We start from the raw sequence: 144,179 nt of genomic DNA on the forward strand, positions 1-144,179 counted from the left end.
ATACTTGTTCAGTTACCTGCAAATGCCACTGTAGAAGAGATGTTAGAACGTATGACACGGGTACCTATGGGGCATCAGGCAATGTTGGTTGAGGCGGTAAAAGCAGTGGGAGAGGCAATTAAAAAAAAAAAAAAAGAGAAAAAAAGAAAAAGTCAGTCGCAAGTATTAGCAGCCTTGGCACCTTTGCAAGCCACCGGTATGGTCAAGGATCCTCGATGTTTTAGATGTGGTCAAAATGGGCACATGAGAAAAGATTGCCACCACTCGGTTTGGTGCCCTAATCGTCAAATGGATAACCATTGTGCTGCTACCTGTCGACGTAAACAGAACCGGTCGGGAAACAGGCAGCGGAGCGCCAAGACCCGTCGCGCGATGATCCCAAGCACGGGTCCTACAGCCCCCGCGCCTCAACGTGTGTACGCAGCAAGTCAAAATCCATTACCTTGCAACCAGCCACCGCCGTCAGCCTCGGAATGGACTTGGCAACCGCAGTAGATGCTACCTTATATGATAAGACCATGTCGTTGCTCTCTACCGGAATATATGGTCCCCTGACTTTAGACAATAAACCTATAGGAGCCTTGTTACTGGGGAGACCATCATCCGCGTCAAAAGGACAATTCATTGTTCCAGGTGTCATCGATGTTGACTATATGGGCGAAATTAAGATTATGGCAAAGACTGACTATCCTCCTCTGCATATACCAAAAGGCACAAGCATAGCACAACTTGTGCCCATTTCGCAGTTAATATCAGGAGCACATCAAACCGTTCGTGGCACCGGTGGTTTTGGATCTACCGGAGGACTTGCCCTATTTTCTCTATCGATGGCAACCCGCCCAGAGATTACAGCAATATTAACTTGGGGAAATCACTCGATAACTTTGACTGCATTGCTTGACTCTGGTGCCGATATTACCATAGTTTCTCTAAGTAAGTGGCCATCCACTTGGCCGTTAAAAGAAACATTCAGACATAATAGATGTTCAAGAGCGGATTTCCTTAACATTGTATACGTTAAATTATTTATGCATCTTTGGTGATGAACAAACTCCAGCAGTTGTTAAGCACTTTGTACAAACAGAAGCGCAAAAGATAAAGCCTTCTTTTAAGGCGTACTATCGAGATCCTAATACAGGTTTGTGGCAGGGACCGGCAGAAGTAATATATCTGGGCCGTGGTTACGCCTGTGTTTCTGCTCCCGCAGGACCCTTGTGGGTACCATCCAAGTGGCTAAGACCGGCTGCTGAAGAAGCTCCAGTGACGGCGTCTCCGAGCTAGTGTATGGACCCTGACTCGCAGGCCCGGGAGGAGCATCGCCTGCGCCGAGCGCTACAGCCACTAATAGAAGAACTTAACTCCTTAATCAACACAGAGCTTTCGTTGAACACGGTCGCCCTCCTAGATCCGGTCCATGGCCACAGACATATAGTGGTACAACCGAGATTGGAGATACAACAAGTGCTTCGACAACCCTGTAGTTTTTGTCATCAGTGTGACCCTACAGTAGAGTTCTATTGTAGTGGTTGTCAGTCTATAAGGTATCTTTGCCAGAGCTGGCTAAAACAAAAGGCCTTTTGTGTAGCTTGTCGGAACAAATTTTATCGCAAAAGTGACCCGCTTATAGCGCTTTGGAAATATTTAGCTGATTTTAGAAGTACAGATTTTGAATTACTCGAGTTATTTGAAAATCGAGGTTCGCTTCATAGAGCTGCATATACGTTTGCTTCACAAGCTGCTTCACCGTTATAGGACTCATAATTATAGGGGGCTTGTTGCTTTGTTGTGCTTTGCAATGTTGTTCTGCTTGTTTACAACGACTCCTGACTCAGTCCTTATTCCTTCATAAAGAAAAAGGGGGAATTGTGGAGACGTGGCTAACAGAGAAAGGTCACGTTCCCATCAACGAGATGAAATAGAACATTTGTTTAGAGAATGGTGCAGACTTACTAGCACCAGATAATGAGGAACTGAGGGACATCTGGAGGGAAGCGCCATGCTCTGGCCAATTACAGACAAGGACACTAACTAATAAACAAGATAAGCACATAAAAATAGAGGATATAAAAGTACACAGTTTAACCGCAAAAATAACGAGCTTACGCAATGCCTTACTTATGCCAGAACCAATCAAGCGCCTAGTATTTGCATATTCATGTATTACTGTTGCTATATTAACCAAAGGTAAAAGCCCAATAAACGAATCACACTTATGGATCACAATGGTCATGTCTTGATCCCTCCCTGCTGCGACAATAACTATTAGAGGGGCCCTGCCTCCAGCCAGGTGGAGGTAGGGGATAATCAGATTTACTGGACTGTGTGGGTCAAATGGCCTGGCACATCAGTCCCACAGAAGTATAAGGCTTTAGTAGATACCGGTGCACAGTGTACCCTGATGACGTCAAGCTGTCAAGGGGTGGAACCCATCTATATTTCTATATCAAATCCCCCTGCCATGGGCAGGGATACCTGACACTAAACCATGACAAACAAGGCTCAGTCCAAACTGGCCTTAAACACTTCCAGGGAAGTGCATTCACAAATTCCTTGGGCAACCCATTCCAGTGCCTCAACACCCTAACAGTAAAGAACTTCCTCCTTATATCCAATCTAAACTTCCCCTGTTTAAGTTTTAACCCATTACCCATTGTCCTATAACTACATGTTAAGTTTCTCATCAACCAACACCCCCAAGTCCTTCTCTGCAGGGCTGCCCTGAACCTCTTCTCTGCCCAACCTGTAGCTGTGCCTGGGATTGCTCCGACCCAGGTGTAGGACCTTGCACTTGTTACGGTTAAACTTCATAAGGTTGGCATCAGCCCACCTCACAAGCACGTCAAGGTCCCTCTGGATGGCATCCCTTCCCTCCAGCATATCAACCGAACCACACAGCTTGGTGTCATCGGCAAACTTGCTGAGGGCGCACTCAATCCCATTGTCCATGTCACCGACGAAGATGTTGAACAAGACCGGTCCCAACACCGATCCCTGAGGGACACCACTCGTTACTGGTCTCCAGCCGGACATTGAGCCATTGACCACAACACTTTGCGTGCAGCCATCCAGCCAGTTCTTTATCCACCGAGTGGTCCACCTATCAAATTGATATCTCTCCAATGTCACACAAGGATGTTGTGTGGAACAGTGTCTAACGCTTTGCACAAGTCCAGATAGATGACATCAATTGCTCTACCCCTGTCCATCAGTTCCATAGCCCCATCGCAGAAGGCCACCGAACTGGCCAGGCAGGATTTCCCCTTAGTGAAGCCATGCTGGCTGTCACCAAGCACCTTGTTGTTTTTCATGTGCCTTTGCAATGCCTTCCAGGAGAATCTGCTCTAGGATTTTGCCATGCACGGAGGTAAGACTGACTGGTCTGTAATTCCCCGGGTCTTCCATTTTCCCCTTCTTGAAAATGGGAGTTACGTTACCCTTTTTCCAGTCGTTGGGAACTTCACCTGACTGCCATGATTTTTCAAATGTGATGGAAAGTGGCTTAGCAACGTCATTAGCCAGCTCCTTCAGGACCTGCGGATGGATTTCATCAGGTCCCATGGACTTGTGCACGTTCAGGTTAACATGGTCTCGAACCAGATCCTCTCCTACAGTGGGCCCAAGGTCTTCATTCTCACAGTCCCTGCGTCTGCCTTCCAAGACTTGGGTGGTGTGGTCAGAGCCTTCACCAGTGAAGACCGAGGCCAAGAAGTCATTCAGAACCTCGCCTTCTCCAAACCCTGTGTAGCCAGTTCTCCCGAGAGCTTCCTCAGGGGGGCAACGTTGTCCCTAGTCTGTTTTTTATTTGCTACATACCTGTAGAATCCCTTCCTGTTATCCTTAATATCCCTGGCCATGTTTAATTCTAACTGGGCCTTAGCTTTCCCAACCTGGTCCCTAGCTTCCCAGACAACATCCCTGTATTCTTCCCAGGCCGCCTGTCCTTGCTTCCACATTTTATAAGCCTCTTTTCCGCCTCTAAGTTTCTTCAGCAGCTTCTTATCCATCCAAGGTCTCCTGGCCCTCCTGCTGCACTTCCTTCTAGTTGGGATGCAGCACTCCTGAGTTTGTAGCAGGTGATCCTTGAATATCAACCAAGAGTCTTGGGCCCCCCTGCCCTCCAGGGCTATATCCCATGGAACCTTACTAAGCAGGTTCCTTTAGAGGCCAAAGTCTGCTCTCTTGAAGTCCAGGGCAGTGAGCTTGCTGCATGCTCTTCTCACTGTCCTGAGGATCTTGAACTCGACCATCTCATGATTGCTAAAGCCAAGGCTGCCCTGGAGCTTGACAATTTTAGCAGCCCTTCCCTGTTGTTGAGCAAGAGGTCAAGCACGGCACCTCTCCTTGTCGCTTCCTCTATTACTTGCAGAAGGAAGTTGTCTTCCACACAATCGAGGAACCTCCTGGATTGCTTGTGCAGGGCGTACCATCCCTCCAACAGATATCGGGGTGGTTGAAGTCCCCCATGAGGACAAGGGCCTGTGAGCATGAGGCTGTTCCTATTTGCCTATAGAGCGCTTCATCCACAGAGTCCTCTTGGTCAGGCAGTCGGTGACAGATCCCCACAGTAATGTCTCCCATACCTGTTCTCCCTTTAACCCTGACCCACAAACTCTCTATTGACCGATCACCTGTCCCCAGACAGAGTTCCACACTCTCCAGCCCATCCCTAACATAAAGGGCAACTCCACCTCCCCACCTGCCAGGCCTGTCTTTTCTAAAGAGCCTGTAACCTTCCATTCCAACACTCCAGTCATAGGTGCCATCCCACCATGTTTCTGTGATGCCTATTATATCATAACCCCATAGATGTGCACACATCTCTAATTCCTCTTGTTTGTTCCCCATACTATGGGCGTTTGTATAGAGGCATCTGAGCCGAGCTCCAAATGAAGCCGGCTCATTGGCTGGAGCAGTTGGAATCTCTCTATTATAAGTGCTGGCACTTATTATCACTTATTATAAGTGCTGGCAACTGACAGGGAGTGCTGGGAAGCCCCCCTCCCCCAACACATCTACTGTAAAGCTTTCTCGACCAGCCTGGCAAGCCTCCTACCAAAGCCTCTCTTCCCCTTCGTTGTCAGACCAGCTCCACCAGCCTCCAGTAGACTTGGCCTCCCAAATCGAGTCCCATGTTCTAGATACCCAAACCCCTGACTATGGCACCACCCTTCTAACCGTTTATTAACCTGGCAAATCCACCTAGCCTTTTTAAGGTCCTCCCCTTTATCCTGGAGAATTGATGAAAAGACAATCTGAGCTCCAGAGACTCTAACCACCCCTCCCAGGGCTCTGTAGTCCTTCTTAATGTTCTCCGGGCTACTGCTGTCTGTATCACTAGCACTCACATGGATGACTAGAAGTGGGTAATAGTCCGTGGGACTTACTAGACCAGGCAGCCTCTCAGCAGCATCCCTGATCTGAGCCCCTGGTAGGCAACACACCTCCCTTGAGACTGGGTCAGGCCGACAGATGGGTGCCTCTGTGCCTTTCAAAGTAGAGTCCCTGTCCTGGGTTTACCAGGAGCCGTTTTGCTCCTTCTTAGTAACTGGTGCAAGCTCTGTGTTTTGACTTCCAGCCTGGGCAGAGAGCTGATAATACCGATTGTTTTTAATTGTTGCTAAGTAATGTTTATTCTGGCCAAGGACTCTGTGAGTCTCATGCTCTGCTGGGGACGAGGGAGGCCGGGAGGAAGCAGAGACAGGGCACCTGACCCAAACTAGCCAAAGAGGTATTCCATACCACAGCACGTCATGCCCGGAGGGGGAACTGGAAGTTACCCGGAAGGGGCAGGCTCTGGCTCTTCGGGGGGGTCGAACTCGTTCGGCGGTGGTATCGTATTCTCTTGTTATTTTCTCTTATCAATATTATCATTTGTGGTAGCAGTAGTGATTTGTGTTATACCTTAGTTACTGGGCTGTTCTTATCTCAACCCGTGGGAGTTACATTCTCCTGATTTTCCTCCCCATCCCTCCGGGAGTGGGGAGGGTCGGGGGGGGGTGAGTGGACGACCTGTGTGGATTGGTTTAAACCACGACAGTTCTTTTTGGCGCTCAACGTGGGGCACGAAGGGTTGAGATAACGACAGATCTGACCAGATTAATAGTCACTCGTCACAATGCTGATTTATTGGCTCTCAAAGCTGTTCCTCTGGGTCTCACAGGTTCAGAACTCTGTACATTACATACAGCTGGTATTTGCTGTGGTAATGTTTTTCAAGTGTGGGGCGTGGGCTAAGGTTTCTATCTCATTGTACTTTTTTATAATGACTTGCAATACAATAGAATCATTGATCATGAAACTGATCTGGCTTATGCTCCCAGTGTGGTCACCACCTTTATACTTTGGGAGGTATATAATACAGGTGCTTAGCAATTTCACATCTTTTTTCTCCTTCTCGGGTGGTCAACCTGCGAAGGAAACACTCTTTTACCCTCCTAGCCCCCCTCTCAGACCAGCTACAGCATCATTTGAGAGTTTTGAAGTTCTTGAATGGCCTTTTAATATTGTTGAGACCTGTTTCCTGATTGTGATGGGGATTTCCATGTTGGCCCGCATACGGAGTGTGTTTTGCCCACAACCAACTCGTCTGATTTCAAGAGTTAAGCAGAGTCAGGTTTGGGCCTTGTCTGGGGTTAAGAGACGATATAGGAGGACCAAGAGATTTTCCCCGGGGCTGGACAGCCATGAGTGGCAGGGTGTGTGGGATAGCATGGGCAAGTATCTAGGTCAGTGGGCTCCTCCAGTACTTTGGAATTTCACCACCGAACAAGTGCAAAATCCAAAAGAAATAGTAAAACACTTAAATGAGGTGTGTGGTCAGTCTGGCCATACCAGAGACGGACAAATCACGGCAACGTGCTGGGGCTTGGCCTATGCTTACAGGGCTTTGTTCAACACTATCCAGCACCTTCAAAAGGAAAAAAATGCCCCTGCATCTGAGGGCAAAGCAACAGTCAGTGCAGCTACTCCAGCTCCAAGTACAGCAGCTACACCACCCCCAGCGACGAGTACAGTCGCTACCCAAACTCTGGCTGCAATAGACAGCACGGCTACCCCAGCTCCAAGTACAGCGGCTACACCATCCTCAGCGACAAGTACAGTTGCTACCCAAACTTTGGCTGCAACAAACAGCACGGCTACCCCAGCTCCAAGCACAGCAGCTACACCACCCTCAGCGACAAGTACAGTAGCTACCCAAACTTTGGCTGCAACAGACAGCACGGCTACCCCAGCTCCAAGTACAGCAGCTACACCATCCTCAGCGACAAGTACAGTTGCTACCCAGACTTTGGCTGCAACAGACAGCACGGCTACCCCAGCTCCAAGTACAGCAGCTACACCATCCCCAGCGACAAGTACAGTTGCTACTCAAACCACAGTGAAAATCACTGCAGCTAAACCAGAGGATCAATTTGTACCAATATCAGTTGCCCCTGTACGCAAGAGAAAAAGCAAAAAGGAGGCAAGAAGGGTGAAGCAAGATGAAGAAACAATGTATTCACCACCCGGTCCAGAATCTGAGGAGGAGTCATCATCGCATGATGACGAAGAAGAAGAAGAGGTGTCTTCTCGACCTCGGACCTCAACTGAGCTACGGAATATGCGAAAAGATTTTACCCGTCAACCAGGGGAGCACATCATCACCTGGTTGCTCCGATGCTGGGACAATGGGGCCGATGGTCACGAACTAGAAGGTAGTGAAGCCAAGCAGCTGGGATCACTTGCTAGAGAAGGGGGAATTGACAAAGCAATTGCAAGAGAGAAAAAGTCCCTCAGTCTTTGGAGGCGGCTCTTGGCAGCTGTGAAAGAAAGGTTTCCATACAAGAATGATGTTATGAGTCGTTCGGCTAAGTGGACTACTTTAGACAAAGGCATCCAGTCTCTGAGGGAATCAGCCATCGTAGAGATGATCTATCACATCAAGCCAAATAATGGGGATGTACCCATAGACCCAGATGAAGTCGAATGTACACGACCCATGTGGCGAAAACTAACACGGAATGCACCGTCATCATATGGCCATTCATTGGCAACAGTAACCTGGAATGATATAGTACCACTGACAGTGGATGAAATGATTCATAAACTCCGAGAGTTCGAAGACAACCTCACCCCTTCCATCATCTCAGCTGTGGAAAAACTGTCCCAGGATCTCAAACAATTGAGGGACGATCTATCTGATTTATCCAGCTCCTCACGTGTACCAACACACGTCTCAGCTATTAACAAAAGGCGTCCTATTCTTCGAGAGAGAAGATACAGGAGGTATACACCACTGGCCACCCTATGGTTTTATCTGCGGGATCACGGAGAAGACATGACAAAGTGGGACGGAAAACCTACTTCAGTTTTGGAGGAACGAGTGGGCGAATTGAAGAGGGGAGCAAGGCCCAAGACTCATCATCCCATGAGAGCTGCGGCTTCAGTCTCTGGTGAGCAGGCCCCCAGATGGAGTGGAAGAGCTGACTTTACTCCAGCTCCTGTGATAGCGAAGAATAATCCCTTTCAATATGACTTAAGTGTTCAAAGTTGTGATGACTATTAGAGGGGCCCTGCCTCCAGCCAGGTGGAGGTAGGGGATAATCGGATTTACTGGACTGTGTGGGTCAAATGGCCTGGCACATCAGTCCCACAGAAGTATAAGGCTTTAGTAGATACCGGTGCACAGTGTACCCTGATGCCGTCAAGCTGTCAAGGGGAGGAACCCATCTATATTTCTGGAGTGACAGGAGGATCCCAAGAGTTGACTGTACTGGAGGCTGAAATTAGACTAACTGGGAGGAAATGGCAAAAGCACCCCATTGTGACTGGTCCAGAGGCTCCATGCATCCTGGGCATAGACTACCTCAGGAGAGGGTACTTCAAAGACCCCAAAGGGTACCGATGGGCTTTTGGTATTGCTGCTTTGGAGACTGAGGAAATTGAGCAGCTGTCCACCTTGCCTGGTCTCTCAGAGGACCCTTCTGTTGTGGGGTTGTTGAAAGTTGAAGAACAACAAGTGCCAATCGCGACCACAACAGTGCACCGTCGGCAATATCGCACCAACCGAGACTCCCTGATTCCTATCCATCAGCTGATTCGTAGACTGGAGAGTCAGGGAGTGATCAGCAGGACCCGCTCACCCTTTAATAGCCCCATATGGCCAGTGCGAAAGTCCAACGGAGAGTGGAGACTAACAGTAGACTATCGTGGCCTGAATGAAGTCACACCGCCATTGAGTGCTGCCGTACCGGACATGCTAGAACTTCAGTATGAATTAGAGTCAAAGGCAGCCAAGTGGTATGCCACGATTGATATTGCCAATGCATTTTTCTCAATTCCTTTGGCAGCAGAGTGCAGGCCACAGTTTGCTTTTACTTGGAGGGGAGTCCAGTTCACTTGGAATCGACTGCCCCAGGGGTGGAAACACAGCCCTACCATTTGCCATGGACTGATCCAGACTGCACTGGAACAGGGGCAAGCTCCAGAACACCTGCAATACATTGGTGACATTATCGTGTGGGGCGATACAGCGGAAGAAGTCTTTGAGAAAGGGAGGAAAATAATCCAAATCCTGCTGAAAGCCGGTTTTGCCATAAAACGGAATAAGGTCAAGGGACCTGCACAAGAGATTCAATTTTTAGGAATAAAGTGGCAAGACGGACGTCGCCAGATCCCCACAGATGTGATCAACAAGATAACAGCAATGTCTCCACCAACTAATAAGAAAGAAACACAAGCTTTCTTGGGTGCTGTGGGGTTCTGGAGAATGCACATCCCAAATTACAGTTCGATTGTAAGCCCTCTCTATCATGTGACCCGGAAGAAGAATGATTTTAAATGGGGTCCTGAGCAACAACAAGCCTTTGAACAAATTAAACGTGAGATAGTTCATGCAGTAGCCCTCGGACCAGTCCGGACTGGGCCAGATGTCAAAAATGTACTGTACACCGCAGCTGGGGAAAATGGTCCTACCTGGAGCCTTTGGCAGAAAGCCCCAGGGGAGACTCGAGGTCGACCCCTTGGTTTTTGGAGCCGGGGGTACAAAGGATCTGAGGGCAGCTATACCCCAACTGAGAAAGAGATACTGGCAGCCTATGAAGGGGTTCGAGCTGCTTCGGAAGTGATTGGCACTGAAGCACAGCTCCTCCTGGCACCCCGGTTGCCTGTACTGGGCTGGATGTTCAAAGGCAGGGTCTCCTCTACACACCACGCAACTGATGCTACATGGAGTAAATGGGCTGCACTAATTACACAGCGTGCTCGAATAGAAAATCCTAGTCGTCCAGGCATTCTAGAAGTCATCATGGACTGGCCAGAGGCAAAGATTTTGGAATGTCACCAGAGGAGGAGGTGATGCGTGCTGAAGAGGCTCCACCATATAACGAACTGTCAGAAAGTGAAAAACAGTATGCCTTGTTTACTGATGGGTCCTGCCGTATTGTGGGAAAGCATCGGAGATGGAAGGCAGCCGTATGGAGTCCTCGGCGACAAGTTGCAGAAGCTGCGGAGGGAGAGGGCGAATCAAGTCAGTTTGCCGAGGTGAAAGCCATCCAGTTGGCCCTGGACATTGCTGAACGAGAAAAGTGGCCAGTACTTTATCTCTACACTGACTCATGGATGGTGGCAAATGCGCTGTGGGGGTGGTTGCAGCAATGGAAGCGAAGCAACTGGCAACGCAGAGGTAAACCCATCTGGGCTGCTGCACTGTGGCAAGATATCGCTGCCCGGGTGCAGAACCTGGTGGTGAAGGTACGCCATGTAGATGCACATGTACCCAAGAGTCGGGCCACTGAGGAACACCAGAACAACCAACAAGTGGATAAAGCTGCTAAAATTGAAGTGGCTCAGATGGACTTAGACTGGCAACGTAAAGGTGAATTATTGTTGGCCCGGTGGGCCCATGACGCTTCAGGCCATCAGGGCAGAGATGCAACATACAGATGGGCCCGTGACCGAGGGGTGGACTTAACAATGGACACTATTGCCCAGGTTATTCATGACTGTGAAACATGTGCTGCAATTAAACAAGCCAAACGGTTAAAGCCTCTCTGGTATGGAGGACGATGGCTGAAGTACAAATATGGGGAGGCCTGGCAGATTGACTATATCACACTCCCACCAACCCGCCAAGGCAAGCGTCATGTCCTTACCATGGTGGAAGCAACCACCGGGTGGCTTGAAACATATGCTGTGCCCCACACCGCCGCCCGGAATACTATCCTGGGCCTTGAGAAACAGATTTTGTGGCGACATGGCACCCCAGAGAGAATTGAGTCAGACAACGGGACTCATTTCCGGAATAACCTTATAGACACTTGGGCCAAAGAGCATGGCATTGAGTGGGTATATCACATCCCTTACCATGCACCAGCCTCTGGGAAAATGGAACGGTACAATGGGCTGTTAAAAACCACACTGAGAGCAATGGGTGGGGGAACTTTCAAGCATTGGGATACACACTTACCAAAGGCCACCTGGTTGGTTAACACTAGAGGATCGGTCAATAGAGCTGGCCCAGCCCAGTCAGAACTTTTACATATTGTAGAGGGGGACAAAGTTCCTGTGGTGCATATGAAGAATTTGCTGGGGAAGACAGTCTGGGTTATTCCTGCTTCAGGTAAAGGCAAACCCACTCGTGGGATTGCTTTTGCTCAGGGACCCGGATATACTTGGTGGGTAATGCGGGAAAACGGGGAAGTCCGATGTATACCTCAAGGGGATTTGATTTTAGGGGAAAACAGCCAATGAACTTAATTGTGTGCTGTTGCCTGCTGTGTAATACTTTTAGAGACCATCAATTAGATGTTTTCAGGTTACCAGTGACTGGCCCTGACTTCCCTCCAACCGTCATCCCAACAAAGAATGAATTCTGATAGAACCAGACAAGTTCTGCAGTGAAGAATCATCACCAGCAGGCAACAATCCAACACTGCACACAGCTTTTCCTGACCTGAAAAGACTGTTACAAAGGATGGAACCTGACATCATGGACCGAATGGACTCAGCAGCTTTATAAGGACTGGTCTATGCACTAAGAGTGTACTGAGATAAGACTGATGGTATACTGAAAAATGTGGGATCTGAGCATGATGTGAATGGTATGGAATAAGGGGTGGATACTGTCCTGGGTTTACCAGGAGCCGTTTTGCTCCTTCTTAGTAACTGGTGCAAGCTCTGTGTTTTGACTTCCAGCCTGGGCAGAGAGCTGATAATACCGATTGTTTTTAATTGTTGCTAAGTAATGTTTATTCTGGCCAAGGACTCTGTGAGTCTCATGCTCTGCTGGGGACGAGGGAGGCCGGGAGGAAGCAGAGACAGGGCACCTGACCCAAACTAGCCAAAGAGGTATTCCATACCACAGCACGTCATGCCCGGAAGGGGAACTGGAAGTTACCCGGAAGGGGCAGGCTCTGGCTCTTCGGGGGGGTCGAACTCGTTCGGCGGTGGTATCGTATTCTCTTGTTATTTTCTCTTATCAATATTATCATTTGTGGTAGCAGTAGTGATTTGTGTTATACCTTAGTTACTGGGCTGTTCTTATCTCAACCCGTGGGAGTTACATTCTCCTGATTTTCCTCCCCATCCCTCCGGGAGTGGGGAGGGTCGGGGGGGGGTGAGTGGACGACCTGTGTGGATTGGTTTAAACCACGACAGTCCCCTACCACTATGACCCGCCGCTTTTTCCTGGCAACACCAGTGGTGAAGTTCTTTACCAGTGCATCAGCCGGCTGTTTCTGGTGCAAGTGCATTTCCTCATCAGCCTCCTGCAGGACAGCAAAGTGGTTCTGGGTGGGGACATCAGATTTAGGAGGAAGCCCCTTGCTTTCAGTTGTCCTCTTCCTCCTTTTTTTTTTTTTTTTTTTTTTTTGTTACTAGTTCCCAGCTTCCTGGGTTAACAGCCTCCTTTTTTCCTCCATGAGCTACGGTGGATGCTTGAGGCCCCTGCACAGTTTGGGCCTGGAGCAAGCAGTCCTGCTTCCTCTCAGCTTCCCTGACATCTTTTAGCCTATTGACAGGGTCCTGCAGCTCAGCCACCCGCTGCAGGAGGACTTCCACCAGGGAGCACCGAGTGCAGCCCTGCCCATTGTGCACCCTCGCCTCGAGACCAGTGCAGGCACTCTCTACACTCTGAAATGATGTCCATGTGCTTCCAGGATGCACGTCTTCAAGGGTAGTCTTTCCTGATTAGAGATTTGCTAGCCCTGTTTCTTAATCTGCCTGCACAAGGGCAAAGCCTCCTCTCCTGCTCTCGGTTCTGTTTGTCAGTGTTGTTCATCCTGACCTTGCAGGAGGCCCTTGTACCTGTCCAGGCTTTTCCATAGTAACACCAGTTTCAAATTTTTTAACTATATGGCTACGGAGCTTGAGTGACTCTAGTTGTACATACCTTGTTACTGATTGGTGTAAAATCCTCACATTTTGCTTTTTAAAATACAGATCTCATTTCCTTGTTTGGCAGCTGCTGTGCGGTTTATCAGTACACGGTGCCTTCAAGTTCCCGCTCCCACAGGGAGTATAACAGAGCCTGGCTGCAGGGCCTTCACACTGCTCCTCCCTCCATTCAGCTTCTCTCAGCATAATCCAAGGTTGCAGGGTTGCTTGGGGAACTATCACCAGGTAGATTCCATGCATGCCAAATGCATCCCACCCTGGGAGTAGCCGCTGCATTTTACTCTAAGATTTCCTTAGTGTTATAATATAACTTTGGGGGACTGGGGGAAGGTGGTCTCTAATTTCACCCATTTTCCTACACAGGGGTTGCTCACACTGTGAGGGAGGAGGAAGGATGAGCATTCTCACCATCAGCTAGGAAACTAATTCTGCTCATAGGTGCATGGGTTGAGTTACAGGCTATAAGTTATGAAACCTCATGACTTGAGTGGTGAATAAGTGAATTCACATGATCAACTAGTCTGGGCAAAGCAGACTGAGCCCTTGCTTGTCATGTTTATTTGTTATATTTCTTAATGAGCTCATAAAATAAAATTAAATTTACAGAGTATGTTGTCCTGTAAATTTGAGAGATTCAAATGGACCATGACAACCCATTCAATGGCTAGCTGAATTTATATTGTTGATGTATCAATATATTTGACACTGTGTACATGTGGTTTATGTACTTACATTCAAATATGTCAATCAATGAACTTGAAGCAGCTTATTTGCAGTCAACTAATAAAAACCATAACCTAAATGAACACAGTCCAGGAAATTCCCGCAGATCGTTGAAGATAACTTCTTGTTACAAGTGGTGGAGGAGCCAACGAGAATAGGTGTGTTGCTAGACTTTGTACTTACAAACTAGGAAGGACTGGTTGATGACATATAGGTTGGGGGCAACCTTGGCTGTAGTGATCATAAGATGGTGGAACTCAGGACCCTGTGTGGGGGAAGCAAAACAGTAAGCAGGACTAGAACCCTAAATTTCCAAAGAGCTAACTTCAGCCAGTCTTTACCACTAAGAATGGCCCCCAGGAGTCCCAGACCTTGGAGGTAAGAGAAGAAGGCCGGAGAAAGGAAGGCTTTCCCCTGGTCGTATAGGGTTGGTTTAAGGATACGTTAGACAGACTTAACACTCGTAAATCCATGGGCCCTGATGGGATACACCCATGGGTGCTGAGGGAGCTGGCAGATGTTATTGCTCTGGCACTCTCCATCATCTTTGAAAAATCATGGGGAACAGGAGAGGTGCCCGATCACCGGAGGATCCAGGGAACTATTGACAAGTTAGCCACACTTCCATCCCTGAAAAGGTGATGGAACAGGTCATTCTGGAGGTCTTCACCAAGCATATAGAAGAGGTCATCAGGAGGAGTCAGCATGGATTCACCAAAGGTAAAATCTTGCTTGACCAATCTAATAGCCTTTTATGATGACATGGCAGGATGGGTCAACGAGGGGAGAGCAGTGGATGTTATCTACCTTAACTTCAGCAAGACTTTTGACACTGTCTCCCATAACATTCTCGTAGGTAAACTTAGTAAATGTGGGTTAGATGAATGGACAGTGAGGTGGATTGAAAACTGGCTGAATGGCACACTTCGGAGGGTTGTGATCAGTGGAGTAGTATCCAGTCATTGGCCTGTAGTCAGTGGTGTTCCGCAGGGATCAATACTGGGTCCAGTCTTATTTAACTTGCTTATCAATGACCTGGATGAAGGGCTAGAGTGTACACTCAGCAAGTTGGCTGATGATACGAAGCTGGGGGGAGTGGCTGATACACCTGAAGGCTGTGCTACCATTCAGTGGGACCTTGATAGGCTGGAGAATTGGGTGGAGAGGAACCTCATGAGGTTCAAGAAGGGCAAGTGTAGGGTACTGCACCTGGGGAGGAAGAACCCCAAGTACCAGTACAGGTTGGGGGCTGACCTAGTAGACAGCAGTTCAGCTGAGAAGAACCTGGGAGTGTTGGTAGATAAGTTGACTATGAGCTGGCAGTGTGCCCTTTTGGCCAGGAGGGCCAAGAGTATCCTGGGGTGCATCAGGAGGAGTGTGGCCAGCAGGAGAGATTGCAGGAGCTGGGCCTGGTTTAGCCTAGAGAAGGGAGGGGATCTCATTAATGCATATAAATGTCTCAAAGGTGGGTGCCAGAAGGCTGGTGCCGTACTCTTTTTCAGTGGTGCCCAGCAACAGGATGAGGAGCAATGGCCATTAAATAAAACACAAGAAGTTTCACCTCGACATGAGGAAGAACTTTTTTATGTTGAGGGTGGCAGAGCACTTCAACAGGCTGCCCAGGGAGGTTGTGGAGTCCCCCTCTCTGGAGACATTCCAAAACCGCCTGGACATGTTCCTGTGTAACCTGGTCTAGGTGTCCCTGCCTTGGCAGAAGGATTGGATAATTGATCTCCAGAGTTCCCTTCCACCCCTAACTATTCTGTGATTCTGTGAAAACGACTTAAGTGTTTAAAGGATTTTAATTAAATGAAAAGCAAGCAAGCCTGAAGCATTTAGAAGAGCAAGCTGATTGTATTACTTCACTTAGTACCAAAGTGCTCCATAGTACATCCTACACAAGCAAGATGTAGTGTCCAGATTGCAAAGACCTACTCTACTCTGGTTACAATACAGAATCATAGAATAGTTAGGGTTGGAAAGGACCTTAAGATCATCTAGTTCCAACCCCCCTGCCATGGGCAGGGACACCTCACACTAAACCATCCCACCCAAGGCTTCGTCCAACCTGGCCTTGAACACTGCCAGGGATGGAGCATTCACAACCCCCCTGGGCAATCCATTCCAGTGCCTCACCACCCTAACAGGAAATAATGTCTTCCTTATATCCAATCTAAACTTGCCCTGTTTAAGTTTTAACCCATTACCCCTTGTCCTGTCACTACAGTCCCCCCATCCCCAGCATCCCTATAGCCCCCCTTCAGCCCCTGGAAGGCTGCTATGAGAATCTCCACGCAGCCTTCTCTTCTCCAGGCTGAACAGCCCCAACTTTCTCAGCCTATCTTCATATGGGAAATGCTCCAGTCCCCTGATCATCCTCGTGGCCCTCTTCTGGACTTGTTCCAACAGTTCCATGTCCTTTTTATGTTGAGGAAACCAGAACTGCACACAATACTGAGGTCTCACAAGAGCAGAGTAGAGGGGCAGGAAACAGAAAAAGTAACTGTTGGTTGAAAGTCCTGAAGCTATTCTAGTAAGATTACATGGCCTCTCAGGAATGTATTTTTTAGTACAGTATAGTGAAATAAATGGTGCTTGTGTTTTTAATTGAACCAAATAGAGCTTTTACTTATTACTGTACTTACCAAGGGCAGCTGCCAGCTTGAGCAGCTGGAAGACAAACATGAACTTCGGTATCCTTATCACCTTGATAAAACCCATGAAGCCTAAGTGCTTATGGAGATGTGGAGACTTGCATGAGTAATGATTTAGAGGACCTCCTGTCTACACACACATTGAGTAACATCCTGATATTTCTGCCAATTTTGAAACTAAGATGAGTTGTTTGGGTTTATTGGGGTTTTTTTTGTTTGTTTGTTTCTTTTATTTTTTAAGAAATATAAGTACTCAACATAGGAAGGAAAGCAGTACTACAAAATTTAGTTGTAAGAAAGTTTGCTTTTTTGTTGCTGGTTTTAAATCAAATCCCTCTTTTTCATTTTTTCTAATGGTCTCACTTACTGTTTGAGATTTTGAGCTAAGGAACCCTTTGCTTTCTATATTTGCAAGCCACAAAACCCCCTGAAGAAGTCAACATGAATGTAAATCTAAAAGTAACTTGCAAATACTGCAAATTAAATATGTCCTACATATAGGGCATTCCTGGACAATCATTTCAAGGTAAAAGGACTGGCAAATTACATTGCTTCTCACTGTGTACAGTACTTCATCAGAGAAACAAAATTCTATTTGGCATTTGTATTAAGTGCTGGGGGAAGAGAGAAATAATGAACAGTTGAAAACTATTGATGCCTGCAATAGTAGTACTGCAGTACTTATGCATCCAAATTAACCTGTATGCTGTAAACCCAGGGGAAGACTAAGTTCCCCAGTATGTTTAATAGAGGCAACTTATGACTAGCCATTTTGCTAAGGGGCAATGAGAAAAGGAAAAATGGGTAAGACTGTCAAGCACGACACTTTGAGAGTTTTATTATCATATTTTAAATATAAATTAAGATTTGACAAAAATGAAGCTACAAAATAAATACCTTGATTTTTACTTTTATGATTCAAATGAGAGTCTGGCAAAAAAAAAAAATAGTGTCACAAACCCCCCTGAAAAAACTGTACAATTCAAAATTGATTCCTTATATTCCATCACTTATGCACGTGTTAATAAATGTGCAGCATAATTGCATCTCTTTTCCTTAAAAAGTAGACTGATTATTGGAAAAATGCTTCATTTTAAGCCTGCCATTAATCAGATGAATAGTTGGGTGTCTTTTAGGAGGTTTCAGTGGTGTATATTGCTCATTTTATGCAAAACAAGAGGCAAATGCCTCTGAAAGAAGTGCATTTTACATATTAATACCTTATATAATCAGAATGTTTCATTAGGTGTCATTGCAGGATAACAAAAGCTACCAACATTTATTCTGTAAGCATTTAACATACATAAGAAATTATTTTATGCACACATAATGAAATGCCCTTTTTAAAAAACAAAAAAAAAAAAGAAAAATATCATGACATGTTGAAAGGACAGTCCTTGCACTGTTTCAATCTGACCACAAACTCAGTCATAACATTTGTTTCACTTATGTAAGATGCTAGTACTTACTCTACTCAAATTGTTTGTAAATACAAGTTGTAGTTCACCTCAGACTCAAGATTAGAAGCCATATTTTAAGATTAGGCTCTGAGTCAATAGTCAGATGTTTTGTTCCTCTCCCACTGACAGCAGCATGCTGTACCACAACTACCTCACAACAGAATGGGAATGGGGAGGGCCATTTGAAAGAAGACAGAACCAAAACTACCCAAATACAAATACAGTCAAGATAACACTTGTAACAACGTAACATTTCTCAGTAGCAGAGCACTTACCAGTATCACCCAAAAAACATTAGTTTCACTTCAGGTAAACCTGTGTCTACGTTTATCTGCCCCCAAGTAGCACAAAACATCTAAACTGAATTGACCTTAACTTATCCAAAGATCATTTTTGTTCAGATAAAATGAAAATTCTCCTCATATGAAAGCCTCTAGAACTAACGTGTGTAAACCAGAAGAGTACCCTACTGAGTCAGACAAAACACAAACTGAACATGAAATTTTCATCTTGCATTAAAAATTGAAATGCAACATCTAGATTTAAACAACTTTATTAACATAGTCAAGCAGTGATTAACATTCACGTCTATTATGGCACATCATACATATATAAATACAAAATTACTACAGTACAACACATATTCTCTGCATGATCCAAGATATTTGGTGGCCCCCAAACCCCTTTAAAATTCATCAGCTTATCAAAAATTAAAACCATAGTCTATTTCAAATCAAGTTCCGTTAGCAAATGGGCAGACTTCAAGAAATATCACTCAATTTAGTATAGTCTGAGAGGTCGCAGGAGGATATGTTTGAAGGAAGCAATCCAACTTTGTGGCAGATACAGAAACATCAGTTTTAAAGCTTTCAAGCAAAACTCATTCAACCCAAGTTGTCAGCAAAAAGATCAGACATCTTACGTTTTAAACTATTTTATATACTGCATCAATTAAAAATTTCAAAAGTGTTTAGCATTAGTCAGACATACATAGCTACATACCTCTTCCCATGAAAAAAAGATAGTATCACACTGGAGATTTCAGCAGCCAAATAAACCTGATTATATCCATCGTTTATCTAATCACTGTCCCCACAAAAGTCACCCAGGCCTTCTCAGTTTTGTTGCTCACCCAAAGTAAGGAATTGGATGCCTAAGGTGAAAATAGCACAATAGAACCAGCTTATAGAAAAGTGATACTATACCGTAAGTGCTGAATTCATTCAGATGTGGATTTGGCTTACTGAAAAAGTATACTGTTGTATTCATCTTTTATACAGCCATTTTAACTTCCCTCACATAAATACATTCAAGTAAGTATCCTTTTTATTTTAGCAGAATATACAGGGCAAAAAACAAGACTACTCACCTCAGAGTTTCCCATTTAAACTAATTATCCCAAACTGGCTTGCTCCAATCATTAAGTGCAAAGAGCAGTTAGCAGCAGCAGACAAAAAGAGGTTTCTACTGGGGAAAAATACTTAATAGACTGATATGAATGCAAGTCATTCATAATGCATAGGCAAGTGAAATACACAGCTACTGATCAAGCTTTATTTACTCAAGATGAGGTTACTGGAAATATGTAATATATCACAATTATGTATGCAAAATACATCAGTATCTATCTGAAATAACTGCAGGATGTTTTCAAATTTACAGTAATCATTTCACTGCAGAGTTTAACCTTTATCTAAGATAAAAAAGTACTCTGTGGACCATATATAGAAGTAGTTCTTCCCTGTGAGGGTGGTGAGACACTGGCACAGGTTGCCCAGAGAAGCTGTGGCTGCCCCATCCCTGGAAGTGTTCAAGGCCAGGTTGGATGGGGCTTGGAGCAACCTGGTCTAGTGGAAGGTGTCCCTGTCCATGGGAGGGGGTTGGAACTGGATAAGCTTAATGCCCCTTCCAACCCAAAACACTCTATGATTCTATGGCTTATGCATCAGTATTGAAGCAATTAGTGTTAAGTTGAAACTTCTTTCCTTGACAAAATCTGAAACAAAAGATTTCCAACAAAATGTTACATTTTAAGCATTTTTTTCAAGAAAAATTTCAGTTGTTTGAACATGGATGCATTCTCCTCAAAGGAAGAATGCGCCTTTATCTGTTAACACATTCAATATGAATAAAATAGGTGAAGCAAAAGTCATTATTGTCCAACAGTAGAAGGTTAATTTAGAGTAAGTTTAAGAAAGAGAAGCTGCTTAATATGATAAACATAAAGAGATATAATTAAGATACATTTTTATAAGCATGTGTTCTGAACAAGAAGGTTTCAAGAGTATTCACCTGAGATAAAGCTAGTATTTGAATATTTCTAAGTAGCAATGAGTTTCGCTTGAGGAAAGCCACCTGAAACATTAAAATATACATTTTACTAGTATACGATATATGCATTTTAAGCAATTAAGATTGATGCTAACATAAAAGTCCTAAAAAAACACCCAACCCCCCAAAGGAGTGTATCGATATTGTTAGTAACAAAATTTATGCTACTTCATAACTTCTAAAAATTACAATGACTATAACCCCATTCTTCCAAACTTGATCTTTTGAGTGCAAGCTTTAAGGAGCAATAAACTAAAGCATAAGTATTAGCTTATTACAATTTAAGTATATACATGTTCACCAGTTTAGAAAATAAGCTTTGGAAAATTACAAAACTGATTACTTCTGCTTGCACTGCCTAAAATAATGAACTATTCTAATATTTGCTTTTTTTCTAAATAAAAAACCTGTTTCCTGAATGTCTAATGAAAAAAAAAAAAAAAAAAAAGTATTGCATTTCTAATTTAACAGCAATTTAGAACTGCCAAAAAGATGCATTTTATAAGGATTTCAAATGCCCTTTCTGGTACCAACTTAGTTTGATCAGCAGCTTTTCTTCATTCTCTGAATCCTTCAGAAAGGGAAACTTAAAACAGGAAGAGGGCATATATAAAAACATTAAACAGTGACCTCCTGAGGTTCCTACAACAAAAATTTTTAAGTAGAAAACCCACACCATTACTTAGCAGCAGCTATTTCTGTAGTTTAGCAGATTACAAGCACTATACTGGGTGTGTAAGGAGCAAATGAAGCCGTGCTTTTAGCATGCCAAGAGGCAGAAATACTGAAATGTAACAAACTCACAGTTCTACTAGTATAAACATTCAGTCAACATTCAAGAACTGTCAAGACTACACCACAAGAACTAAAATACTTTTTATATGTCCCATGACACAATCATTGAATTATAGCTGTTAATGCTGATTTAGAACTTTTCTTACCTCAGATTAAACCCTAAAGGGCTTCTGAAAATGTCTGCACTATATTATGCATTAGGAATATGGTTTATTTGCTTTAAAATATACCATGAGAGAGCATACTGGCACAAAAGGCTATTTTGTCAGTACTGTTTATTTCTGCCTTAGCTACTTTCCTTGCTGTTATATCAGATCAGTTCACATCTGTACAAATACTTATGAAAATACTATGTAAAAAAAGTGCCACCCTAAGCTAATCTGAGGTGCAGTGGTTTTATTTGGTTAAAGGGGCTTTCTGAAATTTAAAGCTTAGTTAAACTCAGATTCCAGCTGTAATGCTACAGTATTATTTGATTTTCTATTCTACAAATGTTTTTTAATGTCATTTATCTGAATCTCTTCCTTAATGTTCAAACACACTCAAAATTAAAGCAAGTTTGCACCTAAAATAATATCCTACCTTGCTAAGCTTTAAAGTTTTTTTTCCTTCTTCTTCCAGAATTTGGTTTTCAAGTGTTTTTAGTGACTAAAACTATCACTAATTTACTTCAGCGTTATAAATTAAGAAGAGGTTTTGTATTTGCTACCAAAGCAATGTAATTTGAAAGCCAATTATCACATGCAAATTTGACCAAAATGAATAAATACCATGTACTAGCATTACTGAATGTACTTCATACGCTACATGTCTAAACTATTCTTCAGGCACAATCCATTTAAATTTGCAAAGCCCCCCCCCCCCAAAAAAAGGAGGGGGACACAATGCGACACATTTAAAGCACGTATGCTATCGTGCACAAAAAAAAAAGCCCCCAAACAGCATTTATAAGTTCACACGCGTACAGCTCAAGCTTCAGTGCAACAGCTAAATCATTTAACACTCAAAGAACAAAACCATGCAAAGAGTAGCAAGTTCTTCAAAAACCACCCCTCCCACCAGCAAACAAAACCCCAAAACCTCACAAACAAAGCACAAACCACCAAAAAACTCCCATCCAAACTGCTACCCAATATCCAATTTTGCAATGCAAAGGTGAGAAACTAAATCTATACAAAGGCTGCTATGGCTTACTTTTGTTTTGCAGGCTCATTATGCAGCACTTGAAAAAATGGAAAAGTGCAGCTTCACCTCTGACCAGCAGATTTAAAAATCTCTCCATTTTCCTTTATCATCATGGGATACTCTTTAGGCAATATAAATGAAAGACTTGCCACTTTCAGATGAACACAAGGTCAAAACGTACCAGTTAGGATTACACATTCACAGTACATAAGAAAATACACATGGAAAGAAAAGTAAAGAGTTAACAAGGGTTTATTCACAGGAATACATGTAAGTATAGAGGGAAAAATAACCAAACCCAAAACAACCGAAAAAAAACCAGAACATCAACAGAAAAGATAAACAAATGAAATGAAGAGGATCCAAACCAACTTTCACTCTGTAGCTTTAAACTTTTACCCTTGTGCATTTAGCTACATCACAAAGGGCTATCAACATGCGCTAATACGTTGTAGATACAGTACATTACATCCGTTAAACATCTCTAAGATCATGCTGTGAACAGAAAGCATAAAAGGTAATATGTTGAGTGGGAATACACACAAATATAGCAATCATGCCACTGACTTCTACAACTGTCTTTATGTGTCAACTAACATTTATGTAGCCTTTAATGGGTCTTACCATGTAACTTTTTTAGAGATTCTGCTAAGAATCACTAGCATATAAGCATGCAGAAAGCACATCACACTGACAGCACAGAGGCAAATATCTTGCACAGTTATATCAGTGTTCCACATTGTGCAGGTTACACACAATACAATATCAATCTTAATCTTAACAGATCCTAGAAAGGTGTTTCAAGGCCTAATTGTTAACTACAGTACTTTATACCTATATTCTTAATAAAAATAAGATCCACGGAATCTCAGAAAAGGAATTTTAAATGCAGGGCTATACTGAAGTGGTGAACTGCAACACAAGACTGGCACAACATAGGTAAATGTATACCAATTTCACCCTATGCGATGCAAGCATTCTACTTTACCACTAATTTAAATTACTATGAGTCAGGATGCATGTATGAACCCTAAACTGCATGTTAAGAAAAAATTCTTTACACTAGAAATTAAATTAATTAAGTACAATAAACAAATATCTGGTACTTGTTTGTTGTTTTTTTTTTAACGTAAAAATTAATATGTGAATCTTTCCTTTGAAGTGTCCCTCCCCTTGCCCCAAAAGTGAAAGGAGTAACTCATTTGGCAGCTTGCAGGTTGCTTAATTTTGTCCAAGTTAACTTTTATTAATCCCTGGCAGTGTTCAAGGCCAGGTTGGACAGGGCCTTGGGTGACATGGTCTAGTGGAAGGTGTCCTTGCCCACGGCAGGGGGGTTGGAACTAGATGATCTTAAGGTCCCTTCCAACCCTAACCATTCTATGACTCTATGATTATGAATTTACAACAGGGTTTCTAAGTTGCACACTGCAAACGTCTGCATTTTAACTGTACTAACTTAATTTGCTTACTTACTCGTAAACATGCAAATCACCTAGGAATCCCATCAAGCAAGATGAAATAATGTAGAAAACCCTTACTTAAAACAAACAAAGAAACAAAAACAACATAAAAGAAAAAAGAAAGCCTTTTACAGTTTGTGACCCCCATCCTTAGGTTTCTTTTATTGTGTGCAAAATAGTTTTCCTCTTTATGTATCCCTATGGTTCAATTATATGGTTCTTATTTTGGTACAATTCCCCACAATAGTCCAGAATGTGCTGTTTTGTTAATAATTTTTTTTTTCCTTCTTCCTCGCATCCAGTGCAGAGTTGTAATAGGAGACAGATTTCCACCCACAAAGGCTCCAGATGTTAAAACATTTCCCAACATCGACTTAATACAGTGACGGCAACACTTCCCTCCCACCCCACCCAGTAGGGTTGGGATTGTACTCTATTCCCTACTGGTTTACCCTTCCCCACAGTAAAGGGTAACATTTTCCCTGGGTGCAGAGACTCCCTCATAGTCTCCCAGACTGAAGGACCTATAAAAGAAAAGATAGAGGTATAATTAAATCTAACCATGAACCTTAACTGACAGATCAGTGCATAAACAAAGAGCTTATTTTGTCTTCTTTTAGGAAGTAGGTGAAAACTTTTAACTTAAAAATGAATCTATGACTAGATTTTACCTTTTAAGACTGTTTAAGAAAAGACCCCATTTATACCAGATAAATTATTATTCATGAAACAGCACTGTATACTTTAAGGCTACAGTGACAATTCCACTACGTGGGTAAGCTTGCATTTAAGATAAAAGCAGTCCTATATATTCTAACAAGCTTTTCCTGGTTTAGTACAAGATTATAAGGTAGTTATGACATTGAGAAAAAATATTAACATACCTTCTACTGACCAAACAATTTCGCTTTCAGGTGGATTAAACAAGATAGTCATAGTATCTCCTCAGTACAAACTGAGGATAAGCGACAGTTTTACCACTTCAGATTCCTCTTCATTAGGATGAAAAACACCACTTATTTCAGAATTAAAATTCCCTCATTTATCAGCACGTAAATGTTTGAAATTGGTTTAATTGTAATCCATTATTCAGATCAAAAATGCAATTCTCTTATGTCATTGACTGACAAAACTTTGGCTGACTCTTGCCCATTCAGCAATAAAGCAGAACTGCATGATTCACACTCACAATTTCAGTACAAAAATTCTAGAGGAAGTATCAAATTTATATAATGATTGAATGAATAAACTTAATTTGTCCTCTTTTTTGGGTAGTATAATAATCTCTTCACAGTATCACACTACTTTACCAGAGGGAACTTTGCTTTTATACAGTGTGCACAAATAGCACACAAAGCAAGGTGGTATAAGAATACAAGTATTCTAGAATGCACAATCACAATTCTTTGCTGAAGTTGAATCATTCTCCAGACAGAACTGTAACAATACTAAATTGGTGCATAAAGTGGAATGTGGCAATAATAAACACATCAGCCTCCCCAAAACATCAAGCTCTACAGTCAGTAGAGCTACAGATTAGCATAACATCCTTTATTCAGTGCAAAGATCATCTAGTATGTGGTTAGGAATGTATCTGACTCCTCATGGCTAGCGTCTTAAATTTGCTTTCCTATTCCAGGGAAATATTCCTGCTTAGACCACATCCGTCATCTACTAATTCATAAGACATAAGGGAGCCTGTGAGTTCAGTATGATAGCTTGAGGATTATAATCATAATTTTGCTCATTAACCGTAAACAAGCACTTTCTTACACCTACACTTCCAATCTTATCTTGCTATACTACTATGAATCTCTTCCCCCCCCCTTAGCAAGGCAGATTTGTGTGGTTACCTCTAATTATGGGACTGCAGCTACAGCACATAAGGTTAAACTCCATAGTAAGCTGCAAGGCGCTCTTTTAAGGGAAGAGGAAACTGGTCAGAGAAACGCCTCCAATTCTCATCTCCAACTTGGTTTTTAAATCCATGAAGAATCTACAAATGGGGGGAGGAGGGCAGAAGTCAAGATAACAATTAAATAGTAGAATCATGGTCATTATTTCAAGCAACATATGCAGTAACCCACAAACTGCTGGACTGTGCATCTGTCCATTTGAAGTCCCCAGCTTCATATTTTAAAAGTTACTAAGAAACAAATGAAGTCTAGTAATGTCTGTCTTAAAGGAAAAAAAACAAACCCCAAACATTTCAGTTAAGGGTGACATATAGAATATAGCTACACACTCAAAATAGTATAAAATATATAAATACATATTATATTATACATAAATGCATATTATATTATACATATATAAAAATATACATATGTGCATATGTATGCCACCACCAGTATTTGACAGACCGAATGTCTGTCAATTTCTAGCAAATACAAAAGCATGCTGTGAGAGCTGTGTTTTTTCCATGGAACCTGTAGACACCTATTAGTAAAAAGGAAACTATTAAAATCTTTTATGCTTCAAAAGAACAGTTATCTGTTCTTTTAAACACAGTAGTCAAAAGCCAGCATAAAAGGGGAAGAGAAGAAAGAAATGACTGAAAAAAATCTAAGGATCATAGAATCACAGAATGGTTAGGGGTGGAAAGGACCTTAAGATCATCTAGTTCCAACCCCCCTGCTATGAGCAGGGATGCCTCACACTAGACCAGGTTGCTCAAGGCCCTGTCCAACCCGGCCTTGAACACTGTCAGGGGTGGAGCATTCGCAACTTCTCTGGGCAACCTTTTCCAGTGCCTCACCACCCTCACAGTAAAGAACAACTTCCTTATATCTAACCTGAAGTTCCCCTGTTTAAGTTTAAAACCATTATCCCTTGTCCTATCACTATAGTCCCTGATGAAGAGTTCCTCTCTGGTATCCTTGGAGGCCCCCTTCAGATATATTCAGGTACAACAGAAGGACCACTTTTTAAAAATCATCTTCCAGTGCAGTTTTAGCAAGTGAGCTTCAGCTAGAGTCTTCAGATATTTTGCTTTCATAAAATGTGATGCAATTCATAGGATATGTATCAGTTGTCAACACTGGCAGCCCATCTACCAGTGCTCTTGGAAGGGGCATTTTCACTCTCAGCTCCAGTGTTGGAAAAACATGTAGCTTAACTAAAGTAATCATGTATTCAGCTAGCATATAAAGTCACCCTAATGAGGAAGTAATCCAAAAAATTTCCATGCCATCACTTGAAGAAAACTTTGTCTCCTTCCTTGCACGGCAAAAAGTACAGAAGAATACAGTTTAAAAAGAAAGGCTGTCTTTATGCCAAGTGACCAAGAAATACCGTGTTTAGTTTGAATGTATTAGATCCCACATGGATATCCTGGAAAGAATCTAAAAAAAGAGGAGCATGGATTATTAAAGCATGTACTGAATGCTGAAGGACCAGGAGAGAAACACAGAATCATAGAATTGCAGAATGGTTTGGGTTGGAAAGGACCTTAAGATCATCTAGTTCAAACCCCCCTGCCATGGGCAGGGACACCTCCCACTAGACCAGGTTGCTCAAGGCCCTGTCCAACCTGGCCTTGAACACTTCCAGGCATGGGGCAGCCACAGCTTCTCTGTGCAACCTGTGCCAGTGTCTCACCACCCTCACAGGGAAGAATTTCTTCCTTATATCCAACATAAATCTCCCGTTTCACTTTGAACCCATTGCCCCTTGTCTTATCACTGCAGTCCCTAATGAAGAGTCCCTCTCCGACACCCATGTAGGCCCACTACAGACATTGGAAGGCTGCTATGAGGTTACCACGCAGCCTTCTCTTCTCCAGGCTGCGCAGTCCCAATTTTTTCAGCCTGTCTTTGTATGGGAGGTGCTCCAGGCTCCTGATCATCCTTGTGGCCTCCTCTGGACTTGTTCCAACTGTTCTATGGGGTCTCACAAGAGCAGAGTAGAGGGGCGGGATCACCTCCTTTGACCTGCTGGTCATGCTTCTTTTGATGCAGCCCAGTATACGGTTGGTTTCTGGGCTGCGAGCGCACACTGAAGCCAGCTCACGTTCAGTTTCTCATCAACCACCACCCCCAAGTCCTTCTCCACCCAACCTGTAGCTGTGCCTGGGATTGCCTCGACCCAGGTGTAGGACCTTGCACCTCACATTGTTGAACTTTGAGGTTGGCATTGGCCCACCTTGTTTAGAGACAAGGATGTCATGCAGGACAGTGCCAAACTCTTTGCACGAGTCCAGGTAGACGTCAGTTGCTCTGCCCCTATCCATCCGTTCTGTAGCCCCATAGCAGAAGGTCACCAAATTGGTCAGGCATGATTTGCCCTTAGTGAAGACATGTTGGCTGCCACCAACCACCTCGTTGTTTTTCGTGTGCATGGTTTCCAGGAGAAACTGCTCTGTGATCCTGCCAGGCACAGAGGTGAGACTGACTGGTCTGTAGTTCCCCGGGTCTTCAACTTTCCCTTTTTAAAAATGGGGGATATATTTCCTTTTTCCCAGTCGCTGGGAACTTCCCCTCACTACCGTGATTTTTCAAATATGATGAACAGTAGCTTAGCAAATTTATCCTCCAGTTCCCTCAGGACCCACGGATGAATTACATCTGGTCCCATGGACTTGTGCGCATTCAGGTTCCTTGGATGATCTTGAACCTGATCCTCTCCTACAATGGGCTTAAGGCCTTCACTCTCCTAGTCCCTGCATATGTCTTTCATGACATGTAGTCATCATGAATTCACCAAGTGTGGAGGATTGGCTTGTCGAAAAAGGTCAAAAGGTCACGTTCCCATCAACGAGCTGAAACAAGACATCTGTGTAGAACATGGTGCAAACCTCTCACGCCAGATAATGAGGAAATGAAGGACACCGGCAAACAGCAACATACTATGACCAATCACAGCCAAGGCCACTAAGTGATAAGTGCATGAGAAGGAGGATGGTGGGGGGGTGCACGGTGTAGCTGCAAAAATGTAGAAGCTACAAACCAATGATCTTGTAACATGTAAAAGCTGTAAGCCAATGATCTCTCTGTAACCAAACTATAAACATGCAAGCAAGGTATATAAGTATCCATCTGCTTAGCAATAAACGAGACTAGTCGGTCATCATCTGATGAGCTCGTCTCCCGGCGATTCCCACAACCAAGGGTAAATCTTGCTTGACCAATCTAATAGCCTTTTATGATGACATGGCAGGATGGGTCAACGAGGGGAGAGCAGTGGATGTTATCTACCTTAACTTCAGCAAGACTTTTGACACTGTCTCCCATAACATTCTCGTAGGTAAACTTAGTAAATGTGGGTTAGATGAATGGACAGTGAGGTGGATTGAAAACTGGCTGAATGGCACACTTCGGAGGGTTGTGATCAGTGGAGTAGTATCCAGTCATTGGCCTGTAGTCAGTGGTGTTCCGCAGGGATCAATACTGGGTCCAGTCTTATTTAACTTGCTTATCAATGACCTGGATGAAGGGCTAGAGTGTACACTCAGCAAGTTGGCTGATGATACGAAGCTGGGGGGAGTGGCTGATACACCTGAAGGCTGTGCTACCATTCAGTGGGACCTTGATAGGCTGGAGAATTGGGTGGAGAGGAACCTCATGAGGTTCAAGAAGGGCAAGTGTAGGGTACTGCACCTGGGGAGGAAGAACCCCAAGTACCAGTACAGGTTGGGGGCTGACCTAGTAGACAGCAGTTCTGACCTTTTGTCCAGGAAGGCCAAGAGTATCCTGGGGTGCATTGGGAAGACTGTGGCCAGCAGGTCGAGGGAGGTGATCCTCCCCCCTCTACTTGACCCTGGTGAGGCCACATCTGGAGTACTGTGTCCAGCTCTGGGCTCCTCAGTACAAGAAAGACAAGGAGCTACTGGAGAGGGTCCAGCAGAGGGCCACAAGGATGATAAGGGGTCTGAAGCATCTCTCTTATGAGGAGAGACTGCAGGAACTGTGCCTGCTTAGTCTAGTGAAGAGCAGAGAGGGGATCTCATTAATGCATATAAATATCTCAGAGGTGGGTGCCAGGAGGATGGTGCCATACTCTTTTCAGTGGTGCCCAGTGACAGGACGAGGAGCAATGGCCATAAAGTAAAACACAAGAAGTTTCGCCTCAACATGACGAAGAACTTCTTTAGGTTGAGGGTGGCAGAGCACTGGAACAGGCTGCCTAGGGGGTTGTGGAGTCTCCTTCTATGAAGACATTCAAAACCCACCCACACATGTTCCTGTGTAACCTGGTCTAGGTGTCCCTTCCTTGGCAGGGGTGTTGGACTAGATGATCTCCAGAGGTCCCTTCCAACACTACTGATTCCATGATTCTTTGATGTACTGAAACTGCTTTGGATAATCACCACAGACCCTGGAATTTCTTTTAAGCTCCTATTTCCTGTTTCCTTCTGCTGATGCAGAGTATGAGAATACTCACAGCTATGCCTTTCCTGTTCCTGACGTTCCTTTGAAGCTTTGCAGATAACTAGTCCCCTAACTAGGATAGTGAGATTTTTGTGTTTTCTACTCAAGATGGGATCCAAATTTCTGTCTTCTTTCCTGATATGCACACTTAGCAATGAGGAGAAAGTGCTAATATTGACCCATGAGTCGTACTTAGAAATATGCTCCGTTTTAGCTTTAAGAGGGTGTCGTGGTTTAGGGTTAAAGGTTGGACCAGATGATTCTTGAGGTCCCTTCGAAACTGGTATTCTATGATTTATTAACTTTTGACAGGCAACCTTCCTAAACAGAGATTTCATTTTATGACATATGATGGGAGCCACACTACTGAACAGTAACAGCATTTGTTCATGAAACTGAAATAAATTTATTTTTTTCTGGTCTTTAACCTAAGACAGTAGTGCAAAACCAACATATTATTTTGAGTGTTTAGGGTGGGTTTTTTTTTTTTTTTTATTTTATGCAAGGGAAACAGTCTTTTTGCTTAAATTCTATTGAGTTTGTCTAGGGATGTCTTCTTTGCTATCACTGTACGTTAGTTTCTTGAAGACTTGCTTCTCCAAGAGGGATTATGAGGAGGGTTAAGCAATCCCCAAAAAATCTTATTTTCAGCTGAAGCAAGATAAACAGATCAGGATAGCATTGGAAGAAGTTGTGAATGCTCCATCCCTGGCAGTGTTCAAGGCCAGGTTGGACAGGGCCTTGGGCAACACGGTCTAGTGTGAGGCGCCCCTTCCCATGGCAGGGGGGTTAGAACTAGATGATCCTAAGGTCCTTTCCAACCCTAACTATTCTATGATTCTATGATTTGCAATTTTCTAGATGTCTTTCAAAAGAAAAAGGAGGCATAAACCCCCCCTGTTCTTCCAAATGCAGTCAAAACATAGCAGGCAGGACATTATGAAAAGATCTTTGAGGATGATTATCCTTTCAAATAAGATCTCAAGCAAGCTTTTCAACACTGTTGAAAACAATTTTGGAATAACCTGAAAGCACGTAAAAAAATATAGGTAAAAATTCAGATTTTTTATGAAGCTTTGTCTGAAAATTTATGACTTTGCAAGAAAGCCTTCATGACCACAAGTACAGTAAGTGCTAATAGTGGAAATAGAAAGCGACAAAGAAACAGGATCCAAAACAATTGTAGTTCAGATATACTGTCATATTAGAAACATTACCTTACAGAACATGTCTCGGAGATCATCTTTTGGGCTAATCCATGATGCAACAGCATCACAAAAAAAAATAAAGTCCTAAAAAGATTAAACAATCATATAGGTTAGAAAACTCAATTTATAGGTCTAAAAACATTGCTTGACGTTTTTTCTATGAACTATGCAGGGTATTTGATCCTAATTCACAACTGCTTTTGGTTTTATGCCTTTATTTTTCAATTAATTCAAACAATAATGGTAATTTATTGTATGCTTAAGTGTATGGAAATAGAAATAGCTGAGTGTAGGAATAGCTTTGTTTAATCAGTTTTTTGATTAAATAAAACCACAGTTCAGAAAAACCCCATATCGAACAAACACCTCTTCCCCTCCCACACCACACTTGTCTTAATTCTTTCGGTACACATACTGAGTTTGAGAATCATCTTAATAGCAATCGACAAGTGCAAGACCACACTTGCAACTCACTCTCATGTATTGCCAGTGTTGCATTTCTTTCTGCAGAGCCAGAAGTTGTTTCTGAGATACACATAGTGTTTATCATACAGGTTCAAAACTAAAGCCACCCCAAAATCCCTATGTTTATTTAATCTGTTGTCATGCATTGCCTCCTACTATACCATTAAAACATCAGTCTTAATGATTAAGTTGATAATGCACATGTTTTTGGATAGGAAGTGAAGAGGACGACTACCATAGGAGCTGGGATTATGATGACTGTCCTTAATTACTCTCTCCCTTTAAGCTGTGTGAAAGAACAAATGGACAGCAGAAGAGGGAAATGCTAAGTACAAAATAAGGGATAAGTGAAATAAACTGAAAAATCCAAAACATGATAGAGGATCAATTCTTGTGTTTCGGGAAGAAGGATTCCAGGCAGAGGAGAGGGAAATTCACCTTCATTTCCCTCTTAGAAAATATTACACTGGTATAGCGTTATCTTGGAGCTGCAGAGGCTCATACGCTGTTCCTGAGATGTACCATTTATTTTAAAGAGATGCGGCTTCCTTGCCGTATTGACTCTTTAGGCAATATATCCAAAGTTGAAACAAAATCTTCCCTACCTAAGTTTTAAGAATGAAGGGGTGGTTATTGCTTGTGTTCTGTTTCTTTTTTTTAAAAGCCTAGATTGCACCTGAAAAACAGGTTTTAGTATGTCAACTTTTGCCTTGTATTTTCATACCTATCCTCAACATAGAAAAGACTGACAGAAGTATCAAAATACAGTCAAAGTCCATTGTTTATATATTCTTTGTAAGTAAAAGACAAAAAATTAATTTAACAATACTGTCCTTTCCGTAAGTGATAATTACTGAAGCAGAAATCCTGAAGTATCATGACATGTATAATATAAAATATAAACACATCGGCATCCTTGACATCAAAAAAGCAGCTACAGCATGTACTACAAGGAAACAACATCAAGCTAAACTTTTTTGTACTCCATATACAGCTTTCACTAAATTTTACATGAAGAAAGAAAAAAGTTAAGATATATTTATTTATCTTACTTGGACTACTCCACTGGGGTTGACCGAGATCATGGTACATATCCCACGGAATGCTGAATCCTTTTCCTCATTGTCTCTTATGTTTCGTAGAGAAGTGCACCTAGTAAATTGGAGAGCAAAACTTAGCTAATTCTATTACTTTTTCATTCTGTCAAGTCAGAACTAGATGACAGCATTTGATGGAATAAGTCACACTGATAAGATTATCTGAAATATTATTTTGAACACTTAGAAAGATACTTGATGCACAGTCTTTACTAGTATATTCCCATTAGGTATCATCTCCAGATTCTTGCTTTCCTGTTGCACTATATACAGTTAGAAAGTGTGACCTGCATTCCATTAAACACAAAAGAAACATGTATATGAAATATTTATAGAAACTATCAATCATTATTAAAAGCAGAACGTATAATGCTATCACAGTGTGAATTATGTCAGATATCACTTACAGAACAGTTATTTAACTTTTACAGCAGCAAGCAAGCTACTTTATACATAGCAAGTCTAGAAACATATTCCTTACAGCAATTCAAGCCTCAGACCGAAGTAATACACAGTTTAAATTTTACAGTATTTGCATGCATTGTATTATCATTCTGGTGGATTTTAAAATGCTCTTTTGTAGTCAAGCTTTAACACACAAGCATGTGACAATCTTATCCCATGCATAAATTAGTTGTGAGCCACAACATAAAGAATATATGACATTGCTACTAAAACCTCACAAACCTGATAGGACAAGATTAGTCACATGGTTGGCAATGATTAAGGATTGAGACTTTGTAACCAACCAAAAATATATCTAAAAGTGAGACAGAAGAAAGAAAGTGAAGAAAAATGAATTAAAAAATAAAGATTTAATAATACACACCAGGGTCTTATAAACTGCTGTAGCATGGGGGCCACCTCTTGAGGACAAACGTAACCAAGACGACCAACTGTTATTGCTAAGGTAATGCAATCACGGTTATACACCACCAAACGCCAACCAAGACATGAGCAAATGAAGGGGGAGGAGAAAAAAATAAAGAAAAAACAACAAATAACTCAGAAACAGAAGCCAACAGAATCTGTGTATGATAGTAAACATAAGATTTCACCAGTGCTGTTTATTACCACCCCCTAAATTAGAGGCAGCAACGTATGTGGTATACTCTCCAGGGTAAAAGAGAAATTAAAGAAGAAAATGAGATAGATAACACCAAAATCCACAATTTAAAATCCAAAGGCTTTCTGATGTAAGCAGTCACTCTGCCATCTTCAGAATCATTTCTTACAGTAAATCTACCTACCATACACTTCAAAATTTTTAATAAAAAGTACTATTATGGATACGCTTGACAGAAAGGAATTAAGCATTTTCAGTTTTAGTATTAAGTAGTCCTAAGCATTTTACTTTTTCAGTACTTTGAAATCAAGATTTTAATAGGCTTACTATCTATCAGTAAAAATACATTTATACATACTTTTACATTGAATATATTGTGGTCTATCTAATAAACTATAAATAGATTAAACACTTCTCTAAGAGCACCAAATATTTGTTTTCTTCATAATCTTGTAGAGAATTTTAAGTGGTCACTAACTCACAGCAACCTACTGCAGAGAATTAGTTCTTTAATCCCAATATTTCTCCTGTTCAGAAAAAGCTTCCTCATGAAAGTTGTATAAGAATCTTACTTTTTATACAAAAGCATAAGGACACATGACAAACAAAACTGCTTCTTTGCATGATTAGGTAGTGTTGCCTTTTGTTCTAAGGGAGACTGAATAAAATATCATGCAAACGTGTTTTAATGGTGCTTGCTCAACTCATGAAAGATTAATCTTTAGAAAAAGGAGAAGGTAGGAATAATGTATCAGGATTACTTGAAGCAAAATACACGAATAACACTAAAATCCAGCAGATTTATATGAAGCAAAGAAAGGAAACCTGCGTTCAAGGGACATACTACGCAACACTAATTAACAGGCATTTGTGACCAGGTTCATGAAACATGCAATAAAGCAGGTGATGCTTTCTTCAATAAAAGTTTAGTGTAGGATATGCTAGCAGTTTGAAATGTACTCATTCCATGAAAGCTGTGGCTCACGGGTAATGTACTATTTTGCCCAGACATTATAAAATTTCAATATTCAGTGTCTTAAATTTTTGGCAGATCTAACTTATAAAACTGTATTTGAAGTGGCACTTTCAAATGAAAATACACTTTTAAGGTTTATCTGTAAGTTCTCACAGGTCTGTACAAGGAATAGTAATTTCTGACAAAGCTTAACTTTTTGTCATGTACTCATTATTTTCTATGCAACTACTTTTACTTAAGGTGGTCCTTGTATGTTTCCATAGAAGTGTTTTCATAGTTCATTACATAACAACCTAAAGTAGAAAACGGTAATACTCTTGCACATACCAATGGCATGTATGCAGCACAATATCCCACAACAAACTTATAATAAGTACACCACACTCAACATTTATCTGCAGTTAGGCATCCGCATTTAAAGTAACTATTAAGATGCTTAAAAAAAAAAAAAAAAAGTCAGTGTTTGGATGCTTAAAAAAATTCTCTAGCAGTGATGGAGGCAAACTTTTAAGTACTAGATACTTCTCAGTTATAGGTATTATACATCCATCAGTACAGATGATGGGGGTTGGGACAGGGAGAAAGAGAATTTCTATTGCTATACTATTCCACAGTGTAACAAGCAATTATTTGCTCCAAAATAATATTTTAAAAAAGCGGTACCTATAATACACGAAATAACTAGGCAATTTTTCCTTCAAGTTCACCTTCCATACTAAATGACGGGGTTGGTATGTAGAGAATACTGGAGGATAAATATGCATTGAAAAAATCTCTCTCCATTTTATCTCATACTTAGAGAAAAAAACAAAGTAACTAAAACTGAATTTACGCAATTTTCAATTATGTCAAGCATAATTACCAAACTATCATTTTTCTTACAAAATAGTTTTCAAACAGAAAAAAGTCAAAAGATTCTCAAATGGTAAAATAGCTAACCAGAAACCTGTTAAATTATTAATAAAGTTTTGATGAAGTAGGGAAGGTGCTCTTCATACCAGAACATGCCCTCTATAAACACAAAAGAAACAAGCCTCAGAAATTCTGATTCAATAAAACATTTGGGGGATGCTTCCAAATTGAGATTTTGGAAGGCAAAGCTGCTGGCCAGAACATAAAAATAAGCATGCCAGTTAGACTTTTCAGAATTTTTTTAAGTGACCAGATAGTAGAAGTTATACATAATTTCAGTTATGCTGTGGTTAAACTGCCATCACAGATCTAGATTTTTGTGCATATTACTACAAATTAATCTTTAAAAAGTGCATTTTTTTGTAAATTCATGATTTAAGTTCATTATTTGTTTTATATATGCCAATTACATTTGTTTCAAACACTTGACATATAAATGCAATACACGTGTGAGGACATGCATATATTAAAATCAGTGAAAAGCCACTAACTCTTTAAGCGTCACTGCATACATTTGTCATATACATAAATAAAATTGAAGAATATTTCAATAGATGATAAATATAAAATGTAATAAAGGTGAGAAAGCAATAACTTTAATAATCTAGATATATGATAGATGCATTGTTGCAAGACTGAGACTTGTAAGAGCTTCTGCAAAAGATTTAGTTTTGCTTATAAAAGCCAAATACATAGCAATAAAGTGAGTTCTATGCAGTTTTTAGAATCATAGAATCATAGAATAGTTAGGGTTGGAAAGGACCTCAAGATCATCTAGTTCCAACCCCCCTGCCATGGGCAGGGACACCCCACACTAAACCATTCCACCCAAGGCTTCATCCAACCTGGCCTTGAACACTGCCAGGGATGGAGCACTCACAACCTCCCTGAAATCATTATTAAAAAAACCAAACAGCCCTCTAATTCCCTTCACCATTAATGTTGCAGTTTTGGGGTACCTGTGTTCTCTAATAATGTCTTTGGTGTGTTGGGTCTGTTAATTATTTCTACAAGCTGGTGCAACACCATTGGAATATAAGGCTGCATCTCTATACCTGAAACAGCCAAAAAGAAACATTCAGAAGAAAATTGCCATTAATATACATGATCTATTTAGATCTGGTACATTGAATTTACTGTCAAGGACAAGAATATAAAATTTAATTTAAATTTAAATGTGTAAGTATCACTAAAAACTAAGAAAAAAACACAACCCAGACATACCATTCTAAATTTGCAAAGATTCAAAGAAAAAAAAAAAGTTAAAAAACTTACCCATCTGGATGGCGATTTCTCCAATTGCCCAGGTGGCATTGTTACATACAGAAATGAATTCCGGGTTTAGGTTGGTTCCCAAAATGGGCATGAAATCAGCTAGAAAGAACAACATTTTAAAATCTCATCACACAATACAACAATCTTGTCCCATTACTGTAAGATCATGGGGGAGGGGGGTGTGTGTTTAAAAAATCACGTAAGCATTCTTCTAAAGCATTACACCAGAATTAACAAGAGTTCTATTTCTGCTACATATCAGATTAACCTAAATTTTACAACCTAAGCAGATCAATGCAAATCTTTTCAAACTATGATTTAAAAATATTTCTAATAAGCTTTACGTAACACTAGAAGCCTTTTTTTCCTCCCCTTCCTGGGGGTGGGGGAAGAAAAAAAAAACCCCATATCTGGATAGCTATGTATTCAGCTGTGCTAAAAAAAAAAACCCAAACTAGCCAAAAAACCCCAAACACCCCCCACCAAACAACAAAACCAACAACCCCCCCCCACCAAACACAACACCCCACCCTCCACCCCCCCCAAAAAAAACCCAGTGGCAAACAACAATGAATCCTAGAAAGCAAATCACAGCTTTGAATAAATTTTAATAAAATACTAGTCACAAAGATAGATTATAGCATCTGCTAAATGAATTTTAAATTCTAAGCCTATCCAGGCATTCATTTGTGAAGTGTATCTCGAGAGTATCTGAGGGAAGAGACAGTGAATACTGAAGTGTATAACTGATGCTACTTCCCTACTGAAGTTAAAAAGAAAACAAGAAAAAACACCAAACCTAACCAGGTTTTCTAATTTCAATATACATAAATTATATGTAAAAAAGATTCTAGTAGAAGAAAAAACCCCAACTATTTAAAGCTGATGGGTTTTTTAAAAAAGAAAAAAGAAGTATTTATCAAAGAAAACAATTGTTCTAATTGAAGTCGAAGTACATGTTTTGCTGTATTCCAGTACAATAGAAAGCATGTTACATTATAAAAATCAAGCAGCAAAATGAACTTTTGCACTGTCTACAAAAAGAGCAATATGTCTTAAGCACACAGTTCAAAGGAGAAAAGACTACAGACACCAGGAAAATGAAAGCTTATAACACCATGAGAAGGCATGCCACAGAAAAGGGAACTTAACAATGGCTAAACCAGCCCCTTTAACAGTTTGTAAAATGTGTTAATTATTTAATACGTAAAAGAAACATACCAATGCAAGGCTTAACATGCTGAAAACACGCCTTTGTCAGATCACCTAACAATGCAAAAGAACTCTGCCGTACCTCAGGCATTTTATCCTAAAGAGAGGAAGAAAAAAACCTGACAATTCTAGAAGTGTTTCAAATTCCCTTAAGAAAGAAAATCCTTGGATTAAACAGGTTACTCATCTCACCTGCATGCATTGGTACATTAATGTCAGGATATTGCTGCAAGCCACTAGCTGTTCTATGTTGCCTCCAAGTCCTTCAGCTAAACCACTGAGTAAATCAAGGGCCACAATCATGAAATCTTTATCTGGTGCCTCATATTGGTCTGGCTGAGCGTTGTGCAACTGCAACAAATAAGTACACATTTTGAAAATGAGTATTTCTCAGGGGTATGCATAAAAATAAAAATAAACCAAACAAAAAATTAGTTTCAGAATTGCAGCTTCATTTAAATATTCAATGGCTAATACTACAAACTTTCCTGCAAACCCATAATTTACATAGCTAATACATTGGTTTGAGGAGTTATTTTGAAAACACTGGAATAGCAATAGAAAAATACCATGGCTTGTGCAAGAGTCTTCTGCACCAGATTTACACAACGCTGGTATACAGGTTCACAGTATGGAAGAAAGCCAGATTGCAAGGCAGTAGCAACTGACGACAGGCACTGGAATAAAATAAAGAAGAAAAAAAAAAAGAGCAAGAGACACACTAACCTCCCCTACCGCCCCAAAGTACCTTTTACTTGGGAGAGGTGAATTATACCCAAAAGTAAATAAAAACAACCTAGAAAGGCAATACCAATTAGCTGAGCCAAGGCAACTGTCAGCTAATTGTTACTCACTCCTACTTATGCCAGTCAAGAAAATTTCTTAGAAGCAACATCTTCTCAGAGGTGGCCAAGAAAGTTCATACCGTTACTATAAATCAGCTAGCACTTACACTAAATTTCAGGATCCTGACCATGTACAATCCCTGACTTTACCCAAGAGTTATGAAACTAATTTCTCTAGAAGTGTTTTCCTGCTTCACACTTGGAAAGTAAAGACAGTAGACTACATAGTTCATACCTTCAGACTGTTTGATAACAGTTTTAATGGAGGGATGAAGGGAGAACAAGGAGAGAGAGAAGAACCACAGGGGGATTGAAAATTATCTTTAAAATCATAGAATCCCAAAGAAAACACTCAAGAATGGCAAAAAAACCCCTCTAAATATTTCTGCTAAACCTGATGGCGTTTCTTCAGTCACAAGATTTTCTCACTACAGTCATAATATTTTCTCTGCAACGGGAGATACCTAACACTACCAGCTTTTATAGTCATACTTACTAGGAGGAGCATCTTTAGTAATAGGGGTAATTCATAAAAGAAGTTGATAAAGTATATTCAAATTTTAATATTTACCTCTAATAAAGGAAAGAGATCTTTATCTTCATCCTTCAATATGTTCCACTTCTGGATTAATGGAGGCATTAGCATCTGAATATATTCCTATTTAGGATGAAAATACATCAGCTACTGAAACACATCATTGCATACTAGTTAGAAAATTGATATATTAAGGATTGATATGTTCTACTTTTTAAGCAAAAGAAAATTGATATATTGTAATTTAGTCCTTGTTGCAATATGTTGAAGTACTAATTTATATAGAAGTATTAGATTTTACAATTTATGTCTTCAGATTTTTGCTGAGTCACATAAGTACCTTTCCAGAATGAATCTTTTCCTCCAGGTTTAGCTTCAGTCTAGCAACTTTTAATAGCTGCCTGGGTTGTTACAAATCTATAGGATTGCCTCAGGGCCTACAGAAAATGTTTTTGCCGGCAATGCAATCTGGCTGTTCATCTGCTATTTCTCAACCATCTCTCATTACCCTGATGCTACAACCCTATCCTCTCAAATTCCTGAAACCTCCTCAAGCAACTACCTATCCATGAAGAAAGTAATTTTCTGTCCCTCCAGAAGGGTGCACTAAACAATTCTGCATAAAGATGTTGCATCTTTCCTACCACTGCTGTCAGTCACAAGGACATTAAGCAAAGCATCCCTGTAGTACTGTTGCTCCCAGTAAGTATCCAAAGAGCCAACACATGCTGCCAGCTAATGCCATGTCTAAAGACACAAAATTCTAAGTGACTGAAGAAAGTCCCACCATCACCAGGAGCGCCCATTTAGCCTCCTCCTGGTGATATCAAATGTGAAGCTGGCCAGGGCCAGACAGACATTGAGAAAAATGTCACTTGATGGTGTGGAATCTTGGAAAGCAAGTAAAATTGCATGGCAACAACCCAAATTGTTTTATTTTAGTGTGTCTATGTCATGTGAAACACTATAGAGAAATAAAGGAAATTTCAATACTGTCCTGGTTTTGGCTGGGATAGTTATTTTTCTTCTTAGTAGCTGGTGCAGTGCTGTGTTTCAGCTTTAGTCTGAGAACAGTGCTGATAACACACCAGTGGTTTAGTTGTTGCTAAGTAGTAATTACCCTGATAGAGGACTTTTCAGTCTCTCATGCTCTGCCAGTGAGGAAGGGCATGGGAAGCCAGTAGGAAGCAGAGACAGGACACCTGACCCAAACTAGCCAAAGGGATATTCCATACCACATCACATCATGCTTAGTATATAAACCGGAGGGAATTAGCCGGAAGGGACCAATCGCTGCTCAGGGATGGGCTTTTTTTTAGGAGGTGGAGGGGGATGGTGGGGTGTATTATTCCTTCCTCCCTCTATTTCCTTTTATTATTATATTATTATATTTTACTTTATTTCAGTTATTAAACTGTTTTTATCTCAACCTGTGGGTTTTTACCTTTTTTCTGATTCTCCTCCCCATGCCATTGGGCAGGGAGTGTGAATTAGCGAGTGGCTGTGTGGTACTTAGTTCCCACCTGGGGTTAAACCACAACAAACAACCAAAGATATACATGACATGCATACAAATCCTATTAAAGAATTTATGTACACTACAAAAACCCACTATATTTGCCTGTGTGTTATCTGTGCTTTGCCCAAAGGATTCTGTGTTTTTATATATAAAATGCATATCTGTCACACTCTCTGATAAAGCAATTTCTAATAATGATGTGCTCCAATACACTGGAAAGACACACAGAGCAGTTTAGCTATACTGAAAGCGGTTACAAAAAAAAAAAAGTCAGTAGAAATTAGCACACACATTCCACCAATTTCTTTAAAATCCCATTTCGTATCTATATTGATATATGTATCTCCTCTGAGTTGAAAAATTCTGAGAATGAGGAAAAAAATCACAGTAATGAGAAGCACATTTCATAAGCCACCACATATTTGGTAGTGGGAAAATTACATGCAGTCTATGTATTTTACATGCAAATATTTATTATTGAAGCCTACACAGAAAGGTCAGTATTTGTTTTATAACATATAAAGCACATGACAAAAAACACCTACCCAGTTTTTCAATATATGACAAGTGCATAAGGTATACTCACTGGTTTATTTAGATGATGTCCTACAGAATCTGCTAGAGTTCCTATAGCATCATAAAGAATGAGCAGGTTTTTATGCTGGTATTTACCAAATGCGAAGACCAGAGTGTCAAGTATATATGCAAGATAAGGAACAAGCTCTGTACAAGCCTCCTCTTCTAGAGTAGCAAAGGCACTGAATGACAAAAAACCCACCCCAAACAGGTCAGTCAGTATCTTGGAAAAAACAAAACAAGACCACCCCAAAATGCCCCAAACTACCCATTTCTGTTTAAACACAGAGCTGTATTTAATTCTCAAATTCATCCAAGGTATGTTTTCAAAATGGTATTACTGAGACAAAATCAATCTATTTTGATTGAACACAAAGATTCAACTCATATTGTGATAAGCAAAATTTAAAATTATTCCTGTAAAACCTGTTATGTATACATGTTACAGATCTAATTCTGCTTTATAAGGAAACTTCCTTGGCAGTCTGCTGTATATACTTCTGCCCCACACAAACTGACACATGAAAGCTTTATTTGCTGAACTTCCTGCACGAGAGGTGCACCCATTTCATTAATGGTGTGTCCATTCATTTTTTTTTTAATATTAGCAAACAAGTGGGAGAAGGGAATCTTACCTCCAAGGATCTCCTTTCAAGAGAAAGGGAATATCCCTTGAAATAACTGCAACCCAAATGTTTTGGTAATCCTGAGCTAAATATATACAACATCACTAATGCAATGATAGGACAGTTTTCCTTTTACCATCAGTATTGACCTTGTTCATAGGGCATATAAAAGCCAGATTTCTGGTCAATGAAACTTAAAATATTGAATATAAACAGCTGTCACATACAGATAATTTCTTTTACTTTAAGAGATTGTTTAGTTTGGTGATTCATATATTTTGAAAACAAAGTGGTAAAAAGAAATACATTTTATTTCAATTTGGAGTAATTTGTGACTACTTCAGAAGAAGCTGAACCTACTTCAATTTAAAAGGAAAAAACTAAAATACATTAAGAGCTAGAAATGCAGTCATGTATTCGTTTATAAAAGCATTAAATTTGTTTCCCATGAAAAAGCAGTGTCATGGATAATGCTTTTTGCTTAAGCTTTTGCTCACCTGCAGGCAGCTTCTTGTACTCTCTTGTTGGTATCCAGAATACGCTTTAGCAACTCAGTCATTAACGGCTTCAAGTATGTGTCTGGGGGTTGACTAACTACCCAGTGTGCATAGCGACTAAGAGTCCAACATGTAATGGAGCGCACAAGAGCCTTTTTGTTAGAGAGGCACTGAATAAGGTGAGGGATCAGCTCAGGAAGATATGGAATCATACCCTGCATGCAGCCTAGAAGGAAAAATAAAGATATTACAGTACAAGAATTAGAAAACATAATATAACTTTTTGCTATTTCCTAGAAGGCATGCATTTTCTTCCTCTATCATGTAGCAATAGATTTTAACATTATACAAATAATTCTACCTAATTTATGCTAAGTCATAAAAAGAAACCTCACCATAAACAATAACTGAAATTCCCAATCAAATTTACATTCATTTCAACTATATTTCTACTTCAGTGCTTCCCCAATCTCCAGAAATTCTGCTTTATTAAATGGAGTATAGCAAGAACATGCAAATAATATTAGTTCATAAAGCTTCGAAGTCTTATGCCAGTCTAGTCAGAGTGACCAAGACAACAAGTAGAGAAAGATTAGGCCTTGATAACAAATCACCATATCATTAAAAAGCATTCCTTAAGAAATCTACACACTTCAAGTCAGCAAGGGCAGTAATACGCTGAGATTTGCCAGAAGTACAAACTTTTACCTTACTTGACTTGAAATCAAAATCAACAAAAATTTTTTCTAGCAACAAACAAAATGTATGTTAACTATGTACTGTAGGAAAAGAGTTAATCTAGGCATGGACCCAAATATATTCCTTAAATTTGCAAAAATGGACAGGAATGCTGGAAATATGGGTAAAAAGCCAAGTCTGTGAGCAAATACAAAGAAATGGAAGTTATCACATTTAAATCAGAGAACCATCCACAAAAAGCAGCTCAAGGCACTGAAGTCACAGGACTGGTCTCCATTTCTAAAAACAATGAATGAAATGTAAGGCTCAAATTTAATAAATATTACTGTTATATCAAAATCAAAGTAGTACTTTATAAGAAACCTATAAATATATGCCGCAGAGTTAAGAAAGAGAGGAATAAAAGAAACTAAGTTATGCCTTATGTCTCCAAAAGATGCAGAGATTTGAAACTAAAAAATTAAACAAATAACTGCAGTCACCAATGAGCAGATGTAGAGATTAATCACTAAAACCAAGTCAGCTAAAGATGTATACTTGTTTGCAGAAGTAAATTCACCTAGAAGGAATCACAGAGCTGCTTTAGAATCAATCAAAAATTCCACAACTTGACATGCACTGTTACCTTACCTTCAGCAATTGCTCCAAGAACAAGGATACCAGATTCTTTAACTGCCCATTCGGGATGGAAGAGCAACTCCTTCAAAAGGGGCAAGATGTGTGGCAGAAGTTCATCACGAAATACATTAGCCAAGACATCTAGAGCAGCAGCAGAACATTTCCCTGAGGGGAATTAACAGCAGTAAACTGCTTATTACAAAAGCAATTGTAGTTAGACAAGTATAATCCTCATTTTAATTTTGAGCTGCCAGGGCATTAGGAGGAAAGATACTTCCATTTATTTACAATACACTGGGATACACTGTGCTCTACTACAAAGTCACAGCTCTTAGGAAAGCCAATTTTGCATCATTTTTATAGCCACTGAAAGGACTTATACACTTGGGATATTACAACACTTACGGACAGGAACCATGTTATTATATTGCAACATTATATACACTACATAATTTCAGGATGGTGTAACAATACAGAAAAGGGAAGGTCTGTGACATAAATGTCACATACTGGAGAAACTAAGGAGAAGTAGCCTAAAGCTATTATCAATTGATTAAAAAGAAAATGTTCAAACATGATCCATGTCTCAAAGCAAAAGAGGCAAAATCATCAGTCTCTAGAGACTGAAAGAAATTTGTTGACCTCTGCTCTGAGCTTTTATATCTTACCCCTAATTCTGTGATGTACCAATAAAAAGAACACCACTTCAAAATTTGTTTTAAAGTTTTTAATCACATATTTTTAGCACAAAAAAGCTCAGAAAAGAATAACTTCAACACATGATTCAGAAATCCTTACTCTGGTTTTCTGTTGTGGTGCTATCATATCTAGAAAAATAATGCTCGTATTAAAGAATTTATACTGCCTTTTTCTTTTTTGCTTATTTGCTTATTATGATTTCAGTTCCTTCTTAATCTGTCAGAAATTATCCAATTGGAACAGAAGTATATACAAGGCTCAGAACAGATCTCTACTGCAATGCAGTAATAAACAGCACAGACTCCCCAAGACCAGCACCTACTGCTTTAAGCTAAGTCCGTTTCAGCTTTCTACTAGAGGAAAAAAAGGCAGGCTCCCATATTTAGTTACCAGGTCCCATTAGTAAGCAATGTTGCTAATTGTCAGGCTGTGCTGATGTTTCCTTTCTGTTCAAATTGGAAGTCAAATATAGAACACTAGATAAGTAATAGGGCACACAATTCTGAATTTAAGCTAATAAAAAATCTTTCAAGTCCAGATGATATACATCAAAACAGATTTCTTAACTGTTCTGTTCTCTCTCTTTCCTACTTAGCTTTAGCTTCCTCACCATCTTAACAAAAACTGTGGACCACAGGCACATTCTGTCATTTCAGCTATGTTTTTCAGAAAATATGTATTTAATTCTGCAATCTGTTGAGACAAGGAGGGGCACAAAATGACAAAATGGAATATATAAACCTTTAGAATCAGTTCTAAGTAATGTTAAGTTTGATGGCTTTGTAACAGAAGCAATGGAAAATTACTGAGGTGCATGATACACAGAAAAAAAAAGGTAGAGTACAGCTAGAGAACATACTGAGAATTCCTGTACAAGATAAATCGTTATAGTGGACATAGTTTTAAGAAAAACAGACTAGAAGAACAGGACACAGGGATAAGGAGTATCTGGGAATGGCCAGCCTTGTGGAACAAGATGATATAGAAATTGTGGTCACTAACGCATGACTGCTTGGCCACTATAGAGACTGTATATTCGAGCTGACCAGACTTGAAAGAAAAGCCTCTGGAAGATCCTGATTCTTGGTTTACTGATGGTAGTAGCTTCATGACAAATGGTGAACGAAAGGCAGGATATGCCGTTACCACCACTTCACAGGTAATAGAAGCTAAAGCTTTACCCGCAAACACCTCTGCCCAGAAGGCAGAAATAATAGCATTAATGAGAGCCCTGGAATTCGCTAAAGATCAAAGGATAAATATTTGTACTGATTCTAAATACGCATTTGGTGTGGTACATGCACATGGTGCTATCTGGAAAGAACGAGGACTTTACAACACACAAGGGAAACAGATTAAACATGCTACAGAAATTCTACAATTACTGGAAGCTGTTCAGCTACCTGAAGAAGTAGCTATTACGTACTGTAAAGGACATCAAGGTGACTCTGATCAGGAAATTGGAAATAATTTGGCCGATTTTGAAGCCAAACAAGCAGCTGAACAATCTAAAATCATGTCCTTAATCCCTGATGGCAAACTAACAATCGAAAAATCTAAACCTAGGTGTTCAAAAGAGGATAGAAAATTGATTCAAGATCTAAAAGGACAGGAAAATAAAGAAGGTGGGGTTCAGATACCTGATGGGGGAATTGTAATCCCCTATAACCAACTCTGGAAGTTAGTTCAGGAGGAACATAATAAAACTCATTCTGGTAGTAACTCTTTGTATAAATACTTAAACAAAAAAATTGTACCATAGTTCAATTAGTGACAAAACAATGTCAGCTATGTCTTAAGAATAATCCTAAAACTGAAAACAGAAATCAAATTGGGACAATTGGGAGAGGAAGTTATCCGGGACAGCAGTGGCAAACAGATTTTTCTGAATTACCAAGAAAAGTGGATTACCGATACTTGTTGGTGTTAACGGATACTTTTTCAGGCTGGCCAGAAGCATTCCCTTGTAGGATAAATAATGCAAGATAGGTGATTAAAACATCATTAAATGAAATAATACCTCGTTTTGGAGTACCAGAGGCAATTTCTTCCAACCGAGGTTCACACTTTAGTGCAAAACTGTTACAAGAAATTAGCAAAAAAATAAGAAACTGATTGGCAACAACATGTTCCATACAGGCCTCAGGCCAGTGAGCAGGTAGAAAAGATGAACCATCTGATTAAACAACAGATTAGTAAAATATGTCAGGAAACAAATTTATATTGGTACCAAGCTTTACCACTGCCTCTATTAAGAATTCAAACTAAACCCTGGTCGAATGAAGAGGTTAGCCCATTTGAGATTTTGTATGGAAGACCATACCAGTCCCAGTTTAAAGGAGAAAGTCTTCAGGAAGTGGGGGAAGGCTATCTCCAACAGTTTCTGATCAATCTGGGAAAACAATTGGAGGAGATAAATAAGAGAATAGTAGGGACAAGAGCAAGAGGTTTGGATTATCCTATTCACCCTTTCAGATCTGGAGACTGGGTTTATGTTAAGAATTTTTCAGGAGATCCTCTACAGGAGAAGTGGAGCGGACCGTACCAGATATTACTGACCACCTTTACAGCAGTGAAGATAAAGGAACAACCTGCTTGGATACATTACTCAAGAATAAAGAAAGCACCAGAGCCAGAGAAGACATGGCAGGTCAAACCTTCAGGACCCTTGCATATAAAATTGCGTCGGTCATAATTTGGACTCATATGATAACTGGCGCACAAGCTTGGGAACAGGACTTATACATGAAATTAGTGAAGAATGTTCCTAAGGATGTTAATCGTAGTGACTGTTGGGTGTGTGCACAGTTGCCTAAATCAGGAGAAAGCCTGGATCTGCCATTAATTGGAGTTCCAATTCCTAACACTGTCTCATGGACAAATTTGTGGGTGAACACTAGCAATCTGTATTCGAAGGAAAGGTTAAAATTTGGAATAGTTAATCCTAATCCAGGTAATAAATATTACACCTGTGCACAAAGATGTATTACACCAGGAACCAGGGTAGGAGATCATGCTTGTTTAAATGCCACAGATGTAGGTCACAATTCAAATTGCAATCATACTATTCATATAGATGGTATCCTAGTCCAGTGGTGGCCCGTTCCTAAAGGCAAAGGATGGCATTGGTTATGTGGAGAAAATGCTTATAAGACTCTAGCCCCCAAATGGAAGGGGGCATGCACCTTAGGTGCTGTAATACCCAATTTTACTATTATCGACAGGTATCCTTCCAGCACCTGGATTAGAAGTTTTGCTAAACAGATTAAGCGAGGGTTTAACCCTATTACTGAATGACACACCTCATTCCATAGTTTTGTAGGAGGGCTAATTCCATCTTTGGGTGTAAGTGAATTAGAGAATGCAATTGTAAATATCTCAGCAACCATAGAGGAAATGGAAAGTAAAAACAAGGATATTTCATAAAATGGCCATGGATGACACCTCCTGGGGTTTTGAAGAAATATGGAAAAAGTTAACTTCATGGTTACCTGATCTCTCCTGGTTGAGGCAACTGGTTGCAGGAATACTGATGTTAATTGTTTTAATATTGATTACTTGTGGCATGATACGATGTTCCCTCTGGGGTTGTAAATGGTCTATGATAAATTATGAAGATGATTGGAAGAGAAATGAAATCAAGCATCAAGTAGAAATGGGAAATTATTTCAAAAAGACTTTAGACGGCAAGGGTAGTATATAAACTGTTGCAAAAGAATTTGCAAAAGGACAGAAAAAGCGGGGATTTGAGACACGGAGAGGCACAAAATGACAAAATGGAATATATAAACCTTTAGAATCAGTTCTAAGTAATGTTAAGTTTGATGGCTTTGTAACAGTAGGAATGGAAAATTACTAAAGTGCATGATACACAGAAAAAAAAGGTAGAGTACAGCTAGAGAACATACTGAGCATTCTTGTACAAGATAAATCGCTATAGTTAACATAGTTTTAAGAAAAACAGTCTAAAAGAACAGGACACAGGGAAAAGGAGTATCTGGGAATGGCAGGTGTCCAGGATGGGCTACAGTTAAACCAACTGATAAGTAGGAGGACAGCAGGATTATTATGTCTCTGGTGCTAACAAACCAATTAAGCTGGTATGAACATCTACCGTGTGTGCTTCAAAGGCTGCCAGAAGTGATGAAGATTGTTGGAAGAAGTAAACGACCCTCAGAGACCACCACCACAATTCTGTACGCATGCGGGGAACTTTCTGGAAAATGATGTAATGTATGTATGCCCAGGGACTATATAAGGATGGCTTGTGTAGCAACACAGGGACACATGTTAGGAGGAGCTATCTCCCGTGTCTCCTGGCACCGCAATAAAGAATACCTGCTTGTCAGCTTGAAAACTTTGTTGGCAAGTTTGTTCCTGGAGTTTTCTCCAATACACTGTACATACAGTAATGACCACAAGAACAGCATTATGAAGTTAAAACTATTTTAAACAGTACTTTACAAAAGCAAGCATATTTGTTCTTATTTTCCTCTAAATAATAATAATTTAAAATTTTAGATATGCCTCAATGTTGTTTGATCTATAAGCTTCAAGGTACATTCATCTACTACATCAGAACTACTGGTAATGGCTGTCAGTAGTAGCATGTTCAAATGTAGGAGAAAAAAATACTATCACACAAACCAGATTTAGAGGGGGAAGACTGCAGTAAAATAAAGCATTATTAAGCTTCCTCAAGCTAAGAACAATGAAAATTCAAAATCCAAAGCTTCTGTTGAATTGCATCCACGTTTATGAAGATAGGCTGAGAAAGTTGGGGCTGTTCAGCCTGGAGAAGAGAAGGCTGCGTGGAGACCTCATAGCAGCCTTCCAGTATCTTAAGGGGGCCTATAAGGATGCTGGGGAGGGACTCTTCATTAGGGACTGTAGTGACAGGACAAGGGGTAACGGGTTAAAACTTAAACAGGGGAAGTTTGGATTGGATATAAGGAGGAAGTTCTTTCCTGTTATGGTGGTGAGGCACTGGAATAGGTTTCCCAAGGAAGTTGTGAATGCTCCATCCCTGGCGGTGTTCAAGGCCAAGTTGGATGAAGCCTTGGGTGAGATGGTTTAGTGTGAGGTGTCCCTGCCCATGGCAGGGGAGTTGGAACTAGATGATCTTAAGGTCCTTTACAACCCTAACTATTCTATGATTCTATGATTCTATGTTTGTAGCTCTATCGGCCATATTTGAAATAAGCTTACAGGTGGCTAGCTTTTGTCAATACAGTTATATAGCCAAAATATCACCTAAAAGGCACGCTGTCTGCCCCAACCATTAATTATATCAGCAGATAATTCTTTTTATATTCAAAAGCAAAGTGTCAGTATTCCTATACAGAAACTCCTCTTTTTATTCTAACTCTTGTATTATGCAAATAGCTACATTTTAAAACATTTTACACATTACTTTGACATACTTAAATTCCAGTCAGAAAGAGTATCATCATCATCATCAAGGTCACTGTCATCATCGTTACCATCTTCAATACCATCTTCTTCATGTTGCTGAGCTACCGTTCGTGAACGATGAAACCGAGGTCTTATATCCTGTTCACTATCTGGAATAGCTTCATCTTCTTCAACATCCCCCTGTCATCAAAATTTTTATCAGATGAACTAGTGTAACTATATTGCTCAAGGAAGTTCAGAATGCAGTGTAAACTTAGTTAAAGATTTTACAAGAATATGAAAGAGTCACATCACACTTGTTCTGCAAGCTAACTAAATATACCATTGTTCCTGCATTCCATTACAGTATTGTCCTGGGTTCAGCAGTAGCAGTCATTTTTCTCCTTCTTAGTATCTGGTGCAGTGCTGTGTTTTAGACTTAGGCTGGGAACAGTGCTGATAAAACACCAAAGTTTTTAGTTCTTACTAAGTAATGCTTACTCTGATCAAAGACTTCTTCAGTCTCATGCTCTGCCAGGGAGGAGGGGCATGGGAAGCTGAGAGGAAGCAGAGACAGGACACCTGGCCCAAACTAGTCAAAGGGGTATTCCATACCACAGCATGTCATGCCCACTATATAAACTGGGGGGAGTTACCCAAAAGGCCCGGATCGCTGCTCGGGTCAGGCTGGGTATCTGTCGGTGGGTGGTTAGCAATTGTATTCTCTCCCCTTGTCATTTCCCTTATCATTATTATTATTGGTGGTAGTGATAGTAGTTTTGTATTATACCTTAGTTACGGGACTGTTTTTATCTCAAACTGTGGGATTTACATTCTCTTGATTCTCCTCCCCATCCCTCCGGGAGCAGGGGGAGGAAGAAGGGGGGGAGTGAGCGAGTGGCTGTGTGGCTCTGTGTTACCGGCTGGGCTTAAACCACGACAAGTATTTACCAGAAAAATGACAGGAAAATAGAAGCAAGAGAGGTAAGCTCACACAAAAGCACAAAGTATCCTTCTTGTTAAGAAATTATTCTTGATAAGAATGAATTATAGAAGGAAGAAGAGAGAGAAATTCTAGTATGCAGACACATTCTAAAATGTGATGGAAAAAGCTGTGTAGTTCAAGCTAGAAGGGTGTTAAAATGAATTCTGATATTTTTTTTAGGCTGCTTTGCTGCAGTAATTCATGGGTAAAAGTATCCCAGCTCTGCCAAAGTTGGGTGGAAGGGGACAGGGGCAAAGCAGGAAAGCCTACAGATTATTTTCCAACAAACATGGTAGCAGTCACATTTAGTTTTTGGAACAGCACACCTTGCCCCAAAAAGTTAAATCTCAGTTGAACAGATGGCAGACCAGATCTGGCCTACCAACTCAATCATTCTGATTTACAAGTCAGAAGCCAACCAAATATTCTTCCAGAGTATAAAAGAAATTGGTGCTTACCTTCAACAGAATAATATCGATCTCTGCATATTTCATACCATTTACCAGCACAGGTATCAGTCTACAAAGAAATATTGATATATGTCAATAAGGGAGACCCTGGTAATTACCAGCCTGTCAGTCTCACTTCAGTGACTAATAAAATTATGGAGAAGGTCATTTTGGGAGTTATTGAAAAACACTCGAGAGACAATGCAGATGACTGCAGGATGGGCTCATGAGGAGAAAATTCTGCTTAAGTAAATTTCCTTTTATGACAAGGTCACCCATCTAGTTGATCAAGGGAAGCCAGTAGATGTGTGGGTTTTGTATTTTAGCAAAGCTAAAGGAGGTATCCTTCTGGACAAAATGTCCAGCACACAGCTAGACAAATCCATAATATGTTGGGTGAGCAACTGGCTGGCAGATTGGGCTCCAAAGGTTATATAGTAAATGGGGTTATATCAGGCTGGCAGCCAGTCACCAGTGGGGTTCTCCAGGCTCAATTTTAGGGCCAATGCTCTTTAATCTTTTTATAAATGATGTGGATGCAGGAATTGAATGTACATTATGTAAGTTTGCCGATGACACTAAATAAGGAGGAGCTTTGCACTCCCTCAAGGGTAGAGAGGCCTTATAGAGAGGTCTGGATAGACTAGAGAGCTGGGCAATCACCAACCATATAAAATTTAACAAAAGCAAGTGCTGGATTCTGTACCTGGGACAAGGAAATCCTGGGTATACATACAAATTAGGGGACGAGAGGCTGGAAGTTGAGTTGCTGAGGTGAGTAGCTTGAGAGAGGACGCCTGCAACACCGGAGCGGAGAGGGGAGAGATCAGCGTCCAGGAGCCTCACCTCAGAGCGACAAGAGCCACTGAGGAGGGAGCCTCAAGTCCTCAACAGGACTTGCCCAGGAGTCGGAAGCTCAGCTCCCGCGAGGGGCTGACTCACAGGGGGCGGAGACAGGAGGAGTGGCACCAGCTGGGAGTGGCTAAAAAACCTTCCCAGGGAGCGCGGCGAACAGAGCCGGCAAACAGAGAGCGTCGAGGCAGAGGGTCGAGGCAGTTTGCGCGGCCGTTCGCGCGGCCAGGCGAGCGGGCAGGGAAGCGTTCCAACCGCCTCATCGAGAGGACTCGCCTGGAGTACAGGAGGGGGAAGGAGTGCTGAGGGACGTAGACGGATTGATTGACCAGATAGATCATGGTTACAACACGATCGAAAGCTGTAGTGAGTACTAATGTGGGTATCCAGACTGAGCCTTCCTGCAGACATGCAGCTGTGCAGGTCTCTGGCTGCAGCGAATGCCTGAGCCTGGCACTTGTATTGGAGGGAGCCAGTGACACTGCTTGTGTTCGCTGTGAGCAAATAAATGACCTGCTCAGGCAGGTGGCTGAACTGAGGGAGGAGGTAGAAAGGTTGAGAGCCATTAGAGAGTGTGAAAGTGAAATAGATTGGTGGAACCACACCCTAAGGCAAGGGCAGAGGGAAGTGGTTCAACAAGTTATGGATCCCCTTCCCTCCTACCATCAGACAGAAGGAGAGAGCTTAATGGACAAGGATGGATGGAGGGAGGTTCCTCCTCGGAGAGGTAAGCGAAAACCCTCATAATCCCTTCCTCCCTTCCAGTTGCCCTTGAATAACAGGTACGAGGTCTTGGAAATTCAGGGCCAGGTGAATGGAGATGGTGAGGCAAATCTATCTAGTGAGTCACCCAGGGCTAGTCACTCACCCACATACCTCAGAACTTCCCCAACCAAGAAGAAAAGAAGAGTAATTGTGGTGGGTGACTCCCTTCTGAGGGGAACAGAAGGGCCCATTTGTCGACCGGATCCACCCCACAGGGAGGTCTGCTGCCTGCCTGGGGCTCGGATTAGAGATGTTAAAAAGAAGCTCTCTGAACTGGTGCAGCCGTCTGACTACTACCCACTGCTGGTTTTTCAGGTTGGCAGTGACGAAATTATTACGAGGAACGTAAGGGCAATGAAGAGAGACTACAGGGCCCTGGGACGGCTGGTTAAAGGGTCTGGAGCGCAAGTGGTGTTTGCCTCCATACCTGTTGCAAGCGAGGGTGAAGGGATATATAAGAAGACTCTGCAGGTTAATGTATGGCTACGTGACTGGTGCCAAAGGCAGGGGTTTGGGTTTTTCAGTCACGGGCTGCTGTATGGGACACCTGGTTTGCTGGTGACAGGCGGGATACACCAGTCCCAGAGAAGAAAAAGGGTTTTGGGGCAGGAGTTAGCAGGGCTTATTGACAGGGCTTTAAACTAGTTAGGAAGGGGGGAGGGGATTTAACTGGGCCTGTTGGGGACAAGCCCAAGAGGAACATGCTAGGGATTGAAGGATGGCGGGCTAAGGAGGACTATCAATCTCTTGTTTCACTTGTGGGAAAGGATAGCTTTTTAGACCCTGTCCCGCAGGGGAAAAAGGGTACTAGGACTGGCTCCCTGAAATGCCTGTACACCAATGCACGCAGCATGGGGAATAAACAGGAGGAGTTAGAAGTCTGTGTGCGGGCTAAAGGTTATGATCTAGTGGCGATTACAGAGACATGGTGGGACAGTTCACATGACTGGAATGTGGTCATGGATGGCTATGTCCTTTTTAGGAAAGATAGGTCAGCAAAGCGAGGTGGTGGAGTTGCTCTTTACGTGAGAGAGCAACTAGAATGTATTGAGTTCTGTCCGGGGTCGGATGAGGAGCAAGTGGAATGTCTGTGGGTACGAATCAAGGGGCTGACTGGCACGGGTGATACAGTTGTGGGGGTCTATTACAGACCTCCTGATCAGGACGAAGGAGTTGATGAGGCTTTCTACAGGCAACTGGAAGTAGCCTCGCGACTACATGCCTTAGTCGTCGTGGGGGACTTTAACTACCCCGATATTTGCTGGAAGACTCACACAGCCAGTCATTCACAGTCTAGGAGGTTCCTCGAGTGCATTGATGATAATTTCTTAATGCAAATGGTGGACGTACCAACTAGGGGAGCAGCGCTGCTAGATTTAGTACTCGCCAACAAGGAGGGTTTGGTCGAAGTGGTGACGGTCAATGGCAGCCTTGGCTGCAGTGACCATGAGATGGTGGAGTTTAGGATCCTGTGTGGGAGGAATAGAATACCTAGCAAAGCCACAGTTCTGGATTTCCGAAGGGCCAACTTTGGCCTCTTCAGTCAACTGCTAAGGGAAGTCTCATGGGAAAGTGTACTAGGCGGTAAAGGGGCTCAAGATAGTTGGTTAGCATTCAAGGACCGCTTCTTCCAAGCTCAGGATCGGAGCGTCCCAATGAGTAGGAAGTCAAGTAAGGGATCTAGGAGACCGGCGTGGTTAAACAAGGAGCTGCTGGGCAAACTCAAGTGGAAAAGGAGAATCTATGGATTATGGAAGGAGGGGCTGGCCGCTTGGGAGGAATATAGGACAGTTGTTAGAGGATGTAGGGAGGCAATTAGGACAGCTAAGGCCTCCTTGGAACTCAATCTTGCTAGTCGGGTTAAAGACAATAGAAAGGGCTTCTTCAAATACATAGCAAATAAAACTAAAACAAGAGGCAATATAGGCCCACTGCTGAACGAAGTGGGTACCCTGGAGACAGAGGATATAAAGAAGGCAGAGGTGCTGAATGCCTTCTTTGCCTCTGTCTTTACTCCTGCAGACTCTCGCCGAGGGCCCCGGATTTCTATAGCCCCAGAAGGAGTCAGGACAAAGGAGGAGTTTGCTTTGGTAGATGAGGATTGGGTTAGGGATCAGCTATGCAAACTGGACATCTGTAAATCGATGGGTCCGGATGGAATGCACCCACGGGTGCTGAGGGAGCTGGCGGAGGTCATTGCTAGGCCACTCTCCATCATCTTTGGTAAGTCGTGGGAAACGGGCGAGGTGCCTGAGGACTGGCGGATGGCAAAGGTCACACCAATCTATAAGAAGGGCAAGAAGGAGGACCCGGGTAATTATAGACCGGTCAGCCTTACCTCCATCCCTGGAAAGATGATGGAACAACTTATTCTTGACTCCATCACTAGGCATATCAAGGATGAGGGGGTCATTAAGAACAGCCAACATGGTTTTATGAGGGGGAAGTCATGTATGACCAACCTTATAGCCTTCTATGAGGAAGTGACTAGGTGGAGGGATGATGGTAGAGCAGTAGATGTAGTTTTTCTTGATTTCAGTAAGGCATTTGATACTGTCTCCCACAGCATCCTCACAGATAAGCTAAGGAAGTGTGGGCTTGACGATCAAGTAGTGAGGTGGATCGAGAACTGGTTGAGAGGAAGAAGGCAGAGAGTTGTGGTCAATGGCGCAGATTCTAGCTGGAGGTCTGTGACTAGTGGAGTTCCTCAGGGGTCGGTGCTGGGACCGGTGCTGTTTAATATTTTCATCAATGACCTGGATGAGGGAACTGAGTGCACCATCAGCAAGTTTGCTGATGACACAAAACTGGGAGGAGTGGCTGACACACCAGAGGACTGTGCTGCCATTCAGCGAGACCTGGACAGGCTGGAGAGTTGGGCGGGGAGAAACTTGATGAAATTCAACAAGGGCAAGTGTAGAGTCTTGCATCTGGGGAAGAACAACCCCATGTACCAGTGCAGGTTGGGGGGTGACCTGCTGGAAAGTAGTGAACGGGAAAGGGACCTGGGGGTCCTGGTGGATAGGAGGATGACCATGAGCCAGCAATGTGCTCTTGTGGCCAAGAAGGCAAATGGCATCTTAGGGTGCATTAGAAAGGGAGTGGTTAGTAGGTCAAGAGAGGTTCTCCTCCCCCTCTACTCAGCCTTGGTGAGGCCGCATCTGGAATATTGCGTCCAGTTCTGGGCCCCTCTGTTCAAGAAGGACAGGGAATTGCTTGAAGGAGTCCAGCGCAGAGCCACAAAGATGATTAAGGGAGTGGAACATCTCCCTTATGAGGAGAGGCTGAGGGAGCTGGGTCTCTTTAGCTTGCAAAAGAGGAGACTGAGGGGTGACCTCATCAATGTTTACAAATATGTAAAGGGTAGGTGTCAGGATGATGGAGCTAGGCTTTTTTCAGTGATATCCAGTGATAGGACAAGGGGCAATGGGTGTAAACTGGAACATAGGAAGTTCCACGTTAACATCAGGAAGAACTTCTTTACTGTAAAAGTGACAGAGCACTGGAACAGGTTGCCCAGGGGGGTTGTGGAGTCTCCTACACTGGAGATATTCAAGGCCCGCCTGGACAAGTTCCTGTGTGATGTACTGTAGGTTACCCTGCTCTTGCAGGGGGGTTGGACTAGATGATCTTTTTAGGTCCCTTCCAACCCTTGGGATTCTGTGATTCTGTGGAAGGCAGCCCTGTGGAAAGACTTTGGCATGTAAGCCTAACTACATTAAGCCCTCCTATCCTTTTGTGATAACTTCAAGTATCACCCTTTAAGACAAGTCCCCAACACTGAAGAAATCTTGACATTAGTCATGTCATTAGGCTATACTAGAACTTAATTAGTTATTAAACTGGTTATGGCCATGGAACTCCAATATTATTGATGTATGGAATAAAAAAAGAAAAGAAGAAAAAGTACTGGGGGAAATACACAGATAAAACCACATTCACTACAAAAATAAATCAATAAAAATGTAAATATGTATTATAAGCCAAATCAAGTTACTACTTGAAGGACCCAGCAACAGTGACAGACTCAATATATTCTCTCAGATTCAGCATATTCTGCAATTCTGCAGCTGAGGAGTATTGCTTCTGAAGGTACTCAGGCCAGCAATAGTATTCACACATCTCAAAGGTGCATTACTGCCTGAACTTTTATTGAAAGGATAGTAACTATTCTGATTAACACACATTCATTGACATTTTCTGCAGCATACTTTATGAAGTATGCAGGAGCTATATATTTTTTAAGAAAGCATACAGGAACAAAATAGAACAAGATATTAAATAATCAGGTTGAATAGGATCTTGTCCCACTTAATATAAAAATAATTTAAGATTCTCATCAGGTACTGGCAAATTTATATAGCTCCCTAGTCAAAAAGGACTCGCCAACAAACATGATGCTGAAAGATATGTTATGTTACTCTTACCTGTTTTTCTAGAAATTTATAAGTTCCTTAAAAAACCCACCACAACCAAGGATGAAGCTGTTGCAATGTCAATGTTCGTGTAGGTCAGAAGATGTTTAAGTTTTATACTGAGAAATTGACTAGTATTAATATGTGGATATTTAATATTAAAAGTAGGAGTTAAGAAAAAACATTTTAAAACTTAAAAATAATTTCTCATAACATTGGCTCTCCTGTTTTCAACTCCTATTCCTGTATGGCTACAGTAGATGTTTTGATCTCAATTCTCTGCTAATTGCTTATGATAACTGAAATTTTGACAAACACCCCCTTTTTTTTTAAACTGCTCTAGTATTTTCAAAACCCTTCCATGCATATGTCAAACCCAGTCTCCATTTACTGGGAACACTGAAGAATTAATTTCCTATTGCAAAGTATTCACATTAGTCTGGAAAAGTTATGAGCACTGTTGCAGGCATACAGATGTTTAAACCTCAAACACATCCCCCATCATGCACCAGCCTCTGGGAAAATCGAACAGTAGAATGGGATGTTAAAAACTATACTGAGAGCAATGGGTGGTGGGACTTTCAAACATTGGGATACGCATTTAGCAAAGGCCACCTGGTTGGTAAACAATAGGGAATCTGCCAACAGGGCTGACACAGCCCAAGCAGAATTTTTACGCACTGTAGAGGGGCATAAAGTTCCTGTGGTGCGTGTAAAGAATCTGCTGGGGAAGACAGTCTGGGTTATTCCTGCTTCAGGTAAAAGCAAACACACTTGTGGCATTGCTTTTGCTCAGGGACCTGGATATACTTGATGAGGCAAAGGACACAGGTTGCTTCTGGAGCTGACTCTGAAATCCTTAGAAATCTTTTCATTGACCTTTGTGTACAAGAACTAGCTACAGAAAACTCCTTCTAAGCATACAAGAAGTTAGATACAGTCTCCATAAGAGTAACCAGGAACAAGTCAACTGAAGTTTAAAGATGACTATTTCAAATTAACTAGGATTTTTAATTCCTAATACTTACTTAGTGAGATGCCGACATAATACATCTTTACAAATTGGCTGGTCAGCCAAAGTCAGCCAAAACTCACAAGCCTCCAAAGCCACATTTTCATCTTGGTCCTGGGTCCTTTGAAGCATATACTACATAATATATAAAAAAAAAAAACAAAAAAAAAAAACTTCTGTAAGTTTTAAGGGCCCAGAAGACACTATCAAAATTGGAAAACGTGTTTGCAAAAACAGACTACACTACCAGAGTAATTTTGTTTCTTTGGGGCAAGAGGAAGAAATATATGAGACTATTTAAAGCTATGATAAGAATAAGCCAAGAGACTTATTTCTTAATGCCAGGTAATTCATATTCTAAGTTTCTTAACTGCTTTTATGAGAACGCTATTACCAAGAAACTACAGAGACCCAGGATAATAAACATCAGTTTCCTGAGAACAGGAATGTGAACACCCAAGTGAAATCTAATAATTGAAATCTGTTAGGTCAGTCTACTCCTGACATATCCTGTTGTCATGTTCTCAAAGGAAGGAGAAAAAACAAACAAACAAAAAACCAAACCAAAACAAAACCAAAAAACCCCACAAAAAATACACATCTGCTCACGTAGAAGTACATGCTCAAAAACCCCACTGAAATCAAAATTCAACCATTCCTATATGCTCCAGGAACTTGGCAAGAAAGCTAATACTAAAATTTCCTGCTTCAAAAGCATGATGCTGGCCAAGACCTTCTGTCTTTAAATCACTACTGCATCATTAATATTCTTAGCTACTTTAAAAGTGATTCTCCATAAGCCTTTTCTTTAGGCTTATGGATACAAGTTTCTTTTTAAGACTTCCTTCAGTTACAGTAGCCACCATCAGCAGCATTCAGCTGGAAAGTATTCAAGCTTCAAAGGGGCAAAACCAGACTCATTTGAATGTTGAACAATAGTCAGTTCTGGGATATTACATTTGCACATACCAATGTGTATACAGAACTGGAGAAAACAGTAACAGTACACAGTAGCCCTGAAACGGGGTAGAGGTCTAAACTTTGTTACAGAACAAAAATCCACTACTGCTGTCTTCTGTAGAGAAGCAGCCTGGCAATAGTTTTCCCAACAAAATACCGGATACAGTGAGAACACAATCTTGGTTTTTCTTCTGGTTGGTGACATCATTTATACCTGCAAAGTCCTTACTGATCTTAGGAGGGTGAAGAGTCAGAGAAGTTATCACTTGTTGACAATAAAATCTCCAAAGCTTTATTCTCTCTATCAAAAAAAGACAACAACCAAAACCAACCAACCAAAGGAAAAAAACCCAACACCTAAGAACCAACTATCCCTACTTGTAACATGTTACATGAGAACATGAGCGAACTCCAACACAAAAAGGAAGCTTACAGAGGGTGGAACATCAGGTAGCCTGGGAGGAATACAGAGTAATTCTCTGAGCAGCCAGAGATCAGGTTAGGAAAGCTAAAGCCGTGACAGAATTAAATCTGGCCAGGGACATTAAGGGCAACAAGAAAAGCTTCTACAGGTACACAGGGAATTAAAAGAATACAAGGGAAAATGTAGGCCCTCTCCAGAAGGAAACAGGAGAACTGGTTACCCAGGACATGGATAAGTCCAAGGTACTCAATGAATTTTGCCTCAGTCTTCACTGGCAACAGCTCCAGCCACACTGCCCAAGTTGCAGAAGGCAAAGGCAGGGAGTGGGGGAATGAAGAACCACCTGCTGTAGAAGATTAGGTTCAAAATCATCAAAGGAACCTGAAGGTGCACAAGTCCATGGGACCTGACAAGATGTATCTGTGGGTCCTGAGGGAACTGGATGATGTAGTTGCCAAGCCATTATCCATCATATTTGAGAAGTCATGGCAATCCAGTGTAGTTCCTGCTGACTGGAAAAAGGGAAAAAATAAATCCTATTTTTAAAAAAGGAAACAAGGAAGACCTGGGGAACTAGAGACTAGTTAGTTTCACCTCAGTGCCCAACAAGATCATGGAGTACATCCTCCTGGAAACTATGCTGAGGCACATGGAAAATTGGGAGGTGGTTGGTGACAGCAAAAATGGCTTCACTAAGGGTAAATCATGCCTGACCAATTTTGGTGGCCTTCTATGATGGGGTGACAGCATTGGTGGATAAGGGAAGAGCAGCTGACATCATCTACCTGGACTTGTGCAAGGCATTTGACACTATCCTGCACGACATCCTTGTCTCTAAACTGGAGAGACATGGATAAGACAAATGGACCACCCAATGGATAAAGAATTGGCTGGATGGCCACATGCAGAGCACTGTGGTCAACAGCTCCATGTCCAAGTGGAGATCAGTGACATTCCTCAGGGGCCAGTATTGGGACTAGTGGTGTTCAACATCTTTGTCAGCAACATGGACAGTGGGATTGAGTGCACCCTCAGCAAGTTTGACAACACCACCAAGTTGTGTTATGCAGTCAACACACTGGAGGGAAGGGATGCCATCCAGAGGGACCCTGACACACTTGAGAGGTGGGCCAATGCAAACCTCACAAAATTCAACAATGCCAAGTGCAAGGTCCTGCACCTGGGTCAGAGCAATCCCAAGCACAACTACAGGCTGGGTGAAGAATGGATTGAGAGCAGCCCTGAGAAGGACTTGGGGTTGTTGGTTGATAAAAAGTCCAACATGACCCACCAGTGTGCGCTTGCAGCCCAGAAAGCCAACTGCATCCTGAGCTGCATCAAAAGAAGCATGACCAGCAGGTTGAGGGAGGGGATTCTCTCCCTCTGCTCTTGTGAGTCACCAGCTGGAGTACTATGTTCAGCTCTGGGGCTCCCAACATAAGAAGGACATGAACCTGTTAAAGCAGGTTCAGAGGAGGCCACGAAAATGCTCCAAGGGCTGGAGCACCTCTACTCTGGGGACAGGCTGAGAGTGCTGGGCTTGTTCAGCCTGGAGAAGAGAAGGCTCTGGGGAGACTTTAGAGCAGCTTCCAGTGCCTAAAGGGGATGACAAGAAATCTGGAGAGGCACTTTTTACGAGGGCCTGTAGGGATAGGACTATTCTATGATGTTTGCCAGGGTTGGTGTCATGGAATTCTAGACAACACATAGGAAGACTAGACAGCAGGCCAAGGCTGTCATGGGTTGTGGGAGGTGAAGGCAATAGGATTTGCATGATGAGCTTAAGCAACACTCTGAAAACAAGCTCTGAGGCCTTGATACTGAACAAGCCCTGGGGCGATAAGTTAGGATGTTGAAAGACAGGAAATGTAACCAAACAAGCCTTGGGGGGATAAGCCAGGATGTCGATGTAACAAAGAATTTCAGTTGAAGGTCAGAGGACATGGCAAGATGAGAAGCAAGAAGGCGGAACTGTCATCACATGAACAGCACGTGATCAGCATTGTAATTGGACTATTGTGTGCGTGTTTAACCTAGGGGATTTTCACAAAATCCAATGAGATTGAACGTGGCATGCTTGTGCATGTTGGGAAAGCACTGAACAAGGGGATAAAAGGGCTTGATTGTAATAAAGCTTTGTCTTGGTATCCTCACCAACCTGAGTCCGTGTCACAATATGCCACAATGGGTCACCTCAATTTTATGCCTCCTTAATGCCTTTGTCCAGAAGCAAAAAAAAAACAAAACAAACCAACAAAAACCAACACCTTCTTCATGTAGTCTAGACCTAGCCCTTATGGAATTTGACACTGAGTTATGACCGACTTGTTCACATGAAATCTACATTAGAAACATACTGATCTTTGCTATATTTCCAGTCTAGCAAGTAGTCTATGCAAAGGCAACTAGAAACCACCAATATTTCCCAGAAATATGGAAATTACAGCTCAGTTGAGCAGACAAAAACCATCTGATTGGCCCTCTGGTAGGCAAGTCTGCACCAGTCAAGAATGATAAAGAAACTATCAAATGACACTAACCTGTAGAACTGAATGTAATGGCAGACAGTTTCATTCGCAGCTCAAAGAGCATCTCAGCTATGTAAAATAGCATTACTTATCCTTGTTGTCAAAAGATTAAAAAAAAAAGGCGAGAGCTTCAATGTGTAAACTGTAGCAGTATCAGCACTAGAACTAGGATTTTTCACATGATCTTCTTGTGGTTAGGCAATGCCTGGATGCTCCATGGTATGGCTGATCCTGGCTATTTTAGGATCGATTAACTTAATGAAGTATGCACAACTGCCATATACATTGTCTGTCAAATACAATGTCAACTTGGTAATTAGCTAAAAAGAAACTTTCACAACCTCAATCTTGAAGGAAAACGAAGAGTAAGCAAGTGCAAGAGTTACATACCTGTTCTGATGAATGCTTTTAATTTGTTATTATTTCTACAACCCCAAACATGTTACAGCACACAATCTGAGAAATGAGACTCACATCAACTATACTAATCATATGAGGAAGCAGGCGATCCATTCGAACTTCCAGCAACATTACCAGAGCACGGCAAACATTTTTACGTACTTCGGGCTCCTCATCACCAGCCAGTGCAAAAAGATTCTGTTAGAAAGTAATATCAATTGAAAAGCCTCAATTAATCTAGTTCAACTTGTATTGAAGTTGATATGACTGGCAAACTAAATATGCAGACATGTACTTCTGTACCCTCCCACTCCACACCTAAAAATACCATATTATTTCTTAAAGATATATGGTTTAGCAAATGAACTCTTCAGACTCTCAATGTGCATTGTTACCAGTGTTTTGGTCATGTGTACATTAGACAGAAGAACATTATTTCCTGAATTATTTTTTTACCCTACACATTAATGAAGTTCTGAAGCTAGAAAACTCCTTCAATACATACCAGCAGTAAATAATGTACTCTAGGTAACCCAAATAACACCCTTTTAATCAATAGTAGTATTCCGAGAGACCTGTCATCCAGACTCAGTGACATGATGATCCCTGTCCGGAACTCTCCATCACGGGTAAGTGACAGACTGCTGCCAGTACCTTTACGCAACAAGAGTTTCTCCTATTTATGAAAAGGAAGCATTTTTCGAAATACTATTTCTTGGGTTAATCTAATCTGAGCATAAGCATTCAAAATGAATTTTGGTCAATGGGGACTGAAGATAATGGGAAGACAGCAATGTCAAGTTTGGGTGTAGTGGTGGTTGTAAAACATTACTCAAAGTTCTTGATATATCGTTTATGTAATTTAACTTAACCCCCCTCAACCAAGAATGCACACTCACCTCAATAAAAGAATCTATGTGCAACATAAGAGCTTGAGTTCTGCTGATGATAAACTGATTGACACATGCAACAGCATGAGACCTACAAATGGAACAGTTAAAATATATATATATATATTTTTACTTAAACATTTTCTAAACTGTACATATGCATCAAAAACATTAGGAAGCAAATCACATTGTCCAAGCATCTTCAAGAGGCAAGAGGGAACAAATCTGCACATCTATATTGTTACCAAGAAAAATTACTAAACTACATTTTTAAGTACCACCTTATACTCCAATCTATCTAATAAATGATTTTAAATAAAGTATTCAGTACATAAAAAACAGAGCAGGATGACTCTATCTGGCACATTTGTTCCCAACAGTATGTAAGGATGTTCTGTTTCCATATATTATGATTACTGATCTTCTCTGATATTAAAAATTCTATACAAGTCAAAATGGTGAAATTTTAGCACTAACGTAACTCTAAATATCTAGTATGTTCAGACATTTCTTGGAAGAAAGTCTCATAAAACAATGTTCAAAAGTTGTCTCTTGACAGATTTAAACATAAAATATTTTACTGACACTACTAATATTCTTTATATTTCAGCACTATGTACTGAAACCAGGCTATGGGTCAGCAGGCGATCTACTTTAAGTTGAAACTGTTTTAATTATCTCAAAGACACAAACATCACAGCAGACAAAAAGTAAAAGACTGTTTTTAATGTGATAAGGAAAAAAGGAGTATTTTCTCCATCTTTCTCAGCTCCAATGAAGTATTAAGCTTATTTTTCCACAAGTGCAAGTTCATGCTTTGTTATTTATTTTTCTTAGTGCACATGCATTTTAGGTGAGTTTCTATATCTTATTTAAATCCTATCATGCTATATTCCTAGTTATACTCTTCCTTTCAGTCTGCACCATCTACTACCATTGGCAATAATTGCTGCCTCCAAGAATCTTTCAATATGATTTTCAAACAGGAGTTATAAAACTTATTTCATGGAATCACACTGAATGGTTGAGGTTAGACATTTTTGTCCAATACCCCTGCTCAAATAGGGACACCTAGAGCTGGTTGCACAGGAACACATCTCAACAGCTTTTGAATATCTCCAAGGATGGGGACTCCACCACCTTCTATAGGCAATCAGCATTTGATCAACCTCACAAGGAAGAAAAAGTATTTCCTGATGTTAAGGCAGAACCGCATGTGGTTCAGTTTTCGTCCATTGCCTCTTGTCCTGTCACTAGGTTGTCCAAAAAGAGCCTGGCTCAGTCTTGTTTACACCCTCCCTTCAGACATTTACATGCATTGACAAGGTCTTCCCAGAAGCTTCTCTTCTCTAGGCTGAACAGTCCCAGCTCCCTCAGCATTTCCTCATGAGAAAGAGGCTCTAGACCCTTCCTCATCCTTGTGGCACTTCACTGGACTAGCTCCAGGAGCTCCACATCTCTCCTGTACTGATAAGCACAGAAATGGACACAGGGCTCCAGGTGAGGCTTCACCTGAATAGTGAAGGGAAGGATCACCTCCCATGCTGGCAACACTGCAACCCAGGATACCATTCACTTTCTTTGTAGCAAGGGCACATCGCTGGCTTATTTCAGGGTAAATGCTACTGTTCTCGTTGACAAATATTAGCAACAACAAGTTAATTTTTCTTCTATTCTATACTCCTATTACTTTGGAGAGATTAATACTGTATTAAAGTAAAAAGATGCTGAACCCATTTAATTTGATTCAGCTGAAAGATAAAGAGCTTTCTAAGTGCAGTTACAGCAGAAAAATATTTTCTGCAAGAACTCAGAAACTGATAACAATTTTTTACTCTCCTGTTGCTGCAGTCATTACAAAATAAATGTTTTCTAATCATAATATGAAATTTTAACCATAGCACTGCAGTTTCCATGATAAAATGCAAAATCTTAAAAGAAACAGTTTGATTTTCAAAGTCAAACAAATTCGAGATTTGGAAGATATATAAAGAGGTGAGGCTGATCTATTAACTAAGCAGATAAGTGTGGAAATTAATGACATGAAATCTCTGTGCCTTCTCACAACTTGCACATGCAGGATCAATTAAAAAAACTAAGTATGCTTTAAACTGATCTACAAAATATCAACCTCACTGCTCATGTAAATAAATTTTTAAGGGGTAACTTTAGTACAAAACCCAAACCTACCTTATTTTTGGACTGCTGTGCTTGAAGAACTGCAAAAATTTAGGTATCATGATATTGAGTGGTCGGTCCAATACATCACTATCTAAAATTTCAGCAGAATCTTCACATATCTTCTGAAGAGCACCAAATGCACCCTGGTTTAAAAAAAACCAAACAACAAAAAAACCTGCAAACCTCAAAATTTACATTTTGAAGAAAGCAACATTTTAAGGTTTGTAAAGAACAGGTAGTTTTAGCACACCACCACAGTAAATGTAGCTAATGAAACATGAAGTTAAATTAAAACATCGTTAAAGCTTTTTATTTAAGCACTTTATACTGTCATCTATAAGCTCTCAAACTATCTATAAGTTAAGTGACAATTTTAATTTTAGTATTCAATACTCATTTATTCAATCATAGTTTTTAAAAAGGTTAAAAGCAAAATCTTATTTGAAAACTAAATGACAAATTGCAGATGCATCCAAGTTAATTTCATATACAATTTTATTTCCTTTAATGGTTTTTTATAGGGCAAAATAGAACTCTGGACATGATGGTCAATTTGAGTTTCATTTCCAAGGGTTGCTGGTGGATTTTGTGGGTTGTTTTTTGTTGGGTTTTTTTTCTTCTTTCTTAAGAAAGTGGTACTAAAACACTACATAACAGCATGACATCTTGGATCACTTGTCATATCTCTAAGGATTATTTTATACAAAATGCTTCACAGCATCAAGTAATTAAAAAATTGTGATCACCGTCTTTTATTTTTTAAAAAATCAGACAGCTTTTTTTCTCCTCATAGCTTAAAACAGTTGATTTGTGTTCTGATTTCAGCTGGGATAGAGTTAATTTTCTTCCTAGTAGCCGATACAGTGCTGTGTCTTTGCTTTAGTCTGAGAACGATGCACATAACACACTGATGCTTTAGATGTTGCTCAGTAGCACTTACCCTAATCAAGGACTTTTCAGTCTCTCATGCTCTGCCAGTGAGGAGGGGAACAAGAAACTAGGGGGGAGCAGAGACAGGACACCTGACCCAAACTAGCCAAAGGGGTATTCCATACCACAGCATATCATGACCAGTATATAAACTGGGGGCAGTTACCTGGAAGGGATCAATTGCTGCTCAGGTTGGGCTGGGTACTGGTTGGTGGGTGGTGAGCAATTGGATTGTGCATCACTGATGTTTATTGTTTTGTTTCGGGTTTTTTTTCCCTTTTAGTTTTATATCTCTCTCCTTGTTATTCCCCTTTTCAGTATTAGTATTGTACTTTATTTTAGTTATTAAACTGTTCTTATCTCGACCTATGGGCTTTACATTCTTTCGATTCTCTTCCCCATCCTGCCCAGGGGATGGGGGAAAGGGGGTGTGAGCGAATGGCTGTGTGGTACTGAGGTCCCAGCTGGGCTTAAACCATGGCAATCTGATATTTATTTTCCTTCATAAACACTGAGCAAAAAAAGTTAATTTCGCACTAGCCTGAAATAGCAGTGACAGATTACGTTTCCAGATTAAGTTATAAGAGGAATGAACAACACTACTTTTAAGTAAGAGAAAATTCAGGGTCGGCTTGATGATGCCTAAAAGACTGGGCATCACAAAATGGTAACTTTAGGACACTTTAGGTTTCATCTGAGACCTCATAGCAGCCTTCCAATATCTGAAGGGTGCCTACAAGGGTGCCAGAGAGGGACACTTCATCAGGGACTGTAGCAATAGGACAAGGGGTAGGACAAGGGGAAGTTTAGATTAGATATAAGGAAGAAGTTCTTTACTGTGAGGGTGGTGAGGCACTGGAACAGGTTGCCCAAGGAATTTGTGAATGCTCCATCCCTGGCAGTGTTCAAGGCCAGGTTGGATGGAGTCTTGGGTGACATGGTTTAGTGTGTGGTGTCCCTGCCCATGGCAGAGGGGTTGGAACTAGATGATCTTAAGGTCCTTTCCAACCATGACTATTCTCTGATTCTATGACTACCCATCTACAGTCTTATTCTGATTTTATGCAAATAAAACATTCATTTGAATGAACACTAAGAACACAGAATGCAGGTAGAATAAAAAGTATTCAAATTTGACCCACTGTTGTCTGAAGAGATTATATATGTGTATACACACATAGAAAAAATACTAGAAATATATTTGGCATATAGAAAGAAAGACAAAGAATAGTCAAATTTAGATTATAATCTATTTCAAAATAAGCCTCCTTACCTCACAGGTATTGTAATCTTCAGAATCCAACAGGCTGCAAAGCTTTGGTAAGAGTTCAGGCCAATTCTGTAATTCCCCTTTTGAAGCAATGGTTGTTATCAGAATGCCTAAGTGAACCAGAGGAATAAAGGAAACGAGATCTCATATATCTTCACGTTTCACACCAATTTTTCTCATTTTATTCCTCTCGAAGATCTAAGGTGTTAAGGAGTTTCATGTTTTATTAAGAGCTGGCAATCATAAAAAGCAGAAGTACATTTCATTACAAATGGTATTTGAAGGACTTTGTAACGCAAAGGTAAGTTGTTCCTTCCTGCTGCTATGAAATCCTGAGATGTGAATAGTCAAGCACATTTCCATTTAAGGAAATAATCACTGCAGGGCAGGTTCTGCTCTAAATTTACTAAAAACTGTACAAATCTTGACCTCCAGTATACAGAGTATCCACCTCAAGTCACCTCCTCTTTATTATAATACAAAAGCATGAACATTGGAAGCTGTCATTCAATAAACTTATAACCCAACGGTAAATTATGTGTTCACGACTTTACTATGCTTACTAGAAACATTCAGGACACATTCTAAGATGGAGATACTTACTAAGACCTTATACACTATGGCAGGTCATCCAGAGATCAGCTGTAGGGTTGGGTGATTCAGATTCATCAAAAAGATAGGATGGCCCAAATAGTTACTAATTCAATTTCCAGCACATACAAAATCCCAGGAAAAAACAATTAGGTGACAAAAATGGGGAAGGCCACTTTACAAACTAGGACCAACTATGAGTCCATTTTGCCTGAACTAGTAATCTCCCAAGTGACAAGCGATGCAAAAAAAAAAACTTTCCTAATTTTTTCATTGAGCTAATCACCATATATCTTTTTTCTACAGAATATTAAAATTCTTATTAAATATACAAGAATACAGGACAACATTACAGAGCAAAGGACATTCTGGGAAAGACATAAAGTTACTATGCATCATGTTTACTTTGATGCAATAAGACAGAGAAACCAAGAAGACAAAGGGCAAAAATGAAGATGGAGATAAAACACAATTTTACAACCCCAGAAGTAGTTTGTATCCAATTGTCTTCATAATTGCAACTGAATAGAAAAGACTCCCAAAAGCCTGTGGAGATATATGGAGTCTTAAAGGCTATATCTTCTGAATATTATGGCCCTGCAAAGAATATCAGATGCATTAACAGAACATACATATTTTACTGTTGCTGGATCTTAATGATCTGTTTTTAAAAAAACAACAACCAAACAAAACCCCTGAATTTCATAAACAGAACTGTCATGGTTTAAGCCCAGCTGGTAACTCAGACCCACACAGTCACTCGCTCACTCCCCCCCTTCTTCCTCCCCCTGCTCCCGGAGGGATGGGGAGGAGAATCAAGAGAATGTAAATCCCACAGTTTGAGATAAAAACAGTCCCCTAACTAAGGTATAAAACAAAACTACTATGGCTACTATTAAGGAAAATAACAAGGGGAGAGAATACAATTACTCATGACCCACAGACAGATACCCAGTCTGACCCAAGCAGCGATCTGGGCCTTCAAGGTAACTCCCCCCAGTTCATATACTGGGCATGACGTGGTGTGATATGGAATACCCCTTTGGCTAGTTTGGGTCAGATGTCCTGTCTCTGCTTCCTCCTGGCTTCCCATGCCCCTCCTCACTAGCAAAGCATAAGACTGAAAAAGTCCTTGATCGGAGTAAACATCACTTAGCAAGAACTAAAAACATCGGTGTTTTATCAGCACTGTTCTCAGACTAAAGTCGAAAACACAGCATTGCACCAGCTACTAAGAAGGAGAAAAATGACTGCTACTGCTGAACCTAGGACAAGAACAAAATAAATTAATGTTCCTGCCTCCTAGACAATGTATTAAAATTGCAAAATTGTCTCCCTGACTTAGATCTGTAACGGGTTTGTAGAATTAACAGAAGGTGAGAAACAAACTTAAGAATCTATGACTCTGTAAGCATTTTTCAAATAGGCTTATTCTAGACAGCAACAGGATAGCTGTGGAGAGCTTTGCAAAGGACTGGCTGCGTGGCAGAGGTCATGCAGATGGTGATACGCTGCAGCTGGTGCAAATCTCAGATGGAAAAGTACAAGGGAGCAAGATGAGCGTGCCCTGGAGATAAACCGTGGCAGAAGCAGAACGATAATTAAGTTTGTGACCTTCAAGTTGCTTAATGTTTATCTTACTGACCAGACTCTTTATCCCTGATCCTATTTTGGATCCTGTTTTGCTGAATTCCTTTACTGTATCTTTAACCAATAATCTTGTAACATGTAAAAGCTATAAACCAATGATCTTGTAACATGCAAAAGCTATAAGCCAATAATATCTCTGTAATCAAACTATAAACATGCAAGCAAGGTATATAAGCATCCAGCTGCTTAGCAATAAACGAGACTTCTAAAGCAAGTTATGCTCGTGTCTCCCAGCTCTTTGCAACATTTGGCACCCGAACAGGGACTCAGGGACTTTGTACAGAACAAGGAGCTGAAGTGGACAGACCTCGTCGCAGCAGGGGTGGCCTAAAAAAGACAAGAAGATTTGTCTCGAGGCTCCTGATGTCACAACGGTGAATCAGGCTGTTACGTGCCACCGAAACCTTGGAAAAGCTGCAACAGCGCTGACAATACGGTATGGAAAGGCAAGCGGCATATAAACTGTTTGAGGACTTTCTGAAACTTAAAGGGGCGGATTTAGATTATAAGAAGGAATTATATAGTTTACTAGATTATGCTAAATCATTGGGTTGTTTTATTAATCCGCATACTGTACATACTTTAACGGAATGGCGAATATTCAGGGATATTTTGTGGGATAGAACGATTAATGATGATAAAGTTGCAAAAAAATATGGTAAACCTCGGCAAGCTATATATAATACCCTGTTAAAACAAAAGGCTGGGAAGACAGCAGGGATCGGGAAAGCTCAGAAGAATGCAGCCTTCAGAAGGCAAAGAACGCTTCGCTGCTGGCAGCGTCGGTTCCGAAAGCCTGAGCAAGATTTTACTGGGCTCGCCACCCGTATTTCGTCTGCCTCCTGGTGAGCTGCACTGGCGCCAACGTCTTATGAGTTGAGAAAAAGTTGAGTAGTAATTGAGTAATAATGGATAGAGAGGCAGCATATGATTTATTTAAGTGCTTCTTAGAGAAGCGGGGAGTGGGTAAGGAATTGGACTTAACGAAGGGATTAAAGGCTCTGTTAGAATACGCGAGCGAGTTAGGTTGTTTCCGAGATCCTAACGATGTATTTGATCTACCCGAATGGAGGAAGTTTGGGGATGAGCTTTGGAATAGAGTGATTGATGATAACAAGCAAGCGAAAAAAAAAAAAAAAAGTAATCTAATGAGCAAAGAAGAAACGGCAGTACTTCAACTCTTCCGATATATCCTCTCTGTGAGAGGGATAGCGTATGATGAAGCTATGCAAAAAAGATTGTTTTTTCTGGATTAAGGAGAAGGATTTCATCCAGGGGGTTGGAGAAGCCTTTGAGCTTGGGACTTGGGAAAAAAATCACTAAGGAAGAAGTCTCTGTTTTATGGATGTTTTCAGTCCTTAAGGTGAATAGAACAACCTTTAAAGAGACAGACTTAAATTTAATATTGAAATGGTCGAAGATGCATTATCCGGAGACTGATTAGTCTACCGTATCTGAGGTCTCTTTGTGGAATGGTGCACGAGTTAAGTTGTGGGACGCAGCCACAAAAGGCAGTGACACTGTGAAACATTTGTTGGTCATATGGAGAACTATTTTAGAGACGTTAAAGTCAAAAAGTGAGATCGTGGAACCCAGTGTCCCCCCCACCCCTGGCCACCCTTGAGCCTCTGTCAGTTGCCACCGCGGCTGCAAAGACTGAGGACAGAGATGAAGACAGTCTTTTTGACCCGGGCCCTATTCACCCCAAGAAGGAACCTGTGCATGCTCATCAGGCTGCTGTTGCTGTTCCTGAGGTTCTGACGCCTGTTAATTCTGATGCTGACCTGGATGGTCCTTTTGACATGGAGCCGGAAAAGAAGCCTGATTTATATCCCCCAGATCCTCATGATAAATGGGCAGCTATAAAGGGAGAAGTGAGATGGGTGGGGGATGCAGATGTATTGTGTGCTTTCCCAGTGATGTATGTGCTGGATCAAGACCCGCGGTGGGAAGGTCTCTCGTATGCCCTTATCAGGTGTATCGGGAGGACTGTAGCAGACCGTGGACTTGGGGTCCCATATACAACTCATTTGATACAGTCTCTCTGTGATACTCATGTACTAGAAGTTGGCAAATATGTCTATGATTCTATTGATGCTTGGAAACCTTTATAGATATTGCTGGCCACTTCTTCTGACATAGGCTGGCCACCTGTGTCAGAATGAGTGTGCATTTTGGTCAGTATAAAAGCCCAAGCCTCATGCGATGTGGGGGAGGCAGAGCCTCTGCGGGGACGCTCGCTAGGGCTGAGCCTGCCACCTCACACTGTGATGATGCTTGTTGGAGCTGGTTTCCTGATAGTCTTCACAGACTCCTTGTGCCACGTTCTGTACGTGGGACTGTGTAGTGGGAGTAATGATTGTCTGAATTTTGTGTTTCAAATATTGTAGTTGTGTGGAGTGTGCTTGTGGGATCCCATACGCATGTGTGTGTGATGAGGGCAGATAGTGTTCTATGTATTTTTTTTGTTATCGTGTTCATGTAAAAGTTTTTAACAGGTAGTGGTTTAACATTTTAGGCAAGAAAGGGTTAACGCAGAAGTGTGGTTGCTGAAAGGTATTTATGGTTGCTGCTGAAGCAGGCAGGCAGCTGTAGCTGCTGCCGAGCAGGCTGCCGTTTGTAGCCGTGCAAAGCAGAGTGAACAACTTTTGAAAAGAAAAAAAAAAAAAAAAAAAAAGGGGGGGAGAGAAGAAAAAAAAGGTAAAGTTGCAGAGCACAGGTAGAAAAATGCGAATCCAGGTGATAGACTGGAAATCTATTCAGAGAGAGGCTCTGTCAAACAATGATTTTGATGGCTTGCAGGCGTTGCAGGAAAAGATTCTCGCCTTTCCTGTTAAGTACCAGATTAACCCTCAAGGTAAGGCAGTAAACGCTGAAATGTCTCCCTTAAATTGGAAATTGCTATCTCAGTTAAGGTAAACTGTTTCTTCTACAGGCGTTCAGTCTGAACCCACTAGGCAAATGTTGTCATATATTTGGGGAACAGATTTGCTGTATTAAAAGTATTGTGAAATTAATCCTCGCCCCTTCGCAGTTGTTATGGAAAATGTATTGGCAGGAAGCCTGTCAAGAGGCGGTTGCAGTTCAGCGAGGCCAGGGAGATCCCCTGATTGGGGTGCAATTACAACACCTGATGGGAATTGGACAGTTCTCCACTAAGGAGGCTCAAGTCCAGCTAGGTCTAGAATTGTTAAAAGAATCTATGAGACTAGCCTTGCGAGCTCTATCACAGATTAAAGATACTACTGCAGCTCCTGCCTACATGAAAGTGATACAGAAAAAGGACGAGCCCTTCAGTACCTTTGTGAATAGGGTAGCTGATGCTATAAGGAAGTCAGGTACTCCAGAATACATGCATGGTATTTTACTGCGTCAGTGTACAATACAGAACTGTAATGATGCTGTAAGGCAGATACTTGTTCAGTTACCTGCAAATGCAGGTAGAGATGTTAGAACGAATGGCACGGGTACCTATGGGGCATCAGGCAATGTTGGTTGAGGCAGTAAAAGCAGTGGGAGAGGCAATTCAAAAAAGTCATTCGCAAGTATTAGCAGCCTTGGCACCTTTGCAAGCCACCGGTATGGTCAAGGGTCCTCGATGGTTTGGATGTGGTCAGCCCAAGGTCATAGCTGTGCAGAATTTGAAGGAATGTGTTGTATGAATTTTTCTGATCAATTAAAATCCATTTACTCACAAATAGATACCCTACGACAGCTTACAGATAAATTATGGGTTGAACAAGATTGGGGATTTGAAAGGTGGCTTCGATCATTAGGTCTTACTGAATGGATTATATCCTTATTGAAATCTGGATTAATCATCATTGTTGTATTTTTATTGATTTTATTGTGTCTTCCCTGTTTTTGTTCCTGTATTCAATCTATGCTACAAAGGATGGCTGAGCACCTAACACAGTCATTTTCGTTTGCCCAAACAGAAAAAAGGGGAATTGTAGGTAAAACATGTCTGATTTAGGGCCAAGACTCCGAAGGTCAAGAGGGAGTCTGTTTTAAGTTAACAAGAACAAAACAGACTATGTGGCAGCTGGGAAAATGCAAGGCTTGCTGAGAAGAAGGTCTGTAAATAGTCACATGCATGCTTGAAGGTGTCTCAATGGCCTTTTTTACCCCTGGTGTGATGGCTGCCACTAATTGGAGAAATATTAAAAGCCTAGCATGCTATCCAAGAATTTAGTATCACATCAACCATATTAGATGACCTCTTACATGATGTTGATAGTATCTGACATGCTGTGTTACAAAATCGGGCTGCCATAGATTTTTTACTTTTAGCACAAGGTCACGGATGTAACGAATTTGAAGGTATGTGTTGTTTAAATCTTTCTGATCACTCAAGTAGTATACACTCTTAAATAGAAAAACTACGCAGTCAATTTAAGGATATTACTTTCGCTTCTAGTTGGTTAGATTCTTGGCTGTCTTCTTGGGGAATCACTGGATGGTTACTAGATTTCGTTAAGCATGGAATAATCGTAGTTTTAGTCATTATATTACTAATAACCTGTCTACCTTGCTTGCTTCAATGTATCCAAATACAGATTAACAAAGCTATGAACAATCTCAATACGTCGCTTATTGTTCTTAAGAAAGAATGGGGAAATATGGAGAGCTTTGCAAAGGACTGGCTGCGTGGCAGAGGTCATGCAGATGGTGATACGCTGCAGCTGGTGCAAATCTCAGATGGAAAAGTACAAGGGAGCAAGATGAGCGTGCCCTGGAGATAAACCGCGGCAGAAGCAGAACGATAATTAAGTTTGTGACCTTCAAGTTGCTTAATGTTTATCTTACTGACCAGACTCTTTATCCCTGATCCTATTTTGGATCCTGTTTTGCTGAATTCCTTTACTGTATCTTTAACCAATAATCTTGTAACATGTAAAAGCTATAAACCAATGATCTTGTAACATGCAAAAGCTATAAGCCAATAATATCTCTGTAATCAAACTATAAACATGCAAGCAAGGTATATAAGCATCCAGCTGCTTAGCAATAAACGAGACTTCTAAAGCAAGTTATGCTCGTGTCTCCCAGCTCTTTGCGACAGATAGCCTAAGAAGGATCACTTCCAGATGTGTAGGCAAGAAGCCTACATTTTGTAAATGATGAAGAGACACTTGGGTGATCTCCTTGGTTACGCTGCAACAGCTATTTTTCTCCTTAGTAGCTAGTGCAGTGCTGTGCTTTTAAATTTAGTCTGAGAACAATGCTGATTACACACTGATATTTTTAATTCTTGCTAAGTAATGCTTACTCCAATCAAGGACTTTTCAGTCTCATCCTCTGCCAGTGAGGAGGGGCATGAGAAGCTGGGAGGAAGCAGAGACAGGACACCTAACCCAAACTAGCCAAAGAGGTATTCTATATTCCATACCATTAATATATTCCATATATTCATGCCCACTATATAAACCTGGGGGAGTTACCTGGAAGGCCCAGATTGCTGCTCGGGTCGGGCTGGGTATCAGTCAGTAGGTGGTGAGCAATTGTATTGTGCATCACTTGTGTTTATTCTTTTCTTTTCCTTTTCCCCTTTCAGTTTTATATTCTCTCCCCTTGTTATTTCCTTTATCATTATTATTATTGGTGGTAGCAGTAGTAGTTTTTTATTATACCTTAGTTACTGGACTGTTATCTCCACCCATGGGATTTACATTCTTTTGATTCTCCTCCCCATCCCTCCAGGAGCAGGGAGGGGGGAAGAAGGGGGGAAGTGAGCAAGTGGCTGCAAAGTTCTGAGTTACTGGCTGGGCTTAAACCACTACAGGTGGGGGCAACAATAAATAAGTAAATACATAAATAAATAAATGTCAGGCTATCAAGAACTTAAAGATGTAATAGGTATAGCATTTGAAGCTTTGCAACAGATTTTAAGAAAAATTAGGAAACAGACATATAAAATAAAAGTTTATGCATTTATGCTCGTGTTAAAAGAAATCTACATGGGCTTCTAATGAGTTTCATTTCCTTTCAAATGTGAAATATTTCCCACCCGCCTGCTGCTTTAGTTGGCCAGGAGGGAAGAGAAGACTCCAGACATAGATTTGCCTTTGTGGCTTTCTCTGCAACACAGACCCAGAAACAAGGACATCAGAAGAATAATCAAAGAAATAATCAATTTAGTAGCTTGCAGCTTTTTGACAGGTTTGGGCTAGAGTTGACAGTTAAACAAGATCTTTCCTTCCAACCAACATACTAAGCTGCAAGGTTAGAAACTGGAAACTGCAAATCTTTATAAAGGTAGGCTTTGATTTGTAATGAACTTAACTGCAAATCAGTATTACAGAACCTGTTGATATTTCACTTGAGAAATAGGAAATCTAACAAGTACAGCAACTGAGCTCATTGACCCATAAACACATAAGAGAACAGACTCCAGAGGAATGTCAGAAATTGTTAAAAACAGAACTGTAATTGGCATGACAGCATCTTTTATGTCACTATTCTAATTACATGCAACCCCAGTTTATAGCATCAATTCTACAATAAAAAAAATTTGAATGTAAGGAAAAAGCAACTATGCTTCAGTACTTTCATGCCAATAATGGGACAGGGGAAAGGTTGGGGGTTTTTGGGTGGTGGTTTGCCTCTTTAGCTCCTAAAGTTAATTTCTGAACTCAATTCTAAACAGTTGAACTTCATGACAAAATTCTCCCCTCATAGGGCAATCATTAACTTTCACTTTCCTTCTGCAGTGAAGTTTTCTAGTCCTGCCACAACTCTTAAACACCCAAACTGTTTCCCCTGCTTGCTTTTAAGCAGAGAGCTATACTAAGGTCCTGCCTAGACTAGAATCCCAATAAAGTTTTAAGAACAGTCACAGACAGCTCCTAAATAGATGCATTTATTTCCTGATAAGTTTGTGGGTCAACACATGCAGCCATCTTTTTTGAACTTGAATCCATATTTCAGTGTTGGCACAAGGGGTTTTAATAGCTGTACTACACAGCACAGAAAAGTTTCACACTGTTACTCATTTGGGGGTTAAACCAGGGAAAAGCTTAGCAATGATACAACAACATGTAGTTACCATTCAGTCTTGACCCACAGTTCTAAAATAGACTGTATTACCATCTTCATGGTCCTCAGTGAAGTGACTTCTGAGAATGGGATTAATCAGCTTCCTTCCATCTTGGTCAAAAGGTACCAGTGTTTGTCTGGTTAGCACCAGATGGCAGAGACTACAAAGGCTGCATTACCTTTTCCCTAATGCTGTTTTGATGTACTTGCTCATCTTTCTCTCAGAATTCCAGAGATCTTATTTGTGGTTGGCTCATTAAACTGATATTGCTTGAACAGCAAAAACATGTATGCATCTCAAAGAGCAGCTATGACTAGCACATGCCAAAGCATATGCTAACAAGGCAGCTGAGGCAAGTAGCAATATATTTACACCTAGCTATTATCAAGAGACCAGTGAGTACTGGACCAACCTCACTATTAAGACAGAAGCCTACAAGGATCCAAAATTTAATTACTTCACACAGAAGGGTGCAAAACACATGCTAAATAGAAATCAACTCTATGTGTTGATGGCATGATGTAATTACCACACTTTACCTACTGAGTTCTGAGAGAAGGTATTTAAAAAACAGGAACTAATTATGTTAATGTGCATCACACATGGTATAATGATTCCCTGAAGGGGTATGCATATGGAGAGGAAGGGAAGAAATCAGCTAACAGAAGTGTTTAATTGATGCAAGTGCAGTGCTGAAACAGTTCTGAAGTCAGGCCTTTACCCTGTTCCTGTTTTTAGGTATAAAAATTGGCAGCAAGCTGAATTTCAGTAGATTCAAGTAAACTTATGTTCAGTCACATTTCAAGAGATATGAACTTAATTGCTAAATCAGTTTTAAGAGAACAAGAAGCAAAAATAAGTGTGACTTTCATATATGCATACTGAAGAGTAATATCAGTATCAAAACATGGTGCAGTTGTGACATTTATCAGAAGCAAAGTTTTAGGACTTTAATAATTCTCACTAGCGCAGCTCACATATAGAATCATAGAATAGTTAGGGTTGGAAAGGACCTTAAGATCATCTAGTTCCAACTCCCCTGCCATGGGCAGGGACACCTCACACTAAACCATCCCACCCAAGGCTTCATCCAACTTGGCCTTGAACACTGCCAGGGATGGAGCGCTCACAACCTCCTTGGGAAACCTATTCCAGTGCCTCACCACCCTAACAGGAAAGAACTTCCTCCTTATATCCAATCCAAACTTCCCCTGTTTAAGTTTTAACCCGTTACCCCTTGTCCTGTCACTACAGTCCCTGATAAAGAGTCCCTCCCCAGCATCCCTATAGACCCCCTTAAGATACTGGAAGGCTGCTATGAGGTCTCCACGCAGCCTTCTCTTCTCCAGGCTGAACAGCCCCATGTTTCTCAGCCTATCTTCATACGTCCAGCACCATACAGTGCTCCAGTCCCCTGATCATCCTCGTGGCCCTTCTTTGGACTTGCTCCAACAGTTCCATGTCCTTTTTATGTTGAGGACACCAGAACTGCACACAATACTCCAGGTGAGGTCTCACAAGAGCAGAGTAGAGGGGCAGGATCACCTCCTTCAACCTGCTGGTAACAGAACCACAGAATCCTAAGTGTTGGAAGGGACCTCAAAAGATCATCTAGTCCAACCCCCCTGCAAGAGCAGGGTAACCTACAGTACATCACACAGGAACTTGTCCAGGCGGGCCTTGAATATCTCCAGTGTAGGAGACTCCACAACCCCCCTGGGCAACCTGTTCCAGTGCTCTGTCACTCTCACAGTAAAAAAGTTTTTCCTGATGTTCACATAGAACCTCCTATGCTCCAATTTACTCCCATTGCCCCTTGTCCTATCACTGGACATCACTGAAAAAAACTAGCTCCATCATCCTGACACTCACCCTTTACATATTTGTAAACATTGATGAGGTCACCCCTCAGTCTCCTCTTCTCCAAGCTAAAGAGACCCAGCTTCCTCAGCCTCTCCTCATAAGGGAGATGTTCCACTCCCTTAATCATCTTTGTGCCTCTGCGCTGGACTCTTTCAAGCAATTCCCTGTCCTTCTTGAATTGAGGGGCCCAGAACTGGACACAATATTCCAGATGCGGCCTCACCAAGGCTGAGTAGAGGGGGAGGAGAACCTCTCTTGACCTACTAAACACACCCTTTCTAATACACTCTAGGATGCCATTGGCCTTTTTGGCCACAAGGGCACATTGCTGGCTCATGGTCATCCTCCTATCCACCAGGACCCCCAGGTCCCTTTCCCCTTCACTACTTTCCAGCAGGTCAACCCCCAACCTGTACTGGTACATGGGGTTATTCTTCCCCAGATGCAAGACTCTACACTTGCCCTTGTTGAATTTCATCAAGTTTCTCCCCGCCCAACTCTCCAGCCTATCCAGGTCTCGCTGAATGGCAGCACAGCCTTCTGGTGTGTCAGCCACTCCTCCCAGTTTAGTATCATCAGCAAACTTGCTGAGGGTACACTCAGTTCCCTCATCCAGGTCGTTGATGAAAATATTAAACAGCACTGGTCCCAGCACCGACCCCTGAGGTACTCCACTAGTCACAGACCTCCAGCTAGATTCTGCCCCATTGACCACAACTCTCTGCCTTCTTCCCTTCAACCAGCTCTTGATCCACCTCACTACTTGATCGTCAAGCCCACACTTCCTTAGCTTATCTATGAGGATGCTGTGGGAGACAGTATCAAATGCCCTACTGAAATCAAGAAAAAACACATCTACTGCTCTACCATCATCCACCCACCTAGTTACTTCCTCATAGAAGGCTATAAGGTTGGTCAAACATGACTTCCCCTTGGTAAAACCAAGGTCATGCTCCTTTTGATGCAGCCCAGGATACGGTTGGCTTTCTGGGCTGCGAGCACACACTGCTGCCTCATGTTCATTTTCTCATTGACCAGCAGCCCCAAGTCCTTCTCTGCAGGGCTGCTCTGAATCTTTTCTTTGCCCAATCTGCAGCTGTGCCTGGGATTGCTCCGACCCAGGTGTAGGACCTTGCACTTGTCATGGTTAAACTGCATAAGGTTGGCATCAGCCCACCTCACAAGCATGTCAAGGTCCCTCTGGATGGCATTCCTTCCCTCCAGCATATCGACCGAACCACACAGCTTGGTGTTATCGGCAAACTTGCTGAGGGCACACTCAATCCCACTGTCCGTGTCACCGACAAAGATGTTAAACAAGACCGGTCCCAACACCGATCCCTGAGGGACACCACTTGTTACTGGTCTCCAGCCGGACACTGAGCTATTGACCACAACTCTTTGTGTATGGCTGTCCAGACAGTTCTTTATCCACCGAGTGGTCCATCCATCAAATTGATGTCTCTCCAATTTAGAGAGAAGGATGTCATGTGGGACAGTGTTGAACGCTTTGCACAAGTCCAGGTAGATGACATCAACTGCTCTACCCCTGTCCATCAGTTCCGTAGCCCCATCGTAGAAGGCCACCAAATTGGTCAGGCAGGATTTCCCCTTAGTGAAGCCATGCTGGCTGTCACCATGCACCTTGCTGTTTTTCATGTGCCTTAGCATGCTGTCCAGGAGAACCTGCTCCAAGATTTTGCCAGGCACAGAGGTGAGACTGACTGGTCTGTAACATCTTTAGCATGCAGAAGACAATAATGAGAGTAAACTTACCTACAGTAGCTCTAATTAAGGGGGAGGAATCACCAATGTTGTTCAGACATTCACTTTTAATGAAGTCAGTTACCCCATTTGGAAAGTTGTGAAAATGTGCTTTTACATTATTCTTCAAAATGAGACCACTCAAGGAACGCGTAGGTTCATCTGCAACAGAAAATAATTACATTGAAACTTTGATCAGCTCATAGGATAAAGCAGCTTCCCAGAACAATACAAGGTCAAAGCTTATAGTGATTAATATTAGTCTTTATATCTTTATCTCTCCTTCCAAATCCATCCACAAATTCATATAGCAAAGTTTTTTAGTTTCAGAGTTCATGATTTCTATTCATTCAAAATTAGAATATCAGTACTGCAAATTCTACATTTTAAGAAAGTTTCATATAGATATAAGCAAGGAATAGATCTGAACTCATGGGATATAGGAGACTCATGAAAGAGATTAGTGAACCAAAGACATTCAGACATTCTAATTATATTGACAGGCTTACTGTAGCACTATTAATGTATGAAATAGATGATAACACAGCCTTCACCATAGTAAGACCTAAAAATGAGGTAGAGAGTATGCAGTAAGTCTGCCACCCCCTACTCCCAGGAAAATAGTGTTTAATTTTTCTACAAAATATTGTACTTCCTTCAGATACCATCTGTTCTAATAATCTATTAAATTAATAATTAGAGAATGAAGAAAAAAGGCCTACGATGTTAACATGTAAGTGTTATATAGTATGAACCATAAGAAAAAAGCCACCAGAATTGACCTAAACAGACTAATAATTTTAGTCAAAAGTTTCAGTTCTCTTCACTGAGCTCTTTTTGCCTGCAAATTCCTCTACATTACTGGGACAAGAGGAGGAGAGGAAAAAGAACAGCCTAGATATTTCAGTTATGCTGGAGCAGAGACATTTACTTCAACCAAGGGCATGAATAACTTGGTATTACTTCTGAAACCTGCTGAAAGTGAGATATGGATGTTCTACATATAAAGGATTAGTTTCTAGTATAAGAAAAAAAAATTACTGTTTACAGCAATCTGAGTCAGCACATGAAGCTATTTTTAATTACATTTAATTAATTAAATTATATTTACTTATTTTAGCTCCTTCTTGGATTTTTTTTCTTGTATGAAGCTGATGTGTTTTAACCTTTGTAGGCAGCTGAGCCCGACACAGCCGTTCACCTCACTCCCCCTGTGGCAGTATGGCAGGGAGAATCGGAAGGGTAAAAGTGAGAAAACTTGTGGATTAATATAAAGACAGTTTCATAGAGAAAGCAAAAGCCACACATGGAAGCAAAGCAAAACAAGGAATTCATTCACCACTTCCCATCATAGGCAGATGTTCAGGTGTCCAGGACAAGAGGGCTCCATCACACACAATGGTTACTTGGGAAGACAAATTCTGTCACTCCAAACACTCCCTATTCCTTCTTCTTCCTCTAGTTCTATACGCTGAACATGACACCATGTGGTCTGGAATATCTCTTTGGTCAGCTGGGGTCAGCTGTCCCAGCTGTGTCCCCTCCCAACTCCTTGTGCACCCCCAGCCTACAAGCTGGTAGGTGTGTGTGTGAGGAGCAGAAAAGGCCTTGACTCTGTGTAAGCACTGCTCAGCGATAGATAAAACATCCCTGATGTTATCAACACTGTTTCAAGCACAAATCCAAAACACGGCCCCATACCAGCTACTGTGAAGAAAATTAACTCTATCCCAGCCCAAACCAGAACAGAAGACCTGATTTTGGCAAGAAGTAAGGATGTACGAAGTTTCTTTGCACCAAGAATTACAGTTAACACACAGATCTATTCTAGGCCTTCAAAACTAATAACATCCCAACAGAAATATAAACAAATTAAAGAAATATATCTTCACAGAATAGCACAATGGTTGAAGTTGGAAGGGACCACCAAGGGTTATCTAGTCCAACCTCCCTGCTCAAGCAGGGCCACCAAGATCACATTGACTAGGATGTTGTCCAGATGGCTCTTGAGTATCTCCAGGGAAGGAGACTCCACAACCTCTCTGGGCAACCTATTCCAGTGTTCAGTCACCATCACAGTAAGGAAGTTCTTCATATCCAGTTGGAATTTCCTGTGTTGTAGTTTATGCCCATTGTCTCTTGTCCTGTTGCCTGACACCACCAAGAAGAGTCTGGCTCCATCCTCCTGACACCCTCCCTTCAGATACTTATACTCGCTGATCAGATCCCCCCCAAGCCTTCTCTTCCAGGCCTGGCTCCCTCAGCCTTTCCTCATAGGAGAGATGCTCCAGACCCTTAATCATTCTTGTAGCTCTTTGCTGGACTTGCTCCAAGAGCTCCATTTCTCTCTCATTTTCCACAAGGACACCAAAGTCCCTCTCTGCAGAGCTACTTTCCAGCAGGTTAGCCCCCAACCTGTACTGGTGCGTGGGGTTCCTTCCCAGGTGCAGGACCCTGCACTTGACTTTGTTGAATTTCAAAAGATTCTTCCATGCCCATCTCTCCAGCATGTCTAGATCCTTCTGAAGCACACTGGGGCGTAAGACACTCCTTCCAGTTTTGTATCATCAGTAAACTTGCTGAGGAGGCACTCTACTCTTTTTGCCGAGATGAGTAGCTCCAGAGAGGATGGCTTCAGCCATGAAGGGAGCCTCAACTCCTTGTCAGGACTTGCCCAGAAGCCAGCAGCTCTGCTGACACAGCAGCCGACTCAAAGGGGGTGGGCACCAGGAGGGACGGCAGCACCCCTAAATCAATACAACACTCCCCCTGGGAGCGGGAGCAAGGCAAGGCAGTTAGCACAGGCAGTGCGAGCAGGAAGGGTGCTGAAGACTGGCAAGCTTAAGAGATAAGCTCAGCCAGTGGCCATCCAGAAGGTGCTCAAGGATGTCATCCTCTCAACAGGAAAAAAAAGAAAAAAGTCCCCTCTTGAGCCATTGACCACAACTCTTTGTGTGCGGCCATTCAGCCAGTTCTTTATCCACCGAGTGGTCCACCTGTCAAATTGATGTCTCTCCAATTTAGAAACAAGGATGTCGTGTGGGACCGTGTCGAACGCTTTGCACAAGTCCAGGTAGATGACATCAACTGCTCTACCCCTGTCCATCAGTTCCGTAGCCCCATCGTAGAAGGCCACCAAATTGGTCAGGCAGGATTTCCCCTTAGTGAAGGGTGGTCACCTTGGCTGTCACCAAGCACCTTGTTGTTTTTCATGTGCCTTAGCATGCCTTCCAGGAGAATGTGCTCCAAGATTTTGCCAGGCACAGAGGTGAGACTGACTGGTCTGTGATGTTGGATGGTAGCTGTGCAAGATGTAACCAGGTTGATGATTTGCTCTGCATTGTGGCAGGGCTACGGGAAGAGGTGGAATGGCTAAGGAGCATAAGGGAATCTGAAGAGGAGATTGACTGGTGGAGCCATACTCTACCATCCCTGACAGAAGCAAACCAGCAACCCAAACTGAAATAAATTAAGGATCCAATACCCTCTTGCCACCAGGCAGACGAAGGGGACATAGGAAACAAGGAAGATCGGAAACAGGTTATTCCTCAGAAGATGGCGTACTACCCTGCAGCTCATGTCACCTTCACAAGTACCCCTCTACAACAGACACCAGCTCCTGCTACTTGAGGAACAGGAAAACGAGGAAGATGATGAAGTAGATAAGGGATCTTCCAGGTTAGAAGAGTCGCCAGGGGTGAGTCGGAAAATGCCTCCTATCATGACCAACTCTGTTAAGAAAAGAGTGTGATTGGTGACTCCACCCTGAGAGGAACAGAGGGCCCCATGTGTCGACTGAGCCTGACTCACAGGGAAGTCTGCTACCTCCCTGGGGCCAGGGTAAGGGACATCACCAGAAAACTCCCTCATCTGGTATAACTTAATGATTCCTATCCTTTACTAGTCTTTAAGGTGGGCAATGAGAAAGTTTCATCAATAAGAAGCCTGAGAGGACTCAAGAAGGACTTCAAGGGCCTTGGGGTGACTGGTTCAGGATTTGGGAGATCAAGTAGTTTTCTCCTCCCTCCTGACAGTCACAAGCAGTGGCAATGGAAGCATCAGGAAAATCTCACAAATCAATTCCTTGCTCTGAGGCTGGTGTCAGTGTCAGAATTCTGTGGTTTTTGACCACAGCTTGGTTTACATGGCACTAGGCCTGCTGGCAGCAGATAGGGTATGCCTGTCCCAAAGGGGTAAAAGGATCCTAAGCCCAGGAGCTAGCAGAGCTCATAGAGAGGGCTTTAAATTAGATGCAAAGGGAGAACAGGATAAAAACAGGCTTGCTAGAAATGAGCCAGGGGGTAGCATGCCACTGTTGGGAGGACAGATGCACTGGGCAACTTAAATATATCTTTGCCAATGCCTGCAGCATGGGCAACAAACAGGAGGAGCTGGAAGCCATTGTGAAGCAGGGAAATCATGACATAATTGCCATCACAGAAACATAGTGGGACAATCTGCATGACTGGAGTGCTGCAGTGGATGGCTACGGGTTGTTCAGAAGGGACAGTTTTGCTGATGACACAAAACTGGGAGGAGTGGCTGACACACCAGAAGGCTGTACTGCCATTCAGTGAGACCTGGATAGGCTGGAGAGTTGGGCGGGGAGAAACTTGATGAAATTCAACAAGGGCAAGTGTAGAGTCTTGCATCTGGGGAAGAATAACCCCATGTACCAGTACAGGTTGGGGGTTGACCTGCTGGAAAGTAGTGAAGGGGAAAGGGACCTGGGGGTCCTGGTGGATAGGAGGATGACCATGAGCCAGCAATGTGCTCTTGTGGCCAAGAAGGCAAATGGCATCTTAGGGTGCATTAGAAAGGGAGTGGTTAGTAGGTCAAGAGAGGTTCTCCTCCCCCTCTACTCAGCCTTGGTGAGGCTGCATCTGGAATATTGCGTCCAGTTCTGGGCCCCTCTGTTCAAGAAGGACAGGGAATTGCTTGAAGGAGTCCAGCGCAGAGCCACAAAGATGATTAAGGGAGTGGAACATCTCCCTTATGAGGAGAGGCTGAGGGAGCTGGGTCTCTTTAGCTTGGAGAAGAGGAGACTGAGGGGTGACCTCATCAATGTTTACAAATATGTAAAGGGTAGGTGTCAGGATGATGGAGCTAGGCTTTTTTCAGTGATATCCAGTGATAGGACAAGGGGCAATGGGTGTAAACTGGAACATAGGAAGTTCCACGTTAACATCAGGAAGAACTTCTTTACTGTAAGAGTGACAGAGCACTGGAACAGGTTGCCCAGGGGGGTTGTGGAGTCTCCTACACTGGAGATATTCAAGGTCCGCCTGGACAAGTTCCTGTGTGATGTACTGTAGGTTACCCTGCTCCCCGCCCAACTCTCCAGCCTGTCCAGGTCTCGCTGAATGGCAGCACAGCCTTCTGGTGTGTCAGCCACTCCTCCCAGTTTTGTGTCATCAGCGAACTTGCTGAGGGTGCACTCAGTTCCCTCATCCAGGTCATTGATGAAAATATTAAACAGCACCGGTCCCAGCACCGACCCCTGAGGGACTCCATTAGTCACAGACCTCCAGCTAGATTCTGCGCCATTGACCACAACTCTCTGCCTTCTTCCTTTCAACCAGTTCTCGATCCACCTCACTACTTGATCGTCAAGCCCACACTTCTTTAGCTTATCTATGAGGATGCTGTGGGAGACAGTATCAAATGCCTTACTGAAATCAAGAAAAACTACATCTACCGCTCTACCATCATCCCTCCACCTAGTCACTTCCTCATAGAAGGCTATAAGGTTGGTCATACATGACTTCCCCCTCATAAAACCATGTTGGCTGTTCTTAATGACCTCCTCATCCTTGATATGCCTAGTGATGGAGTCAAGAATAAGTTGTTCCATCACCTTTCCAGGGATGGAGGTAAGGCTGACCGGTCTATAATTACCCGGGTCCTCCTTCTTGCCCTTCTTATAGACTGGTGTGACCTTTGCCATCCGTCAATCCTCAGGCACTTACATAGTTTTACATAGAGTTCTGTAACTTTATAAACCAGGAATCCACACTATGCATATATATTCACAACAATTCACCTATGCTAAAGGTTTTAAATACCCACCAAAATCTAAACAGCCTAAAAATAAAAGTTCTTCCACTTGCACAACACTGCATTTCAAGGGCCAACAACTCTTCTAGGAGAACGGATTTATTTGCCCAGCTGGGGAGCAGCTCTGTGGAAAGGGACCTGGGGTTCTGGTGCACAGCAAGCTCAATATGAGTGAAGAGTGTGTTGCTGTGGCAAAGAAAGCCAACAGGATGCTGGGTTCCACCAATAGGGGCATCACCAGCAGAAATAAAGTCATTATCCCACTGTACTCAGTGCTTGTCAGGCCACACCTGGAATACAGTGTTGTTTTGGTCCCTGCTCTACAAAAGAAAAAGATGTGGACAGGCTGGAGAGGGTCTGGAGAAGGGCCACAAAGATGATCCAAGGGCTGGGAAGCTGTGTAAGGAAAGGCTGAGAGAGCTGGGCTTGTTCAGCCTAGAGAAAAGAAGGCTCAGGGGAGATCTCGTAGCAGGCATCAAGGCCCGGTTGGACAGAGCCTTGGGCAACAGTCTAGTGTGAGGCATCCCTGCCCATGGCAAGGGGGTTGAAACTAGATGATCTTAAGGTCCTTTCCAACCCTAACTATTCTATGATTCTATGTTCCAGGATTTAAAGGGTGGTTACAAAGAAGACAGAGACTCCCTTTTTACAAAGAATCAAATGGAAAAGACAAGGGGTGATGGACACATGTCACTCCTGGGGAGATTCTGGCTGGACACAAGAGGAAAAATTTTCACAGTGAGAACAATCACCCACTGGAATAATCTCCCCAGGGAAGTGGTGGATTCCCCAATGTTGGACACTGTTAAGATTCAGCTGGACAGGCTGCTGGTAACATCTATTCTAGGTCATGCTTTGTCTGGAGAGGTTGGACCAGATGGTCCTTGAGGTCCCTTTCAACATGGGTGGGATTCTCTTCTATTCTATGATTCTATTCTACATTATTTTAAATAAAATTATTAAAGACTAGATGAGAGGACAAACTGCTCTATTATTATTACTTGGCAAGTCAAACCAAATAATTCTGTCATTTTGTTTACCATTTTGAAGTTGTCAATAGCAAAGGTCAGGTGGAAAATGACATAAATTCTCACTTAAGTTTGCCTGAAATACTCTGAATTCAGAGTAAAATCTCTGCATCAATTTACACAAATTTAAAATGAGCAATTATGATTTCTTCACATAACTATAATCAACTAATATGTATGCACATCTTAAAGAAAAAAAAAAAACCTCCTGTTGAGGGCTTTTTAACAAACAATGGGCATGTGAGCGATCCAGGACTCTTGCCATTGGTTAGAGTTTGTAGTAAGGATTAATGGCCTAGTTCACAGATAACTCCAGAGCAAAGTTGTGGCCATGTATGCGGACGTTCTGCAGGAGGGAAACAGCTCCTGGATGCTGAAGAAGGAACCAATCAGCTGCCTTTGCATTATGTGTAGAGACCAATTAGCTGTCTTTGCATCATGTGTAGAAACCAATCATTATAAATCTTAAGCGCGGGATCAAGCTTGAAAGCTATAAAAGGCAGTGCTCTGAAGCGAATAAAGGTCAGTTTCTGATTACATTAATCAGCGTGCTGTCCGCTGATCTTCCACAAATGGCACCTGAACAGGGACCCTCTTGCTATTGTTTGAAAAACAGCTGGAATAGGAGGGGAGCAGAAAAGCTGACCAAAGGGGTTGCTGTCCTGGCAACCGGAGAAACAGAGTGCACTCTGAGGTATCCACATGGAAAGGGAAGCATGACGAGAGAGGGAATCTCATCTAAGAGATGTGAGCGGTCGGGGAGGAGATGGGTGTCTCACTGTCAAAAGAAGAGGCGGCAGCAGTAAAGCTCCTCCAACATATCCTTTCTAAGAGAGGACTGACATATGATGACGGTACCTTAAAAGCCCTTTTAAAATGGGCTAAGGACCGGGAGCTCATTTTGGGAGTGGGTGCAGCTTTTGAGCTACACACCTGGGACCAGATTGGATCCACTTTCTGGGAAGAAATTAGTAAGGGATCCAAGGAGGCTCATAAATTAGCTACCTTGGGGCGACGGATTAAAGAGACTTCAGAAGAAATGAAAAGTGAAAGGGCAGCCACTGCGTCTGCGTTTGCTGCGCTTTCGCCGAATTCCTCTGGGATAGAATCTGCTTCAAATGAACTATTTTCCCCGATATCAGTGCCCGGACCGGCGCCGATACAAACCCCAGTCCCGATGCCAGTACAAGCCTTAATCGTAAACCCCCTTCAACCATCACAATCAACAGCTCCTGAAAAAAAAAAAAAAAAAGATCATGGAGCCCATTGCCCCCGCAGGCCCCCCAAACCTCCACCAGTTGCCACCGCGGCTGCGAAGACTGAAGACAGAGATTAAGATGATCCTTTGATCCAGTCCATATTGACCCCGAGAAGGAGCCTGTGTATATTCATCAGATTGCTGTTGTTGCTGCTCCTGAGGTTCTGATGCCTGATAATTCTGATGCTGACCTGGATGGTCGTTTTGACCCGGGGCCTATTGATCCGGAAAAGGAGTCTGATTTATATCCCCCAGATCCTCATGATAAATGGGCAGCTGTAGAGGGAGAAGCGAGATGGGTGGGGGATGCAGATGTATTGTGTGCTTTCCCTGTATGTGCTGGATCAAGACCCGCAGTGGGAAGGTCTCGCAGATGCTCCTATCAGGGGTATCAGGCAGACTGTGGTGGACAGTGGACTTGGGGCCCCATATACAACTCATTTGATACAGTCCCTCTGTAATACTCATGTACTAGAAGTTGGCACATATAAGTATGTCCATGTTTCTATTGACGCTTGGAGACCTTTATAGATATTGCTGGCCACTTCTTCTGACGTAGGCTGGCCACCTGTGTCGGAATGAGTGTGCATTTTGGTCAGTATAAAAGCCCAAGCCTCATGCAATGTGGGGGAGGCAGAGCCTCTGCAGGGACACTTGCTAAGGTTGAGCCTGCCACTTCACACTGCAATGATGTTTCTTGGAGCTGGTTTCCTGATAGTCTTCACAGGGTCCTTGTGCCACGTTCTGTACATGGGACTGTGTAGTGGGAGTAATGATTGTCTGAATTTTGTGTTTCAAATATTGCAGTTGTGTGGAGTGTGCATGTGGGATCCCATACGTGTGTGTGTGTGTGATGAGAGCAGATGGTGTTCTGTGTATTTTTTTTTTTGTTGTCAGGTTCATGTAAAAGTTTTTAACAGATAGCAATTTAACATTTTAGGCAAGAAAGGGTTAATGCAAAAGGGAGATGGCTGGCAGGTATTTATGGTTGCTGCTGTGGAGTAGGCAGGAATTTATAGCTGCTGCCGAGCAGGCCAGTGTTTGTAGCCATGCAAAGCAGGGTGAGCAACTTAGGGAAAGAAAAAAAAAAGTTATTTGATAACAGTTCAGTCCCCATGTTCAAAAGAAGCTGCCCTCCGATTCGGCACCCAGTGCTCCACAGGTGGAAGGGCCAGGATGGACAGTGGAGCAGTGGAGTCAAGAAAAAAAAAAAACCAGAACAAAACCCACAAAAAAACAAAAAAAAAAAAAACCAACAAACCCCCCCCCCAAAAAAACCCCAAGAAACAAAAACCAAACCTCTCCATCTGTTGAAATGTTGAGGCAGTTTGTAGAGACATCACAGACAAAGCCTAAAGAGCGCCTGCAACACAGTGGGCACATACAAGACTTGGAGGAAGAGATCGCTTGAAACAAGAACTTTTAACTGAAAAAGCAAGAGGGGTAGTGCAACCAGAAGCTTTATCAGCCGTCACCTAAGCAGCATCAGGGTGACAGAGAAAAAAGAAAAAAAAAAATGGGTAATGATGCAGCAAACTCCTTGACTGTTAAAAATGTGCAGTTTACTTCTGCAGCTGCTTTACATTCCTTTTGCATCAGAATGCCTCTACTTTAAGGAAACACTTTAACCTGTCTACTTTTCAAGAACTGATAACCTGGAAGAGGGGGTATATTTGTGTCCTCCTACCTACAGGTCCATGGCAGCTGCCTGCAAAGTTTGTCAAGCCTTGCCATGAGTCGGACAGACAAGTGGAAAAACCCAATGCCTCAGCTGCAGGAGCCGACCGTGAATACCCCAAGCAGAATGAGATAGAAGAAGAGAAAAATGAATGATTGCAAAACATCACTTGGAGGCAACTGAAAATTAACAACTTGAGTAAGCATGCTTGTAAAGTAGCTATTATTAGAGGCTGTGATTTTGTGTATAAAAGCACCTGTATTTACTAGCCAGTTGCTAATAAGAAACTACACCTTGTATTGTATGGATTTGTCACTTGCAAAAAGAGATGTTAGAGCATGCAAATTTGCAGCAGCTGCTAGAAAATGCTAAGGCAAAAGCTAAAAAGATTCTAATATGACGGTAGTGTTATAAAGCAGGTAATGGAACAAATTAAGAGGGTGGGAGAACTCCACTGGTAAGAAATTTCTTTGGCTAGTCCCTCGCTGCCACCAGCATCTTCAACATGCTGCTGCACCCTGTAAGAGTTACTCTGCTAATGTAAATCTGTATGTGCTTTGCCATAGTAGTGACTTGTTACTGGATGAAGCAGGTGAAACTCTGCATTGACAACAAGGTGCAAGGACTGAGGTTGGCCAAATGCCCGCTACCACAGTCAAGGGCAAGACTGGCTTGGCCTCTGTGTTTGCCACCAAGAAGAACCTTTAGCTCCACTACTGGCTGCAACCCAGCAGGTGTGGAGCGGTGGGGACACATGCCATGCCAGACCTTGATGTGAGGGATGGCCTCCCCTGTTATCAGAGAGCCATCCAGGAGAAAAAGGGCAGGCCCAGCAGCCTGTGGCTGGCGTATGTTGGAGGTATGGATCTAGTCCAAATCTCCTGCTCAAGTAGGGTCATCTAAAAGACATATAAAACAAAAAAAGGGAATGCAAGGATTTCCTCCACATGACAAACGATTCCTTGTCCACACCACTGGTTCTATATAAAGACCTACATGATAATGAGTGGATAGGACCAGTGCCATTGCTGACATGGGGTCAAGGATATGGCTGTGTACAGCTATCGAGAGGCCCATACTGGCTGCCAGCGAAACATATAAAGCCCCAGAACTCAACAACATAAAGAAATGGCAATGACAGAAATCTTTGTAATATCTGTTCTATTATGTGTGACCATGGATAATGGACAAGTATACTGGGGACATTTGTTAAATCCCCATTACTGTGACCAGTTACATGGTGTGTAGGATTCACTGGTATGCCACATGTTATAAAGATTCAAGTGACTTCAAATCAGACTAATCTTACTGAAATAAAAGGAATTGTGAACTGTTGTCCTGCATGTCAACAGACAGGCTTTGGCCTTGGTGTTGGAGTAAATCCTCGAGGCATTTTACCACTACAACTCTGGCAAATGGATGTCACTCATGTTCCAGAATTTGGACGCCAAAAATACGTACATGTCTCTGTCGACACCTTTGCCATGGCAATTTGGGCCATCACTCAAACTGGAGAAACTTCTCACCATGTTGTGAAACACCTTCACGCCTCTTTTGCCATCTTAGGTGTACCCCTATCTCTTAAAACAGACAGTGCTCCAGCCTATACTTCTTCTAGATTTCAGCGCTTTTGCTCGCTTTGGGGTGTGAAACATCTCACTGGACTCCCTAATTCACCCACTGGACAAGCAATTGTTGAGGGGGCTCACCAGTCCCTTAAAAACCTGTTACTTAAACAAAAAAGGGGGGAGAGCGGTGTAGGACCTATTGAACGCTTGGCAAAAGCATAATATGTGTTAAATTATTTACGCCTGGCAGGAGAAAGGGAAGAACCTCCCATAGTAATTCACAGTAGTGCCTTAAAATCAGGGTTAACAAAAAAAAGGAAGATTTTTGATCAATACAAAGATCTCAAAACGTGAGAATGGAAGGGGCCAGTTGAGGTTTGTATGACTGGTCGAGGCTATATGTGTTTAATTACAGGAGAAGGCCCTCGTTGGATTCCAGCATGATGGGTAAAACCTTGGAAATCACCGATCAAGGAAACCTCAGAATAGCCTCAATTATAAGTTGGTGGATGATGGCTATGACTTTCGGTCAAGCATTACATACCACAGAACCACGAGAGAACATGTGGATCACCTGGGCAAACCAAACAAACCAGTCATCCGTCTGTCTCTCCATGGCCACTCCTGGGGACCCTTTTCGTACTTGTTTAATCGGCATCCCTTACCTGCACCTGGCAGACTGGACCAATTGGATAAATAACAGGATGGTTTTAAATGGCTCTTTCATTAACCAGACATGTCATAGAATTTATGATTGTACTGTTCCAGAAAACAAACCAGCCTGCTGTTATGGGGAAGTGAATCAAACAGGGATGGCTGGAGCAATGACCATTAATGCCTTAAATGCCACAATGCCTTAGGACCCTCAGGAGTTAGATCTCTGGTGATCCTTAGGAGACAATGGGTCATGTTTTTATTTTGGGGGATTGGCACCTACAGGGGTAAACTTTTATAAGAAATATGATTATAAAAATTATAGAAAAAACAGATATTGTAATGGAGCAATAGGTGCTGAGACCCTAGGTAGTAAATTTTCTATTTGGAATAATAATTCGGCAAAACAATTTCCTAAAGGATATTTTTTTATCTGTGGACATAGAGCTTGGCAAGGGGTACCAAAAAACATTCAGGAAGGGCCATGTTATATAGGGAAGTTGACTATGTTTGCTCCCAGAATGAGGGATATGCTATCATTTTATAAAAGTAAAACCGAGCAGTGAAGAAGATCAGTAGAACAACTAGGACCAAACTGTGATGATAATGTTAATATGTTAGGTAAAGTCAGAAGAGTTTTTATGTCCATTTTTATTCCTGGGGCGATGGCTGGGAGAGCACTAAAAGACATAGAACGTTTAGCTTGCTGGACTGCAAAACAGATTAATATCACATCTAATGTCTTATCAGAATTATTAGAAGACAGTGTTAGGCATGCAATTTTACAAAATCATGCAGCCATTGATTTTTTGTTTTTAGCACAGGGCCATGGTTGTGAAGATTTTGAAGGAATGTGTTGTATGAATCTATCTGACTACTCTAGTTCAAATCATCAACAACTATCCCAATTAAAAGATAACACGAAGAAATTAATGTTCAATCATGGTATGGATGGTTGGCTCAAAAATTTAGGTATTACTGTGTGGTTAGCAGATTTGTTTAGATCAGGCATTATGATATTATTAAGCATTATAGTCTTTGTTGTTATTATTAATATAGTATGGCGTTGCTTAATGTCTGTAGTATCGTGAATGATTAAAGGGGTCTGGATCACTCAAAATAAAGAAGGGGGATTTGTTGAGGGCTTTTTAACAAACAATGGGCATGTGAGCGATCCAGGACTCTTGCCATTGGTTAGAGTTTGTAGTAAGGATTAAAGGCCTAGTTCACAGGTTACTTCAGGGCAAAGTTGTGGCCAGGTATACAGAAGTTCTGCAGGAGGAAAACAGCTCCTGGATGCTGAGGAAGGAACCAATCAGCTGCCTTTGCATTATGTGTCAAGACCAATCAGCTGTCTTTGCAACCAATCATTATAAATCTTAAGCGCGGGACCAAGCTTGAAAGCTATAAAAGGCAGTGCTCTGAAGTGAATAAAGGTCAGTTTCTGATTACATTAATCAGCATTCTGTCCACTGACCTTCCACAACCTCCTTCATAAGCAATTACTAAGATTTAATGTGTCTGGCCAGGAAAGAAGCCAAGGAAGTTTTCCTTTAGTTTCCACATTATTTATAGCCCTTGCAAGCCACAATGACTGCATTATCTTTAGCAACCAAAGTTAAATACAGAATCACAGAATCATTTAGGTTGGAAAAGACCTTTAAGATCATTGAGTCAAACCATTAACCTGCAGGTTTAAATCATATATTTAAACTAATAATAGTGTGTGTGGCTTGTCCTAGGTTCAGCTGTAGCAGGCATTATTCTCCTTCTTAGTAGGTGGTGCAGTGCTGTGTTTTTGACTTTAGTCTGAGAACAATGCTGATAAACACACCAATCTTTTTAGCTGTTGCTCTGTAATACTTACCCCGATAAAGGACTTTTCAGCCTCATGCTCTGCCAGTGAGGAGGGGCATGGGAAGCCAGGAGGAATCAGAGACAGGACACCTGACCCAAACTAGCCAAAGGGGTATTCCATACCACAGAATGTCATGCCCAGTATATAAACTGGGGGGAGTTACCCAAAAGGCCCAGATTGCTTATCAGGTCAGGCTGGGTATCGGTTGGCGGGTGGTGAGCAATTGTCTTGTGCATCACTTGTGTTTGTTGTTTTCTTTTCCCTTTCCCTTTTTAATTTTATATTCTTTCCCCTTGTTATTTCCCTTATCATTATTATTATTGGTGGTAGTAGTAGTAGTTTTGTATTATACCTTAGTTACTAGACTGTTTTTATCTCAACCCGTAGGGTTTACATTCTTTCAAGTCTCCTCCCCATCCAGCTGGAAGCTGGGGGGGGGAAACAAGTGGGGGAGCGAGCAAGCAGCTGTGTGGTTCTGTGCAACTGGCTGGGATTAAACCATGACAGTCCTGTGTGGTGCCAAACGTGGGGCCCAAAAGGTTGTGATAATGACAGATCTGACCAGAGTGTGTCAAAATGTATTTATGATAAGAATTGAGTGTTTTGGATCAATAGTCACTAATCACAATATTGATTTATTTGCCCTTGGAGTTGTTGTGCAAGGTCTCAGAGTTTCATTATGTTACATCTTATTTGCAGCCAGTATTTGCTGGTTTAGTGTTTATTGGCTTTGGAGCCTATGCTAAGGTTCTCATTTTGTTGTACTTTATGATAACGTCTTGTAATAAAATACAATTATTGACCATTAAACCAATCTGGTATGAGTTCTTAGCACTGCCATCACCTCTATACTTTGGGAGGCATGTAATGGAAATTGTTAACAATTACACCTCTTTTTTTTTTTTCCTCCAAGGGCCAACCTATGAGGGTGACATCCTATCACACCCGCTCCTTCAGCAGGCTATTTACAGCAGCATTTGAGAATTTTAAAGATTTTGAATACCTTTCGAGTACCCTTGAAGCTAGCCTGTTCCTTTTGCTGGGATTCAGCATGCTACTGCATATGCTGCTTATGTTCTACCCACGGCCATACCACCCCGAGAACACCCAATCTCATCTGATGCTGGAAGCTAAGCAGGGTTGAGCTCGGGTCTTGTCTAAGGTTAAGCTACTATCCAAGAATACCACAAAGAGATCCTCCCCGAGGCTGAACAGTCATGAGTGGCAGGGTGTGGGGGATAGTATGGGCAAGCTCCTAGGTCAGTGGGCCCCTCCAGTGCTTTGGAACTTCAACCCTCAACAAGTGCAAGATCCAAAAAAACTACTAAAACACTTAGACAAGGTGTGCTGTCGTCCTGGCAATACCAGAGAGGAACAATGTGCTGCAATGTGCTGTGGTTTAGCTTATGCCTACATAGCCCTGCTCTGTAAGGAGCAAGAAAAAGATGTCTCTGGATCTGATGGCAAAGTAACAGACAATACGGCTGCTCCATCCCCAGCAATGACCACAGCAACCACTCCAACACCAGTGAAGACACTGCAGCTGAACTAAAGGACCAATCTGTGACAATATCAGTTGCCCCTATAAGCAAGGGGAAAAGCAAGCAAAAAGCACAAAAAGCAACTCGTAATGAAGTAACATGAAGACTCAATGCATGAACCAAAGGGGGTGACACCTGAACGAGAGGAATTAGTACTAGAATCAGAGAAAGAGGTAAAGTGTAAACTGGAGCATAGGAAGTTCCACGTTAACATCAGGAAGAACTTCTTTACTGTAAGAGTGACAGAGCACTGGAACAGGTTGCCCAGGGGGGTTGTGGAGTCTCCTACACTGGAGATATTCAAGGCCCGCCTGGACAAGTTCCTGTGTGATGTACTGTAGGTTACCCTGCTCTTGCAGGGGGGTTGGACTAGATGATCTTTTTAGGTCCCTTCCAACCCTTGGGATTCTGTGTGATTCTGTGTGATTTTCTCAATCCCTGTCCTTGACTGAGCTGCAGAATACGCAAAAAGATTTCAGCCGTCTTACGGATGAGCACATCGTCACCTGGTTGCTCCGATGCTGGGACAACGGGGCCTACAGTCACAAACTAGAAGTTAGGGAAGCCAAGCAGCTAGGATCACTTGCTAGGGAAGGGAGAATTGACAAAGCTATTGTGAAAGAGAAATGAGTCCTTAGCCTCTGGAGGCAGCTGTTGGCAGCTGTGAAGGAAAGATATCCCTACAAGGACAAATATTATATGTCACCCAGCCAAGTGGACCATGATAGAGAAAGCCCTCCAGTACCTGAAGGAATTAGCCATTCTAGAGATGATCTATCATAAGTCAGATGCCAGGAATGCACCTGTAGATCTAGATGAAGTCGAATGTACATGACCCATGTGGCAGAAATTTACAAGGAGTGCAACACCATCATACACCAACTCATTGGCATCAATGAGCTGGAGAGATGCAGTGGCACCAACAGTGAATGAAGTGAGTCATCAGTTCCAGGAGTTTGAAGACAATCTCACCCTTTCCATCGTTTCAGCTGTGGGAAAAGCTCCTGTCCCAGGAGTTCAAGCAATTGAGAGATGTGGAGGGCTGGATAGGATGTGTACAGACCTGCATCTCAACTATTAATAGAAGGCACCCTATTGCCCAAGAAGGAAGATACAGAGGGTAAAAGCCATGGGCCACCCTATGGTTTTACCTTCAGGATCACAGAGAATACTTGAGAAAGTGAGATGGAAAACCTACCTCAGTTCTGGAGTAACAGGTGCGTGAATTGAAAAGGAAAACAATGGTCAATGATGATCCTCCCAAGAAAGTTGCTGCTTCAGTCTCTGGTGAGCAGTTTCCCAGAAGTGGAAGAGCTGATTTTACTCCAGCTCCTATGAAAAGGAATTCTAGTCCCTTTGTACAAGAACAAAGTAGAGAATCTTATTGTAGTCTTAAATTATAGGTTTAAAGTAACAATAGTGTGTGTGGCTTTAAACTAAAGTAATAAAATACAGCAAATTATTCTAACTTGCTGACACATGGGGAGTAAGGAATGTCCAGCTGATGTGGGAAAGAACATAACAGGACTGGTAACAACTAAGGAGACAGTAAATAATAACCTTCAAGATAAGAGAGACTCAAAGAGAACAGAAGCAAAGACATACCAACTGCTAACTCAGCTCTAGGACCTTGCAAGCATGCGCAAGCACTGAGGTCATTCAGTAAACACAATGAGGAAGACTATCGGTGACCATCAGAGACCCCACTCAGCAAGAAAGCACATGCTTAATTAGGATGCAAATTTTATAATTAGTTCCTGGAAATACTGTAATATGCATGAGTATGCTAAATATATAGCTGCTGCCAGCAAGTAACGGGTATGCTCACCTTTGCAAAACTTTTTGCGTGTGCCCAGCGCTGCAATAAAGAATGCTGCTTTCTAAAACTCCAAATTGAGTCTTGGAGAGTTTCTCCTACCAACTTCCGCAGTAACAATTTGGCACCCAAACAGGGACCCTCTGCCGTGCTTTCCACAGATCTGAGGAGTCTCTGGGACCTTCATGCCAGCATCAGGGAATTTCCCTGAAAGGAACCACAGCTCCCCAGACCAACTCGGGACCTCCTGAAGACCCTGATATTATTTCTTTAAAAAGGCATTCTTTCTGGTCCTTTACCCCATTAGTCACAAGGTATGCCGTGTGTGGTGGGTAAAGGTAGCCTGGTTCTGGTTGTCTGGACTCTGGTATCTGGGTGGAGGTCAGGATCATGGGTACCACTGCCTCCAAAGGGGGAATCCTGAAAAAGTCCCCTCTGGGTTGCATTTTGCAACACTGGACACAAATCAGTGGACCCCCGGGGTGGTTTGGTCATTTGGGAGACTAGTAAAATACTGTAATCAGTGGTGGCTGTTGTACAAACTGGATTTTGGGGGAAAGTGGCCTGTGAACAGCACAATTAATTATAATACTTTGTTACAACTGATGCTATTCTTGAGATGAGAAGGAAAGTGGGTTGAAGTAGCTTACGTAGAAATGTTTTTCACTTTGACAAATCATCCAGAATGGCAAAAGGATTGTGGTTTTAATCTTGCATCCCAGGACCAGTTAGTATTGTCCTTGGAGAAAGATACTAAAATTCACTTAAACACTGGTGCTCTTTGTGCAGCATAGGACAGTTAAGCACTAAACATTTGAGGAATCTGGAGAAGGAGGATTTGGATTTGATGGTAGCCTCCCCTTCCCAGAGAAGAGGTATTGTGAATAACAGAGCCAAAGGTGCTGACAATGAGAATCAAGCACAAAGGCATTGGAAAGGGAGATGTTAAGAGGGGGCTGAAGGATTTAACCCTATAGCAGGGAAAACTAGGGAAAACAAGGGGAAACTGTGATTGCACCTTTAAGACAAGCTGTGGGCAATGATGGTCCAGTCACAATAAAGACTGCCTTCTACCATTATAGATTTGAATATTTGGAAACAAGTGGCTGGTAATTACGCATCATGCTTTTGAGAGCGTTGACAGGGATATGATTATTATGACCACAACAGAGCAACAAATAACAGCAGGCACATTGGCAGGTATAGTGAATCTTCACATACCTACTGCTGATTCTAACTGGGACCCTAATTGGGACCAGAATAGGCAGGCTTTGAAGTGGATTTTGTTCGGTATTAGGAATGCAGTCCCCAAGGCAGTGAACTGGTCTAAGCTATATGAAATAAGGCAAAACATAAATTAATCACCCTCCAGATTCATGGAAAGATTTAAAGAGACAATGCATAAATAAACTACTATTGATCCTGAATCCGAGGGAGGGAGGGAGGGAGGGAATTAGGCCATTTAACAAAAGGTCAATCCACAGAATATATAAGGAAAAAGGCACAATAGCTAAAGGGGGAGGACCAACATGATTTGGAAAAAATAATGAATGCAGCCCAAGAAATGTATCGCAATCTGACCACCATTACTCTGGTGCAAGTTCCCCGAAACAGTTCAAATGGTAGAAAGGAGTTCGAATCCCCAATTATTAATATTGTTGGTTGATATAATACAATATTGTGCATTGTGGGTTATAGTGTCTGCAGGTTTCAACTAGGAATGTTATTGCATATATAGGGGCATAAGTTCCAGAGTAAAACTGGAATGTTTAAGGGAAAAAAATAAATAAATAAAAATATTGTTGGCTGTAGCTTAAGAAGCCAGAAGGGAGAAGAGACAGGACACCTGACCCAAACTAGCCAAAAGTGTATTCCATACCACAGTACATCATGCCCAATATATGAACTGGAGGGAGTTACCCAGAAGGCACAGATCGCTGCTTGGGTCAGGCTGGATATCGGTTGGCGGGTGGTGAGCATCACTTGTGTTTATTGTTTTCTTTTCCTTTTCCCCTTTTAATTTTATATTCTGTCACCTTGTTATTTCCTTTATCATTATTATTATTAGCAGTAGCTGTAGTAGTTTTGTGTTATACCTTAGTTACTGGACTGTTCTTATCTTCTTATCTCAACCTGTGGGATTTATATTCTTTTGATTGTCCTCCCCATCCCTCTGGGAGCGGGGGGGGGGGGGGGGGGGGGGGGAATGGGGGGAATGATCGACCAGCTGTGTGGTTCTGAGTTACCAGCTGGACTTAAACCGCAACATAGCCAAACATGAGAAAAGAGAGGCTAAAGCCCTGCTACCCCAACATATCAGCAGAGAAAACTGATCTGATCAAGCTACCGAGTTCTGGAATTGCCAGAAAGTCAAAATTTGCTTTTAAGGCATATAAAATTGACAATACTCCAGTGAATACTGGTAATGGCTATGTTCAAAAAGCAGACAAAGAAGCTGCAGGCAGAGACCTTTTATTAATACTGCCTCATAACTATCAGTGCTTGGATAATGAATTTCCAAGTTATCCAACACAGGATGAGAAATTACCTAGCCTACTGGGAGCCAAGAACAATGATGACGGACAGTGGGTTACACCTAACACACAAGTAATAATTGCCCAGCCTCTTATGAGAGGAAAAACACCAGGCAACTAATGGGGGAACAGAATCAGTGACTGAGGCTTTAAATCTCCAAGTTCTGAGTATGCAAAGGGCTGGAATTATAAAAGTGTTATAAAGAAATGTAAACCTTGTTTACAAAATTCTTACCATGCTAAGAGACCCCCACCTGGAACAACAAAAGCAACTGTCCAGGAGACTATTGGCAAGTGGACTTCACAGAACAGCTTAACAGGCTCAGATATATATATCTATATATCTATATATATATATATAGGTACTAATAGATACGTGTTCTGGTTAGCCAGAGGCTTTCCCTTGTCACATCAATATGGCTCGTGAAGTAGAATATTTATTAAATCAAATAATACGGGAATTTGGTGTACCAGAAAGCTTGTCCTTGGACAGAGGTCTGCACTTTGTTGCAGGAGTAGTTAGGAAAGTAGGAGAACGTTCAGGAATCAGGTGGGATTTGCATACCCTATAGAGACCACAGGATAGTGGGAAAGTGGAACGCACGAATCAGACACGCAAGTTAAAACTAAATAAAATACGCCAAGAAGTTTCTTGGGAAAGTTGTGAATATGCATGAGTATGCTGAACATATAACCACTGCTGGCAAGTAACAGATGCATTCAACTTGGAAAAACTATTCATGTCTGCACCCAGCACTACAATAAAGAATACCTACTCCAGCCAGGTGGAGGAGAGGGACAATTGGGTTAACTGGACTGTGTGGATCAGGTGGCCTGGCACATCAGTCCCACAGGACTAAAAGGCTCTAGTAGATAGCACTGCAGAGTGCAACCCAAGGCCACCAAGCTATCAAGTGGTACAACCCATTTCTATTTCTGGAGTGACAGGAGAATCCCAAGAGCTGACTGCACTGGAAGCTGAAATCAGCCTGAGCAGGAAACAGTGGCAAAAGCACACCACAGTGACTAGTCCAGAGGCTCCATGCATCCTTGGCACAGAATGTAGAATCAGAACACTTAGGGTTGGAAAGGACCTTAAGATCATTAAGTTCCAACCCCCTGCCATGAGCAGAGACACCTCACACTAAACTACGTCACCCAAGGCTCTGTCCAACCCGGTCTTGGACACCGCCAGGGAGTGAGCATTCACAACTTCATTGGACAACCTATTCCAGTCCCTCAGCATCCTCACAGCAAAGAACTTCTTACTTATGACTAATCTAACCTTCCCCTGTTTAAGTTATAACCCATTCCCATTGTCCTATTACTACAGGGCCTAATGAAGACTCCCTCCTCAGCATCCCTATATCTCAAGAGAGGATATTTTTAAGGACCCAAAAGGGTACCAATTGGCTTTTGGTATAGCTGCCTTGGAGACAGATGAAATTGAGCAGCTGTCCACCTTGCCTGGTCTCTCAGAAAATCCTCCTGTTATGGGGTTGCTGAAGGCTGAAGAACAACAAGCACCAATCACAACCACAACAGTGCACTGGCGGCAATATAACACCAACTGACAATCCCCGATTCCCATCCATAAGATGATCCGTGGACTGGAGAGCCAAGGAGTGATCAGCAGGGGTGGAAACACAGCTCTACCATCAGCCATGGACTGATCCAGACTGCACTGGAACAGGGGCAAGCTCCAGAACACCTGCAATACATTGATCACATTATTGTGTGGGGTGATACAGCGGAAGAAATCTTTGAGAAAGGGAGGAAAATAATCCAAATCCTGCTGAAAGTCGGTTTTGCCATAAAACAGAGCAAGGCCAAAGAATCTGTACAGGAGATAAATGTCTTGGGAATTAAATGCCAACACTGGACATCACCAGATATGATCAACAAGATAACAGCAATATCTCCACCAACTAATAAGAAACACAAGCTTTCTTAGGTGTTCTGGAGTTCTGGAGAATGCACACCCTAAATTACAGTCTGATTGTATGCCCTCTCTATCATGTGACCTCAAAGAAGAACCATTTCAAATGGGACCCTAAGCAACAACAAGCCTTTGAAAAAATTAAATAAAAGTTCATGCAGTAGAACTTGGGCCAGTCTGGACCAGACAAGATGTCAAAAATGCATTTGACACTGCAGCCAGGGAGAACGGTCCTACCTAGAGCCTCTGTCAGAAAGCACCACTAGAAACTCAAGGTCAACCCCTCAGCTTCTGGAGATGGGAATGTAGAGGACCCAAGTTTGGCTATAATCCAACTGAAAAGAGATACTGGCAGCCTGGTTCATGCTGCTTCAGAAGTGACTGGCAATGAAGGACAGATCCTCCTGGCACCCTGGTTGCCTGTGCTGAGCTGGACATTCAAAGGCAGCATCTCCTCTACACACCAGGCAAGTGACGCTACATGGCCGCACTAATCTCACAAGCCCAAATAGGAAATGCCAGTCGTCCAGGAATACTAGAAGTCATAGAATCATAGAATAGTTAGGGTTGGAAAGGACCTCAAGATCATCTAGTTCCAACCCCCCTACCATGGACAGGGACACCTCACACTAAACCATACCACATCAGGCTTCATCCAACCTGGCCTTGAACACTGCCAGGGATGAAGCACTCACAACCTCCCTGGGCAACCCATTCCAGTGTCTCACCACCCTAACAGGAAAGAATTTGTTCCTTATATCCAATCTAAACTTCCCCCGTTTAAGTTTTAACCCATTACCCCTTGTCCTGTCACTACAGTCCCTGACGAACAGTCCCTCACCAGCATCCCTATAGGCCCCCTTCAGGTACTGGAAGGCTGCTATTAGGTCCCCACGCAGCCTTCTCTTCTCCAGGCTGAACAGCCCCAACTTCCTCAGCCTGTCTTCATACGGGAGGTGCTCCAGTCCCCTGATCATCCTCATGGCCCTCCTCTGGAATTGTTCCAGCAGTTCCATATACTTTTTATGTTGAGGACACCAGTACTGCACACAATACTCCAGGTGAGGTCTCATAAGGGCAGAGTAGAGGGGCAGGATCACCTCCTTCGCCCTGCTGGTCACGCTCCTTCTGATGCGGCCCAGGATACGGTTGGCTTTCTGGGCTGCGAGCACACACTGCTGCCTCATGTTCATTTTCTCATCGACCAGCACCCCCAAGTCCTTCTCTGCAGGGCCGCTCTGAATCTCTTCTTTGCCCAGACTGTAGCTGTGCCTGGGATTGCTCCAACCCAGGTGTAGGACCTTGCACTTGTCATGGTTGAACTTCATAAGGTCGGCATCAGCCCACCTCACAAGCATGTCAAAGTCCCTCTGGAAGGCATCCCTTCCCTCCAGCATATCAACCAGACCACACAGCTTGGTGTCATAGACAAAATTGCTGAGGGCACACTCAATCCCACTGTCCATGTCAGCTATGAGGATGTTAAACAAGACCTGTCCCAACACCGATCCCTGAGGGACACCACTCGTTACCAGTCTCCAGCCGGACATTGAGCCATTGACCACAACTCTGTGTGCGGCCATCCAGACAACTCTTTATCCACCGAGTGGTCCATCCATCAAATTGATATCTCTCCAATTCAGAGAGAAGGATGTCATGTGGGACAGCGTCAAACGCTTTGCACAAGTCCAGGTAGATGACATCAACTGCTTTACCCTTATCCATCAATTCTGTAGCCCCATCATAGAAGGCCACCAAATTGGTCAGGCAGGATTTCCCCTTAGTGAAGCCATGCTGGCTGTCACCAAGCACCTTGTTGTTTTTTATGTGCCTTAGCATGCCATCCAGAAGAATGTGCTCCAAGATTTTACCAGGCACAGAGGTGAGACAGACTGGTCTGTAATTCCCCAGGTCTTCCATTTTCCCCTTCTTGAAAATGGGGGTTATATTTCCCTTTTTCCAGTCGTCGGGAACTTCACCTGACTGCCATGATTTTTCAAATACGATGGCCAGTGGCTTAGCAACTTCATTCGCCACCTCCTTCAGGACCCGCGGGTGGATTCCATCAGGTCCCACAGACTTGTGCACATTCAGATTTTGAAGATGGTCTCGAACCAGATCCTCTCCCAAAGTGGGCCCAAGGTCTTCATTCTCACAGTCCCTGCATCTACCTTCTAAGACCTGGGTGGCGCAGTCAGAGCCTTTGCCAGTGAAGACCGAGGGAAAGAAGTCATTCAGAACCTCAGCCTTCTCCAAATCCTGCGTAGCCAGTTCTCCCGAAAGCTTCCTCAGGGGGCCTATTTTGTCCCTAGTCTGTTTTTTGTTTACTACGTACCTGTAGAATCCCTTCCTGTTATCCTTAACATCCCTGGCTAGGTTTAATTCTAACTGGGCCTTAGCCTTCCTAACCTGGTGCCTAGCTTCCCAGACAACATCCCTGTACTCTACCCAGGCTGCCTGTCCTTGCTTCCATTTTTTGTAAGCCTCTTTTTTCCTTTGAATTTTCCTCAGCAGCTCCTTATCCATCCAAGGAGGTCTCCTGGCCCTCCTGCTGCACTTCCTTCTAGTTGGGATGCAGCACTCTTGAGCTTGTAGCAGGTGATCCTTGAATATCAACCAACAGTCTTGGGCCCCCATGCCCTCCAGGGCTATATCCCATGGAACCTTACTAAGTAGGCTCCTGAAGAGGCCAAAGTCTGCTCTCTTGAAGTCCAGGGCAGTGAGCTTGCTACACGCTCTTCTCACTGTCCTGGGGATCTCAAATTCGACCATCTTGTGATCACTGCATCCAAGGCTGCCCTGGAGTACCTCATTCTCAACAAGCCCTTCCCTGTTGGTGAGCACAAGGTCAAGCATGGCACCTCTCCTTGTCAGTTCCTCTATTACTTGCAGAAGGAAGTTGTCTTCCACACAATCAAGGAACCTTCTGGATTGCTTGTGCCGTGCAGTGCCATCGTTCCAACATATGTCAGGGTGGTTGAAATCCCCCATGAGAACAAGGGCCTGCGAGCGTGAGGCTTTTCCTATCTGTCTGTAGAGTGCTTCATCCACAGGTTCTCCTTGATCAGGAGGCCTGTAACAGATTCCCACAGTAATGTCTCCCACAGCTGTTTTCCCTTTAATCCTGACCCACAAACTCTCTGTAAACTGCTCACCTTCCCCCAGACAGAGTTCCATACTCTCCAGCCTATCCCTAACATAAAGGGCAACTCCACCTCCCCACCTGCCTGGCCTGTCTTTTCTGAAGAGCCTGTAACCTTCCATTCCAACACTCCAGTCATAGGAGCCATCCCACCATGTTTCTGTGATGCCTATTATATCATACCCCCATAGATGTGCACACATCTCTAATTCCTCTTGTTTGTTCCCCATGCTACGGGCGTTTGTATAGAGGCATCTAAGACGAGCTCCAATTGAAGCCGGCTCGTTGGCTGGAGCACCTGGAATATATCTACATTGTTCCAAGCATTTATTATAGGTGCTGGCAACTGACTGGGTGTGTTGGGATGGAATGATGCCCCCCTCCCCCAACACATCTAGTTTAAAGCCTCCAGATTTAGACTAGCAACATAAAAGTGAATTATTTTTAGTCCAGTGGGCCCACAACACCTCAGGACATCAAAGCAGAAACGCAACATATAGATGATCAAGGGGTGGACTTGACCCTGGGCACTAACACCCAGGTAATTCAGGAATGTGAAACATGCTGCAGTTAAGCAAGCCAAGCTGTTAAAGCTCTCTGGTATGGAGGATGATGGCTGAAGTACAAAGATGGTGAGGCCTGGCAGATTGACTATATCACACTCCCACTGACCAGCCAAGGCAGCAAGCACCAAGGCTCAAACGTACACTTTTCCACACATCACTGCCCGGAACACTATCCTGAACCTTGAGAAACAAGTCTTGTGGTGGCACAGCACCAGAGAAAGAACTGAGTCAGGCAAAAGGACTCATTTCTGGAATAACTTCATAGACACCTGGGCCAAAGAGCATGGCACTGAGTGGGTATATCACATTCCCTATCACACATCAGCCTCTGGGAAAATCGAACGGTACAATGGGCTGCCAAAAACTACACTGAGAGCAATGGGTGGTGGGACTTCCAAACATTGGGATGCACATTTCACAAAAACCACCTGGTTATTCAACACTAGGGAATCTGCCAGCCAGGCTGGCCCAGCCCAATCAGAACTTTTACATACTGTAGAGGGGGATAAAGTTTCTGTGGTGCACATAAAGAATTTGCTGGGGAAGACAATCTGGGTTATTCCTGCTTCAGGTAAAGGAAAACCCACTTGTGGGGTTGCTTTCACTAAGGGACCGGGGTGCTCTTGGCAGGTAATACGTGAAGATGTGGAAGTCCAGCGTATACCTCAAGGAGATTTGATTTGGGTGATGAGATGGGGACACACACACACACACACACACACACAAATCTACAAAATGGAATATATAAACCTTTAGAACCAGTTTTAAGTAATGTTAAGTTTGATTGTTTTGTAACAGTAGCAATGGAAAATTACTGAGGTGCACGATACATAGAAAAAAAACAGAGTACATCTAGAAAACACACTGAGAATTCTTGTACAAGATAAATCATTATAGTTGACATAGTTTTAAGAAAAACAGTCTAGAAGAACAGGAAGCAAGGATAAGGAGTATCTGGGAATGGCAGGTGTCCAGGATAGGCTACAGTTAAACTAACTGATAAGTAGGAGGGCAGGAGGATTATTATGTCTCTGGTGCTAACAAACCAATTAAGCTGGTATGAGCATCTACTGCACATGCTTCAAAGGCTGCCAGAAGTGATGAAGATTGTTGGAAGAACAACCCTCAGAGACCACCAACACAACTTTGAACGCATGCAGGGAACTTTCTGGAAAATAATGTAATCCATACATAACCTCATGAATATGTATGTATGCCCAGGGACTATATAAGGACGGCTTGTGTAGCAACACAGGGACACACGTTAGGAGGAGCTATCCCCAATGTCTCCTGGCACCACAATTAAGAATACCTGCTTGCCAACTTGAAAACTTTGTTGGCAAGTTTGTTCCTGGAGTTTTCTCCAAATCGGTGAGAATAGGCAATGAACTCAGTTCTATCCTGTTGGCTGCTATATAACACTGTATGTGATCACTACTATGGTTGTTATATGCCACATCAACAGTATTATAGTAGAATTACCCAGACTAAAGAATTAATTTTGGTGATAGAACCAGATAAGTGCAGCAGTAATGTAATCAGAACCTGTTTCAACATGCAACAACCCAACACCACACACCATCTTTCCTTCCAGGAGAGACTGTTTTAACAGATGTAACCCAAACTCATGGGCTGAATGAAGTCAATGGCATTTTATAGGGATGGTCTATAGATTAAGGTAATGATATCTGCATGTATTTATCTCAAAATACAGGAAAGGCGATGGTGTATTGGCAAGTGTGGGACCTGGCATGATACAAATGATATGGAATAAGAAGTGAATACTCTCCTGTTTTCAGCTGGAATAGTTATTTTTCTTCCTAGTAGCTGGTACAGTATTGATGCAAAGGGTTAACCAATGTACAGGGAGGTGTCATGGTTTAAACCCAGTCAGCCATAAATCATGCAGTCTCACTCTCACACACCCCCCCCTGCTCCCAGAGGTATGGGAAGGAAAATCAAAATAATGTAACTCCCACAGGTTGAGGTAAGAACAGTTTAGTAACTAAGGTATAACACAAATCACTACTGCTACCACCAATAATAATAATAATAATAATAATAATGATAAAGTAAATAACAAGGAAGAGAGTACAACCACTCACCACCCACCAACTGATAACTCACCCCACCCCACCCCTGACCAAGCACAGACCAATACCTCATCCCACCTCACAGTAATCTAGCCCTTCCAGGTAACTCTCAGTTACATCCTGGGCATGACATGCTGTGGTATGGAATACCTCTTTGACTAGTTTGGGTCAGGTGTCCTGTCTCTGCTTCCTCCCAGCTTCCCCTCCTCCCTGGCAGAGCATGAGGCTCAGAAAGTCCTTGGCCAGACCAAACATTTGAGCAGTAACTAAAAACATTGGTGTTATTAGCGCTGTTCCCAGGCCGAAAGTCAAAAACACAGCGCTGCACCAGCTACCAAGAAGGAGAAAAAAAATGACTGCTACTGCTGAACCCAGGACAGGAGGTTAGGGTTAAGTCACTTGCCTGACAATGTTACTGCTCATTCATGCTTATCGTACTCGCCGTGTATGCTAGAACAAGATGTAAGGACATGGCTATTGTTAAGAGGAAGGGACCGTGACTTGGTTCCCATCCTTTGGACGCACAGGCCAGCTGAAATTGGCTCTGTGCTTTGGACAATGACCAAGCCTCCAGGGAGCATGCGTAACGACTAGAGGTGAAAAGTTCAGGCTCGAGGAAGACTCATTTACTTCACCTTGAGACCCTCACCCACGACCACTAGGAGGCACTGCGCAGGCGCAAAGGACTTCTTAGCTCATTATAATATGAAGCGGGGATAAGACATGAATATGTATAGACGTGTTGTGCAACCTCATGCATATGTATAACTTTAGAGGATAAATGTAAAGGGGAAATGAAGCTGAGGTGTGCATGCCTTTGGAGGAGCTATCCCCCACGCGCCTCAGCGCTGAATAAAACATACCTACAACTTTAACGAGTTGTGGAGTCTATCCGTGCATCAGTATAGTGTTTATTATGAGAATAAGATTGATAGAATCATAGAATACTTAGGGTTGGAAAGGACCTTAAGATCATCAAGTTCCAAGTTCTAGGGTTGCACAAGAAGTCGGGAGGGGACACAGCTGGGACAGCTGACCCCAACTGACCCAAGGGATATTCCAGACCATATGACAGCATGCTCCATAAATGAATTGGGGAGACAGCTTGCCAGGGGCTGCTGTTCAGGAACTGTCTAGGCATCAGTCAGCAAGTGGTGAGCAGTTGTATTGTACATCACTTGTTTTGTATATTCCATTTTTTTTATCATTATTTTCTTCCTTTTCTTTCCTATTAACCTGCCTTTATCTCAGTCCACGAGTTTGAGTCTTTTGATTTTCTCCCCAACCACACTGGTGGGGAGGGGCATGATGAGCAGCTCTGTGGTACTAAGTTGGCATCTGGGGTTAAACCACAACAATGGTATAAAACACATGAACAATTAAGATATGATAGCATACTCATTAACAGGTAAGGATTAAGTACTTGAGGTATTCCCCCAAGACCTTAAAGATTATCAGATTTTCTACAAACACCATACAAAAACATTTGGATATACTCCAGATTTCATATATGAAAATATACTTTCTTTCTTCTCCTCCCTCTTTCTTTCCTCCTGAAGTAAGCTGACAGCACAACCAAAACAGCAGTTCTAAAATAATATAAATGTTCTTGCTGATGCTTTGAATGTTACAGGCCCACACATAAGTAAAATCTAATTCAAAGTGAAAAAAAGCAAGCATTCAAAAAGAGATGAAGCACTAGAAGGTAGAAAAAGCACTGGTAGCAGAACAATAAAGAAAACAACAAAACCCTCACAAATCAAAAATATTAAGTGCAAATAAATATAATGACAACAGAAGATGTGCCAAAACAGATTGTGAAATAAGTCTCTTTCACTGGCAAAGACCTCACAAATCTGGCTGTAGTATACTGGAAAGAAAATCTTTCACACACCGTGATTGTTACTAAGGAACTGCCTGAATTTAACAATTGGAAGAAGCTACATGGTATGCAATAAACAGCTGGTACTAATGACCAAAAAAATAAGCCAATGGTAATTAGAATTAAGACTTCAGAATGAAGATTCTGACAAAATCTTTGGACAACTCTAGTGAAGAATGGTGTTGACTGAAGAATAGGGTAGATTGAAGAATGGGCTTGATTGAAGAATAGGGTTGTAAATAAGTAATTTCAAGGACATTAGGCTTTGTTAGCAACTATAGAGAACAGGAAATTACTAAGATAAGCTTTGCCAGAACCACCTGGTGGTTACTAATATGACAACGATCCTAAAACAAAGTGATGAAGAAATAACCACCAGGGGTCCCAAAGCCCACTACCACATTTTAGTGTGCATGCAGGAGGCATTCTCTAAAAGTATGATGTAATGTATGTAATCTAATGAATATGTATGTCTAAGGACAATATAATCACAGCCTGGTTCATGCTTGGATGAGACACGCTTAGAAGAGCAATCCCCCATGTCTCCCAGCGCCGCAATAAAGAATACCTGCTTGTCAACTTAAACTTTGGTGAAGAGTTCCTGGACATTTCTCTGAATCACTAGTATGTGATCTTCAAAATATTTAATAAGTTGATTACTAGGGAGATCACAATCACAATTGGTTTTAGCAGCACATTTTATAATGTGTTATAGTCATGATTCATCACCATGAGATGCAAAGTTATTGCACAATTTGACTATAGTCTGATAACAGTACAATGCTCCACATTTCTGAGATTTCATAGGACATTTAGAATACAATCTATTCCAAGGCTGAAACTACAAGCACCAACATGTTATCAGATATTTTTCCATAAAGACTCCCAAGAGGATAAAGAAAATTCTGTACAACTACAGATACCAGCCAACCAGGAAACTGACTATAGAAATCAGCTTCCTATTTCTTTCAAGCTAAATAAAATAAATTTGAGGGTAAACAAAACAACAAACAACAACAACAGAAAAACCCCAACAAAACACCCGCACCAAAAAAACCCAGCCAATATCTCAAGAACTTACCTTCAGACTTCAACTTTGTAAGAACAAAAATCAGGTAGGTGTTGAAATCTGGATACCGATTGAGTTGTTCTAGTTTCTGAAGAGAGAAACTGCTAAGGAAGTTTGAATCTTCACACACAGCACTTATAGCTTTCTGAATACTATGATTATTACACGAGTTGTACTACTGCATCATTTCAAACAGCTGTGACTACAAGTTCACAACATACAGAGAGTATGAACAAACTGAAAGCAGTTTCTCTAATTTTCATACCAAAGTAGCAGCTTACATTTTACTTACATTGAAACCTGAAGGAAAAAAAAAAAAAAAAATCATCCAGGGCCAGACACAGAATTTAATAGATCCTTAAAAATATTTCTAAAGGGGAGGAAAAAACCCACAAAAATAAAAAAAAAAAAAAAACCAAAAAACCCCACCACAAAACAACCCTACAAAGCAAAACCACAAAAAAACCCAACTAAACAAAAACAAAACAAAAACAAACCACACCCCCACCACCTTCCTCTGTGGTTTTAGATTTCAATGTTTACACTTAAAGCCAGCAAAGCCCAAAGAATCCAGAGAGACACAATCCCATAATACATTTTTTTCTCTATAATAAAAGCATTTCAGCATTAAAACACAACAGCTACTATGATTTTGATAAGCTACTCACTTTAATATTGTCACTTTAATATGTCCCTGCCCATGGCAGGGAGGTTGCAACTAGATGATCTTAAGGTCCTTTCCAACCCTATTCTATGATTAGTCATATACTTTTTTATGATACTAACTAGCCACAACCTGAGCTTTCAACAGTAAGAACCTGTTTAATTGTAAATGCCCAGATATTTGTACCAAGTGCTTCATGCTTGTCCATGGTCTCTTAAAAAAACCAAAACAAAATAAAAAAAACCAAAACAACAAACAACACTAAAGAAACAAACAAAAAAACTAACCAACCAAGAAACACCAAACAAACAAACAAACAAAAATTCCTTCTGTACACAAACCAATTTTCTAGAGTGACACCTCTCTGAATAAGTATCTTAGTAGCAATAAAAGCCTATTCACTATGTCCTTGGGGAAACTGCAAGAAGAATTATTAGGTTTCTGAAGAACTAGAAGGTATGCAGTTTCTATAAAATTTGTCATTACTTCTGCATGAAATTTCTAGGTATTCTGCCACTGTTTGGCTAAAACAGTGATCTGTCATTCTCCTTGTATCCTGTTCTCATGCCCTGGTATTAATTAGTATTATGCTCAACAATATTTTAAGTCATAAGCATACAATTTCATCTTTAAATTACTAGATATCATCAGTACAGCAAACAATCAAGATATTTAACAAAATATTATTTTTAGAAGATTATTTGCTTATTAGACATTTACTTTACTTGCTCTATAGCTAAAATCTCTAAATATTCAAAAAGTCGCTAAACTTCAGCCAAATGCATTTATGTTAGGACATTGATGGCCCTTCCAATGACTAAACAGCCTGTAGTAACTTTGCTAGAGAAACCTGCCCTCTTTGGACATAATAACAGAGGAAGTGTTCTTATCACAGCCACAAGCTCCTTTGCTGTGAAACACACAGGAGATAAAATGTAAACAGAAGGATGGCCACAGCAAGTGAAAAATAACACAGAACATTCTACATAGCCCCTAGAAGTGAAGAAACATATATCCAAAGATTGTTGTCAAAGGTGTCATGCCAAAAAGCTTTTTCAGCAACTAGCTGAAGTAGGGTAGCACATCTCAAATTTTTTTCCCTTCTTCTCCAAGCTTCAGAAACATAATCACCAAAACATTTAGTCAAACATTACTAACAACTGTGGATTCTGATGGCTCAAACAAGAAGCAGCAACATAAGCAAGCAGAAAGAACTGAAAAGGCAGTATTAAATACAAAATTAATTAGAACACACCTAATCAGTCTAGGAATCAAATAATAGCCATAGGCCATATTATCCTATAAATTTCTTCACCCACTAACTTCTTTTTCACTCCAAGAAACACATATATTTCAATTCAAAAAATGTTTGAAAACCTTACCAATGCATAACTTTGTTAACAAATAGTTTTGGCTAAGCTATGCTCCTCACTTCATTACATTTGAGGTTCTAAACATGCCAAAAGTGTTATAATGGGCATGAGAGAGTCAATGCTGGAAGTACTTCAAATTTGAAAACATTAATCACCAGGCTGCTTGGACACGCTATTAAGTAGCATCACAAATTTTGTGGAAACAGTCTCAAAGGACATTTCCCCCTGGCTTTTTTTTTTTTTTTTTATTATAGACATGGCCTATCAAGTTGCATTAAAATATTTCCCAAACTGATAACACAATGGTAAAAATATGCCACTTACCTAACCTTTACAGGTCAACATACGAGGCCCTCTCTTACCACATTTAATAACAATTTCAAACAGCAGTTAACAGCACTTTTGTTCAGTAAATTTCTACTCATCTTCAAGACAGACAGCATCACCTATATTGCCCATCCTACACATACACTGCTATTTTTCACAACAAGCAAACTAGATGCCATTAAGTTATCTGAAGCAGAGCTTAAAAATGTAATTTTACATGAAAGCTACACTATAAACACTGTTGCATTTGAAATACTCAAGAAGAGCATTTGGGGCATTATAAGAATGCTTAGCCACTTCTGTATAGTATTTCTAAAAGGAAGCAAAAGCATCTTAAGAATCTAAAACACAGCTGCAAGAACAAGATGAAAATTACCTTCACCTTTCAGATAAGAAGTCTTACAAAGTTTGACTACATCTGTTAGGAAAGCAGAAAAGTCAAGTAAATTTGGATTCAAGCTAAACTTCTAACATTATATCTTTATATATATATGTATATAGAAAGATATCCTTTCGGGACTTCTAGATATCTTAAGCACTTGCATAGTTAACTCTGGGAATAGGAGACAGTAGATGGGAGATGCTTCTCAATCTCAGTTCCTTAAAACCTTGCTATTTCATCACTTCTATGATCAAGAGAGACTTGGAGGGGGTGCAACACGACACCCAAACAACAAACCAGCAATCCACAACACTAACATAAAATATACCGCAAAGCTGCACAAGAAGCCACATAAGGTAGATTTTCCCCTTCTCATGAAATGTAAGGAGTGTAACAAACAGTATTTCAGACTCAAGACTCCAAGCAAGCCAAAACATACAACGTAGCAAAATATTATGTCAGAGCCAGCAGGCAAACAAGAGCATGCAGGCAGCGGCTCCACGAGGGGCGCTCCTCCCACTAACTATGGCTTTCGCCTTGAATACCAGCGCAAGATTTTAGGAAGCCCCTACTCAAGCCCCGCTTTGCCGCGGGGTGCCCCGCGCCGTTCCGCCAACTCAGCCCAGCAGGCAGCACGCCCCTCCTCCCTCCCCTCCAGCCCCCTCGGTGGGATCCGGCGTGGCTGAAATCTAGGCGCTGGCAGCAGCCCAACGTGAAGTAACCTGGAAAAGTAGCAGATACTGAAAAGCTGCCACGCCATAGCTTTAACAACAAAACTAAAAAAAACCCCGGAACTTGGCTCTGGACTCACAACAGGTGCCCGGGCTCCCGACAGGGGAAGGCAAACCCCGCGGCCCACAGGCCACCTTGGCGGCTCAAACGCCGCGCTACGGTCACGCGCTACGGTCACCCGCTCCGGCGGAGACTCGGCCCACAACACTCTCTGTAGCCAGTCCCTGGGCAGGCTCAGGTGCCGCCGCCGCCGCCGCCTTGCAACAGCCTATAGCTGCTCTGCCCCCACCCTCGGCGCCCCTGGCCTCCCTAATACTCGCCCGGGCCACCACAGCTCCGCTCTGCCTACCCGCTTCGCCCGCCCCACCTTCCCGTGCAGTGTAGGCCTCGACCAAGGATACTTGTTGCACGGCTCGCTGTGTGGTGGTGTCCGGGGACTGGGACTCCTTAAGCAGCTGCAGGATCTGCTTAAGCCCCTGTTCGTCAGGCTTCCACTCATACTCCATCTTGCTTGCTGAAAAACGTACCCGCGATTAGCGGCGCAGCAGGCCCTGGGGGAGTGGAACGAGGAAGCAAGTAAGCTAGCTAGCACTTAACTAGCTGCGCGGCGCCCGGCCCACTCTCATCCACACACCCCGCCGACTCCGAGCCCGGCCCCACAGACAGCACTAACCTGTTCCTGCCGTCGCACGCTGTACGCAAACACCGAGCACACTAAATCACGGCGAATTTGCAATCTGGCTCTAAGAGCCGCCTCGCATCCTCTTGGGTCCTAGCGCCAGGCACGTCCCCGCCCGCCCAAGCCTCCTCGGACCTGCCATAGCCGTCAACCTTTCCCCAGTGCGTCCCCCATCATCAGGAGCCTAGGGGTAACAAAACAAGAGCCGCTCCACAGCCCCTCCCCACCACCCCAAAACAGAAAATAAGCTCCAGCAGCCCCGACAGGCGAGGGGTGAAGCAGAATTCCAATCCGGCCTCCTTGGGACAGCTGCGGCCTTGCATCCGCAGCGCCTGGCAGCAAGTTCCGCCCACGGAGTAGAAGCGGGGATGTGAATGCAGACACGGGAGTTAGGAGCGTGTACCTGCTCTGCTGTCTGCTTTATTTTTATGTGAGTTGGTTTAATGCTGCGTAGATTTCATAAGTTCTCAATTTTACCTGTAAAGAGGTAATAGGAGCAACTACACAAGAAGGGGGAAAGAAACTTAAAACTACTTTGAATACCTATTGTACCTTATCCTGAGCCTCAAAATATATCAGAGGAAATCTCAGGTCAAAATTAGCAATTTTTGTGTATATAGAATAGAATACTTCAGTTGGAAGGGATCTACAACGATTTTAGGAAAAAATTCTTCCCCAAAAGGGTTGTCAAGCACTGGAACAGGCTGCCCAGGGAAGTGATGGAGTCACCATCCCTGGAGGTGTTTAAAAGATGTGTAAATGTGGCACTTAGGGACATGGTTTAATGGTGGACTTGGTAGTGGTTAACACTTGAGACTTGATGATCTTAAGGGTCTTTTCCTAAATGATTCTATGATCATCTAGTCCAACTGCCTGGCCACTTCAGGGCTGACCAAAAGTTAAAGCATCTTAAGACTATTGTCCAAATGCCTCTTAAACACTGACAGGCTTGGGGCATCTCTAGGAAGCCTGTTCCAGTGTTTGACCACCCTCTTGGTAAAGAAATGCTTCCTAATGTCAAGTCTGAAACTCCCCTGACACAGCTTTGAGCCATTTCCATGTGTCCTATCACTGGATCCCAGGGAGAAGAGATCAACACCTCCCTCCCCAAGTCCTCTCACCAGGAAGCTGTAGAGAGCAATGAGATCACTCCTCATCCTCCTTGACTGCAAATGAGACAAACCCAGAGTCCTCAGTCACTTCTCATGGGACATGCCTTTCAGCCCCTACACCAGCTTTGTTGCTCTCCTCTGGATGGATTCTAGTCCCTTAACATTCTTCTTAAACCATGGGGCCCAGCACTAAACAAAGTACTCAAGGTGAGGCCGCACCAACACTGGATCATCACAGCAGGATCATCACCTCTTTTGACTGGCAGGTTATACTGTGATGCACCCCAGGATGCAGTTTGCCCTCTTGGCTGCCAGAGCACACTGCTGACTCCTATTGAGGCTACTGTTGACCAGCACATTGCAAGGCTGCTCTCCAGCCAGTCCTCTAATAATTCATACTTGTGCCCAGTGTTACTCCATCCCAGGTGCAGAATCTGGCATTTGTTCTTGTTAAATTACATCCAATGAATGATTGCCAATGCTTTTATATATATATAAATATATATGCATTACATACATATTATATATATCGCTACTTTATATATAATATACATATATTACTGGGTAAAATAACATACACTGCTTAAAATTGGTCTAAAATACAAAAATGAAAACCAGTAATTCCTTAGCTTTTTAGAATCTTATTTTTAGTCATTGTGTCTGTAATCATCCTGCTTACATCCTGCTTTAATTGAAAATTACTTTCACTTTCTGCTTCCTGTGCTGTGGCATAGTACTCAATACGAGTGCCACACTGTTCTGCTAACAGGCAGGGCTAGCCACAAAATGACCACACACTAGCTGTATAACATTCACAGTTTATTAAACAAGCACACTAAAGCAAATAAGCACAGTAAAGCAAACAAGCATACTAATTGGAATCAGGTATATATCTCTATATATACAATAAATAAGCACAATGAAGAAAATCAGAAATATAAGTAAAGTACAGAGATTAAGAAGAAATACATCACCAATTACCACTGAATCATCATCATCCAGGCCCACACTTCCAGCTGGGAAGCCCTGTTGCAGCTGATGCTGGGAGTATCAGGTAATTGGGAAAAGCCCTACACAGTGCATCCACCCATAAGTGAGGCTTTGGATTCAGCCACAAGAGGGTCCTGCTTTTATACCCTTAGAAAAACAACTAGCTTTATGCCAGATTTCTAATTGTTTACACATGGGACTGTGCATTTTCTCATGATCTCACTGTTGTCCATGCCGAGAGCGTTGGCCAGGTAACTCAGTGCAGCCATGTGTGAAGGTCATAGAACAGCTGCACACCTATGTTTTCTTGTCTCTTTCCAACAAACTCATGATGAACATAAACATATTGTCGTGGTTTAAGCCTAGGACGTAAATCCGAACCATGCAGTCTACCCTCCCCCCCCCGCTCACAGAGGGGCAGGGAGTAGAATCTAAAGAATTCCAGGCTCAGCTGGTAACCCAGAACCTGTAATTTGGGATGTGAATTATCCAGAACCCCACAATACCCAAGAAAGCTTGTGTTTCTTCCTTATTAGTTGCTGGAGACATTGCTGTTATCTTGCTGATCACATCTGTGGGGATCTGGTGACGTCCATCTTGCCATTTTATTCACAAAAATTGAATCTCCTGTGCAGGTCCCTTGACCTTACTCCATTTTATGGCAAAACCGGCTTTCAGCAGGATTTGGATTGTTTTCCTCCCTTTCTCAAAAACTTCTTCTGCTGTATCACCCCACACAATAATATCATCAATGCATTGCAGGTGTTCTGGAGCTTGCCCCTTTTCCAGTGCAGTCTGAATCAGCCCATGGCAGATGGTAGGGCTGTGTTTGGAGCTGGGGTAGCTGCGCTCTCTGTTGCAGTCGAAGTTTGAGTATCTGCCGTACTTGTCACTGGGGTAGCTGCGCTGTCAGTTGCAGCCAAAGTTTGAGTAGCGACTGTACTTGTCGCTGGGGGTGGTGTAGCTGCTGTGCTTGGAGCTGGAATAGCTGCGTGGTCTGTTGTTTTGCCCTCAGATCCAGGGACATTTTTTTCCTTTTGAAGGTTATGGATAGTGTTGAACAAGACCCTGTAAGCATAGGCCAAGCCCCAGCACGTTGCCATGATTTGTCCATCTCTAGTATGGCCAGACTGACAACACACCTCATTTAAGTGTTTTACTAATTTTTCTGGATTTTGCACTTGTTCGGTGGTGAATTTCCAAAGCACTGGAGGGGCCCACTGGCCTTGATACTTGCCCATACTATCCCACATGCCCTGCCACTCATGGCTGCCCGGCCTCAGGGAAAATCTCTTGGTCCTCCTATATTATTCTCTAACCCCAGACAAGGCCCAAACCTGACTCTGCTTAACTCTTGAAATCAGATGAAATAGTCCTGGGCAAAACACACTCTGTTTGTGTGCCAACATGGGGATCCCCATCACAATCAGCAAACAAGTCTCAAGGGTATTTAAAGGCTATTCAAAAACTTCAAAACTCTCAAAGGATGCTTTAAACGGTCTGCGGGGAGGGGGGGTGGGCTGGGAGGGTAAGAGAATGTTTCCTTCACAGGTTGACCACCCGAGAAAGAGAAAAAAGATGTGTAATTTCTAAGCACTTATATACCTCCCAAAGTACAAAGGTGGTGACTACACTGGGAACATAAGCCAGATCAATGATTCTATTGTATTACAAGTCATTACCATAAAGTAAAATGAGACAAGAACCTTAAACCAAGCCCCCCACTTGATAAACACTAACACAGCAAATACCGGCTGTAAGTAAGTTAGGATATGCTGAAACTGTGAGATCAAGAGAAACAACTTTGAGAGCCAATAAATCAGCATTGTGATGAGTGACTATTAATCCAAAACAATGAATGCTTATCACAAATATGATTACACACACCGTGGTCAGATCTGTTGTTATCTCAACCCTTTGTGCCCCACTTTGGGTGCCAAAAAGGACTGTCATGTTTAATCCCAGGCCATAAATCTGAACCACACAGTCTACCACCCTCCCCCAGCCCTTCTTCTCCCCCGCCCCACCCCCCCACTCCCAGAGGAACAGGGAGGAGAATCGAAAGAATGTAACTCCCACGGGTTGAGATAAGAACAGTCCAGTAACTAAGGTATAACACAAACCACTACTGCTACCACCATTAATAATAATGATAAGGAAAATAACAAGGGAAGAGAATACAATACCACCTGTCGAAACCCAGCCCAACCGAGCAGTGAAACAGCCCTTCCGGGTAACTCCCAGTTACATCCTGGACATGACGTGTTGTGGTATGGAATACCTCTTTGGCTTGTTTGGGTCAGGTGTTCTGTCTCTGCTTCCTCCTGGCTTCCCCTCCTCCCTGGCAGAGCATGAGACTCACAAAGTCCTTGGTCAGACTAAACATTTGAGCAGTAACTAAAAACATTGGTGTTATCAGCGCTGATACCAGGCTGAAAGTCAAAAAACAACTGCTGCTGCTGAACCCAGGACACATATATACTCTGCGTACAGTCTGACAAAAAAGTACTTTGTTATATCTCTCAGTCATGAGAGAGAATCAACTCTCAGGTAGGTTCCCACCCATTACATGCGCACTCTGCACATCAGAGCTTTATCAACTGTTGTGGTTTAGGCCCAGCTGGTAACCCAGAACCACACAGCTGTTCGCTCACTCCCCCCTTCTTCCACCCCCCATTCGTGGAGGGATGGGGAGGAGAATCGAAAGAATGTAACCCCCACGGGTTGAGATAAGAACAGTCCAATGACTAAGGAATAAGACAAAACCACTACTGCTACCACCAATAATAATAATTATAAGGGAAATAACAAGGGAAGAGAATTCAACCACTCACCACCCACTGACCGATACCCAGCCCGACCCAAGCAGCAATCTGAGCCTTCCAGGTAATTCCCCCAGTTTATATACTGGGCATGACATGCCATGGTAAGGAATACCTCCTTGACTAGTTTGGGTCAGGTGTCCCATCTCTGCTTCCTCTTTTTTCCCCTCCTCCCTGGCAGAGCATGAGACTCAGGAAGTCCTTGGCAGAGTAAACATTACTTAGCAACAACTAAAATCATCGGTGTTATCAGTGTTGTTCCTAGGCTGAAAGTCAAAACCACAGCACTGCACCAGATACTAAGAAGGAGAAAAATGACTGCTGCTGCTGAACCCAGGACAGTATCCACCCCTTATTCCATACCATTCACGTCATGCTCAGATCCCACATTTTCAATATACCATCACTTTTGTCTTCTGTATATATATATATATACACAGCCAACCACACGCAAAGAGAGAGCTATCATTCCTTAGTTCATGGACCAATTCCTATAAAGCTGCTGAATTCATCCAGTCCATGACAGATGGTAGGGTTGTGTTTCCACCCCTGGGGCAGTGGGTTACAAGTGTACTGGCCGCCCCTCCAAGTGAAAGCAAACTGTGGCCTGCACTCTGCTGCCAAAAGAATTGAGAAAAATGCATTGTCAATATCAGTTGTGGGATACCACTTGGCTGCCTTTGACTCCAGTTCATATTGAAGTTCTAGCATGACTGGTATGGCAGCACTCAATGGTGGTGTGACTTCATTAAGGCCATGATAGTCTACTGTTAGTCTTCACACTCCGTTAGACTTCTGCACTGGCCACATGGGGCAATTAAAGGTTGTGCGGTTCCTGCAGATCACTCCTCGGCTCTTCAGTCTACAGATCAGCCTATGGATGGGAATCAGGGAGTCTCGGTTGGTGTGATATTGCTGACGGTGCACTGTTGTGGTCGTGATTGGCACTTGTTCTCTGACCTTCAGCAACTCGAGTAGAAGGAAGTGCAGCAGGAGGCTCAGGAAACCTCCATGAGTGGATAAGGAGATTCTGAGGAAACTTAGAGGGGGAAAAGATGCTTATAAATGGTGGAAGCAAAGACAGGCAGCCTGGAAAGAATAGAGGGATGTTGTCTGAGAAGCTAGGGACCAGGTTAGGAAAGCCAATGACCAGTTAGAGTTAAACAAGGCTAGGGATGTGAAAGGTATTAGGAAGGGATTCCATAGGCACATTGGGAATAAAAGACAGACTAGGGACAATGTGGGCCCTCTCAGGAAGCTACCAGGACTGGCTACCCTGGATTTGGAGAAGGCTGAGGGCAAAGGCTCTGACCACACCACCCAAGTCTTGGAAGGCTGACGCAGGGACTGTGAGAATGAAGACCTTAGGCCCACTGTAGGAGAGGATCTGGTTCAAGACCATCTTAAGAACCTGAACATACATGAGTCCATGGGACCTGATGAAATCCATCTGTGGGTCCTGAAGGAGATGGTGAATGAAATTGCTAAGCCACTGTCCATCATATTTGAAAAATCGTGGCAGCCAGGTGAAGTTCCTGACGACTGGAAAAAGGGTAATATAACCCCCATATTCAAGAAGGGGAAAATGGATGATCCAGGGAACTACAGACCAATCAGTCGCACCTCTGTGCTTGGCAAAACCTTGTAGGAGTTTCTCCTGGAAGACATGCTAAGGCACATGAAAAACAACAAGGTGCTTGGTGACAGCCAGCATGGCTTCACTAAGGGGAAATCCTGCCTGACCAATTTGGTGGCCTTCTATGATGGGGCTACAGAACTGATGGACAGGTGTAGAGCAGTTGATGTCATCTACCTGGACTTGCGCTAAGTGTTTGACAGTGTCCCGCATGACATCCTTGTCTCTAGACTGGAGAGATATCGATTTGATAGGTGGACCACTCGGTGGATAAGGAACTGACTGGATGGCCGCACACAGAGTTGTGGTCAATGGCCCAATGTCTGGCTGGAGACAAGTAACAAATGGTGTTCTTCAGGGATCGGTGTTGGGACCGGTCTTGTTCAACATCTTTGTTGGTGACATGGACAGTAGGATTGAGTGCGCCCTCAGCAAGTTTGCCGATAACACCAAGCTGTGTGGTTCAGTTGATACGCTGGAGGGAAGGAATGCCATCCAGAGGGACCTTAATGCTCTTGAGAGGTGGGCTGATGCCAACCTTATGAAGTTTAACCATGACAAGTGCAAGGTCCTGCACCTGGGTCGGAGCAATCCCAGGTACAGCTACAGGTTGGGAGGAGAAGAGATTCAGAGCAGCCCTGCAGAGAAGGACTTGGGGGTGCTGGTCAATGAGAAACTTAACATGAGGCAGCAGTGTGCACTTGCAGCCCAGAAAGCCTGGGCTGCATCAAAAGGAGCATGACCAGCAGGTCGAAGGAAGTGATCCTGCCCCTGGATAATGGGGACTTCAGTCAGCTCCTCATCTCTGCCATCCAGCTCAGGGGACTGAATACCCTGAGGATGGCTGGTCTGTCTATTAAAGACTGAGGCAAAGGCAGCATTAAGTACCTCAGCCTTTTCCTCATCCTTGGTCACTAGGATTCCCCCAATATCCAGTAAAGGATGGAAGTTCTCCTTGGCCCTCCTTTTGTTGCTAATATATTTCTGAAAGTAATTTTTATTATTTTTTCATGGCAGTGGCCAGATTAAGTTCCTTCTGTGCCTTCGTCTTTCTTTTCTCTCTCTATGACCTAGCAACATCCTTGTACTCCTCATGGGGCAACAGTCCCTTCTTCCACAGGTGATATAATCTTTTTTTTCCCTTTTCCTGAGTTCCAGCAATATCTCCCTGTTTGGCACATGGGGACCGCCTGCTCCTGTGCCTTGCGGATTTCATTCTTGAAGAGTGTCCAGCCTTCCTGGACCTCTTTGTTTTTCAGTAATGTTTTCCAAGGAGTTCCGCCAACCAGTATCCTAAACAGGCCAAAGTCAGCTCTCTGAAAGTCTAAGGTGGTAGTTTTGCTGACCTTCTTCCTGACTTCTCCAGGGATTGAAAATTCTATCATTTCATGATTGCTTTGCCCAAGACTGCCTCCAGCCATCACATCACATACCAGTCCTTCTCTGTTCGTGAACAGCAAATTTAGCTGGGTGTCTCCCCTACTTGCCTCATTCACCAGCTGGATCAGAAAGTTATCATCCACACTGTCCATGAACCTCCTGGACTGTTTCTTCTCTGCTGTATTGTGCTTCCAGCAGACATATGCTAGGTTGAAGTCCCCCACAAGAACAAGGGCTAGCGATCGTGAAACTTCTCCTATTGTTTGAAGAACACTACTTCCATAGCTTCATCCTGGTTGCGTGACCTATAAGAGACTCCTACCAGGATATAGAATCATAGAATCATAGAATGACTAGGCTTGGAAAGGACTTTAAGATCATCTAGTTCAAATTTCCCTGCCATGGGCAGGGACACCTCACACTAAACCATGTCGCCCAAGACCCTGTCCAACCTGGCCTTGAAGACTGCCAGGGATGGAACATTTACCACTTCTTTGGGCAACCTCTTTCAGTGCCTCACCATCCTCACAGTAAAGAACTTCTTCTTTATGTCTAACCTGAACTTCCCCTGTTATTTTAAAACCCATTCCCCCTTGTCCTATCACTACAGTCCCTAATGAAGAGTCCCTCTCTGGCATCCTTGTAGGCCCCCTTCAGATACTGGAAGGCTGCTATGAGGTCTCCACACAGCCTCTTCTCCAGGTTGAACAGCCCCTTTATACGGGAGGTGCTCCAGACCCCTGATCATCCTTGTGGCCATCCTTTAGTCGTGTTCCAACAGTTCCATGTCCTTCTTATGCTGAGGACATCAGAAATGCACACATTCCTCCAAGTGAGGTCTCAGGAGAGCAAAGGAGCAGGATCACCTCTTCCAACCTGCTGGTCACTGTAGAGAGCTTAACAACTGAATGGCTAAGTAACAAAGGGCATGATACCGTGCAGCTGGTGGAAATGTAGGCCCCCAGGGCACAGCAATCTCGTGGTTAATGTTTACCCTGATTTGCTTAAGAAACAGGATATGCATCTTGCTGAGATAAGAGCAACAGGTATCTTGCTGGAATAGCACAATGGTCTTGCTTGGGCAAGTTGGGACATGTCGAGACATGTTGAGACAAGAAGTGGTCACAGTTACCTGGAGACCCCTGCGTCGACACAGGCTGACCAATGATTTTGCTGTATCTTATCAGACAATGTAACTAACCCTGCAAGCTATAAAAGTGGATGTATCTTGCTAAATAAACGAGGCTTGCTGACCATGAGAGCATGAGGCTTGTCTCCCGCGACTCCAACAACTGGCGCCCGAACAGGGACACTTCTCTTTGCCTGAAGGAGTTGCGTTGGGTGCAGGTCTCGATTTAAAGACGGCTTCTGCAGAACGGGAGTGCTACATCGGTGGGCTGCTCGTCTCCTGCTTTGGCCCAGAGTGCTGCATCGGCAGGCTCTGCTGCTACGCGCTGCCGACGCCTGAAGGGTGCAACGGATCCGGTAAAAATGGACAGGCAAGCGGCGTATGATCTTTTTACTGCCTTCCTCCGTCGTCGGGGGGTAAAAGGCTTAGATTTTGATAAGGACCTCCCTGCCCTTCTTTCCCATGCTAGGTCTCTCGGTATTTTTAGTGATCCCCACTCTATTCACCAATTATCGGAATGGCGCCGCTACGGCGATAAATTATGGGATCTTACGATAGACGATGATAAAATTGCTAAAAAATTATCCAAATTATGGCGCTTGATACATAACGAACTCTTGATGGTACAGGCAGAGAAACGTGCGGCCGAAAGTGCCCGTTTGGCACAAGATCAAAATCGTCACTATGATCCTTCTGCCCCTAATCCGCCGACCGTTTCGACAGTTGAGATACCCCCGCCCCCCCCCTCTTCCTCCCCCTCCCCCCTCGGATACCCCCCCCCCTCCTCCTCCCCCTCTTCCCTCTCCCCCGTCTGCCTCTATTATGGAAAACGGACCATCTGAGTCTGAAACTCCCTTCCTTTGTCTCTTAATGCCACGGAGCCGTTCCCCGGAGCCCTTTCGGACCTCGCGGAGGCTATGGCAAGTCAGAGATGGGAAGTTTGGGCTGCTCTGGCACGCCACGGAGTCGAAAATGGAGATAGGGTCCTTGCCGACGCGGCACAAGACCATGTTGCTACTTCTATGGCCTTTCCTGTTATTTTTCACCCTCGACCAGGCGGCGGTCATAGGGTAGATATCACTCAAATGGATTGGAAAATATTAGCACAACTCCGAGCTACAGTCTCTCAATTTGGGGTTACTAGTGAACCGGCCAAGCAGATGCTTGATTACTTATTTAATTCAATGATTCTCCTGCCTGTAGACATCAAGGGTATTGCTCGTTTAATTTATACCCCTCATCAGAAACTTACATTTGATGCAAGATGGGGGGAGGAAGCGGCTGCTTCAGTAGCATTGCATTACCTCGTGCCCAAGGAGACCCCCTTTTTGGAATTACAATGAATGAATTACTAGGAAACGGTGATTATACTCGAACAGATGCCCAGGCTGGTATAGGAGTAGAAAAATTAAGAGAGGTCATGCGGGTGGCAAAAAGGGCAATAGACAAAATTTGGGAGCCGGGGGGGCCTCCTATGTATATGAATATTAAACAAGGCCGAGAGGAACCCCTTGGGTCATTCATTGACAAATTGATGCAAGCCCTTTCTAAAGCTGGTGTTGCGGAGCACATGCAGGACGCACTCCTAAAGCAGTGTGTTATACAAAATGGTAATCAAGTCACACGCTCCCTTATCGCTACTGCTCCTGGCAACTGGGTAATTCAAGACCTCTTAGATAAAGCAAATACTCTCCCCTTAAGCAGTCAAATTTTTGTAGTGGAAGCCCTTAACAAAATTGGTGAAGGCCTTAACGCCCAATCTAAAGTTCAAAGCCAAGTTTTGGCAGCCCTTGCACCCCTTCAGGCGGCAGTTGCGCAGACTCGTCCAGCAGCCCCAGCCACCCGAATGAAGTGTTTTCGATGCGGAAAATTAGGCCACATTCGTCGCGACTGTCAGGCCCCTGGTGTTTGGACCCAAGTGGATCCCTGCTCGCTGGACTCGAGCTGCTCAAACGAATTAACAGCCCAGAACTCCGTCATCGTCATCGTCTGCAGCTGATCCTTCGCCCATTGCTGGAACCGCTTGAAAGACGTTTTGGGATTCGCTTTTCTTATTCGACTCAAGAAGAGGCAGAACTCCATTTGTTTTGGGAACTTATGAGAACATTTGATCGGATTTTGTCTCCTACTCGTCATTGTTTAGCGTGTTTACAAGATCATCATAAGGCTTGGATCAAAATTAAGTGTGGAGGCTGTCACCAAAAGGTTTGGGTGTCCCAAAGCCAATTACAGGCACATGGTGCTTGTGTAAACTGTACCTGGAATCCCGGTGATAGGGCGTGGCAGGGAATCCCCAGAAGCCCGGAGGGGGGACCCTGCTATATAGGCCAGCTAACAATGTTTGTACCCGACATAATGACGGTTCTTAAAGCCAATAAAACTCATATACGCCGTAAAAGAGCCACCACACAACTGGGCCCAGAGTGCTCCGATATTGTTACGCTCTGGGATCCTCCTGAAGTTATTTTAGCCAGTATTTTTGCTCCGGGTATAGCATCTGCTCAAGCTCTCACTCAATTAAGAAAATTAGCTTGTTGGACAGGAAAACAAATAAACATTACAACAAACATATTGTCAAATCTAGCCATGGACTTAGAAGGAGTCCGGCATGCAGTTCTCCAAAATCGAGCCGCCATAGATTTTTTACTCCTCGCACAAGGTCATGGGTGTGATGAGTTTGAAGGTATGTGCTGCATGAATCTCTCGGACCATTCTAACTCCATTCACAAACAATTGGCACAGTTGAGAAACAATATGCGAAAGTTACAAGAAACAAGTGATCCCTTTACCAATTGGCTGGCATCTTTCGGGCTATCTCCCTGGCTTGTTACCCTAATAGAAAAAATTGTTTTGGTGGTGGTTGTAATATTATTAGCAGTATTGCTTTTGCCGTGTATTATGCAGTGTTTACAGAAAATGATATCGAACGCTTTTAATCATAAAATGGCTATGCTTGCTGTTAAAGAAAACGGGGGAAGTGTAGAGAGCTTAACAACTGAATGGCTAAGTAACAAAGGGCATGATACCGTGCAGCTGGTGGAAATGTAGGCCCCCAGGGCACAGCAATCTCGTGGTTAATGTTTACCCTGATTTGCTTAAGAAACAGGATATGCATCTTGCTGAGATAAGAGCAACAGGTATCTTGCTGGAATAGCACAATGGTCTTGCTTGGGCAAGTTGGGACATGTCGAGACATGTTGAGACAAGAAGTGGTCACAGTTACCTGGAGACCCCTGCGTCGACACAGGCTGACCAATGATTTTGCTGTATCTTATCAGACAATGTAACTAACCCTGCAAGCTATAAAAGTGGATGTATCTTGCTAAATAAACGAGGCTTGCTGACCATGAGAGCATGAGGCTTGTCTCCCGCGACTCCAACAGGTCACTATTCTTTTGATGCAGCCCAGGGCATGGTTGGTTTCTGGCCTGCGAGCACACACTACTTCCCGTGCCCCACCTCACTGCAGAGCATGAGGCTGAAAAGTCCTTGATCGAAGTAAGCATTACTTAGCAAAAACTAAAAACATTGGTGTGTTGTCAGCGCTGTTCTCAGACTAAAGTCAAAAATACAGTACTGCGCCAGCTACTAAGAGGAGAAAAATAAGTGTTACAGCTGAACCCAGGACACAGGTTTACAGGACTGTGTGGATCAGATTGCCTGGCACATCAGTCCCACAGGAGTATATCTAGTAGATAGCAGCAGACAGTGTACTCTGATGAAATCAAGCTATCAAGGGGTGAAACCCATTTGTAGTTCAGGAATAACAGCAAGATCCCAAGAGTTGACTTTACTGGAGTCTAAAATCAGCCTGACTGGGAAGGACTGGCAAAAGCATCCCATTGTGACTGGTCCAGAGGCTTCAGGCATCCTTGGCATAGACTACCTCAGGAGAGGGTACTTCAAAGACCCAAAAGGGTATCAATGGGCTTTTGGTATAGCTGCCTTGGAGACAGAGGACATTAAGCAGCTGTCCACCTTGCCTGGTCTCTCAGACAATCCTCCTGTTATGGGGTTGCTGAAGGTCAAAGAACAACAAGTGCCAATCATGCCCACAACAGTGTACTGGTGGCAATATCGCACCAACTGACACTCCCTGATTCCCATCCATAAGATGATCCGTGGGCTGGAGAGCCAAGGAGTGATGAACAGGACCTGCTCACCCTTTAGTAGCCTTATATGGCCAGTGCAAAAGTCTAATGGAGAGTGGAGACTAACAGTAGACTCTCGTGGCCTGAATCAAGTCACACCACCACTGAGTGCTGCCATACCAGACATGCTAGACCTTCAATATGAACAAGAGTCAAAGGCAGCCAAGCAGTATGCCACAACTGATATTGCCAATGCATTTTTCTCAACTCCTTTGGCAGCAGAGTACAGGCCACAGTCTGCTTTTACTTAGGGTAGCATCCAGTACACGTGGAATCGATTGCCCCAGGGGTGGAAACACAGCCCTACCATCTGCCATGGACTGATCCAGACTCCACTGGAACAGGGGCAAGCTCCAGAACACCTGCAATACATTGATATCATCATGTGGGGCAATATAGCGGAAGTTTTTCAGAAAGGGAAGAAAATAATCCAAATCCTGTAGAAGGCCAGTTTTGCCGTAAAACAGAGTAAGGTCAAGGGACCTGCACAGGAGATTCAATTTTGGGTAATTAAAAGCCACCATTGGAAATCACCAGATCCCCACAGATGTGATCAACAAGATAACAGCAATGTCTCCAGCAACTAATAAGAAAGAAACACAAGCTTTCTTGGGTGTTTTGGGGTTCTGGAGAATGCACATCCCAAATTACAGTTTCAATGTAAGCCCTCTCTATTATGTGACCCAGAAGAAGAATGATTTGAGATGGGTTCCAGAGCAACAACAAGCGTTTGAGCAAATTAAATGAAAGATAGTTCATGCAGTAGCCCTTGGAGCAGTCCGGACTGGGACAGAATGTCGTGTTGTAAACCAAGCCACACAGCTCGTTCACTCACTCCCCCCACCTTTTCTCCTTCTTTCTTTCCTTCCCCCACCCCCCCGCTTTCAGAGGGATGGGGAGGACAATCTAGAGAATTTAACTCCCACAGATTGAGATAAGAACAGCCCAGTAACTAAGGTATAACACAAATCACTACTGCTACCACCAATGATAATAATGATAAGAGAAAAATAGCAAGAGAAGAGAATACAGTACCACCGCCGAACGAGTCCAGCCCCCCCGAAGAGAGCCCGTGCCCTTCCAGGTAACTCCCAGTTACCTCCCTGGGCATGACGTACTGTGGTATGGAATACCCCTTTGGCTAGTTTCCTGTCTCTGCTTCCTCCCAGCCTCCCTTCGCTCCTGGCAGAGCATGAGACTCACAAAGCCCTTAGTCAGGGTAAACATTACTTAGCAACAATTAAAAACAATCGGTGTTATCAGCTCTGTTCCCAGGCTGGAAGTCAAAACACAGTGCCGCACCAGCTACTAAGAAGAAGAAAAAAAAAAATGACTGCTACTGCTGAACCCAGGACACAGATGTAAAAAATATACTCTACACCGCAGCCAAGGAGAATGGTCCTACCTGGAGGCTCTGGCAGAAAGCTCCAGGGGAGACTTGAGGTCAACCACTCGGGTTTTGGAGCCGAGGATACAGAGGATCCAAGCCCAACTATACTCCAAATGAATCAGAGATACTGGCAGCCTTGTTCAAGCTGCTTCAGAAGTGATTGTCACTGAAGCTCAGCTCTTCCTGGCACTCCGGTTGCCCATGCTGGGCTGGTTGTTCAAAGGCATGTTCAAATGTCATGCAACCGATGCTACATAGAATAAGTGGTCCGCACTAACAATACAAGCTTGAACAGGAAATCCCAGTCATCCAGGAATTCTAGAAGTCATCATGGACTGGACAGAGGGCAAAGATTTTGGAATGTCACCAGAGAAGAAGGTGATGAGTGCTGAAGAGGCCCCACCATATAATCGGCTGTCAGAAAGTGAGAAGCAATATGCCTTGTTTACTGATGGGTCCTGACGTATTGTGGGAAAGCATAGGAGATGGGAGGCTGCTGTATAGAATCCCCTATGACAAGTTGCAGAAACTGCTGAAGGAGAGGGTGAATCGAGTCAATTTGCAGAGGTGAAAGCCATCCAGCTGGCCTTGGACATTGCTGAATGAGAGAAATGGCCAGTACTTCATCTCTACACTGACTCATGGATGGTGACGAATGCCCTGTGGGGGTGGTTGCAGCAATGGAAGCAGAGCAAATGGCAACGCAGAGGTAAACCCATCTGGGCTGCTGCACTGTGTCAAGATATTGCTGCCCGGGTGCAGAACCTGGTGGTGAAGGTACGCCATATAGGTGCTCATGTACGCAAGAGTCAGGCTGCTGAGAATCATCAGAACAACCAAGAGTTGGATAAAGCTGCTAAGGTTGAAGTGGCTCGGATGGATTTATATTGGCAGCATAATGGTGAATTACTTTAGCCCGCTGGCCCATGACACTTCAGGCCATCAGGGCAGAGATGCAACCTACAGATGGTCTTGTGATCGAGGGGTGGACATAACAATGTACACTATTGCCCAGGTTATTCATAAATATGAAGCATGTACTGCAGTTAAGCAAGCCAAGCGGTTAAAGCCTCTCTGGTATGGAGGTTGATGGCTGAAGTACAAATACGGGGAGGCCTGGCAAACTGATTATATCAGACGCAGACCCACCAAGGCAAGCGCCATGTGCTTACCATGGTGGAATCAACCACTGAATAGCTGGAAAGATACTCTGTGCCCCATGCCACTGCTCGAAACACTATCCTGGGCCTTGAGAAACAATTCTTGTGGTGACATGACACCCCAGAAATAACTGAGTCATTTCTGAAACAACCCTATAGACACTTGGTCCAAAGAGTGTGATATTGAGTGGGTATATCACATGCCCTACCACGCACCAGCCTCTGGGAAAATCAAACGGTACAATGGGCTGTTAAAAACTACACTGAGAGCAATGGGTGGTGGGACTTTCAAATACTGGGATACACATTTACCAAAAGCCACCTGTTTGGTCAACAGTAGGGAATCTTCCAATAGAGCTGGCCCAGCCCAGTCAGAACTTTTACATACTGTAGAGGGGTATAAAGTTCCTGTGGTGCACATGAATTTGCTTGGGAAGATAATCTTGGTTATTCCTGCTTCAGGTACAGGCAAACACACTCATGGGATTACTTTTGCTCAGGGACCCGAATGTACTTGCTGGGTAATGCGGGAAGATGGGGAAGTCTGGTGTGTACCTCAAGGGGATTTAATTTAGGGGGAAAACAGCCAATAAACTCTATTATATGCTGTTTCCTGCTATATGACACTTTTATAGCCTGTCAGCTAGATGCCCATCATCACCACTCTTGGTTTTGAAAAGAAGATATGTGCTGTCACGATCATCAGCAGAGAATAAAGTCATAGGAAAAATCACCAGCAATAGAACTAACCTCAGGTCACCATAGACCGACCCCAACTTTCCTACGATCATCACCCCAAGAAAGACTGACAAGTTCAGTGGTGTTGTCAGCAGGCAACAATCCAACAATAAAGACATCCTGCCCTGAAAAACTGTTACAAGAGATGGAGCCTGACATCATGGACTGAATGAATTCAGCAAACTTTATACGGATGGTCCATGGACTACGGAATTATATCAATCTCTCTCTTTGTGTGTATATATATATACATATATATGAGACAAAAAGAGATGGTGTTCCAGAGTTCGAGAATTCCAGGTGAGAGAAAACGAGAGACAAATAGAGAACTCTCAACTAGTTTATTAATATAGGAAAATATAGAGAATCTAACAGATACTGTAAAGAATATTTCTGAAGAGTGTATATCTTATCAACCCCAAGGACCCTGTGAAGACGATCAGGAAACCAGCTCCGAGGATCATCATTGCAGTGTGAGGTGGCAGGCTCAACCTTAGTGGGCATCCCCGTGGAGGCAACATTGAGTGGTATGAGCTTCTGCCTCCTCCACATCACATGAGGCTTGGGCTTTTATACTGACAAATATGCCCACTCATTCTGATGCAGGGGGCCAGCCTACATCGGAAGAAGTGGCCAGCAATATCTAGAAAGGTCTCCAAGGGTTGAGACTTTTCTGTGGAGTTCTAAAGCAGAACTTTCTAGGTAGGAACCAAAACTGAATTTTCCGGGGAGCAGCCAAAGCAGGACTCTGCGGGGAGGAGCCAAAGCAGACAAACAGTACTTTTCTATCTTTGTGTGTTTCACCACAGACCTATTGTCCCTGGCACAGATGGTATATTGAAAAAAAAAAAAAGGGATCTGAGCATGACATCAATGGTATGGAATAAGGAGTGGATACTGTACTGGGTTCATCTGTAACAGTTGTTTTTTCTCCTTCTTAGTAGCTGGTGCAGTGCTGTGTTTTTGACTTTCAGCCTGGGAACAACACTGATGACACACTGATGTTTTTAGTTGCTGCTAAATAATGCTTACTCCAATCAAGGGCCTTTCAGTCTCATGCTATGCCAGTGAGGAGGGGAATTCGGGAGGAAGCAGAGACAGGACACCTGACCCAAACTAGCCACAGGGGTATTCCATACCACATCATGTTATGCCCAGTATACAAACTGGGGGGAGTTACCTATAAGGCTCAGATCGCTGCTCAGGTCAGGCTGGGTATCAGTTGGTGGGTGGTGAGCAATTTTATTGTTGTGTTGTTTTATTTTCCCTTTCCCCTTTTAGTTTTATAATTTCTCCCCTTGTAATTTCCCTTATCATTTTTATTATTGGTGGTAGAAATAGCAGGTTTGTAGTATACCTTAATTACTGGACTGATCTTATCTCAATCTGTGGGATTTACATTGTTTTGATATTTTTCTTCATCACTCCCAGAGTAGGGGAAAGGAAAGAAGGGGGGGAGTGAGCAATCGGCCGAGTTGTTCTGAATTACCAACTGTGCTTAAACCATGATAACACAATTGTCTGTCTCCTCTACCCGGCTGGAGGCAGGGTCCCTCCAACAGCGATCATAAGATTCTCCACTTATGTCTTGTAGAAAGGGATTGGAATTCCGTATCATAGGAGTTGGAGTAAAATCAGCTCTTCTGCTGCGTCCGAGAAGCTGCTCACCAAAGACTGGAGAAGCAGTTTTCTTGGGAGGATCATCCTTGACCACTGTTTTCCTTTACAGTTCACACACCCATTCCTCCAGAACTGAGGTAGGTTTTCCATCACACTTTCTCATGTCTTCTCCATGATCCCAGAAATAAAACCATAGGGTGGCCCATGGTGTGTACCTCCTATATCTTCCCTTTCAGGCAATAGGGCACCTTCTTTTAATAGCTGAGATGCAGGCCTGTACACATGGGGATCTGGATGGGTCGTCTTTCAATTGTATGACCTCCTGGGACAGGAGCTTTTCCACAGCTGAAATGATGGAAGGAATGAGATTGTCTTCAAACTCTCGGAGTTGATGAATCATTTCATCCACTGTTGGTGCAGCTGCTTCCCTCCAGCTCATCAATGCCAATGAGTTGACATATGATGATGGCACACTCCGTGTAAATTTCCACCATATGGGTCGTGTACATTTGACTTCATCTTGATCTACAAATGCATTCCCAGCATCTGGCCTACAATTGATCATCTCTATAATGGCAAATTTCCTAAGGTAATGGAGGCCTCTCTCTATCGTGGTCCGCTTGGCTGGGCGACATATAACATCATCCTTGTAGGGATACCTTTCTTTCACAGCTGCCAAGAGCTGCCTCCAGAGGCTGTGTTCTTGTTTCTCTTTCACAATCACTTTGTTAATTCTCCCTTCCCTAGCAAGTGATCCCAGCTTTTTGGATTCCCTACCTTCTAGTTTGTGACCTGATGTTTTGCTGACAGACAGGGTACACCACAAAGTGACTGCACACTAGCTGTATAATATGTACAGTTTAATAAACAAATACACTAAAGCCAATAAGCATACTAAAGAAAGCACACTAATGTGAATTAGGTAAATATCTATATATATAGTGAATAAGTACAATAAAGCAAATTAGAGATATAAGTATATAAGTAAAATACCGAAGAAAGTTAGCAATTCATTAAATCATTACTGTATAGAGAGAACAGAGATTAAGAAGAAATACATCACAAATTACCACTGAATCATAATGCAGGCCCACACTTCCAGCTGGGAAGCCCCATTGCAGCCGATGCCAGGAGTCTCAGGTAATTGGGAAAATTCCTACACAGTGTGTCCACCCATAGGTGAGGCTTCTCTCATGGCCACAAGGGGGTCATGCTTTTACACCCTTATCAAAACAGCCGGCTTTATGCCAGATCTCTAATTGTTTACTTGTGGGACCATGCAGTTTTTCATGATCTCACCATTGTCCACTTCGAGAGTGTTGGCCAGGTGCCCCAGTGTGGCCAAGTATGAAGGTCATAGAACAGCTGCACACCTATGTTTTCCTGCCTCTTTCCAACAAACTGCTGAACCCAGAACACCAGGACAACAGCACACCTTGTTTAAGTGTTCTGCTAATTTTTACAGATTCTGCCTTTATTCAGGAGTGAAGTTCCAAAGCACTGGCAGGGCCCACTGGCCTGGGTGTTTGCCCATATGATACCACACACCTTGCCACTCATGATTGTCCAGCCTCAGGGAAAATCTCTTGGTGGTCCTCTTAGATTGTCGTTTAACCTTAGACAAGACCTGAGCCTTACCCTGCTTAGCTTTTGAGAGATTAGATTAAATAGAGCATTCTTAGTGTGGTATGGCTGTGGGTAAATGTCCTGGGTTCAGCAGTAGCAGTAATTTTTCTCCTTCTTAGTAGCTGGTGCGGCACTGTGTTTTGACTTTTGGCCTGGGAACAGAGCTGATAACACAAGTGTTTTAGTCTGACCAAGGACTTTCTGAGCCTCATGCTCTGCCAGGGAGGAGGGGAGGCTGGGAGGAAGCAGAGACAGGACACCTTACCCAAACTAGCCAAAGAGGTATTCCATACCACAGCACGTCATGCCCAGGATGTAACGGAGAGTTACCCGGAAGGGATAGTGGACTGCAGGGTTGGACTAGGTATTGGTCGGTGCTCGGTCGGGTGGGGTTGGGGAGTTATCGGTCGGCTGGTGCTGAGGTGTTGTATTCTCTTCCCTTGTTATTTCCTTCATCATTATTATTATTGGTGGTAGCAGTAGTGATTTGCGTTATACCTTAGCACAAGCACAACAACTCTAAGAGCAAATAAATCAACATTGTGACGAGTGACTATTAATCCAAAACAATGGATGCTTATCACAAATACATTTAGACACACTCTTGTCAGATCTGTCATTATCTCAACCATTCACGCCCTATGTTGGGCGCCACAAAGTACTATCCTGTTTTAAGCCCAGTCGGTAACTTAAGAACTATGCAGCCACTCGCTCACTCTCCCCCTTCTTCCTCCCCCCCACTCCCGGAGGGATGGGGAGGAGAATCAAAACAATGTAAATCCCACAGGTTGAGATAAGAACAGTCCAATAACTAAGGTATACTACAAAACCGCTATTTCTTCCACCAATAATAATAATGATAAGGGAAATTGCAAGGGGAGAAATTATAAAACTAAAAGGGAAAATAAAACAACAAACACAAGTGATGCACAATACAATTGCTCACCACCCGCCAACCGATACCCAGCCTGACCTGAGCAGCGATCTGGGCCTTCAGGTTAACTCCCCTCAGTTTATATACTGGGCATGACATGCTGTGGTATGGAATACCCCTTTGACTAGTTTGGGTCAGGTGTCCTGTCTCTGCTTCCTCCTGGCTTCCCATGCCCCTCCTCACTGGCAGAGCATGAGAGACTGAGAAGTCCTTTATTGGGGTAAGCATTACAGAGCAACAACTAAAACCATCAGTGTGTTACCAGCATTGTTCTCAGACTAAAGTCAAAAACACAGCACTGCACCAGCTGCTAAGAAAAAAATAACTGTTACAACTGAACCCAGGACACTTCTGTAAGCTTCCTTTTCCTCCTGAATTTTCTCAGCAGCTCCTTATCCAACCATGGCATTCTTGCCCCATTTCCTTTTTGCTGGGACGCAGTGCTCCTGAGCTTGGAGCTGGTGATCCTTGAATTTCAGACAGCATTCTTGGGGCCACCTGCTCTGTAGCGCTTTATACCATGGAACCTTACTGACCAGGTTCCTGAGGAGGCCAAAGTCTGCTCTCTTGAAGCCCAGGGCAGTGAGCTTGCTGTGCACCCTTTTCACTGCCCTTAGGATCTCGAACTCTATCATCTCATGATCACCACAGCCAAAGCTGCCTTGGAGCATCACATTCCCCACCAGCCCCTCCCTGTTGGTGAGCACGAGTTCAAGCATGGCACCTCTCCTTGTCAGCTTCTCTTTCACTTGTAAGAGGAAGTTTATTCCTCATACTACATTTGTTTGTGTAGAGGCATCTGAGCTGAGCCCCAAATAAGGCTGACTCATTGGCTGGAGTAGCTCTGCAGCACTCTGAATATTCATTACAGATGCTGGCATCTGACTGGTAGGGTTGGGATGGATCTATGGCCCCCTTCCCCAACAAATCTATTTTAAAGCTGCCTTGACCAGCCTGGCAAGTTTACCAAAACAGCTTTTCCCTTTTTTCAGACCAGCCCCATCAGCCTCCAGTAGACCTGGCCTCCCAAATTGTGTCCATAGTCTAAGTAACCAAACCGCAGACCATGTGCATCACCCCTCTAACCATTTATTAACCTGCCAGATCTACCTGACCTTTTCAAGGCCCTCCCCTTTGTCCTGGAGGATGGATGAAAAAACTGTCTGAGCCCCAGAGCCCCTAACTGCTGTTCCCAGGGCTCTCTAGTCTTTCTTAATGTTTCCCAGACAACTGCTGTCTATGTCACTTGTACCCACATGGACCACTAGGATAATAGCGGGACTTACTAGACCAGGCAGCCTCTCAGCAACATCTCTGGTCCAAACCCCCAGTAGGCAACATACCTCCCTTGAGAGCAGGTCAGGGTGACAGGTGGGTGCCTCTATATCTTTCAAAGTAGAGTCTCCTACTACTATTACTCACTCCTTTTTCCTGAATGCACTAGTAGTTATCCTCTTTCTTGGTGCAACAACTGGTTGTTCCTCAGTTGTGGTGGGTGTTGACTTGTTAGCCCCCTGCAGAGCTGCAAAGCGATTCTGGGTGGGGATGTCAGGCTTTGGAGGAAGCCCCTTGCTTTTATTTGTCTTCTTCCTCACCTTTTTGTTAATTTTTTTTGGTGACAAGTTCCCAACCTCCAGTATTAATGCCCTTCTTCCTTTCTGTTTGTGCTAGGGGGGGATGCTTGTGTCCCCTGCACAGTTTAGTCTTGGAGCCAGCAGTCCAGCTCCCTCTCAGCTTCCCTGATGTCTTTTGACTGTCTCCTGCAGCTCAGCCACCTGCTGCAGGAGGTCCTCCACCAGAGCATACCGTGTACAGCTCAGTCCACTGTTCACCCGAGCCTCAAGAGAAATGCCGAGACACTTGCTACACTCTGAGGTCTGCACTGCAACCTCCCCTTTCGTCAACTCCATCTGGGTGGCGACACCACCACTGGGGTAGCCAGCACACACCTCCCAGACTGGGCGACAGGCCTAGGCCTGAGGTGAATACTCACCCTGCCTGCCATGCTCTGACTGTCCATTCTGGTCATGGGGCTCCTGGTCTCTCACACTCCCAAGGCCAGTGTTCAAGGGTGATGCCATCCCTCCTGGCACTGCCCCCTATGAATCAGCTGCTGCATCAGCAAAGCTGCCAGCTCCTGGACAAGTCCTGGCAAGGACTTAAGGCTCCCTTTGAGGCTCTTGCAACTATGGAATGAGACTCCTGGATGCTGCATTTCCCCCACGCTCCAGTGCTAAAGGCATCCTCCCTGTAGCTACTCACCTCTGCAGTATCTGCTTGGTTGGCCTTTCTCCTGATATTCACACACATTCAACCTTCTCACTCACAACATTGAGTTCAAGGCAGTCAATGCACTCCCTGATATACAATGCAACACCACCACCTTGCCTATCCCTTCTGAACAGCCTGTAGCCATCCATTGCAGCATTCCAATCATGTGAATCGTCCCACCACGTTTCTGTGATGGCAACCATGTCACAGTTTTCCTGCTGCACAATGGCTTCCAGCTCCTCCTGCTTGTTACCCATGCTGTGGACATTTGCATAGATGCATTTAAGTTTCCCTGTGGATCTGGCCTCCAACAATGGCATGCTACACCCTGGCTCATTTCTAGCAAGACTGGTTTTATCCTCTTCCCCCTCTGAATCTAATTTAAAGACCTCTCTAGGAGCCCTGCTAGCTCCTGGGCTAGGATACTTTTCCACATTTGGGACAGACGTACCCTGTCTACCGCCAGCAGGCCTGGTGCTATGTGGAATGACCCATGGCCAAACACCACAAAATTCTGACACTGACTCCAGTCCTGGAGTCAGGAATTACTTTGCAAGATTTTCCTGATGCTTCCATTGTCACTGATTGTGACTGGCAGGAGGGAGGAGAAAACAACTTGGGCTCATGAAATCTGAATCAATCACCTCAAGGCTGTGAAGTCATTCTTGAGTCCCCTCAGGATTCTTATTGATGAGAATTCTTCATTGTCCACTTGAAAGACTAGTAAAGGACAGCAATCATTAGGCCACAACAGACAAGAGAGTTTTCTTACCCTGGCCCCAGGGAGGCAGCAAATTTCCCTGTGAGTCAGGCCCAATTAACATATGGGGCTCTATTCTTCTCAGGGTGGAGTCACTGTCCTGGGTTCAGCAGTAGCAGTCATTTTTCTCCTTCTTAGTAGCTGGTGCAGTGCTGGTTTTTTTGACTTCCAGCCTGGTACTGCTCAAATGTTTAGTCTGACCAAGGACTTTGTGAGTCTCATGCTCTGCCAGGGAGGAGGGGAAGCCGGAAGGAAGCAGAGACAGGACACCTGACCCAAACTAGCCAAAGAGGTATTCCATACCACAGCACATCATGCCCACTATATAAACTGGGGGCAGTTACCCGGAAGGGCTAGATCACCGCTCAGGTCGGGCTGGGTATTGGTTGGCGGGTGGTGATGTGTTGTATTCTCTTCCCTTGTTATTTCCCTTATCATTGTTATTATCAGTGGTAGCAGTAGTGGTTTTGTGTTATACCTTAGTTACTGGACTGTTCTTATCTCAACCTGTGAGAATTACATTCTTTTGATTCTCTCCCCCATCCCTCCAGGAGCAGGGGGAGGAAGGGGGGGAGTGAGCAAACAGCTGCGTGGTTCTGGGTTGCCGGCTGGCCACGGCAGTTCTTTTTGGCACCCAACGTGTGGCATGAAGGGTTGAGATAACAACAGACTTGACCGGAGTGTGTCTAATCGTATTTGTGATAAGCATTTATTATTTCGGATTAACAGTCACTCGTCACAATGCTGATTTGTTGGCTCTCAAAGTTGTTGCTCTTGATCTCGGAGTTTCAGCATGTCGTACCTTATTTACAGCCTGTATTTGCTGTTTTAGTGTTAATCAACTGGGGGGCCTGGGCTAAAGTTCTTGTTTCACTGTAGTTTGTGGTCATCATCATCATGATGGCTTGACTTCGCAAACGGAGATTTGGGAAGGGCTTTACCCACACTTACTACAAGCGTACTGATGACTAAAACGGCCAATGTGAGATAGGCAAATCCGGTTGCAAAAAGCACAGCAAAAGGTCTCCTTGGGTGGTCTAGGCAGGGCGCGATTCTTTCTACGTTGTCTTTTCTCCTCGATACTAGTTCTGCGTGAGTTCTCAAAGGAGACAACAGCATTATGTACGGTGTGTCTCCAAGTCTCCCGATTGGAGGCCAAGGTGGACCAGTGATGGTAGTCAATATGGCCAAGGCTAAGGTATTGTTTCAGGGAGTTCTTATATCTCTTCTTTGGGGCACTTCTTTTGCGGCAACCGGTGGCAAGTTCACCATAAAACATGATCTTAGGGAGGCGGTGATCCTTCATCCTAGAGACGTGCCCTGCCCAGCGCAGCTGCAATTTCAACAATATGGCCTTGATACTGGTGACTCCTGCCTGTTCAAGGACAGTAATATTTGACACATAGTCAGTCCAATGAATGTTTAGAATTGTATGGAGGCAGCACTGATGAAAGCGTTCGAGGAGTCGCAGGTGATGGCGGTAGATAACCCATGATTCAGACCCGTATAAAAAAGTAGACAGTACAATGGCTCTATAGACACTAATCTTTGTACTTTTCTTCAGGTGTTTATTGCACCAGACTCTTTTATGGAGTTGTCTGAAGGCTCTATATGCCTTTGCTATTCTGTTGTCTATCTGTCAATTGTGGCATCCAAGGAAATAATGCTTCCCAGATAGCTGAAATGCTGAACTGACTTAAGCTCTGACTCGTCAATGGTAATGTGGGGATGATGATAATCTTCTTGTGGTGCAGGTTGGTAGAGAACTACTGTCTTCAAGTTGACTTCCAGTCCGAAAAGCTCAGCCGCCTCCGCAAAGCAAGATGTTAAACGCTGCAGAGCTGCTTCTGTGTGGGCAACAAGGGCAGCATCGTCAGCAAAAAGCAGTTCACGGACAAGATGATTTAGGGTCTTAGCGTGGGCCTTCAGTCGCCTTAGATTGAATAGGCTCCCATTAGTACGATATCAAATATAAATGCCATTTTGTTCGTCGAGGTCTACCGTAGCCCTTTGGAGCATCATGCTGAAGAAGATTGTGAATAAAGTTGGTGCGAGAACGCAACCTTGTTTCGCACCATTGGTTATTAGGAAGGGCTCAGAGAGTGCATCGCCATATCTGACTTGCCCTTGTTGATCCTCATGTAACAGAATAATTTTGAGGAACTTGGGGGGACAACCTAATCGTTCCAAGATCAACCACAGGCCTTTTCTGCTCACAGTGTCAAAAGCTTTGGTGAGGTTAACGAAAATTACATAGAGTCCCTTATTCTGTTCTCTACACTTTTCTTGTAGTTGTCTGAGAACAAATACCATGTCTGTGGTACTTCTATTAGCTCTGAAACCACACTGACTTTCAGGTAGAAGTTCTTCTGCAACAGCAGGTACTAATCTGTTCAAGAGTATTCTTGCAAGAATTTTTCAGCAATGGAGAGCAGAGTTATACCTCAGTAGCTTGAGCAGTCTGACTTTACACCTTTTTTCTTATACAGCGTGATGAGGATTGAATCACGAATATCTGATGGCAATTTACCTTGTTCCCAACAGCACACAACTAGCTCGTGAAATTTAGCATGAAGTGCTTGGCCTCCGTGCTTCCAGGTTTCGGGTGGGATTCCATCGACCCCAGCTGCCTTGCCAGTTTTCACCTGCTGCATAGCTTTAAGAGTCTCTCCCATGGTAGGGGCCAAATCCAATTAGTTCTTCACCGGATGTTGTAAAATGTGCTGGATTCCTTCACCTTGGACTACATGGTTAGCACTAAAGAGTGTTTGAAAATGTTCAGACCAACGATTCAGGATGGAGATTTTATCTGTAAGAAGCATTTGGCCATCTGCACTAAATAAGGGGCTTTGAACCTGAAATGTGTGTCCATACACTGCTTTCAGAGCCTCATAGAATCCTCTGTGGTCACCCAAATCTGCACATAATTGAGTCTTTTCTGCTAGGTTGAGCCACCACTTGCTCTGGATGTCTCAAAGTTTCTGTTGGAGTTTGCTACATGCAAGACGAAAGGCTGCTTTTCTTACATGGCAAAGTAGCTGAGTGAGGTGTGCTTGATGGGCAGATCTCTTCTTTGTCAGCAATTCCTGGACCTCCTGGTTGTTATCGTCAAACCAGTCTTTTTTTTTTTTCTTTAAGGAGAACCCAAAGGATTCTACAGAGGACTGCAGGATGCTATTTTTAATATGTTGCCAAAGCGCTTCAGGAGAAGAATCTATAAGATGGTCTTCAAGCCTAGTTTGAAGGTTAGCCTGAAAGCTGTCCCTCACTGCAGCTATTTGGAGATTATTAACATTGAGCCTCCTCCTCGGAATGCCACCCCTCTTAGGTTTGGGCTTGAAGTGGAAGTTAAGCTTGCAACGCACAAGGCGGAGGTCTGTTTGACATTCTGCACTAGGCATCACTGGGGTGTGACAGACATCACGAACATTTCTCTGGCGCACTAAGACATAATCAATAAGGTGCCAATGTTTAGATTGAGGATGCATCCAGGTTGTCTTCCTGCTGTCTTTCTGCTGGAAAATAGTGCTGGTGATGGTAAGCTGCTGCTCTGCACAAAAGTCTAGCAAGAGGTGACCGTTATCATTGCAGCTACCAACACCGTGCTTGCCTAGTACTCCTTTCCAGGCTTCAAAGTTCTTACCTACTTGGGCATTGAAGTCATCAAGGATTATGATCTTATCTTCTATAGGAACATTTTGAGTGAGGTGATGCAGGTCGGAGTAGAATTTTTCTTTTTCTGCAGGGTCAGCTTGCAGAGTTGGAGCATATATGCTGAAAAGAACAACATGTTGCTTATTGTGTAGTGGAAGACGTAAGGAGATAATACGATCGGAATGACCTATCGGCAAATTTTCAAGTTTAGAGACGATGGAGTTTTTAATCATGAAGCCAACTCCAGAAAGATGACTTTCAGTTTTGGATTTGCCTGACCAGTAGAGTGTATAGCTGGCACCATGTTCTTTAAGGCTACCTTCCTCATGAAGGTGAACTTCACTGAGAGCAGCAATATCGATGTTAAGTCGTGACAGTTCGTGGGCAATTAGCACAGAACGGCGCTCAGGACGCCCACTGTTCGCTGTAT

At 43.0% G+C, this 144,179-nt stretch overlaps 1 protein-coding gene across 1 annotated transcript; it reads right to left on the reverse strand.

The window, feature by feature from the left end:
* Window positions 1–22,756: 22,756 nt before the first annotated feature.
* On the reverse strand, window positions 22,757–116,551 carry LOC136004485 (transportin-1-like). The gene is made up of 25 exons (XM_065661008.1): window positions 116,371–116,551; window positions 116,099–116,248; window positions 112,232–112,307; window positions 81,549–81,698; window positions 68,633–68,739; window positions 66,439–66,572; window positions 64,258–64,339; window positions 63,434–63,556; window positions 59,064–59,182; window positions 52,013–52,073; window positions 50,599–50,770; window positions 44,489–44,641; window positions 43,160–43,385; window positions 42,047–42,218; window positions 39,978–40,064; window positions 39,131–39,238; window positions 38,754–38,912; window positions 38,571–38,658; window positions 37,350–37,448; window positions 37,034–37,129; window positions 33,950–34,025; window positions 33,076–33,175; window positions 31,568–31,642; window positions 25,836–25,978; window positions 22,757–24,506 (listed from the first exon to the last, which is right to left on the reverse strand). Exons 2-24 carry the CDS (start codon window positions 116,201–116,203, stop codon window positions 25,871–25,873), a joined length of 2,676 nt encoding a protein of 891 aa, XP_065517080.1. The 5' UTR covers window positions 116,204–116,248; window positions 116,371–116,551; the 3' UTR covers window positions 22,757–24,506; window positions 25,836–25,870.
* Between the last annotated feature and the right edge of the window lie 27,628 nt (window positions 116,552–144,179).

The sequence above is a fragment of the Lathamus discolor genome, chromosome W (genome assembly GCF_037157495.1).
Source record: "Lathamus discolor isolate bLatDis1 chromosome W, bLatDis1.hap1, whole genome shotgun sequence".
NCBI lineage: Eukaryota > Metazoa > Chordata > Aves > Psittaciformes > Psittacidae > Lathamus > Lathamus discolor.

Excerpts from the sequence above, each read along its gene's own strand:
- LOC136004485 (XM_065661008.1), bottom strand. The coding sequence starts at position 116,203 with ATGGAGTATGAGTGGAAGCCTGACGAACAGGGGCTTAAGCAGATCCTG. Across the intron at positions 59,183-63,433 it reads ATATGATTAGTATAGTTGAT|TATATGCTTCAAAGGACCCA; the intron begins GTGAGTCTCATT and ends TATATTATGTAG. Across the intron at positions 38,659-38,753 it reads TAATGTACCAATGCATGCAG|GATAAAATGCCTGAGGTACG; the intron begins GTGAGATGAGTA and ends TCCTCTCTTTAG.